The sequence below is a fragment of the Poecile atricapillus genome, chromosome Z (genome assembly GCF_030490865.1).
Source record: "Poecile atricapillus isolate bPoeAtr1 chromosome Z, bPoeAtr1.hap1, whole genome shotgun sequence".
Classification (NCBI taxonomy): Eukaryota; Metazoa; Chordata; class Aves; order Passeriformes; family Paridae; genus Poecile; species Poecile atricapillus.
The window spans coordinates 3924712-4068890 of NC_081289.1; the positions used below are offsets into that span (position 1 = coordinate 3924712).

The 144179-nt window shown below is 44.0% G+C and overlaps 2 protein-coding genes across 2 annotated transcripts in view; one reads left to right on the forward strand and one right to left on the reverse strand.

The window, feature by feature from the left end:
- Positions 1-18985: 18985 nt before the first annotated feature.
- Positions 18986-105111, reverse strand: LOC131573043 (scm-like with four MBT domains protein 2). The gene is made up of 20 exons (XM_058826619.1): positions 104963-105111; positions 100163-100257; positions 97204-97444; positions 73033-73121; positions 69610-69856; positions 64694-64791; positions 52784-52885; positions 51968-52115; positions 47142-47224; positions 43936-44062; positions 39748-39861; positions 38432-38474; positions 37760-37830; positions 36495-36634; positions 32101-32210; positions 24985-25160; positions 23348-23520; positions 21365-21613; positions 21087-21215; positions 18986-19126 (listed from the first exon to the last, which is right to left on the reverse strand). Exons 1-20 carry the CDS (start codon positions 105066-105068, stop codon positions 18986-18988), a joined length of 2682 nt encoding a protein of 893 aa, XP_058682602.1. The 5' UTR covers positions 105069-105111.
- Positions 105112-140033: 34922 nt separating this feature from the next.
- Positions 140034-144179, forward strand: part of LOC131573838 (store-operated calcium entry regulator STIMATE-like) — a 29746-nt gene continuing 25600 nt past the window's right edge. Inside the window, exon 1 of the mRNA XM_058828122.1 lies at positions 140034-140247. Within this exon, the coding sequence (XP_058684105.1) occupies positions 140139-140247 (109 nt within the window). The 5' untranslated portion in view covers positions 140034-140138. The remainder of the gene's footprint in view (positions 140248-144179) is intronic.

A 144179-nucleotide genomic window follows, 5' to 3' on the forward strand; every position in this document is an offset into this window, starting at 1 on the left:
CTCCATTACCCGGGAAGCAAAAACAAGGAGAGCAGCGCAGTGCCTTCGCAGAAAATGGAAGGAAAACACTAAGAGAAAAAAAGAAAAGGTATGAGTTAAAAAAAGCCACCAATGATCACTGCTCCAGTGTGCAAAACACCCAGGTCTGAGTTGTCCCCACTCTGGAATGTATTTCCTTCATCCCTGACTACCTGGAGAAAGGAATCAAGACCTTGTCACAGTCCTTCCCCGATGTCACCTGTCAATGTGCAGGACCCAGAAGATTAGAGTGACTCTTTCCTAAAGGCTTGAAGGGGAATTTCCCTTTAAGCACCAATACCTACCCTCCCAGATGCTTTGTAAACTCTGGGTATGCTCTTCCTCCATCAGGCCTCTTGGATAACCTCTCCCAACACCTTCAGTACCTGCTTCTCTTTGCTGTGCTCCGCAACTCACTCCAGGCACAAAGCTCTTACAGAGACCTCTAGGGTTGGCTGTGCCCTCCTAGGATGCCTGAGATGACCCTCATGGGGCTGATGTGGCACAGGACAGAAAGGAGAGGTTCATTTTTGGGGCAGAACTGACAGTGATCAGCACATGCCTGCACACTTGAATATTCTGTTTTCTGTATTTTCCTTAAAATATTAATATAGATGTTCATATACCCATAAATATTAATATATTTCTACCTTACTAAAAATATTAATATGCTTATAAAATAGCTTCTTGCAGATGATGCATGCCTGAGTTTCCACAGACAGAGAGCAAAGCTCATCCATCCAATATGAGATAACATATATTTCTACAGCCTGAAAAACAACCTCAAAAAATTAGGGTGCTCTGGAGAGGGAGGAGAATATGAAGGAAAGCAATTTTACTGCACAGGTAACATCATTCCAGAGATGTCTATGACTGTAGGTGGAAATACCTACACTGGAAGTTGTTTCAAATATGCTGTTGCCTACCATGGGAAATAGGGAATCGGAATCAAAGCATTATTATCTCACTGATTTTAAACATCTGAACTAGTGCAGGAGAAATCATTCTATTGGAAATGTTGCACTTCTCCAGTGATTTTTAAAAAAGTCCAAATATCCCTATCAATAAAGAAATGTCCATTCCCGAATTCCCAAAGTCCCAGTGGTAATGCATAGCAAGAGCTGCTCTCACTGCCCTCACCTACACCTGGAGTGAGAGATTTCTTCATCTCATTTTCATTTTGCTCTGGCATCTCATCAATATCTCCTTATAAGTCCCAGGGATAAGGAAACTTGTCTTCCTGCTACACCTGTAAAGCATGATGTAATTTTATGTGAATGATACATTAAAATAAATAACTGTGTGTTCCTGTGTCTAAGGGTCTCAAGCCCAGAAAATAAATTGCCCATCTCACTTTACAGCTTTACCATTGGCACATTGAAGAAGTAGCTCATTAACGAGTGAAGGAGGATGCAGAAAGGGGGAAATCCAATTTCTAGCTTGCAGTATTTTGCTAAAAACGTTGATAACAATTTCTACTATTAGTCTCTGTCAGAAATGCCAGAGTCATTACTGAGCTGGTGTGGCCAGAGGGCACCCTGCATCACAGCTCACTATGGAGTCTGAATAAACATTGCAAAGCACTGAAAAACCGTCTGTGCTTGAAAGTTTTCAAGTCATTAGAGAAGTACTCCACTCTGTTGGTAGCAGGCAGCTGAGCTGAAACGAAATCTCACCTTCTGCTTTCCATTTCTGAGCTAAATTAGTGTTTTTTTGTTGCTGTCCCAGCCTGCCTCTGTGCAGGTGGGGCTGACTGACACACCTGAGTGTCTGATCCAGGCAGTAAATTCCATCCACACAGGGTCCCCTCTGAGCAGATCCACTTTGGGGTGGGAATTCAACAAGCTTTCTCCATCAGGAGGTCGGGACTTGGATGTGAAGATAGTGCTTGGCTGGCATCCCCTGAGCTGTCAATCCAGATCAAAAACCTTGCTGCCCCAAAGCACAGTAATTGTGAGTGGCTGCCTGTGCCTCCATCAGGTACCTGAGAGGAGCAGGAAAACATCTTTGACAGTGTTCCCAGTATTTCAGATAGATCATAGAATATCCTGAGTTGGATGGGACCCACAAGGATCATCAAGTCCAACTCCTAGCCCTGCACAGAGACCCCAACAATCCCTTCACATGCCTTTTTCTGCCTTTTATGTGGTTTAAAATCCTATAGCTCACATTCCCCAGGGATTTCCATAGGAGCTGGGTACTGGAGGGACATTGTGAATGTGAGTTTACACCTTCCTGAGCACAAAAGTACCCATCAGCTGCAGCATCCAAGAGGCTTGAGATCTACTGTCTTTACTGCTGACTCTCTTTGGTGTAAGTGAAGCAATGATTCACCTTTTGGGCATACTGCAAGGATTAGTTAATGTTTGGGGAAGTGTTTTAATGATATGAAGTGTGGTAAAAATGCTAAGTATTATTATTGTTCCACTTTGTCTTCCACTTAAATACAAAGAGGAATTGTACAGCTACTTCCCAAGTGTCTCCCAAGGGTGTTTCTAAAGCAATTATGTTGGCTGACACTTTCGAGCCTCAGAAAATGGAAACGATTCAGAGGCTGACCAATCAGCCCCTTTACCAGCAGATGAATCTAACGACTTCAAAGCTATTCATTAGGCAGTACTATGAATTGATTACACAAATTAGCATGCTGCTGACAAGGCAGAGAAGGGAGAAGACAGCAGAGGAGGCCGACATAACACATCCCTCATATGGCAAAGACAGTGGTTATTAGGAGCCCAGAGCTAATGAAAGAGACAGATCCATTAGGCACGTGTCGCTGAAGGGGATTAATTGCTCCCCCTGAAAAAGGGCTGCTCCTCTTGCTACTGGAGGATTATATTTGTTCTGGCTTGTTGATCCAGGGACAACCATCATGTTTAACAAAAAACCCTGTAGTCTGTAAGGAGAGGGAAGGGAGATGATAAACTTGCATCAAAACCATTATTGAAATCAAAGCCCAAGCACTGCAAGGCAGCTTGGTTTAGTTGTTAAAAGGGAAGATGTGTGAGGAGGATTTCCTGTCTGAAACACCTGTATTTGGGAGAATTACAGTCAGAACTACTGGAAACAGGAAATTTTTCAGTGCAAGCTTTGAATGACAAAATCTGACCAGTGCAGAACCCTGCCCTCAAAGAAGACTACTTGTCCAGGACTAGCACAATGCAAAGTTTATTGCATGGTGCACTAAGTTTAATAAGTCTGGACCTAAGGTGGGTCAACCATGAGCAACATCATCTCTCCAGGCAAAGCAAGCATCACTTCACAGAGCGACTGCCTCCCATGAAAAACAGAGAGGGATTGAATAAAATGGTCTGATTTCAATGTTTTATCCAATTTCTACATTCAGGACTCTCTGGACAGTCCTGCCAGTATCACCCCGTTTAGTTTAGCCCAGAACATGCCTGTGTAACTCAAACTATAGGCAAACCCTTGTATTTTTTGTCAGAAGTAAGTTTTTCATGCATTGGAGTTGCTTCTGGCTCTGCTTTAGGGGAAGATGAGTTGAGTCATGATTTGAGTAATCTCTAATTAGAAGGGCACAAGTGTGTTGTTCAGCCCTTCAGACCCTCAAGTATATGCTTAAATTAAGCACATGTTGAAGAGCTCTTCTGAACCAGGAGCCTGAGCAAACTAGGGCTGAATTTTCTGCTTTATGTTGAAATTGCTGCAATCCATTATTCCAAATGCAGCTCAGGCAATGAAACCAAACAAAAGCTCCTGGAAAAAGAAACTCTAAAGCAAAACTTATGATCTGCAGATTCTGCTTGGTGAGTTTGATGCTGCTGTTTGTCTGCAGGAACAAACTTCTTGTCATTTGGTGACTGATGTTTGTTAAAATATTTTGTTCTCTTTAAAGAAGGAATTGATCTTCCTTAAAGAAGGAATTACTCGGCAGTTTCATTACCAGAGAGGCAGGAATCCTGGATGTGACATCCATTGAGATTTCTTCCAAATTTGCAGGAAAATGTTGTGATTTAAAAAGGAAACCAGTTACAAGCTGGAGAGCAAAGCTCCCCACAGTTCCGGATGGCTTGCTGGTTTCTGCTGGAGGAAAACCTGGGTTTGATGGATCACAGGAAAAATCCATTATGGCAACTGAATGCTGATGGCAGCTGCACCAATTTAGAGCAACTGACTTCTCATGTTGCAGTAAAGAATTCAGCAAGATCAGGAACTACCAGAGCATCGTTAAATCTGGGTATTTAATGGAGCAGCTTTGTGCAACAATTGAACTTCACAGAGGATTTTTTTTGTCCTTCACCATTGAAGTAATTTGGTGGATTTGTTATTAACCAAGAAAAATAAATCAACTGGGGTAGAATATTTTGCTAACTCAAGCTACCTCGGGGTTACACAGAGCCTGCTGCATTATGCAGTTGTTCCTTTGCATATTTCATTGGCTCTAGGGAAATATTAAAATTTGTAATTTCCATATTGCCAGATTATCGTACACTCTCCAGTGATTGTTCTCTCTATTTTTTATAATCTGTCAATTTTCACACTATTTAAAAAGACAATTTGACTGCCTTAATGCCAGAAAAATCTCACAGGGTATTTTCTTTCTTTTTCTTTCCTCGGCCTAGGAAAGGCTATTTTTAGGACTAGAAACCTTTCATTACCATTCATTGAGCACCTTGCCTTGCCATTGCAGATAAACACTGTGCTTAACAGTTTTTAGCCCTGAAAAAAAAAAAAAAAAATAAAATTTTGAATCTGCTTCCAGGAAGTTTTTGGTAAATATCATGTCACTGTGGAGTGCCACATTAATAGAGAGTGTGAAATACAAGTGTGAAGTCTACGATATATCTATACCCTGTGCTTTTATATGTCATAATATTTAGTTATCCACAGCTAAGGAACTCACAAGATTCTTGAAGTGCAGTAAGCAACACTTTGCACATTTTACAGACAAGGAGATGGAAAAAATACGTGAAATAGATGCAGTGGCTGGCAGGAGGTGAGGCAGCTCCTCAAGTGCAGCTCCTGGTATTGATTTGCCATCTTCTTGTCCCATGAGCAGCCCAGTGCCTCCAGATTTGACAAAAATGTGAATGAAATAATAAGGGTGGATGAGGTAAAAGGCTTGATAAGGGGAAATGCAAAGCTTGTCAACAGACAGACACTTTTTGCACAATAATTAATTGTGGGAATGAGAAGTGGATTTTTCAGTTCCTTTCTGAGTCTCAGTGTCAATGTTTGCTCCAGATGAATTGCCTTCAAATTTATTTGCATAAGAAGCTGCTCTTGGCAGGCAGAACAGCAGAAGTGGGTGTCCTGAAGTCCTGTTTTGCTGGGTTCTGCCCCATCCCTGGAAGTGTTCAAAGCCAGGTTGGAGGGGTCTTGGAGCAACCTGGGGAAGTCAAGGTGTCCCTGCCCATGGCAGGGGGTTGGAATGAGGGGATCTTTGAGGTCCCTTCCAACCCAAACCATTCTGTGATTCTATGAAAATAATAGCAAAAGTACTCATCATATTGTGGAAGAAATTGAACTCTTTCCAGTGATGTGCTCCTCTGGCATGGCTGAAAACACGTGGCAGGGTCAGAAACTCTAAACAAAGCTCAGTGAAAAACTCACCCTGTTCCTGCTATAAGGGAAAAAAAGTTGTACAGCCAGAGAACAATAGACCCATCCAAGCTCTTTCAAGGTTTCATTAGTTCCTAATGGAAACTTTGCAGATGGAGCAGGCAGCAATTAAAAATTAGCAGCAATTAGCAATTATTCCTTCAACTTGCCTCCTGCTGGAAAAGGGAGACAATTGTAATCTCTTTTGCTGCCCTTGTTCTTGTCCCTCTCTACCTTGGGAATTGCATTATCAGGGAATCATTTTATTTAGCAAATGTTTTGGCTTGTGGTAAATAGTTGCTCCCCTAGGGACAGTTTTTTAGAAATGCCTGAAGATACAGCTGCGTAATCCCTTTTCAGGTTTTTGGGAGAGGAAGAGGGAAATCTCATTTCAAAATCAGAAAGATTTTTTTTTTTTTTTAATGGAGCAAAAATATAGTGAGCCAAGTTTCTATCTAACTGAAAAGTGTGGATAACTGAGCTGTGTAACACACTACTCTCCTGCTCTGCATTTGGTGTGAAGAAGTGTCTGCCCTTGTCCTTAGGACTCTGGCAACTCCTGTTCCTGACTCCTTCTTTCTCTCCCAAGTGCTTCTTCCATCCCACAACAAAACACTGATTGAAAAGCTTGTATATCCAGGTAGATAGATTGGGAAAATGAGCCAGCTGAGAGCTTCTCAATGTGGGATAATCTTTAACCAGATGAATTTCCCAGCTGCCAAAATATTGATGTGAGATAAGGGAGAAAGGAGGAGGAACACAGGGAGGGGATGGGACCACTCAGTGAAGCAGGAATTGCTCCCTGTAATGCCACAGAGTAACCTTGGCTTGTGAGTTAAGAGCATTAAATTCTCCTTGTTTACTTTGGGCCACAAACCTATATTTATGTAGTTATGACAAGTAGATAAAGCACAGAAGTCCATACTAACTTCTCCTCCTGTAACTTCTTCACACCTCTCTGCTCAGAAGTTACCAACCTGCTTCCATCCAGGGCAGGCTGACTGAGGAAGAGATATTGTGGAATAATACTGCGTGACTCACTGATACTGATCTGTGAATGCAAAAGATCCCCTGTAATTAATCATTTAGAAACAGGCCATTAATACTCCAGAGACTGTAACTTATACAACTTTTGTCAGATTTGTTATCCAGATCAGAGGATAAAAGATAGGGGTTGCAAGGATCTGAGGAGGAAGCAGCCCACAAATCTTCACTGCAAGCTCAGCAGTGAGAAAAGCAGCATTAAACTGCTCATCCATCTTAGAGGAGCTGCCTGGACCAGGGTGGTTATCACCACACGTATCCCTTCAGAGACAGAAACAACAAAGGGAGGCTGGATCTTGGTTCTCCCAGAAAGGATAATGGAAGTCTCCATGTCTGGAAGTATTTCAGTGTCTATGAATGTACCTGGTACAGCCAGGGACGCTGCAGAGACAGAAATCCAGGTGGGACATGAATGAGTTGACACAAAATAGGTGTTTACCACTACCTGAGAGACCTCAAAATTCCACTTCTGCTGCTCTAAGAAGGTGTGACTTTTCCTTGGCCTTGCCATCCCATTAATGTCTTGGATGCCCTGGGGTATCACAGTCTCCAGCCTTGGCTGGAGTAAGGTCAGAAACTCTCTGCCCAGGCACCTGAAAATTAAATAACACAATATTATTGCCCTGCTCTGCATTAGTGGCTGTAACCCTCAGGTGTTCTGATCAGCCCAGAATTCCCTGTTCTCAGCTTGTATAAGACAAACCTGCTCTGACTCCTCTCTGGAGTCAGAAGGGGTGAGATTTCTCCAGAAAATGCACGATGCTGAATCCTCAAACCTTTTTCTCTAATGTCCATCAGCCAGGCCTTCTGCTCCTGGCCACATCTTAAAACCAGGGTGGTCACAGGATGGTTTGGGTTGGAAGGGACCTTAAAGATCCTCCTGTTCCAGCCCTCCTGCCTGGGCAGGGACACCTTCCACAGATGTCATCACTTGGTGAAACATCTAAAAGAGACACTACTGAGCTGCAGGCTGAGATGACCACTCTCCGAATAAAGATTTCCACCAGTATTTAATCTGCATTTTAAGGTGGTGTCTAGGAAATGTCTTATGACCACTTCTTTCCACCTTTGAAGTTTTTCTGAAATGTCACTAAATTTTATCATTATTCCAAAATTAAAAGACTCTTTCTGTCCACTTCTAAAAATTACCCAAAAACCCACTCAATTATCTGAAGCAAACTTGTCTTCAAATGCCTGTCAATAATACTAATAAAAAATTCATCTAATGCTTTTTTGCTTCACATCTCTAAAACCCTATCAGTAGAAAATTAAAGATAGATTTGTCTGAAATAAGTTACATTTGAGAATGTCTTTTCCTATTCTACATGAAGGAACTCATCTTCAAAGCAATCTGCACAAATCCCATTAACAGCAATAACAGAATTTGTGCAAGTAACTCCCCAAACACCACTTTGAACATGAAGCCCTTTACTTAATTCAATATCAGATAAAAAACCCGATCTAAGGCAATTCAGACTTGATATTCTGGTTTGTGTTTCACAATGGACTGGAGACTCATACACAGAGACACATCCAGGCACATTCATGCCACAGCTTAACAAATTTAAATGAAAACAGAAAAGCTGCTTCTTATTAAAGAAATTAAATTGGGGGAAAAAAATAAAAAAAAAAAAAAAAGGTAAAGAAAAGGGCCCCCAGCATCAATCTCAAATAGCAACTTCATTCCCAGTAGAGAAGAGAACCTTCTTTGAGACCTGCAGATACATTTTCCTCCACCATCTCATTCTTAATAAATATTTGTGCTTGGACTGGTTCTTTTCTACCCTGCCCTCCCACACACAAACACAGAGTACTCTCATAAAAATTCAGATTTCTCCCAGAGACACCATGACCAAGGCAGCACCCAGCCACCCTCTTAGGGACACTGTTCTCAAGCACTTTAAGGAGGGTGAAGGTTAAACACTGACTTTTTAATTGTCCTAGAGACCCTGGATCAGGGAGCAGGAGGAAATAGATTCCAAATTTTTCACTGCAACTCTACATGATGTGCAGGATCATCCTGGCCTACCTCAGTGGTTCATGTGATAAGAAAAGACAGCAGGACTTCCCCACTGAAACAGGATGTATGAATTTTTTCCAAGTTCTTGGTTGAATATATTCTCATTAGTGTATTTGTCATCTGTAATAATAGAGGTTAAAAATGAAGTCAAGCTCCAAGGCACCAGCAGTTGTAGATACTGAGCAAGCACAGAACAAAATGAGAGTTTTTCTCCCTTAATGAGATGATATTTCAGGGCTTTAATCCAGGCTTAAGTAGATCCTTGGAGGCAGAGAAGACCTCAGATGGTCCAGGTCCCTGTACTTCTCTCCTTTTGTGCTTCTCTCTATTGTCTTTATGACAGAGCACAAAACAAGGTGTCAAACAAAGCCTGGCACTCAGGAGCCTGGCACTGGGTGGTTGTGGACCTGCTGTCCCCAATCCCTCCTTGGCCAGGGAAAGTCCTGCTGTGGAGGCTCTGAATATAAAACTGCACTGCTAAAATGCAATTGAGGCCAATCATACATCCAGGAGCTTAGCAGAGCTTGCAGTTTTCCTGTGCAAATCTAATGTTTCACAGTTTGGATGTTTGAGCTTCTTCCCGCTACAAACAACAGAGAATTCCAGAGGAATGTTTGCATTTTGATGTGGTGATCTCCCCCTGCACACTCTTCCCTAGAGACAAGTGTGATCTCACCTTAAACCAGTGGAAACATGGTCTCTGATTCCTGCAAGGTCCCCAAGTCTCAGTGACAAATCCATGAAAATGGTAATAGTAACACTTTCATCCCCTGAACAGGTCCCTGCCTTTTGCTGGCTGTCATCACAGGAGGCTGTTGATTGTCTTGACAGGGAATATCTCCTGGGTGCCCTGCACGCGTCGGAGGGAGGTTTATGGACACAGGTCCCTCCCTCCCTCCCTCCCTCCCTCCCTTCCTCCCTTCCTCCCTTCCTTCCTTCCTTCCTTCCTTCCTTCCTTCCTTCCTTCCTTCCTTCCTTCCTTCCTTCCTTCCTTCCTTCCTTCCTTCCTTCCTTCCTTCCTTCCTTCCTTCCTTCCTTCCTTCCTTCCTTCCTTCCTTCCTTCCTTCCTTCCTTCCTTCCTTCCTTCCTTCCTTCCTTCCTTCCTTCCCTCCCTCCCTCCCTCCCTCCCTCCCTCCCTCCCTCCCTCCCTCCCTCCCTCCCTCCCTCCCTCCCTCCCTCCCTCCCTCCTTCCCTCCCTCCCTCCCTCCCTCCCTCCTTCCCTCCTTCCCTCCTTCCCTCCCTCCTTCCCTCCTTCCCTCCCTCCTTCCCTCCTTCCCTTCCTCCATCCATCCCTCCCTCCATCCCTCCCTCCCCTCCCCTCCCTTCCCTCCCTTCCTTTCCTTCCTCACGCCCTCATGCCCTCCCTCACACCCTTTCCCGCCCATCCATCCATCCATCCATCCATCCATCCATCCATCCATCCATCCATCCATCCATCCATCCATCTCCTCCTGTCCCTGTTCCGGGGAGCAGAGCCCGACCCCCTCAGCTGTCCCCTCCTGTCAGGGAGTTGTGCAGAGCCACAAGGTCCCCCCTGATCCCCCTTTCCTCCAGGCTGAGCCCCTTCCCCAGTTCCCTCGGCCTCTCCTGGGGCTCCAGACCCTTCCCAGCTCCATTCCCCTCCCCTGCTGTCACCTCCATCACAAGCTCTGCCCCCCACCTCAGTACAGAAACGGTAACCACAGTTGCTTCCTTGAAATCTAATCCATCTTAACCATGAATTTTCTGCTTTTACTTTTATTAATTGCTACATTAATCACCAGTCGGACTGAGATTTTCAAAATGAAACGGCCATTCCATGGCAACATCAGCTCTGTGGTTTTGCCTGGGAATATCACGCTTCATCATCCAAATGCCATCACTTTGTTTTACATGCTGGGGAAGTGCTGGGGAAAGGCTTGTTGCTGGAGGTCTTATTTTGACACCCATCTGAAGGTCAGGTTAAACAAATGCCAAATAGGAACAAGATTTGTCTAATTGGTCCTGCCTTGCAGAGGGAAACAGTCAACCTGACACCTCAAGGTGTCCTGCAGCACTATTTTTTCTCTGGTTTTAAGATTTTATGACATATTAGACAAGACAGCATAATTACAACTTTGGCTGAGATGTAGTTATAAAATCAACTTACAGTAATTGAGTACAGACACTACAGCAAGAGGTGTATCAGTCTTAAGTAAATATTGTAGCAGTAGAGGGACTTGGAGAATCATTAAATTTCACAGAAAGGCATGAATCTTGAAATTAAAAAAGCAATAAAACTGCTATCAACAGCAGCAGTAACAGCAACAACATGGTTATTAAAAACAATAATTATTTGCTTTGAAAGTCTGTCTAGAAACCTTGGGAATGAAATATAACTGCCTGCTTGTTTTGTTCATTCTGTATGCGGGAAAGGAAGATGGTATTTCCTCAGAGACCTGAAAATATAACTTTTGTTTTGCAGGTGTTTTTTTACAGGATGGTTGACTACACGTTGGTGTTCACACTTCCATGACATCCATGACTGCTTGATTGTGTCAACAAATCAGATCAAGTATCTAGAAATCTTTCACAAATTAATTGCACATGAAAAACACTAAAAATGGACATGTCTTCAAAGTGTTGGCCTGTGATACCAGCAACAAGACTGACTGGTAGGTATTTTTTCCCTGAGGAAATGATATATGGCATCTATATTTCATGTGTTGGTCATTAATTTTGAGGAACTCGGATAATGTTGCTAGGGTTTTACTAAAATCACTTTATATTCTCCAAAAATTAGCTTTATGCAGAGCTCAGAGTCTTGCCTGAACTGGGGCAGAAATTTAAAGACCAGTGTCTGACCTTTGCATTACTTTTAAATGACTATGTAATGAGCTATGGGGAGGTACATGGATTTATTTTCACCTCTGGATCCTGAAGAATATCATAAACCATTCAAGTTTTTGCTCTTTTGGTTTTATGTCGCCATCAGATTCACCTCAGAATTATTTCCTTTGATAAATCCTTCCCATTCTCTACTTCACCTTTCAGTGAGCTCTTCTGTGGTCCAGCAGGCCATTTGTCAACACTCAGCAGTACCCACTGCTCTGATGCCTTATGCCCAAAGCAGGCTGGACAGGTCACTTCTCTGACCACCTGCACTTCTGTCCCTCCTAAACCTGGGAGTTTAGTACAGAATCATAAGGAGTCAGACCACAGGATTATCATCCCAAGACTTGCTGACATTGTAAAATAACAATTTTTCAATGGCTTGATTATTTTTTTAAAGTCACCCTAGCCCCATTTGCTTTCCCATGGTTGTGTTTTTGCCTGATTGAAAATAGCCAGTCTTGATATAATCAGAGAAATGGTGGAACCCAGAGGGAAATTTTGTTTCTCCCCTTTTGCTGGATCCACAAGAGGCTTCAAAATAGCATTGATGGAGCAGAACTAAAGAGTAATCCATTGTTAGCCAATTCTGTGGGCTCTGTGCTCACTTTCTCACATCAATGGATGCTCTCGGGGTGTGCACCATCCTACTTTCACTGAGGCAGAGGGGATGGGTGAGGAGACCAGTGCCAAATGCTTGGTAGCCAAGCCAGCCTAACAAAGATCTTTAGAGCAGGACTTGGGATGCCATCAAGAGGTCTGAAAGGTGGCAGGACTTGCAAAGCTGGAATTTAATCTCAGCACAGCCTGTAAGTGCAGGGAAAACATCACACAAGACATGTAACACACAGAAGGTTTTGTCTGGCAAAGCAGGCATGTCTGATGCCCACCCTTTGGAATTCGCAGCTATTTTTCCCCACTGCAGAATGGCTTCTCTCCTCTTCAATGGCTGCTGTGCACCTGGGGAAGTTTTATTTTCTGTCTCCCTACTCCATGTGCTGCAGCCCTGCTGTAACTCTCGTCCTGCTGCCACCAGCTCCTCTCTCACTACACCCTCATTTGCCTGTTGCCCACTGAATTATTTTCATTCCTGTCCTTCACCCTGCTCCCATCACTCTTTTAAAACATCCTTGGATGCTGTTGTGTCTCCTCACCACCCACCACCTTTCTTGTTCCATGTCCTGCATCTGGGAAGAACTTCAAGATGCATAAACTCAAACTATTCAGCTTGGCATCAGTGGAGGGCTGAGCCAGGGAGGCAGTGTTGTACTTCTTGAAGTTGGGGGCTCAGTGAAGGCAAAACTGATCCAGGCAGCATGGACACACAGATACATCAAAACACAGCCCTGTCAAACCAAAAAGAACTACCCTGGAGAGATATATGACTTATTGTAACTTTATTAACAACGTGGCTTACAACTGTTTCAAGTAAAAAGGGATTTCGTTCTGAATAAAAATTAAAATATAACTCTGAATATAGATTTTCACTTATTTACATGGAAACATATATACAGAATAGAATCTTACAGCAAACTGACAACATGCCCTTCGCCCTGGGAACTTTAAAAAGTAAAAACACCAGCATTGATTGATTTATATGTATATATATATACACATACATATACACGCACATATATATACATATATATACACACATATGTATCAACACACCAAAGGGATTATGTACACAAACTTGGAGTCAAAACCTTCAGTACAAACTGGAATGCAAAACAATTCAAAGTTTTCCAACATGCACCACCACAAATGGAGCGTAACTGCTGGTTGTGGAGCCAATTCCTGCTGTTCCATGAGAGACAGGAGGGTTTAAGTGCTTGTCCTGCACAAGGCACATGAAAAGACTCAACTCCCCTCCAAGGCTGCATTTGAGACTTTCACCTCCCTTGGAACACAGAGGACACCCCTGCCTGTGCGTGCGAAGTGTCACGGTACCATTCCCCAAGTGAGTGTTTTCCAGAAAGAAGATCCCTGGGTGATCTTCACCCTGAAGGTGAAGGCTGCTGGAACAACTTGGCACATCCTGACCAGGTTTGGCAGAACAGGGATTGGGAAATGGAATGCACATGTTTATAATGTATAAATTACAGACATTTATAAATTTCTATGTCCATAATCTCCAGTGAAGCTGGAGCAACAAGCAGCAGGTGGGGTGCCCTGGGAATGAGAATTTTCATCCTGTCACATCACAACACAGAGCAGTGCTTTATATATCCACAACCTGAACTCTGGACAATTTCATCTCTTCCTGTGGGAGAGAGCTCAAGTTTTAGCCTGGTATTTCCTACGCAGGTCTAGAAGATGCAAGAGGAGTGTCTTCAGCCCCCAAACCCCAGAAGACACACAGGAGCTGGGTACAATGAAGAAAGACTTTTCCCTCCTATCCAGCCAAGGAGCCTAGAGACATCTGAGCCAGATTTCTCTATCTCCACTGGGAACCAAAATTAGAACCTTTCAGCATTGTAGCTCTGAGTCAACTGCCAGCTTCTTTCCCTCCTCTCACCTGGCCCCTGCTGGGACTCAAAAACCATCTCTGCTGTGAAAAAGAGAAGCTTTCAGGAACAATGCTCACAGACCCCAGCTGTGCTTCTGTTCCGAGAGGTCCCTCTCCACAAAGACAACTCAAGCCCAGAACTCCAGGCTCTCTCTTGAAGCCCTCTCTCCCCTCTCCCACACCCTTGGCAGTGATCAAGACTTAACTTTTTCATTGCAAAAATTAACACAATAGACTGAAAAAAAAGAAAGGCCACAAGTATTTGCACCTATGACCCAGGTTTGTGCAGTTCATGTGTCCTCTGCAAAAGAATTCCTGTGCATGGCACCAAATCACTGCAAAACCACTCTCATTCTGCAGGAGAGTTGACATTTAAAGCACTGTTGGGCTATAAAATTCTCATCTTTGATGACTGGCTCATATTCTATGTGCAGCCATTAACACCATTTACACTTCTTGCTGGAGTATTGTACCAAAGAATAAATGAGACCATTAAAGGCTTCTGCTCCTTTATTGGGAGTTCATGAGCACCTAAGGACACAAGCACTCTCTTGTAAGTCTGGCAGACTGCAGCTGCATTTCTGCCTGCCAGGAGAAAGAGACATTTAAATTTTCTGTTAATGAAGTGCAGACTTTTCAGCTTCCATGTGAGAAACTGGTGAAGAATTGGTCCCACAGCCTCAACATCTATAAGGGCCCTAACACTAACCTCAGCTATTTCTGGATCAAATCCTGAGTAACAGATTCCTTTAGTTCTGGGTCAGCTGATGTGATAATATTATTGAGTGGAAAATATACATGCATCCACATTTTGAAAGAATTTTTACATAAATATACTATATAAAACATCTCCAAAACACCCAGGATTGTGGGTAAAGGAACATTTGTTGAGTGTATCCAAGCTAAAAAGTGTACACTCACAAGAAAAAAAAATCCTAATGTTCAAGATGTTGCAGATTACAGAAAATATTTCCTGGAGTAAGGAATCAGCTTTGCAATCCCAAGTACTGGAAAATACAGCGTGACATATCGTAGCACCAAAAGGGAGCCCTTGGGACTGTATTTATCCACGTGTAATAAAGCTGGTTTTAATGGTGTTCAGTTGCAGCATGTTGTTCTCTTTTGGCACTTGAATTTGGAAATGAGAGGAACAATCCAAGTCCATCATTTTCCAGACACACTGCACCAGAAAAGCACAAAGTATCTGAAGTGCCCTGATTGTACAGAGCTTCTGAAACTGAGATGGCACAGCAGCTCTGCCAAATTCCATTCTGTGCCCTGAAAAGACCAAGGCAGGCTTTAAGGTGACTAAATGTTGATTATGGCAGTCCAACATTGCCTGCTTTGCCTTCAGAAGGCTGAGATGGGGACACCACTCAACCAGGACTGCAAAAGGCTGAAAGTTAAAGCCAAGGAATGGTGGTTTTCCAGTTTAAGGCAAATTAGCTGTTTGCCCAGAGTAAAATAAAGGAGTTTAGGTGTCCCACTGAGAAACTTTTTAAATCCCAGCAAGCATCCAAATACCTCTGTCAGGGTGGGTCAGACCATCTCAACTAGGACATGCATCTACTGGATACTTCATTAAGGACAGAGTGTGCCTGGATTTTGGTGTTTTCTGAGGGCACACCACATTTTCAGGAGGTTTCTGCACCCTGCAGGAATAAACTATCAAGGGTTATGGAATATGGTAACATGAAGGAGCTAGAAATCCTGAAATCCTCCTCAGAGCTGAGAAGCATTCATGCCTCTGAGAGGTAGGAAAAGCCAGGGTTTGGTCACCCTGGCAGCTGTGTTTGTGAGCTGAAAAAGGAAGAAAAGCCCTAAAATCAAAGATCATTTTCCTTGAAAAGTATCCATGACAGCAGGAGGAAGGCAAGATGACCAGCAAGAGAATCATGGACATTCCTTAAGTTAATGCTTTAATCCAATTTCAGAGCTGGATGCTTTGGGCCTGCAAAGTGGGAATTGGCTGATTCTGTCAAGGTAAGGGTTGTGAAGGGAGCAGGGACCTGCCCATGGATCTGTTCAGCCTGACTGAGTGCAAGCTCCAAAGAAGCTAGTACAGATAAAGATGAGCAGGCACCATGCATTCTTCAGACCCCTATTTTTGCTCCAAAAACTCCCATCTTTGGTCCTATGCCCAAAGAGAGACCAGTAACACCTGCACAGCCTTCTTGTGGGAGCAAAGAGGTCTGTGTCAGGGTGGTGCTGAAGGTCAGCATCCAACAGCCCAGAAATAACAGCAGGGCTGCTCCCCAGCCCCTGGCAATGGCCTTGGACAATCCTGAGCGCAGAACTTCACAGCAGTGGCCCTTTGAAACTGATAACACAACGAACTTCAGGCTTGGATGCCAAATTCAGAACAGGGAGGGGAGAAAATGTGACTTCACCTGTCATTAGTGTATCGGTGAAACTGCAGCAGACCTGAATTTAACTTCAAATCAATAAGGTCTGGAACAAAAAAACCCACAAATTTACAGTGGTTTACACTTCCACATTGCAAAGTAAAGTGGTATTTTACCAAGATTGGGTTTCCATCATCTCCTTTGAAGTATTCCAAAGCTTTACTGATGTTCCAGAATTGAAACAAAGTCCAGGCAAGAGTATTTAGTTCCTTCTGATCTCTGCCCAATCTGAGCATATTGTACAGTTAAACTCCACATCAACCATTCTCCACTTGTGTAAGAAATGGCCCAAGTAGTTCAGCTCCAGCTTTTCTGGAAAGCAATCCATGCAACAGAAAACAGTACCCCAATCCTGTATCTCTTCTCAACCTGCAGACTAAAAAGGATTAGTAAAGCATTTACCACTCAAGATAATTTTAGCATAAGGAGTTCAGGTTATCAACTTCTCTGAGAGGACAGAAAGTAATAAGCGAGGCAACACTGAAGAAAAATAAAGTGAAAGACAAATAGCAAGGAGAGAGGAACCTGTGGAAATAAAAAGAACCGGCGCAAGATGAAATTAGAACTTTTTTTTTTTGTTATTTAATAGTTTGAGTTCTGAATATGGTTTAGCTTCCCTAAACAATCAGTAAAGATTCCCATGTTCTTGGCTCAATGCTTCACCCATTCTCTGACTGGCCAGCACTAGAACTGGTTGCTCTCAGATTCTGTGTGTGTCTGCTCCCCAGTCATGCCTCCACAAGGAATTAGCTGCCATAGGAATATCTACAGTTACAAGGCTGATGGAGACAAAAAATTACATTTTTGCAGTGTGTCCCAGAAGGCATTAAATGTCTCTGACAAATCCCAGATGCCAGAAACTGCAAGAACATCAGAGCAGCAGAAGCAGCTGGATTTGACGAGTAAAGTATCAGTGCTGGGATGCTGTTTAGCAAACAGCCTTTCTGCTTCTCTTCCTTGGAGTAACCTCATGTGCCAGTTCTCCTGACAGAATCCTCCCAGGAGCTGTCTCCTGCTGACAGGTGTAACACCAGGACTGGGCTGAAGCGAGGAGGAGCTGGGAGAAACAGCCTCCCTTGGTTTTCTCAGCTGTTCTCTCACTTTGCTGGGCGCAATCTTTCTGTCTTCAGAGGTGAAACACTGAGCAACGCTTTCAGGGGACCCTGAGAGGGATCCAAGTAGTTATCAAATCAGTTGCACTGTCACATTTCACTGCTACTGCCAGTAGGAAATCCAGTCTAAACCCCAGTTTTTTAATATCTGCACCACTACATAACCCTGTTCCTGGATTTCTGAAGAACAAAACTCCACCATTTGATGCAGAGGCAACTAATACTTGAACTGATTAAAACTTGAAAAAAATCTTCAGAACAAAGCAACAGCTGAGAACAGATCCAGTCCTGCTCATCTCCCATGTAAGAACATTTCTGATGAAGTCTCAGCATCTGGTCCAGCCTGCAGCAGTTGCACCCATCCCATTCCTCAGTGACAAATCAGGAAAGACAACCTAGGAATTCCCAAGTGATCCATGGCAGAGTCAATGCTTCTTGCCTAAAACACCCTCTGGGCAAGATCTGGATGTATTCCAGAGTATTTATATCTGAAGGTCCCCCCTCTTCTCCTAAGAATTTAAGAAGGAAACCAATGAAGGAGAATGCAGCAGCTGGAGCCTGGTGTTGGTCCATAGGTTCTTCTGAGAATAGGGGTCAGCAGGGGTCCCTGATCCCAGTCTGCTGTCACCATATGGCTCAAAGACATGTCTTAATATTGACTTGAATGGAAGAGTCAGATTTTGACTATGAAAGCCTTCATGTTCCTGTACAACAATGGAGAATTGTACAGATCCCATCACATAGATATTCAGCTGATAGTGCAGAGCCAGCGTGGCTCAGGATGTGCTGCTGCCCCACCAGGTCTTGTGTCACCCCTGTCAGTGCACTGCAACTTTGATATCACAGAGACCATGGGTTGAGTCCCCTTTCAAAATTCAGTCAGGAATAACCATTATATGTCTGGTCAAACACTTTTTCCTTTTGTAAAACCAGAGAGGCAGGAGGAAAAAAAATAAAGCACACTGATCACCAAGATCAAACTTGCAGTTAAATCCCAGGTAATGCTACAAATGATGTCGTACATTTCAATATGAAAGAGGAGAGTCAGAGTTGTCTAGAAGAAATGTTAATGTCCAGAAATTGTCCTAAACAAACTATGACCACCTGGACATGTCTGACCCTTCTCCTTGGGAATGTGTCTGCCACTGATAGGTTTGGTTTGGTGACAAACCACCTGATCCATGCTGGCCTTGCACCACTGGGCAATGGGTTGGAGAGGCTCAGGAGGAGAGATGCCAGCAGTCTTTCCATGTGCTTTACAAGTACAGAAAAGTTAGTTCCATTTGTAGCTTGTTCCTTTTTGTGTTTGTTTTCCTTCCCCTTATGGATTAATTCCCAGTGCTTCCAATTCCACTTGTTCTTGGAAAAGAAAAAGGATATGGGGGCAGAAAACCCCTTGAACAAGCTGAAATGGTAAAAAAGACAGGGAACAAGGAGGGGGACAGGAAGGAATGGAGAAGTGCAGTCAGTTGGCATATTGTGCATAGAAAGCAACTTTTACTCGCTCAATCTGGTGGCACAGTTTGATGGCTGGACCCAGCTTCAGCTCCATGCACTCCTGCACTGTGGGCAGTGTCAGCAGCAGGAGGGCCTGGCCATCGATGTCCTGGGGAGAGAAACACAGGGAAAATGGTTTTGTTTGTGGACTTTGGAGGGCAGAATGCATAATCAAGTTTGGAGGAACAAAAAGGGAAGTTTGCCCTAAAAACTAGGTTCTTCTATCCTGTTTTTTTCCCCCACTTCTACACTGCCTGTCTCATTTCCCCGATATACAACATTTTCAGAAGTTGTCTAGTGTCTCTTCATAGGTTCCCACCTTAACCCCCAGCTTGGGAAAAGCCTCCCAGCTGCTGAAATGAGGGATCACCTAAAGAACCTCTGCAGAGTCCACAGATCAGTCCCATTACATGCCTGAGGAACTGAAACAAGGGGCAGACTGCAGAGATGCCAGGAGACACAGGAGGGAGCTGAATGGAGAAACTGATGCTGGTCCCACTGCCAAGTGACCCTTTCCCCACCTCCCCTGGCCCATAATTTGTTCATCACAGGTTTATGTCTGCCTTGCTCCATGCCCTGTACCTAGGTCCACCCAGGACCTGTCTTGTTCCACTGCTGAATGACCAAGAGGGGCCTGGACCACCCAAAGTCCTTGCAATCTCTAACATTCCACAATCCCAAAATGGCATAGGCTAGAAAGGACTTCTGCAGGTCATGCCTTTCCCTCAAGCATAACTATGCACCAAACTCCATGAACCAGTACACCGGATGAGCAATTTTATTGGGAACTTCTGTTGGATTTATGATCCTCTTCTTAATAGAGAGCTCAAGTTCTCTTTGTTCGTTAATGGACTGAGATGATCAGGCCACAAAAGTGCTTTTTAACCTTTAGGGAGGATCAGAGTCTATGCACAGCAACTCACAGCCAACATAAACTCCCCAGGACAGCCCTGATTAGGCAGCATTAAACACAAGGAGGATTTAGACACTTGAAGTGCTGCTTTGATTGGGACTGTCCATGGATCAGGGCCATCCTCCACTGAAGGTTGATGGCACAGACCATTGCACCAGGGCTTCACAAGGAGAAGCTCCAGTCATCTGTGTTTGATTCAAGCCCCTATAAAACTGTCTGGCAAAGAAGAGACAGGATTGGCTTCCAAGCCCTGGCATTTTTCCAGCCTGGTTAATGAATGGTTGGAGCTTGATGTGACAGCAACTGTAGCACCCTGCTCCGGAGAGTTTCACTTGCTCCAGACTCACCCTCCACCTTCTCCCAGCCACAGAAGCTGGAGTCATCCATGGTGAAGAATCAGAGACAGTTCAATGAGCAGCTGGCAACACCACTGACTAATTAACCACACTTGCTTCCTCCTAACTGCAGCTCGTTAGTGCTGCCCTTTATCCTCAGCAGTGGCTGCTACTCATTAGCCAAGGAATGGCTCTTTCTACGTAAATTTTACACACTCACACTGGCTTGAGATGAAGAACACTGGCTTCTGCTCCTGCAAACCTATCTGCTTAATGGGGAGAAGACTGGCATCTCCTGAATTTAGGTCATTCAAGACCTGTCTAGCACATCTTCAGAGGAATGTAGTTAGGTTTTCTACACACTTGGGACACCTAGGTGTTAACAGGAAAATTCAGTCAGCCAGTTTGGGCTTCCAGCAGGACTTTTCTGCTTCCCAGGCCAGTATTTTAGAACAGGATGGAGCCCATGTGGCCAGGAGAAAGCCTGGTATATATCAGGTAACCATTTTTTACGCTGTTTTTACACTGAGGCTCCTACTTATGGGCCATCAGTATGGCACCATGGACCTTGGCATGAAAGGACTAAACCTCCTGATTTCCACAAGGGTTTTTCACAAGGCTATTTTGTTTCTGGACTTTCTGAGGACCTGGCAAGGCTCTGACTCAAATTTCTAAGGGTTTTCATGTCTTGCCAGAACTGGTGTTATAACTTGGCCTAACGGATCTGAAGTCTGGTCATGATCTCTTAACAAATCCCCAGGCCCAGCCAGCAAGAACAGGCACCACAGACACAAAGGGACACATGATAAAATCACTCCTACCTGCTCCTGAAATATTTTGGCAAGGGGGGCACAGTCGGTGAGTTTAATAAACCTCACAACATCAGTCACAGTCCACTCCAATGGGTTACTGTCCAGGATGAGCTTCTCTTCCTCTTCCTGCTTAATTTCCTGCGAGGAAAAAAATAATGAAGAAAGGCCTTCATAAAGCAAACTACCTCCCGTGGAGAGCCAGGGCAGGGATGCCCTCCTCAGACCAGCAAGGTTTGGCAGTGCAGGTTAATTTAGGAGGGATTCTGTATGAAATGGGACACACTTACTTCCTTGGCTGGTGTGCCCTTCTCTGCCTCGCTGTAGGAGTGGGGCTGGGGTCTGCAGCTCCGCCGGGCTCTCTCCGTGGGAGGAGGCCTGTCCATCTCGGCGCTGCTCCGCAGGGTGACCGCTCTCCTGGGCCTGGTGGAGGGCACCTCGGCCGAGGACGTGTCCGTCTGGTCATCGCGCAGCTCCGAGCTCGTCTCCTCGCTCCCCGTCTCGTCCTCCATCGCGTCCGGCTCGTCATCCTCGCTCTCCTGCACAGACAAACAGCGTCCAGGAGATGGATACAGCAGCAAATCCAAAGGCACGGGGTCAAACTGCATTCCCGTGGCTGTGCTGGTCCGGGGTAACATTTATTTCAACCTAATTACGTTTTCATTACAGCGCTAAGTGAATTAGCCCCGATTTAGGTTTGGTACAAAAGGCAGAAGAAAGGAAAAGTATGTGGCAGGAAATTCTTTTTCTCCTCCCAACTAAAGGCCAAGAGCAATAACTCATCTGGCATGAAATGTTTCTCTCTTGGGCTGGTATCTCCAAACTTGTGGCGCTGCAGATGCGCAGGAGGAGAAATGGAAAATACTAAGAGGATAAAATGAAATTCAGGTTGACTGAGATAAAATAAGATCAGAAACAGGTTTGACTTTAAATTTCACATTGCTTCAAATTGGTCTGGGTGCAATTGGTCATGAAAAAAGGGGAATTTTGGTGCCTTTCAAAAATGTCTAGATGTTCAGGATAGCACTCTTTCAGTAACATTTCTGTAAAACTCAGGACAGAGGATTTCACCCAGATTTCCCTGCCTTCAGCCCAACACTGAACTGCTGGAGGTCAAGCCCAAAGTTCCATCTGAAGTATTATACCAGATTCTTGTTATTTCTGTCATACAGGGCTTACAAGCACACACCAACTGATGGAAACTGTGCATTTTGAACTTTATATACATATAACTTGCCCAAATGGCTTTGACAGCTTATCTCTGATTCAAGTGTGAGCAGGCACCCAAAGCCCATGCTCAGGTCTTGAGTGAAAGAGCAATTTAGACAAAGATAGTTGTATTGGCTGAAAGGTTGAAAAACTTGGCTAATGGTTGATTTAGGCTTAACATAAGTTTAAGTTCCTTTGAAGCAGGTATAATCTGAGGAAATGAAGCAGAACTACACCTAAATGAGGACCAAGCCATGAAGATGCAGGCAATCAACTGAAAGCTGAATAAAATAACCTCCTCTAGCTGAAGTAGAGGGAATTTAAGTAAACCAATTTTATTTCACGTTGCACAAAGCAGCAATCACTGGCACTCAGCTGAGGAAGTGAAACCACACATGAGCTCTGTTATTGCCACCATGGGAAAAGCCCCAGGAAAACAGCCCACACAGAACTAAGTCTATTCCAGGTTTAATCTGGACATGAATCTTTGCTGAGGCTCAGACCTTGCTGTATCACACAGCAGACTGGGAAGACTGAGCCCTCAAATTTCATGTATTTGGGACACAAACCATTTGCTTGTATGCTACGGCTTGATGTTGTGAGCCAAAAATGTTAGGAATAGTAAATGAAAAAAAATACAATTCTTGGAAACCACAATGGCTATGAGCTATTATTATTTATTACAATACTGGGAGATCTTAGACATGGATCACAGAGCTCCTTCACTCTGCTAAATGCTGTGCAAAGCATCCAACAGGCTCATCTGCCTGCTTTTAAGGAAGGAATTAAAATAAAGATCTATTAGACAGCATGTCAGCCAGTGAGCATTGGGAAGGTGGGAGCAAAAAATCTGCTTGCTACCTCTGAAATGGACAAGGTAAAAATCCCCAAAGTGCCCCAATAAAACCAGTCTGACCTTAGAAGAACAGAGCAGCAAGGAAGGATCCAAAACAGTAACTGGAAGTGTTCAGGTGTGCTGAGATGCCCCCCAAAAGGAAAATGCAGAATGGGGAACAAGAAGGCACCAAGGGGTTTTTGCTGATTTATCCCAGTGTGACACAAACCTCTGCAGAGCCTGCAGCATTTGAATCCACAGCTGATGATCTCCTTTTCTTCTGCACAAAGATAGATTTCCGCCTCTTTCTGCGTCTGGCTGGCTTGACATGGCCACTTTTCATGTTATTATTTTCCCCAATTGGTGGCTTAATGATTTTTTTCCTCTTCCCATAATAATAAGCTGGAGAAATAAAGCACAATTCCCATTAAAAACTTTAACCACCCAAAGAAGGGAACCTTGGCTTGCTCCTTGCTACAGGTTAAGGACTGTAGTCTAAGTGCAATTTAAACTGTAAAATACATTGATTTGGAAAAAAATGTACAGCATAAATAGGTCATGCTGGACTAGCACAAAGTGTTACAGCTCTTATGTACCCAGATTTATTGATGATGAATGAAGACTTCAGAATTTAACAACGTGTTTAGGCAGAGCTGAGCAGTGACTTGGAGGGAAAGAGGCCAACAAGTTCCAGATTTGGTCCAGTGCAGTTCTGTGTGAGGTAACAGTCTGAGACACCCTTCCACTCTGCTAAAGTTTTCAGCAGAGAGGGGAGAGGCCCAGCTATCCTCAATCATGTACAAAGGAACGGGCTTTTATTACTTTCAGCTATTTTGTGGCCAAGCTTGAAATTAAGCATGTGAGGGTCCTCTGACCTTACATTAAATGTTTGTATTAAATGCCTTTTGACACACTCTGGGGATGAAAGACACTCTGTCCTTCACCAGCAAGGGTCTCCCAAGGCAACTAAAATGGTGCTTGGCACCCATGCCAAAGTTCATAACTGAACTGAGGCCTTTTCAGCAAATCATTGGAGTTTTGAGGAAAAAATCATCCAGACACATAAACCATCAACCTTGAGATGGGACAACCTCAGCTGGAGCTCCCCCAGCTGCCCTCCTCCAGCTCTCCATTTGCTACCTGTGGGAGCCAGGACTCCAGCTCAAGTGTAGAATCCCACAGAAACCCAGAGATCTCAGTATCCCCCTGAGCACCTTTCTCCTTCTACTCCAGCACCGAACTCAAAAGAATTGCTTTAGATCAATTTTACTGCTTTATGCAACCTTTGTGGAAGGACAAAACTCACTTCCACTTTCCTGACCTATTTAAGAGCCACTAATATAAGTAATATTGACAACAAAAAGCACTGAACACTTAACAACAGCCTTCCTGAACAGGCAGGGTCATATTTAAATATTAAACACTCTGAGTAGAGAGTCAGTGTTCCCAAACCTTCCAGCACCTCAGCACTGTGGTTCTGGCCTGTGCTGGTGTGCATGCCAGAAACTCTTTACCAAGAGGACTCATCTCACCTAACAAAGCTGTCTCAGATGCAGCAAGTTAAAATCCCAGCTTCCCACTGCAGGTTCCTTTTATGTGCTCTTTGTGTTAACTTTAGATATGAATTAAAGTCAAGACTTATAAAAAGTGATGACATTCAAACAGATGTATTAGGATGGAGTGAGAGAGACAGTTTTCTGCTACAGGATTCTGAGGGAACCTCAGATGGCCTCAGGACTAAATAACTGCTCTTAGATGAGATGAATCCTCATCAGTATTAAAAGATCACACAACTCCTGCTCTTCACCACACACCATCTCCCACTTCTCTGGCTCCAGCACCAAGAGGCATTTTTCCAATACTCACTATACTTGGTTTTGGTGTGGATGGAGCAGTTCTCGGGGCAGACTTCAGCCACCAGCACAGGGCTGAAGAGGTTGGGGCAGCACTCGAGCTTGGCACAGACCCTCCTGCAGAAATCTGCCACCTGGTCTGATGTCCGCACGATCTTCACAGTCGCCCTGTACGTCTTCCCTCTGTACCTAGGGAGGAGAACAGGACCCCACATCACCCATCCAGCAAAATCCTGTGGTGCTACAGAGCAGACTCTCCTCTGCCACGGAGAGATCCTCCCCAGGGACTTTTGGGAGTGTTTCTCTTGAGAATGCAGGTGGAATAGGTCTGCTTTTTTTAGTGGCTCCGTTTCAGATGGACTGAAGGAAGGAAAGTGTGAAATAAATTGAAGGTGTGGACATGATTTGGGAAGGAATCTATGTTCACATTGGATATATTTGTAGATGTGGCAAGAGAAGGAAGAAAAATCTCAGCAAGCTTGGTGAGGATACTACACAGGACAGCAAGCCCTTATTGTGAACTAATGCAAAGTTTTTGGGAGAGGGATGCAGTCTTTCTTCATATATTGGCCCATGATCAGATGTTTATACACCTTGCAGAGCTTTCTGGTCACCACCCTGTGTTTGGACTAGCTCTCTAAGCCCCCCAGTGCACTTTGGTTTTCTCCACTGCCATCCTTCCTGCTTCCATATCACATTCCAGCTGACAACAATTCCCAAGACTCATGGTGCCAGCTGTGGCTATCAGGATAAACTCATTGTGAAGAAGTATCTGGGTGAAACAACAATCTCTGCCACCCCAGGACCAGATGACTTCACCACTCTGAGACGTGGGCACTACAAAACCTGAGGAACTCATCAGGAGTCTCTGGAGTTTTTTAACAGGGCTGTAGCAACAGGCCCTAAAAACTGATTCCTACAGGGAATGCCTGGAGCAGAAACCTGCAATGAAAGGTTTGTCTTAAATTTGCTATGCCACTAAAACATTTATTTCAGTGTTTCATACAAAGTGTTTCTGAGCGATAAATGGCTGAGAAAGATACAGTTACATCCCTGCTGTACCACATTGTAGATGTGAACCCTGGAAAACCAATTATCCCCGTAATTTATTAAACAGCAGCAGCAAGCTGTTGTAAAGAGTGAGATAAGGTTTTTGAAACATCTCTTACGCATCCTGAGGAATGCAACACAAGAGACAACCACGCCAGAGCCCGGTACTGGCATTACAAATGTGCTCAGAGGAGGGAAAAGTAACATACAACGAAAGAAAAAGAGGGAACAACAGTGGAAGAAAGATTACTGGATGGGAGGCAAGGAAAGACAAAAATACAGTCACCAGGAAAAATGAAACAAAGCATTTGTCAGTGTATAAAGATCTGCAGTTTCCTAGCAGCTTCTGATAGATATGGGAGAGGAAGGGAAGGAGGTGATGAAATAAATATGTGACCAGAGAGTTAAAACATTCAGACAGCTCTTTCTGAAACAAAGGGGTGTGAATAAAGGGTTTGAAACTGTGGCACATGAAGTGTTATAATGGGGAAACCCAAATGAAACTTGGGTCTGAGAACAGTCCAGTCCAACCATCCTCAGGTTGTAATCCAAATTATCACCTCAGCATAAAATCTTAATGAGCATTCCTGCAAGGTGCCAGGCTCTGATACCCCATTTGGTGCCAAGACAATCCTTCACCAGATTCATTCACCTGAATGCATGAATGGTTCAATGAGACAACTTTTCACATACCCTTAATGACCTGGACAGGTGATGTAAAGGGAAAAGTGTTCCTTTCAGGTACAGAGCACTGTTATGATCCCAGCTTCCCTATGAAACAGCTGCAGATGCAGGCTGGCTGAGGAGGGCTTGGCAATACCTGATACAAAAACCACCAAGTGCCAGAGGCATTTAAATGCATCTACTTATAAAAGTTTTATATTTCTTCTCAATGTGTTTGAAAAGACTCCTGCACTTATTACTTCTCCAGGAGCCATTAAGTTTAATGAGAGCCTGGATCGTTGGGTCAGTGAGTCTGCAACAGGCAGCAAGATTTCACTGTGCTGCTTTCACCTGGACCCAAATAACTCTGCTTGGACTAAACCAGCACTTCCAGACGAGCACCAGCCTTCACACTGGAAGAATCATGGCACAGGGAGCACCTGTACCTACACCTCATTTTATGTCTGGATAAATCTGAATTTAACTCACATTTATTTGTCCTTGTTCTGACTTTCACCACTAGGATGAAAAGACTGCATCTGGTTTTGTTTCCCTGCAAAAGCACTCTAATCAAATTGCCTCTTGATCTTCATTCTTATAAGCTAAGAAAGCAGCCTGATGGGTATTATTCAAGGATGGCTGACTTTCTCTAACTGTGTGCTTCCTATTGTGTTCGGCTGCCCAGGAAGGACCCATTGTACTACAGTGCCTGCTGAAAGGAAAAGATGAAACTAGGAAAATGAACAACTGACTGATTTCATAGTCTGCTTTGAATGCAACATACATTTTAATTAACTGAGAGGATGGCAAAATGGAGATCTCCATGACTGCACCAATCAGTCTCAATAACTCAAGGTGTTAGTACTGGCCACAGCAATATTTTTTACATCATTTTGGTCTTGGCAGCACCTCTGTCAACTATAAACCAGGTTCTACTAATATTTTCCATATTCCTCACACACTAAAGATTCTTAACACAGGCACCACCAAATGTAATCTGAGCTGTTTCTAGGACAGCCATGTAGAAGGAGCTCCTTTGTCAGAAAGCCTTTTCCATTAGCATCTCTCAAAAAGTTACCAACTACTGACGCTCCAATTTATGTTTTTATACCAGGGCTCCTATCTTCTCAACCACTTGCAAGCAGCATTTATCTGCATGCACAGCATGGCAGCACTGGAGACTTGGAAAATTGCTGTGTCAAGGATAATATTTTCAGTTTTCTTAGAAATTGCTGTTCTTTTTTTTAAAAAAAAAAATTCAGCTAAAACCAAAGAGTATTAGTTTCCTCTTCCCCCTTCTCTGCCCTCAGATCACAAACTTGGAGAAAACCTTAAGGCTGGAACTATTTCCATGAAAGATATGCCTGCTGATCCATAAGCAAAAATATTAAATGAACAGCAAAAGAATTATTCTGTTGAAGCTCCCTACAATAGATTAGAGGTTCATGAGAACATAGTGCCTTCTAGAAGCTCCAGTTAGGGACTGCTGTGTGATGACACAGAAAGTCTTGTGCTGAAAAACTTGTCATACACCAAGAACATTAAGAACCTCATTTTCAAAAGTTCCATTCTAAGGCATTCTGACAATTCTTGAGACTAATTCGAACAACTCAGTAGATAAAAGTCTCAATTTTCTTTTGGGGGACTGAAAGCTCCTTTCTATTCTTCGCAAGAAATTTCTATTTTGTCTGTCTGCCAAACACAAGAAGTTAACATCCTTCAAGGCAATTTAACCATCCAGTGGCATTTTGTACTCTTGAACACAGGATTCAGAAAGGGCACTGGAATGCTCTGGTTGTAAGGCCTTGTCTCATTAAGTCTCCTTCTGATTACAGAAATAAAAGGTTTAAGTCATTCCACTGATCCTGGTTTGGAAAGCCTTGCTCAAAATGAACACAAATTAATTTCCACTGCTCCCTCCTCAACACCAAACCAGTTACCTCATCACATCAGGCACAACTCGCCCTTTGCTTCTTGCCAGACCCCCACTGGTCCTACATGTTCTCAGAAATGGCTTCCAAGAGGATTTGGCTAATAACCTTTCCAAGAAAGTTAAGCTGGCAGCCTGTAGATACTTGGATCCTCCTTCTTGCCCTTCCTAAGGAGGGGTGTGGTAATTGCCTTTTCCAAAAATTAGGATTCTTCCCTCATCCTCATCAACTTTCAAACACGCCAGTGAGTGGCCTTGCAATGACATTGGCCACTTCTCCCGGGCAGAGCTGGCTGCATCCCAACTGCTTCCATGCACTTGTGCACATCCAGTTTGCTTCCAGGGTCTTTAGATTCTTTTCCATCTACTGTGGGTAACACTTTTCTCCCTCAAACACCATCAGGGCCCTGGGAGGCCAGAGAGCCAACCCTCACTAGCAAAGGCTGAGGCAAAGAAGATTTCAAACACCTCAGCCTCACCTATCACAAGTTAAAGGCAATCTTCTAAAGCAACTGCACTGAAAGGGCTTTCTTTGAAATGCCTCATAAATAAGCAATGATGTCTGGCATAGGGGTAAATATTCCTGGAGTTCAGCTACCGGATTTGAGAAGCTTTCAGAATTTCACTGAATGAAGGAGCCCAGGAATACTCATCTCTATTATTTTGATCAACTGGGCTTCATACAAGACCCAGGAGATAACTTTCTGCACACACTGCTTTTGTTTATGTCCAAAGTCCTGCAAAAAAGAGTAAATCCAAACAGCCCCATTATCAGTCCTTAGAAACGAAAACCCTTGAAAAGCATGAAGTCCCTTAAGCATTTCATGTAAAATTGGGAAGGCAAATCAAGATGTAGGAACTGAACTTAAGAGCATCAAACTATAAGGACTGAATGCTGACAGCTTCAACTGGCCCTCATGGGAACTCAGGAGGATCAAACCTGACATTTCTAACACATCATCACCAATAAATCAGGTTTGACTCTTCTCACACAGAGCCAGCAGCGCTGATGGGAAACGGCTGCCATCACACACTGCAAAAATATCTCTCTGGACAATCTAAATTGTTTTATCTTCTTTGCAAGGTGAGCGTAATTGATTCCACAGTGGTCACTCATGACAGCAGAGTGAACTAAATGCAGGCTGCCCCAAGACTGAGATAATGCATTCCTGGCAGTGGAAAACCCTGCATTTGGGACAGTGGGAAAAGCAGCCTTCTCTTCACCAATCCCTTTACTCTACCCTACTGCAGGCACTGCAAACAAACAGCACCGCCAAGATGCAAGGAGGTGCCCGTCCACATCAGAAAGAAGGTGGTGACACGATGTGTCCCATCACAGCTGGCTCTGGAGCTGTCATCCTTAGCAACAGGCACCATCCAGAGCTCACAGAGCTGGAAGTTGCTCGTTGCAGGGCTCTGCTGCTCATTACAGGTCTCTGTTTAAGATTCTGGAGCACTGTCATACCTGCTGGAAGGTGTCATGTGCTGTTTGCATGCTCCACGGTATCCAGTTTCATGACTGTATTTCACTTTCTGCTCCTAAACAACCAGATGCAACTAAAACCTCTGAATGGAGCAACTCAAGCAAACTAAAGGAGGAAAAAAGAAGGAATGCTAGGGTAGCCAGACAGTCTTGGGGCATGTCAACCCTCTGCCATCCACTATTAAAAGTACTCAAACTACCCACAGGCAAGCACTGCTCTGTGAAGAGACCAGCCACAGAAACCAGAGAGCTGCAGGAACAAGGTGCTGCCCCCATGAGCTTTGTCTCCTCAGAGGGCAATGCCACACTGGAAGAAAATCCACTGCTGTTCTCAGAAGTCACTTCAAAACTTGCTGTCCTGGCTCTGAGCCTGGGATGATCCATTCTGTGGCTTAATAAAGTTGAAAGATGCTTCCTGACTCTCTGGAGAGCTGAGGTTGAGGCCTCAGCAGCCAGCACACAGGAACATGTACAAGGACTGTGACTGGGGGGCCATAAAACGGTACCATGGATGGTCAATTAAACATTTTCCAGGCTGTCTCCCATTAGAAATATGGATTGCAGCAGCCTTAAGAAATAGATATTTCTGCTTTTGCACAATGCAGATCTCCACACTCAAATGGGAAACCCCAACAAAATCCTACTCAGGATACCACTAATAGGAACACTGACTAAGCTCAGCTCTCTGCAGGAGAGGATGTTAAGTAATATAGGGCATTACAACTTGATTTCACAGCTGCTAAGTACCTGAAGGAGTGAATTATCTGATATTTGTAGCACAAGATGTGGGATCCTGGAATCAATGAAAACCAGGTCATGGACAAAGACTTGTTTTAAATGAAAATCTGAATGTGCAAGGTTGACTTTTAGATTTCCATCCACAACATCTCCACTGACAAACACAAAAGCCTGACATTCCACATGGGTGAAAGAAGCAAATTAAAAATAGGATGTTTCTAGTAGAGTTTTATTTCAGTTGCAATCCTTCTTCAGGAAAGCAGTTTAAGTGTATGCAGAGCAGAATTTTCTCAACTCCCTCTCTCAACCAGAAAGAGATGAACTCTCTGCTATATCTGCATGGGCAAAGATCAAATACAGTAGCCATCAATAGTGCTGTTTTTTGCAGCTATTCATATCAAATAACCAAGAGAAAATTGCTTTTCTTTGAAAAGGAGTTACAGAGTTCAGTACAAAGGGTGAGACTGACTGAATTTAACTACAGTATTTAAAAGTCAAGGTGACCATTAGTCAACAGAGAGAGCTTTCTTCAAAGAAATATTTGTTGACATCCATCTTCAAGTGGGAAGAATTATTCTTCAGAAGGACTCTGGAGAGAGCTTAGGTGCGACTCCCCTCTTTCAGAGAGACAATGATTGTTGAAATACATCCAAAGCATAGTGCCCATTAAATAAAGAAGACATTAATAGGTAGATTTGAATGCTGGAAGGAGGAATTCAGTATTCTTTGGTGCTGTTTAGAAGAGAGTGAAGAATATATCCTAGAAAGGCATCAAAGCTTGACCTGAATCTCTGATCTGTTACTACCTTGCCCTAATCACATTCCTGCTAAAAAATGTGTCCCTCCTAATTTGTCTAAACTTTTTTTTGGTGCTATTCATTCACACCAGTTTCTTTTCTGCATTAGCCTGACAGGCTCTAATTTAAAACCAGCAATACTCCTCCATTTAGAAAGACAGGAATTGTGTTCATTCAGTAATAGCCAAACTTTTAAGAACAGCTTATCATAAAACTCAGGACTTGACTTCATCAAAAACTGGATGGCTGCTTGGAGAAAGACAATAGAAATGAACCATTCAGGTGAATACTGCATTTCTGAAGTTGCTATGGAATGAGACAAATAATTCAATGAAGCAAAACGATAATTAGAAAAGTAAAATTCTCACAATAGAAAAAAAAAATCTTTTCTTATCTTTTCTTTTTTTCCCCCTAGTCAGTTCCCTTTCTGAAATCTCCCAAATGAAAGAACACACACTGAAGACTTACTTTGCTTTAAGTGTTTCCTCCTGGAAATTCCACTGAGGGTCTTCCACAAGCTGCAGTTCTCGTAAAACACTCCCTGGCTTGTAAGCTGCATTGATTACCATGCTGAGAACCTACGGGGAGATAAAACCAACAACAAAGATGGGTTTAAAAGCAGTCCTTGACCACACTGAATATGGTCCCAGGTGCTGCACAGGCAGGAGTAGCTTACAGGTGCTTGCTTCTATCCTGGCTGCACAGGTAAAGTGCTGGATGCAAGGAGGAGGGGTCCCTGAATGGGTATTAGGTGTCCCTGAATGGGTCATTGTTGCCATATTACAGATAACACCTGAGTCTGATAAAGTAACTGCATTAAATACTGCTGTTTAACCCCAAAAATCTGCTAACCAGTAATTTTGCCTTTGTGACAGACCCTCTCACCCAAAGCAGATTCTATAGACTGCATCCATCAAGGACCAGTTTAATAAAAAAACAAAACCAGAAACAGTTCTGAAGGCACAACCAGGTACAGGTCACATGCACCACCACACAGTGAACACTGAAGGGGAAATTCACACATCTGAGGTCAGCAATAGCCTGAGAGTTGTGTGCTTTGACTCTATTAACAGAATAGTAATGAAGTCTCCACAAAAAGAGTTTGCAGGAGGTGTGCCTGGAACCCAGTGTGTGTCCACTCCGTACAAGAGAACACATGTGCCAATCCTTTTAATCCAAAGTCACTGAGAATAAAAATGATTCCTGCTATTGGCTCAGGTAATCCAAGCTTTAATAGCCTACACTTGGCATAGGGAGATAAACACAAGGAAAACAAATCTCTTAACAGCACCAGACCGTGTGTTTGAACACTCTGCATTGTATGCACATGAATGATCCCACAGTGAGTCTGGACTGGCTTTCATTTAATTTAGCTCTTTACCTAACGCCTGTTCTTAATTCCTTGGGGGCCTGCAAATGATTTCAGTATGATGAACATTAGGTTTATCCAGCACCCATGAATGCAGTTCATCAGAAATGAAAAAATAACTAGGTCATACTGCAGTGACCAACGTGTTTATGTTTGTTTGGTTGATTTTTTCTGGGCTGTTTTTCTTTCCCCCTCTAAATCCAGCAACCTGAGGATTTGCTAGCATTTTGAAAACCCTACAGGATTAATCATTTTCAGGCAAGGTCTTCACTTAATGCTGCAGAGTACTCCATGAAATGGCACTGGCTGGAGTTGCTTGGATAGATATTTACTAGGAGCAAAATTTAATTTATCATCGAGCCCTTGGAAACATTACTCAAACCACTCTTCAAAAAAGTCCAATTAGAGACAGCAGACAGTGACAGAGGGTAGACTTAGACTGGATATGAGGAAGAAATTCTTCCCTGTGGTGAGGCCCTGGCTGCTCCTGGATCCCTGGAAGTGTCCAAGGCCAGGCTGGATGGAGCTTGGAGCAACCTGGGACAGTGAAAGTCCCTGCCCATGGCAGGGGGGTGGCACTGAATGATCCTTACGGTCCCAGCCAACACGAACCATTTTAAAATGCTATGAAAAGACAGTTTCTGAGTGAGCCCTTCCAGCTGCTCACCCACATCTCTTGCTGGTCTTTCCCCACACAAACTGAGGGGCACTGGATCCTGACAACTGATGTCAGGAAGCCAGAAGAGGGTTTTCAAAAACATCAAGTGCCTGGGGAGCTGCCACACTCATTCACAGCTCATCAGGTGCCTTGATCAGCAAATCCAGGGAGTTATTTAACCCCTATGCAGGAGTTTGCTGGGAAAGCTCTGCTTAAGCACACTTCTACACCCATCCTGCTAGCTGGTGGGAAATTTGGGGCAGAAAGCATCTTGCTGACCAATTTCCACCAACAGTGCTGTCCTGCCCCCTCACCAGTGAAATGGTGCTTGTATGAGTTGTCAGAATAGCCAGGAAATGAGCAAGAAAACGAAACCCAACCCTGCAACACCAGTGTGGCCCTGTCTGGGCGTTCTCCCAGACACCTAATCAACTCCAGCCCTGCACAGGCACCCACAGTGCCAGGACTTTTCTCAGAGCTGGCTTGTCACCAGCAGGACTCTGTAAACTTCTAAACTCTGTTCAAAAAAAAGAGTGTTTTGTAAGAACAATTATTTCCCTTTCAGGGAAGGAAAAAAAAATTATATCAAAACCTCTGGCTTTAACTCTTCTTGTATCTCAAATGAGTCACTGGGTTGGGCATTTTACCCTACAGCAAAGATCCATCATCACAATAACAGCGGTACCTTCTAGCAACAGAATCACTTCATATTACACTCTATTAAATGCAAACAAACAGATTTTGGGAAAAAAATTAACTGTGATTTAAACAAAACCAGTGAAGAAACCTAGACCAGTTTCCAACTTTCTCTGGAGATGGAAAATTACATCAACCATCTCAGACCGGTCAAATTTCCTTTGGCTGGAGTGTGACCAGACTGAGATTTTGGGGGTTTAATTTCAGCCCTCTGCATCATCAATGGTTTGGGCACAGCCACCTGTCCCTTGGAGCATGGGGTGGATTAGGTAAGCCCAGCCTTTGCTGTTATCCATCAGTGAGGTTTTATTTTGATAAAATTATAAAAAATGCTGACCAGAGCTGAGCGAGTACCATGCAGCACCATCACAAGCCTCTGCCCAATTCCAGAAGCACCTGATATTCATAAAGTTCTCCATGTCATGTATTTTCATGTGCACAGGGGCTCTTTTCTGTCTGGTGTGCCTGATGCCACTGGGCAGTTCACTTTTCTTCCCATCACAGCTTTTTTGTGTTCACACACTTCCCATTGCCATCCCCCTTGAAACAGTCTTAATCCTGGATGAAGTTTTCTTACGTGGTATCACTGACAAGATACAGCTAAAAATATGATCACAACTCTTCTCTCCTGTTCAAGACCTCAATGATCAGCTTTCATGTGAGGAGAAACTCAATTTCCCTGCTCTGAGGTATAATCCCACACCTCCTACCCAACAAGAGATGCTAAATCCCAGGCTGGCTTCAAGGCAGGGCAGTAAGCTGTTGTCTTTTTTAACTTGGGTTATTGCTGTGTCTGTGGGACAGAGAAGGGAGAGTAAAAATTATCTGGTATTCTTTCATTGGATGATCAAAGACCTAAAAGGCATCTTTTGTCATAGCCCATTTTCTTTTTAAACAGAGAAAGAGCAAGGTGTCTTAAAAATAATAAGAGCAGTAAGCAATGAAGCTAATTAATCTTTACAGTATATTTGTGATGGGTGGTTATAGATGATCTGGAGTCTTAAGAAGACACCTTGTTTTATTTTACAATGTTGCTGAGGAGTTCTTGGCATGTATGAAGAATTGTTTGGGATTATTAAATATTCTGACCCCAGAACTAAAACTAAACCTGACAATGTATTTATTTTAATTTAACTTCAAGTCAGCCTTTATTATACAGAATAGCTACCTTACAGTCACCACTTTTCAGCCCAGGGGCAATGGCTGAATGGCAGTACCTGATGTCTCCACTGTATTTGGCTCCAGGTTTCAACCTGTTTTCCAAGAAAATGCCTCAGAAATGAGACAAACTTTGCAGCTGATGTCAAATGACAGGCAATGCCACCTCACTTGCCTCTTACAGTGAAAAGAAACCACAATAAACCAGTGGTCACAGGGTCACAGCTCGTGCTGGCGCTGGGAATAATAAAGAGCTAGGCTGTAAAAATAAGTTTGGTACTACACTGCACAAGAGTTACTTGTTACTCCCTGAAGACTGGGATTCAAGGGCACACACACAGGAGGATGCTTCACTGCACCAGTGGTAAGGACAAGACCTTGGGTGCAAAGGGCTGAGGACCATCAGGAACTTCAACTGTGCTGCTATTTTTTACCTCCATCATGCCCATGGCTCTCTGAGCTGCTGGCACCTCTCTCATCTCAGCAACAGCTACCAGGAATCAGGTGTATCTCCCCTACAGCAACACCCTGAATATTTTCTCTTCACCTTTTCCAGAATTTGGAACTAGTGCACACAGTCAGAACAAGCTTGAGTTGATGGCCATGGTAAGCTTGATTTTTTTCTGCAAAGTAACATGGACCAATGCTGGGCCACTTCAAATGTCCTGCTCCTTGGGGAGTTGTTTACACCTCCAAAATGAGATGCCCATGTCTCCATGACAGTGCTATTTGCTCCTGTGTTGATGGCAACCCACACTGAAGTTGCTCCCAACCAACAGAACTCCCCATGTTTCAAAAACATCACCTCTCCCATCAAAAACCACAGTGCAAAACCTGCCCCCTCTTCCTGGCTTGCAATTTTGCCTCATGGAAACCACTCCAGGACAATTTTAGGTGCACTGTTCCCAAATTCTGGGTCTGGCAAGCCATGACTCACACTTTCCTCTGAAATCCCCCCAAAAGAGAGGGGGAGCTCCATACCTCCTTAAGGACCAGCACACATTTGCCAGGCCCCACAGACTGAGGTAGCTCTGCGATCCTGCCTTTGTTTAAATATGGACCTGAGAAGCAGCGGTGATTGATGTAGAGCTGGGGACAGCAGTATCTCCCATTGATGGTGCCTGCAAGGAAAAAGCAGCAGTGAGGTGCCTGTAGCACTTTTACATCATAAATCAAGGGCATTTCTTCCTCCTAGATGCGGGAGGAAGGGGAGGAGAATAAAAGAGGCACAGATTTCTACCCTAGGATAGAGGGAAGCCTTTGTCACTCAAATCCAATCCAGCACAGGAAAAGGAAGTGTTTTAAATAGTGATTGATCTGGCTGCACACCCTGCTGAAAGGAGGACTGGGAAAGGATTTAATCCATGACATGAGCCAGGGCACTTCCAAAACTCACACTGCAGGGGGACATGAGCAACTCACTGTAACCTGCCAGGAGGGGATGAATGAGCTGAGCCTCAAAGAAAGGGAACCAGCTCAGGGAGAACATTCTCTCAGTGAAGAGCCTTAGTAACCCCTTTTCAGCTCTTGTCCAACCCCACAAGCCCTGCAGTGCCATTCCCTGACCCAGCATGGGTCTACAGAGCAGTTTTCCTTCTCTGGGCTAATTACTCTGGGCTCTTTTATAGCCCATGGAGAGAAATGGGAACTTCTAGATGTGGCTCATGTGCCTTCCAAGTGATTTTCCACTTTTTTTTGGTTATCAAACCCAGAAAGACCCTGATTCTCCCCATTTGACTGTAATGGGGTGTTGCAATGCCAGCATGTCCCACAGCCTGCTGAAGTAAAGGGATCTAAATCCTGTCCCTGCCACTGGGTTTACACCATTAATTGGATGAATATTGCACTCAAAGCCTCCTGCTGCTGCTAAAGGGGAGAGGAATCTGCCTTTAGCAGAAGCAGCAGCCACACCACACAGTCCTGATGTAACACAGATGACCCACCAGGTTCTGCTGTACCCAATTTCATTGGTGTCAATTAACAACCTGCACCCTTCTCCACCAGACAGATTCATCAGCCTTGCCTTAACATCACCATGTGAAATGGACAAGCTCCAGGGGAACTCTGATAGCCCCAGAAAGCACGTGGAGAACCAGATCCTCACCTGCTGCACATCAGGTGGGCTCACTCCACCTTACACTCCCTGAGGATGTAGTTCCATGTCCCCACCCCGATGACAACTCATTGCCTTTCTGGGGTCCTCCCCTTCCATACAGGACATGGCTCTTTGAAATAAGGATCCTTACCTGTTGTGTCTAGCTGAGGAACTGGGCAGAGGTCGTGAGGTATTTTCTCAACAGGCACTGCGGATGGTAACCTGTTAAAAGAGAAATTTGGTATATTTAGTAGAGTATTTGGTGCATTTAATAGCATCAGACAGGACAAAGGGCTAAAACCAGTCCTCAGGCTGGACCAAAAGATACACCACCTACAGCCTGGGGTGAGGAATGGAGATACATCCAACACAATTCCACTTCCACAAGGTTGATCACAGACCGGGGTATTGCAGACTAAGGAGCCAGATCCAGCCCTTCTTTAAAAATATACTCTGATGTGCCAGCTTTAGACCTCCAGGCTTCAAATATCCTCCCTTAAACCCCTTAAATTCAAGTTTCTACAAACGGAAAGAGCTAGACAAGGAAATGCCCTCCTGGTACATGTCCATCCTCCCTAAGCATCCCTTGCTGGCCTTCAGACAGAGGCTGTACAGCCCCAACCAGTAAAAAAATTGCTGTTGTAGACTTTCTAATATGCTAACAAATATTTCAGCCTTAAAAGAATCCTCTTGCTGGCTGTGCTGCAGTATCTGGGCAGTAGTTACCAAGCTACACAGCTGCTGTGTATTATCCCCCAGGAAGACCCGATGCATTCCTGTAAAAACACCTCCTTAAATAACAAAAAAACCCAAAACAACTTACTGTTTTTCTGGTTGCACAACTGCAATTCTCCTCTTCCTTCGCACTGCAAAAATGAAGAAAAGAAGAAAGAATTAGTTTTGTACCCTTCTGTCCTGTTAAGTACACCCAGAATGCATAAAAAGCTGTGTAAATGCACTGACTATAAAACGACTTCGAACACAATGAAATGGTACTTAATTACTATCACCATTTTTTCTTGGTATTTTTTAAGTAAATCACTACATCATTAAAACCTACTTTAAGGATGTAATAATACATTTAATCTTTCCTCTGGAATGCTAATATTGTGTTTTATGGGATCAGCATAAAAGAAAAAAAATTAAAATAAAAACACAAATATTTTTCCATACAGAAACACATATGGATAAGATTACATTTTACAAGCATGATTACCTCCAGCATAATTTATCCCCAGCTATAAATTGTGATAAGGCTGCATAATGTTGCCATAGCAGTATTCTCCTAAATTAGGCTCTGGCTGCCTGATTTTTAACTTAAGCATTATTTAACTCTTCAGAAGGGCTGATACATTTTAAAATTTGCCTTTCAGAGGTTAATTAATATAAACAGTGAGGCAAATTTTTCACCTGGTGGCTTGAGATTGGATGTGTTGGAACAGGAGAACACCAAGCCACTGAGCTTTCATGAACTGCCTTCAAATGCAAATAGAAAGGAAAGAAATTTGTCTTAATATGCAATGGAGGCAGGACAAAACACTGTGGGCTTAATTGTGCTGTAGAGGGATTTAAACTGAACACTAAGAAAATCTCTGAGCTGGCAAGGGCAGAGAAATAAGGGAGAGATATGCTGGGAAAGGGCAGAAACTCCATCACAGAATGGCAGCAATTATTTATCCATTTAGATGGAGCAGATCCTGTTTTGGAAAGGGGCACCTGGATGGTCTCTGCATGTCCATTCCACCTGATATTTTATTATTTGTTTTTTTTTTTCCAATTTGAGGTCTTTATCCCTAATCCACTCAGCTGCCTGAGTGAACCTGGTTTCCCTCTGACAACCCCACTGACCAACAACCCCTCTGCAAACCCACTGTGCAATCTCAAACCATGGAACAGCCTTCACCAGCACAGACAACTCCATTTCTGGATTGGCTGATCGCAGAGACAAATACAAACTGCATAATTCCAGTCTGGTCACTAATGAGATTTATCACCATTTATTGCAGACCACTTCCCGCCTGGTTATTGGTCTGCTGGGTAGGTTGGATAGTGTCAAAAATGGGATTACAGAATTTAGGAAACATCCTTGATGTATCTACTGATGCACTATCTGCACTGCTCAGGTCTCCATGTACTTACAAACAGCTTTGTGTGGTGGGGTGAGGTTATAAGCATTTGCTTCACACCAGCCAACAGGGAAAATGTCCATAGACTCCACATCAACAATGTATTCAGGAGAGGGCATCTGTGAACCTATAAACATGAATTTATAATGGGAATTAGGCATGGGAACACCAAACTCAGAGCCATACAAGCACCCATCACAAGCCTGGGGAAGTGAATGATGGAATGTGTAAAAATAAATCTGCTTCCCTGCACCAAAATCAGGCACCATTTCATCCTCAGTTTTGCACAGACAGCAAAGATGGAGATGCTGCACTTACAGTGCAATGTGGTTCAGAGGAAAACCCCATCAAGAGCACTTTGAGGGTGTGCACTGCAGCAGCCAAAAGCCAGGGAGGTTAAACATACATAACTTCCTTCAAAAAGATGGCCAAGCTGACCCCTGGATATTTTGTAAAGTTGCATAAGTGAGTTAGAAGGACTTGTTGAATGCTTGCTTTTAATGGTAAGAGAATGTATCTAGGCTTTTCCCAGGGTGGTAAATATGGTGAGAGAGACGCTTTTATGTCCCAGCTCCCCTGAAGCTTTTTTGTGCAGCTCTGCCCTTGAGTCCCATTTTTTAAGGGTGAAAGGTGGCCACTCTTCTGTCCATAAGTGCCATGAATTCTCCTTGGGTTCCTCACATGAAACAAGAGCTGATCACCAAGAGAAGAAGAACAGTATAAAAATCCCAAGTGGGACATGCACCAAGGTCTCTGGCACAATGATGACTCCAAAACTTCACCTGAAGTCTCTATTTAAAGCAATTACCTTCCAATTTGGTTATTACAGCTCCTTTAGAAGACAATATCTTATCTTCATTTATGTGGGTCCCACTCCCAGAACCAAAGAATTATTTAGGCTGGAGAAGACCTCCAAGATCATCAAGCCCTACCATTAACCCATCAGTGACAGGCCCACCACTAACCCATGTCTCTCAGCACCACATCTACATGCTTTTTGAACACTTCCAGGGACAGTTATTCCACCACTACCCTGGGAAGCCCATTCCAATGCTTGACCACCCCTTAAGTGAAGCACACTTTTCCTACTTTTCTTTCCTAATTTACCTGATTTCCCCTCAAAATCCAGTGAAGATATTCCTGCTGGCTCTGAGTTCTTCCACAAAAAACCTCTGTGTCCTGAGTCAAGGCACAATTTAACTACTCAAATTCAAGTTCAACTGTGCTGGCACAGCTGGAGCAACTTCACCTCCTCCCTCTGCCAATTCCACCCCAGGACAGACAGCTGCAGCTCCAGCACCAGCATGGGGTGATCTCCTAATTAAAGGGACCAAAGGATCAGCAGCTTCCCCTGCATCACCCTCACCTTGGCATCTGCTAAAACATCTTTGCCTCCTGCTTAGGGCAGCAACTGTTTGACTGTGCACAGCCAGATGCCTACAGGGAGCTTCCCACTAATGTATGTTCATCAAGGGCTTGTGGTGTAATTGAAACAGTAATTGAACTTTGTGATGGGAGCAGCAGCGAGGCTGAGGTGCAGCATTTGGATCAGTAATAAACCTGCTGCTCTGAGAGTGTGTGGCTGCATGAAAAACCCAAAGGAGGCAGGGAAATAGGTGCTGGTGATCACACTGCTGGAGGAAGTAACAAAACAAATGCAATCATGATGTCTGTGTGGATTCAGAGATGTCTTCATGGAGTTTCTCTGAGCCCTTCCTCATGTTCATGCACTATCCATTGAAAATACAGCGTCTCTTCCACTGGGATGTGGGGAAGAGAATGGGATGAAGGCATAGGGGAAGGACACAGCTTACTGAATACAAGATTTTGGCAGCTGACATTCCCTGAGAAACCATTGCTCTCTACAAGATAATACCATGTGGTCACTGCTAAGTTTTAACCTGAGGAAAGCTCCAGTGGGGAGCTCCATTTTCACCTGACACCACAAATCCAGGTAAGGAGTCCATGTGACAACAGTGAGTCAGTGGCAAGACACGCACTCAGTGAGCAAGCCATGAATCAAGCCCTAAACAGAGCAAGAAATCAACACAGATCCCACTGAAATGTCACCACGTCTGGGAAAACCAATTACTTCATTATTGTAATGGTGTTATTCTGACAAAACAGACTCAATTATCTTAGAGGTCCTTTCAAATCTCAATTATTCTACAGTTCTAAATTGTTATAAAATAACCAGATCAAATGTACTTTCCTGCTTACAAGCAACAATAAATGAGACATGAAGGGTCTTTTCCAACCAAAACAGTTCTATGAATATTATGGTTCTCAAGTTTACAGCTGCAGGAACCCTGAGGAGCAAGAAAGCAGCACAATTGCTGTTCTCCTCCAACACCTTGTTTGTCTTGTAAGACATATTCACAGTATTCTGTCCTCCTGGCACTGCTCCTGCCCTCTGGCAATTGGTAACCCTGCTTTCCACTTCCAACATCTCACTGCTTCCTTTGGCCTCGCTCACAGGAGTGGAAAAGAGCTTTTCTGAGACTCATTAGTTTCATCTGTTGCGTTTTATGCCACTCTCTTCTCAGAGCAAGAAATGTCCATGGGAATTGGGAGGTTAAAGGGAAAACAAGGAGACTGGAAACAGGGTGAGGAAAATGTCTGTTTCCTGCTATGAATCTTACAGGATGGGTAGAACAGAGCAGCAACTCTAGAAAACTGTAAAAGGGGAAATTACAGAAAACCTCCCTGGAGAAGTGATTAACCAAAGGGTTTTCCTCAAATTCCTGGGCTGTGCAAGGAGCGTGCATTATTACTTGTATAAATTCACACCAGAAAGCTTCAAGCTCTAAAATCTAAAATGAACCAGTAAAAATTAACAATGCAGATGATGAGTAATAAAGTAGCAGAGAGCACTGAGCATCCCATCAGTCCTGAGCTCCTCCTCCACCAGGGGGGAACCGCACTGCTGCTCATTAAACGCTGGCCCTCAAGTTTAGGGTTTTGCTACTGTACAAAGTGTGATTTATCACACAATGTTCCCTCATGTCTAACCCGGCCCTGCTTAACTCCTGTGCTCCTGGTTTATGGCTGCAGCCTGGGCTGTCAAACTGGGAAACTGGGAGGGCAACAGTGAAAGCTTCAGGCCTGTGATAAATGGTGGGACCTGAGGTCTTCAGTGAGGGGCTCCCGTGGTAGCTGGGGAGCCTTGCTGCTTCCAGAATATAAATAATCAGTTAGAAACAACACTATATTAATGGAGTCAAAAAAACCCATGCCACACTTCAAGCCACATTTATTTTAAAACTCTGCAAGCAGAGGATTTTTTGTTGTGCTTTTTTTTTTAATGCCTGTTTTTAGCATAACACTGTGCATGCTGTAGTGATGTATTCCTACAGCAGCAAAGATTTCTTTCTATTTTTGCAGTCTTTTGCATCTTTCCTGTTTACTACAGATCATTCAACTCCTGGTATTGAGACATAAAGCAAGCTTAAAGCATCTCTATATCACAACTCAAAAGAAAGAAGATGCACACAGAGTTTTTTTATGGTAAGTTGTAAAAAAAACATCCTATAAGAAATTAAAAGAGTAAAAGGCAGAGAGAAAGAGATGAGGGAAGGAAGCAAGGTGGGCGTGTGTTGCCCTCTTCCTACATCTATCCACATATTTGGCATATACACGTGAAGGCACCTGTATTTTAAGGACAGAAGTTGCCAAAACAGGTCAGATTCCTTGATCAGATGGATGTAAAATCAGCAACAGCCTTAGTGAGAATGAAACTTCAAACAGTTGGTGATTCCAGCAATTAAAAAAAAAAAAAAAGTTTTGCCCTGTGTCCAAACCAAGCTGCAGATGAGCTGTTGCTACCTTGAGCTAGAAGGCAAACAATTCTCTTAAAGTTAAAAACCAAAACCTGCCATTGCACACAGCTCTACCAAAAGCAAACACTCAGGAGGAACTGTAATACTTCGGGTTACCTGGCAATGTTTTTACCATCTTTAAGGGCTTTGATTAGAGACCTCTCCTCCTGTACAAACTATCAGGTTGGGAACTGTGGTAGAAGACTCAGTTGCACAAGTGAGGCAAGCTTCCATTCCCAGGATGAAGGTGTACAACGAAGGCAGGGTTGTTTTCATGGTGATAAAGACCATGTGGATGGGAGTGTGGAGGAACTTGCAGCTCCCCCAGATAAAGAGCAGGTAAATGTAATTCCTCAAACACAAGCAGCCTTTAGAGCACTTACCTTCCAGGTGCAGCCACATCAACCGTCCTTTCACCGAGGTGATGGAAGCAACACAAATCTCTGCAGGGTTCCTGGGGTTCACCGCCTCCAGCTTCATGTTCTTGGTGAAGCCACGGCTGAAGGATGTCTGAAAGAGTCAAGAGACAATGCTGAAACATGGCACTGCAGCACTGCACAACTTCAACCAGACCATCTGCTGGGAAGTGTAAATTTAGCATGGTTTGCTTTACACTGGAAGGGCAGAGTACCCTGAAGAATGCAAAGGCATCCAGAGTCAAATCAGAGCTGTGCTGGTGCAGCTCATAGTGAGGCAGCTGTGCCCCTGCAGCACATGGGGGTCTGTGGGGGAGTAGAGACCCACCTGCTACCCCTGGAGGACCCCTGCCTGAGGAGAAGGATACCCAAAGGAGGCTGTGACCCTGAGAGAGGAGCCCGTGATGAAGCAGGTTTGCACCAACATCCACATGAAAAATCAATGATGAAATGCATGTCATGTTCTACTCCTCTCCCTGACTCCTATGAGACTGGGAGGAGGTTGCTTCACATCAGCTCCAAGTATGTTTGAATGTTTGCCAGTGATGCATTTTCTGTTAATATGATATTACCCAGAGGGTTCCCAGAACTCCCATGCTTAAGCATCTCTCACCTTGCTAGGAAAAACTTTATAAAGCAAAAAGTCATCTCGCCTGAGACCAGAGAAACCTCTTCATACAGTCAACCCAAGCTGACTGAAGCTGAACATATTTGAGTAACTTTTTCAAGTATGCTTTTCTTCATGAAGTTTTCATGGATGGGCCCCTGAGCAACCCAGTCTAGTGGGTGGCAGCAATGCCCACGGGATGGGGGGATTGGAACTAGACAGTCTTTAATGTACCTACCAACCCAAACCATCCTGTCATTTTAAGTTGAATGAACAAAGCTTCATTGGCTGGAGTGTAGATGGATCCAGTTGCGTTCACTGCCACTGTTCCTTCCAATGTCCCCTCCTGTCACTTATTCTCAGTCTCTTCCCCATCACTACCCCTGAAAACATGCTAATGCAACACCTGCGTCCATACCAGAGCCTCCTTTCCTTGGATTTCCCTCCCCTCTTCCACCTGCTCTGCATCTCTCTGCACACATTAGCACAGAAAAGGTTCCCCCTCTGGGCTGAGATTTTTGCTAGTAATAATTGGGATGGGTAATAATTGCCACTGACTCAAAATTACACCAAACCCTCATCCTATGTGAGAAACTGGAAGCCAGGCTCAAATCCAACCCTTCTCCTATTGGTACAACACCAAGGACCGTGGGCACTTCACCTTGAATAACCACTGAGAGCTCTTTGAAACTAAAAACTCATGGCTCTGGTCTCTTTTCCATCCAAGAACATGCTGCTACTCTCAAACACAGCTTGGACTGCCTCAAGCCTTGCTCAGCACACAGATCAGCTTCACCCTGCAAAAGCTGCTAATGGCCAGGGCTGCAGGAATGCAGGCTGAGTTTGTTTAAATGCCTTTTATGTTGCCTGACAAGGAAATGCCATTTATCATCACCCCGGCTCCTTTCATTGCAGTTTGGTGCTGGAGGCTCATTTATACAAAATCAATGGCAAAACAGTTAGGTGGAGTTTATTTTACTAAGCATTTGGGCACGTCAATCCATTCCATAACTGCCTCTCCTTGTTAAAAATCCCTCCCGGGGAAACAGCTACAGCACCTCCACTGCCAGCACCACGTCTGGCTGCACAAGGTGGGAGATGCAAAAAGCTTCCATCAAAGACCCCCTCACAGCCACAAATGAAGGGGACCAGCCAGCCAGGAGGCTGCATAAGTGACAACAGAATAGTTTCCTCTGAAAACAATTGTGTTATTAAGAGTGAAAGAATAAGAGACACATGTTCATCTGGTGAATGTTTCCCTAAAAAAACAGGAGACAAAAATGCTCAGACCTGACAATCTTAGAGGATATTGTGCAGAGACTGTTCTCAAGGCTGCCAATGCTGAGAGAACAGATCCAGTACTTGGCAAAATGAAAAGAGATACAAAGGAAAGGTGGGGATGCTTGCAGAAAAGAAATGCAAAAATAGCCTCACTGTAGTGGTGTGATGCAGCACTGTCCAGCTTCCCTCAGGACTGCTGGAAATCTTTGCTTTAAGTCCCTTCAGGAAGGGGCTCTTTATAGGGCAAAGAAATCCTTACTCAGGTTTGACTCTCAGTTCAGACTGTTCATGGCACAGGTCCTCTGAGTTTGTAAACAAAAAATTCACCAATTCACTATCAAAGCTTCCAAGCCAGGCTGCCCCTGGGCTACCACAGATGAGGAAGGCCATGGAAAACCACAGCTGGTGCCTGTCTCCATTCTGCTTTCAAAAAACACCCTCAGTCCTGTGACTTCTGAACCCAGTGAAAAGCTGTACAATTCCTACAGAAACCTGTCTGTCCATCATTCACACCACCACTTTATTTTGCAAAGCCTTCTGTGCTCATTTTAGGTGCACCACTAGCATTTAGGTACCACCATCAGGAGTATTTTCAGTTATTGATGGGATCTCAATCTCCATCAGTTGAGGGGCACATGAAGGAGAGCACCAGGTTGCTGGAAAAGGCAGAAGGCTACATCTGCCTTTCCCCAAGCAATGAATACCTGTCAGATCAAGCTACACAGGACTGTCATTGCCATAAAACAGCCTGCAAAAGATGATTTCAAAAGCTGTGAAATCTTAATGGCATCCATCACTCTCACATCACTGTTGCTGCATCAAGAAAGAACATGAACTCTTGATCATCCAGAGCATCCATGAGGGTTAATCATCCTCTAATACATTTTCAACATTTAGCATTTTAATACATGTGGTTTGGTTAAATGTCTCTCCCCTGAGATACAGAGAAAACATCTAAATTGTAAAATGGGGCAAATGATAGTATGGAATTTCTTTACCTAAATTATTTTTAGTAGCAGCTGATTTAATTGCAATAACAGTTGAGATCCTTTTTGTGCTGTACAAAACCAGAGAGGGGATGAAGAGCAGGATAATTACAGACAAAGACAAGACTAAAATAGATTTTTTTCCTCTTTTAGGGATGGAGACCTGGAACACTCCCCCAGTTTCCTTCCTAAGGCAGCTTCATGGTGCTCTGGGGGAACCTCTCAAAGCCTTGCAGCACCTTTTCTGTGCAAGCTGCTTTATCTCACATGGATGGAGAGGAGCAAAAGGAAGAACTTACATTTCTAAAGCACAGGTGAGGTGCTGCTTCGGCTCCACACTGCTTCTGGTAGTCTGCCCAGTCAAAGTCCTGGCCAGAGTAACCTGCAGGAGGACAAAACAAAAAGAACCATCAGCCACCACTGCACACCACAGAAAGACGACAAAATGGGCCCCAAGCAGAAGATCTCATCCTGCCTCAGTGCAGTGCACTGCAGTGTCAGCAGGGCTGCTGCTTACCTTGAGAGCCAATGGCTTCTCCAACCTCCACTCTCACACCTCCTCCATTTCACTGCCAAGTCTCCATTAAAAAGCAGTATAACATAATTATTTTCCCCTTTTTCCCTTTTCTCTGAGCATCTCCCAACTTTTCACAAACTCGTAACTAATAAGAAGTGCCACAGTCCCAGATTTCCATGTGGGGCTAGTTATGAACTTCTTTCTCCTGCTATTAGCTATCTAAAAGATGGGATTATGAAGCTGGACATGGATTATTTGCTGGTCCCTCAGGAGTGGACAGGGAGAGGATCAGCACAATGAGAAGCTGATCCATCCTCTCTTTCAAAGCAGGAGATAAATTCTCTCTGCCTTCATGTACCCTCCCTGTCTCCCCAGCAGCTCAGGGTGTGTGAGCTGAGCCATCCCAGTAAGAATGTTACAGAAATCTGGAGCAGAGCAGGAAAATGAAAGCAGATCTCCCAGCCTCAGCAAGCAGATCATCCCTTCAGCCTCTGCTTTGAGGTAAAATAAAGGGATTATTTTATATGAGCATCTCTCAAGGAGTTCCATCAAAAAAAGACAAATCAGACCTCTGCTCATCCACTATTCTTACTTGGCAATTTAGGCAATAAATTCTTGGGACAGAAATCTTGTTGTTTTTTGGATTTTTTTTTAATTCGCTTTTGGGAGCTTTTTTTTTGCCTGCCTCTTAGTTTCTGTTTTTGCAGTGCTTGAAACCAGTGAGTGCTAATCCTGTCCAGGGGCCTGTGGATACTCTAATGACATTACTGCAGAACTACTCTTACTGGAAAGTTTCAGGAGTCACCCAAAGGCCAAATTCTCCCCTCAATCTCCCTTCCTGGCATCTCAGCCTGGCCTTATTTCACAGAACATCCCTAAATGCCTTTTGCATTGATAGTCAAAAAGGGACACTCAAGATCAAATGTGAATGAATCATTTATGACAATGAAAATTGTGGCTTTTTTCCATAGGCAAGGACTGGAATACTGAGTGTAATCCCCTATCAGTCTGCCAGGTCCCAAAAAAAGGAGGTAAATTTTTTGAAAACAACGTGCCAAGCATCCTGCTAAGATCCAAGTATCTTGGATAAGATGATTTCTAATCCTAATAATTGCATTCATGACAAACAAATTACTGAGATAAAGCCTTGAGCTAAGATGCCTGTCTCTGTGGGGCATTAAAGTGCATAATAATTAAAAAACTAAACATGCACGGAGAAGGAAAAAAAGTGCAGTTACTTATAAAGAATGTTCTTTTTCAATACAAAAAAATATCCTTGCACCGTTTTTTAACAATTTCTGCAACAGAATTTTTTTCACACTTCTTCCCCATCTCTTTTTTTATCTCCAATTTAAACCGTTCACGGATGGGTTTTGCATCTCAATTTAAGCCACACAGATCTTGTCAGAGTGGATGGAAAAGGCACATTAGAGGTGTTTAGTGAGGTACAAAAACTTGGCTTTGTTGTCACCGCACAAACATCTGCTAGCTCAGCCCTGCACCACGGGAATCACTGGAAACCCTTTTCCTTTAGGTTTCAGCAGGAATGGAACCCAGGAGAGCAGCTGGGGAGATAAGAATAACTCACTGCAGCACCACAAGGAGGATTCCAAAAGGGGAACACCCAGGAATTGACTTCAAGTAAGGCCTGATGTGTCTGTGGCCTTTTGACAGTGAGGCTGCACCTCCAGGGCTGTGTCCTGTTCTGGGCTTTCATGGCCAGAGGGACCTGGAGGGGCTGGAGCATGCCCAGGGCAGGGAATGGAGCTGGGAAGAGGCTGGAGTCCCAGGAGAGGCTGAGGGAGCTGGGAAAGGGGCTCAGCCTGGAGAAAAGGAGGCTCAGGGAGCACCTTGTGGCTCTGCACAACTCCCTGACAGGAGGGGACAGCCGGGGACATCGGGCTCAGCTCCCAGGAACAGGGACAGGAGGAGATGAAATGGCACTAAGCTGCACTAGGGGAGGGTCAGGTTGGATATTAGGAAGAATTTCTTCACTGAAAGGGTTGTCAGGCATTGGAATGGGCTGCCCAGGGAAGGGGTGGAGTCCCCACCCCTGGTAGTGGTCAAGAAACAACTTGACACTCTGCTGGCTGACCGGGTGGCGACCAAAGGTTGGACCTGGTGATCCAACTCAGAGGTCTTTTCCTACATTACTGATTCCCTGCTTGTGTGATCCTGCTCCCAGCTGCCTCCCTGAGCACACGGGGAGGTACCAGGTACCCAGTGCCTCCATCAGCACATGGCACACACACCCTGCCGCGCTGGAAGGCTCAGCCCAGGTGACAACACTGAGAGTTGTGTCTGCACAACTCAGCCACTGCTCCTCAAACATTCAACACCTTCACCGTGTTTGCCATCTCAGTTCTGGGCATGGAAGAGCCCAGCAGCCTAATCAGAAGCAAATATAACAATACAAACGTACTGGAGGTTTTTGGAAGTGGCTTTTCCTTAGTAAGCTTTACAACTAGGAGCATTATCAAAATGTTTTTTCCCCCACTTAATAGCTCATAAAACAATGATTGTGACTCTAAAGGGAAGTGGTCTATAAATCCTGCTCTAATAAATATAAACAGAGCTTGTTCAATGTTTATACAGCAGCAGTTAATGGGCATTCATTTTTGGCACTGTACAGGAAAATACTGCTCTCTATTTCAAGTAGCAAATATTTGCACCTCCTGTTCATGACCCATTTACTCTTTGTTTGATTTCAATAAAGCCCTGATAGGTGAAAAGGCAAGAGAATGAATATCAGACAAATAAAGGACTCTGAACTCCAATATCCAACCTGGTACATTGTTCTGATGAAAAAAACCAGTCGATTTTGAGATCAGAAAACCTCCTTGTCAACCCTAAATTAACCAGGGGTTTGGATGCTTTTCACTTTCCATATGATTTCTTTTTTTGGTGGTTTATGGGGTTTTTGTTGTGTTTAGCTTGTGTTTATTTTCAAATAACTCATTCTAAGATCTGATTACATTTTAGTTAACTCAAAGAATGTCTTGCCCATAGAAAAGGTTTCAAGGTGCTGAAATTCAGTTTGGACATGCAGCCCTTATACACAGCACAGAAAATAGAGCAACACATAGAACACATCTATCTGCCACTGGCTTCATGCCTTTTTAATAGTTTCCCCCCAGGATTTCTGATCTCACAGCAGAAAGCAAATTGATTTTCTCCAGGGGAATAAGGAGAGAGACTTTCTGTACTTTCTCAGGTGCCCAGGTGGATCCCAATAACCAGGCATCACATGAAGCCAGAGAATCACAGAATCACAAAATGATTTGGGTTAAAAAATGACCCAGTTCTACCCCTCTGCCATGGGCAGTGAGACCTCCCACTAGACCTGGCAAAGTCAAAAAATATTCACATGACAGATGCTTCAGATATGTCTTAAAATGTTGGCATCTAAAAGATAGTTCACACACACTTGACCCATAAAACACCATCTCAGACAGGCTTTGTATCAGCATGGATTGGAAATTTTTAAGCCTATGGTCTCCTTCAGTTAATTATCCAGCCTGGGGCAAGCTGCATGTGCATTTTGGTGGAAAAAAACCCAAAATACTCCATTTATTTTCATTTTTGGCAACTTTTCCAGTCAGTACAAGTGAGTGCTTATACAGGCATTATCATTACACCTGGGTTTCAGTAGGAGAGAGCTAAAGCCCCAGAGAGCTGATTTATGCCAGCAGAAGCAGCAGAGCGGTCATGGATGCACCACATGCAGCTGCATGCACAGGGCTCCAGGACTTTGGTGGGAATTTCAAATTACATGTGCTAAAGAAGCACTCTGGATACACATAAGAGGATTCTGGATCTGGTAGGGAGTAACCCTTCCCTTCCCTTGGCAGCATCATGCTTTTTCCAAAATGAAGACAGAAGTTCACACACAAAACTAAGCTTGATTTTTTTTTTTTTAGGCATTTCTTTCTCCCAAGCAACACTGATTTTTGGCAACAGACCAACAACCCAGCCAGTTTCAAAAACCTGAAATTCCAGAGAACCAACACATTTTTCAAGCAAAGAAATATTGCTAGGGCACCACAGGTGGTTGTCTGAAGTTGTAATTAACTCCACTGATACAAAGTTGAGGAACAGCAGGGCTGGACACTCTTTCTCCTGGCTCTGACCTAACACGGCTTGCAGTGTGCCCTGGGATTTGTTGAAACAGCCAAGGAAATCCCTCCACATTCCCAGGCAGGCAGCTGTTTTTAGCTCAGACATTCAAATTTAGGAGCTTTGCTTGGCCTCAGTGTTTTACCAAGGTGGATGAAACAGGGTTTGCCTCTACAGTGACTGGACTTTCAATGCTCCTTTTGCTCTCTACACACACAAAGAACTTCTAGGATTCATTCCACAGGAATTCATGAGGATTTCACAAGCCTGAATCAAGCTTCAAAGCACAGGGACATCACCACAACACACATTTGTTGAGATGTTCATGGGCTGGTAGGAGCCAGAACAGCTCCAGTCACTCCAGAGAACTGCTCTGTCTTGAGATACTTCAGCTGATGCTCTGCAGCAACCACCACCACAATTCTAAACGCAATAATAACAAACAAATGTCCTTCAGAGTAAACCCAAATATCACTGAGAAGGAATACAAACCCTTGGGAGGTGTGAGATTGACTCCGTTTTTAAGGCACCACTGTATTGGCAAGATCCCCAAGGAATCTGCATGGCAAAGCATCGAGATTTTGCTGGGTTCAGGTCTCAAGTCATCAATGGTCACTTGTAAATAATGATTGTTAAAAACCTAAGGGGTGAAAAAGAATAGACCAAAATCAGGAGTTAGATTTGCTGCAACATTAGGTAAAGTAGCAACCTGAAAGAGCCAAACCTGGGGATCAAACTACAGAAAATAATTTGCTCTCACCTAAACCTTTTCATCAAAGTGCTTCTACCCAAGAGATCAAAGCCTGATAGGTTTAGAGATAAACCTATTTTAGAGATAGGTGAAATGGAGCAGTGGAAAGTGCTGAGGTTCAGGGTCCCAAAGTTGAGTAGCAACTGGAGATGATCCTGAAGACCCCAGAGCCTTCCTCTCTCTTGCATTTGAGTGTGTGGATTATATATCCAGCTACAACCTCCAATCAGCTGTTTCATTTCCGCAGGTTTCTCAGATGTACAGGGAAAATGCATATGGATGGAGGGGAGACAAAGACAAAAGAGGGATCCTTCTTTTTGCATGCAAGTGGTAGATGAACATGCTCATCCCCACTGGTTTTAAGTACATGGAATTAGCTGGTGATGCTTATGGGAAATAAAGAATTAATTAGGAACATCCATGGATTTTAAACCTATTTCTTAATGTGTTCTCCAGCCATTTAAGTATCATCACCCTTGTTTTTTTTCTAAACGTGGTGGAAATCAGGAAGGTTTTCCCAGTCAGGCTCTTTTCAGCCCTCCTTTCTGAGCACTCACCTTGGTCACTGATGCAGGACAGATATGAAATGGCTCCCTCATATTCACTGCCTCCAGCTTCATCCCCACAGTGAAGAAATGGTTTCTCAAATCAGCATGGTCCTATGGGAAGAGGAACACGTGGTGACACCAAGAAGGAGCCAATACAACTTAAAATCTATTTGAAAGGCATCCATGTGGGTTTTCTCAACTTATCTGGGCCTATGTTCTTTTCACACCAACCCAACCACAGAAAGAGAGGGAACAACCTCAGTCCTAGAGGACACATCTACAGCACCAAGCCCACCATACCTAAAGCACAGGGTATGTCCACCTCAGCAGCACCAGCAACCAACCAGAATTTGGTCCACAAGGAGACTGTGCTCACCAAAATGAGGACCTGGCTGAGAAACTGCTGCTTGAAAATCTCCAGTGGGCAGAGCCTCTCCACCTCTGACAGCCACCACCCTCTGGGAGCAACTGAGAGTTCAGATGTGCCAAGACCCAAACTGAAGCACCCCAGAGTAATGCACAAGATGGATGCAAACAGCTCAGCACAAACCTGATTTACCCTGATGGATGCCCAGCACCTGCAGGGCACCAAAATAAGCACCTGGTCTCCATGATGGCAAGATGGAAAGGTATTTTTTTTCCAGCCAGGAGACTGGAAATGGATGAAGGCTTGGACAGTGAACTCAGACCCAAAATGTGGGCAACTAGAGAACAAGATGGGAAAACAGGCAGCTGTGTTCATGTGCATGCCCAGCATAACACTTCCACCTGGGATAAAACCTGGTTGCACCCACAGGCTACACGCAGAGGGTTCTGCACAGCAGCTCTGGGGATGCAGGATGCAGTTCTGAAATTCAGAAGCAACCCAGATTCCTCAGTTTGCCACCAGTTTAGTGTTTAAACACCTAATTACTCCATCCCTTGTGATCCCTATCTAACAGTCACACAAGCTGCCACCCTAATTCCAGGGTAATGACTGCATTTTGTGTTCATTCAATAAAAATGTCCCACCGTATTTCTAAACCACTGGTGCATTAGCCAATACAAGCATAAAGAGAGATGATGTTACATTTAGCACACACTCACAGACTACTCTGAAATACACGCAGAAAGCTTGCTATCTAATAAGTGGTTAGCAACAACAATCCCATCTACATTCATTGCTACACGTGGTATTCTTGTTCTAGAGTGATTTTCTATTGATCCGAAGTTGCGTTTCACTGTGCTTTCTTTTCCCAAGAACTGTCTGCACTTGTAAGGGCTTAACAATTTCTATTTTGGGATCTTACATTCCAACTGCTAGTAGAGATAAGGATTTTTACAAGCTCTAACCACAGCTAAATGAATGGTTGTTTTCATCTTACCAACCTGCAGTGTTATGGAGCCCTTTTCAGTGAGAACCAAAAAGCAGAAAAAAAGACCAACTGAACTATTATGAATTTTGTCTCAAAGCAGAAGAAAATACTGATGAGGAAAGTCAGGAATATTTAAGAATAATGGCCCAGAGCCCAAGGAATTAATGGCTGAGGAAGGAGCATACATCCAGGAGTTCGAGTATCATTTTCTTAAGGGCATGCAATGATAGGATGAGGGAGAATGAATTAAAGCTGTAAAAAGGCAGATTTAGATCAGGTATTAGGAACAAATTCTTTACTGTGAGTCACTAGAACAGGTTTCCCTGAGAAGCTGTAGATGTCCATCCCTGGAAGTGTTCAAGGCAATGAGGTTTGAGGTCCTACCAAAAACTGCCACCTTTAATACTGAGAAGGCTTCAGAGAGAAGAGATGATGGCTGCAGAACTCCAATATCAGCAGGACTGAACTTCAAACTTCTAAAGGAAAAGTAGCATTTGGACTGGAGGGCTGCCTCCTTCTGCCTGGGGATCCACACTCCGAGTCTCTTAATCCTTGGGGCGAGGTTGTAAAGAAAAGGCAACTTTGCAAAATGTGCATCTGGAATCAGCATCTCCCCACAAACGCTCCATGATTCAACTCACGCTCAGATCCAGCCTCAATACGTAATAAGCCAAGATCCACCAAAGTACTTAATCATGTTTATCTTTAAACACGCAAGTAGTTTAATCAACTTTTAAAGTGATTTGTTGATTGAGACCAAAATATACTGACACCGAACTATACTGCTTCTCCTTTTTATCTGAATCATTTTCTTTGGTGTTTCTCCTTTTATTTGTTTTGGCTTTTTTTCAAAGGGGAAAAATAATCAGATAGAGGGGGGAAAAGCACTAATAATATTTAAAAGTATTTTACTTCAAAGGCGCTGTGTACCTAGGGATCAGATCTCCCGTGTCATTCAGCACAGCAAGTAAGTATTTCCCCCATTAAATTAGTAGCAAGAGTGAAATCACAAGGGGAGTTCATGGGATCTCAAGTACATCCACTTTTTGAGGGTCAAAATCCTCTTTGAGGCAGGAACATGCATTTCTTTGGAGAAATGCTGTGGAAGTGAAAACCCTTTCTGTGTTAAATGTCATTTTTTAGATGGAAAAGCTTTCATGGAGAAAAAGCCTTTGTATTGTACCTCTCTGGAAAATGGTCAGGGTCTGGATATTTGATCTGCCTTGTATACTGGCTAAAGAGAATCATCAGAATTTACCAAAGCGGCTTTGTATTTTTGCAGACACAAAAGGAAAGAAAAAAGATTCCTGATGCCATTCTCCGGTTCCAGTGCTGGAGCTGCCTCAGCCAGCAGGGAATTACTCAGGATTTGGCATATGCTCCTCTTCAAAACTCCAATTAATTTACATAATTTCTAAGAATAGGTTCCAGAGAAGTGATGGCAAAGCTTTTAATTAGTATTAGACTCAAAGTGATACACTGGATAATGAACTGCTCTCTCTTCCCTTTATTCACGTTGACAGGAACAACGCCTGTTTAATAAAAGCAGCTACAAGGAGAGGACTAGAGGGGTGAGACTTTCTCCTGGTCCCCGCCAGGCTCTGCAGCTGAACAAAAGAATTGCCTAAAATGATAATGGGTGGCAGAATTCAACCCTTTGCTGCTATTTCACAGCATTCAACACCACCAGCAAGGATGTCACCAGCCATTATTTTCCAGCAACTTCTCCAAGTGACTTTCAATTTCCTTTGAAATGGAGATCAACAGGCAGAATAGTTTTGACCAGCTGGAGCATTTTAAAGCCTCATGCATGGTGGGCCTTTACTCCTACTGGCAGTCAGTGCCTCCCAGGAGCAGCCCTGCTGACCACACAGAAGTTTGAGTTGTATATTAGGAAAAATTTCTACACTGAATGGGCTGCCAAGCACTGGCACAGGCTGTCCCAGGAAAGTGTTAGAGTCACCATCCCTGGAGGGATTTAAAAGTTGTGCAGATGTGGCATCTGGGGACATGGTTTAGTGGTGGGCTTAGCAGTGCTGGGTTAATGGTTGGACTCGATCTTGGAGGTGTTTTCCAAACTAAATGAGGCAATTGATTCTGTGATTCTATAATTTATACCAGTAGATAGCCTGTCCTGGGGTTCACAAGCCCTGAGAGGGCAATGGAAACACTCTCTGGCTGCTGAGATGCAGTCAAGTAACCCGGACGGACAATTAACAAGGACACAGGAGAGTCCCTTACAGCAAAGTGAAAAATCATGCCACAAAACATTCAACAAATTAACGTGGCACGGGCACCACAGCTGCTCACTCCAAGGGTCACAGTCTCTAACATGATGGATTACAGCTCCTGGGTAATGAGTGGAGCACTGCTAAACCCCTCAATGAACGTCTGTCACTCACAGTCCAAACCCACTGGCAATAGCCAGAGCTGTCACAGCTCTCACTATAATCCCAAAAAAGCAATTAAACTCAGCCCCATGCTCACAGCTTTAGAGCAGGGGGTGCATTTGCAAATGCACAGTCTGTGACCCTCTGGGCCACCTGAAAGACAGCCCTGCTTTGAGACACATCTGTATCATGATTTCCATCTTTACATGGCTTGTGTTTCTGTAATTATTCTGTAAAAATTACTGATGGCCTTTGCAACAGCTCACTGCATCCAGCATCACACGCAGGACTGGGAACTGAAACATCTGGAGGTCAAGTAACAAGTCAGCCACAGTGCTGGGAGCAAAAACAGGCTCCAAATTCCCAGTCTTCTTTCTTCAGGGTCTGAGATGGCCACATAATTTTCTCCCTCACAGCTAACAAGCCACCAGCAGTGTGGATTTCAGAAATGCCAAGTGACATGGCAGCCTAAATGTCCCTCCAAAAGACATCCACAAACAGATTCAGAAAAGCATTGCAACTCTTAAGGATGTCAGTAAGCCTTAGGGGAGTACCTGTGTGAGTGCCATGCTTAAGTCCTGATAATTAAGTCAGTAAGTATTAGTTTTAGGTGATGGACTCAGAAAGAGAAATTTCAAAATCATCACTGCCATTTGTCCAACCTGGTGGCTAAATACCAGGTCAACAAATGTAGTATCTGCTAAAAAAATGTAATTTGGGTGTAGATAAACTCCATTTTGTCCATATGACAAGAGTAGGGCTCAGGTAATTTTACAGCACACTGGGTAAAGCTGATAGAGCAGGGGGACCTGGCTAAGCTGCTTTTGTCTGACACTCAGGGAAGCTGCATTCTGGGCTGGTTGCTCTGTGTCCCCAAACCCAAGGAAGAGCATCACTTTCCAACTGTGAAATGTACATTTTCAGCCCATTCTGCTCAAGACAACTGGAGTAATACAATTTTAAATGCAGCAGCTTACACTGTATGTAGGAAAGTGCAAAAGTCTCTCATTTGGGTCTAATTTTCAAATTTCAGGCTAGTTTTCAAATATTCTTAAAAGCCAGGGCTCTTTTAGTCCGGAACAGTCAGAAGCACACAAATTACAAAACTGCAACTTCATGCAAAATTCAGAACTGAGTTTCAATACTGGAAAGTTGCAAGGTTGAGAGGCTGATTAGAAACACTGACCACTTAAAAATTTATTGACCTGAGTTTCCTTTAACCATAACTCTTGCTTTCAGTCCTACCTCTCCTGGTTAACCCAAATAAAGAATACAGAGGAGCAGAGCCCATCTGGTATAACTGGGAACATATTAGTTGATTTGGTTCTTATTTTCGAAGAAATCACCTCCCCTCCATGTTTTCTCTAATTTCTCCAAGAAACTGGCTGTTTCTAATAGCCTAATTTTAATCACAAAGCTCACCTCTGGGAGCCAGTCACAAACACAGTAATAGCAGTGGTTAAACTGCCTCCACAGGAATCTGGCATTTGTTTTTTAATTGAGGAAAAAAAAAGGAAATAAAGAAAGAAATGCTACCAAATATAACCCTCTGCATTATTTGCAGATGAATCAGTCTTGTTTGTGATTCACCAACTTCCATGGCTAAACATGTAGCAATTTTCCCGGAAGGTGCACTCTCTGCAGGGAGACAGAAAGCCCCTGTAAGACATAACACGTGCAAATTGTCCCCTTGTTCTGACAAGAGCCATCAGAGGAAGGCCAAAATGTAGAGATGTGGGGTGAGGATGATGAGGAAAGCGTGCTGGGAGGGAGGTTTTAGAGACACCATGACCCTTAAACAACGAGAACCAGCTACAAACTGCACCTACTGAAGAGCCCCTTGAAAAACTGCAGATGCTTCTGCCGAGGATTGGATTTAGCCCTACAGATTTTAAGCTCTTCTTGTTGAATAAAAAATAGTTACCATAGAAACAGCAACATTGCAGAGTAGCCGGTCGAAATCCAAGCGCACCTTATCCGTATGGCTCGGGTCGCTGCAGATGGCATTAGGGCAAAGATCCCCTCCCACACAGCACTCTGCTTGGGCACTGGAAGCATGGGCAGAGGTAAAAGAGGTGGATATTCATCCACTTGGGATTTTTTTGGTGTGTTTGGTTTGAGTTTTTTAGCACCTCAGAGCCACAGCACTTCCCAAGCATTTGCTGGTGAGACCCGGTTGTGTTACACGCCCAGGTCCCATTTCACAGGGGGTAAAGTCACATGGAAAGGGTGGCACAGGTGGGAACAGCTACCTGAGTGCTCAGAGTGAAACCAGCAGTGTCTCTGCTCACACCCCCTCAACACACAGCCCCTCGACTGTGAGGAGGGACTGAGGCTGCCCTCGGTAACATCATGGCAGGAATCGTTACTGAGAAATCAATAGGAATTTGTTAGAGCAGAGAGGATCAGGATCATTCAATGCACATTGTGAGCTGCAACCACCCTGAAAAACAGCTACGGACCACAGCTGCTTTTGCTTTCTTTGAGGACATGAATTCATCTTTAGATCATACAATAGCAGACTCATGGAATGGTTTGGGTTGGAAGAGACATTAATGATCGTCTCATTCCAAAGCCTCTGCCACGAACAGGGACACCTTCCACTATCCCAGGCTGCTCCAAGCTCTGTCCAGCCTGGTCTTGGACACTTCCAGGGATGGGGCAGCCACAGCTTCTGGGCAACTTGTTCCAGTGCCTCACCAACTCCACAGGAAAGAATTTCTTGCTAATATCTGATCTAAACCTTTCCCCTTTTCAGTTTTAAGCCATTCCCCCTTGCCCTATCACTATACACCCTCACAAAATGCCCTAAAATGGGTGACTTTTAGGTATCACCCACCCCATACATAGGAGCAGATGATGCTGTAGGCACACATTAGCCCCTCTCAGTGTAAAATGCTGCCCAGGGGAGTGGAAGGCAGGAGCTGAGGATGTCACAAACTCCCTCACACCATGCCTGCATGCAGTGATTCAATAAACCAGGCTCTTTTGCTGACCTCTCCCCATCCTGAGAGACTCCAGCATTTAATGAAGAAAACCACACATGCAAGAGGGACAAGGAAAGCTGAGGGACCTGGTTATCATCCATCCCATCTGCTTGGCTTGAAAAGCCTCTAGCATTTCTCTCCCAACCATGACTTTCATATGGTGCTGCCAAACAGACCCTGGGGGCACCTCAGACAGGGCCTGGCTTCACCCATCTCCTTGGACTGCTCCCCCAAACCAAATCCTTGCACAGCCCTGCACAGTCAGAAGGGAGCTGGAGAGGGCTAGAGCTGCTCACTGCTCACAGAGGTACCACCAGGCTCCATCTCACCCCTTGGTATCAGAGACATCCTCACTCCCTCTGTGGTGTCCCTTGGTTCTTACAAAGATAAATGGTTTCAATGGAGCTGAGGCAGGAGTAGATCAAAAGGCAGCAGAACAACAGAGGGATTGGGAAGCCATGCACGTCTCCCAGCCAGGCAAACAGCAGCCATGGAAAAGGGCTGGCGAGCCCACGGATGGGGAAGAACAGATGGAGTATAAATAATCTGGCAGCCTGCAGACAACACGGCAACTCGCGGGTTATTAAAGCGCAGCGTGCGGAGCCAGGGCCAGCCAAGCCATCAGGGCATGAAGGAGCTCGGGATTGGGGTTTGGCTTCCAAGGGAAACCAAAGGCACACTTGTGCAAAGGCTGCTGCATCAGCATGTGCCCACTGAGGGGGGATCAGGACAGAAAAAAAACCCTGTTGGACTTCAAGGCTACTTATGCAGCCAGGTCAGGATTGTCTCTGAGTTGAAAGTATCCCATGAGTTTCTCTCATTTAAACTCTTCCAGAATATGTAACACTGGAAGAAAACACTCTAAAACACCCAAAATGTTTGCTAAATTCTGAGAGATATTATCTTCTTTTTTAAAAAATAAAAATCAAGGTCTTAGAGGAAGTGTCACTCTTACTCTCACTACTAAAATGTACAGTTCATCCAGCAGAAAAAAACATTTTTTTTTGGTAGGAAGGAGTCCTGTTTAATATTTGTCTTCAGGCTTGTGAGCTTAGAACTAGAAGCACCACTCTGTCCTGAATTTCAGGGGCAGCTCTTGCCTGGGTGGTGGATGGTCCCTCCATCTGTCTCCTTAGGAGAGATCTGTCCCAACTGATTCCTTCCATGCCATTAGTTTTAGTACTAATTAATACTATTAACTGGTAACAGGAGACATCCAGAAGCTCCAGTCAGAAACAGGGGAACACTGGGCTGGGCATAATAGCGGGTTTTTTGCTAGAAAGATTTAGAGCTGAAAAAAACAAACAACTTCAGGAACAGAGGAGAGGAGGGTAGAGGAATGGGACCAAAGGCTATAAATCAGCAACTTCCACCTGTCTTAGATATCACCTCTCTCCCCTAGGTGCTCTTCAAGTAGTTTACCAGGGTTTGGTTTAGGGATGTGGCTGGTAACAGCTCCATCCAAGCCAGTTATCAGGACTCACTTCACAGGAACTGGGAACAGGATGCCAATATGCAAAATCCATGGAGACATGATGAGCACCCCAAATTCGGCTAGGATTTAGTTGCCCAAGCAGAGGTGTCTGAGGTGAGGATCCATAACATCTGCATGGGACCCACAGATCTGGCACAGGAGACTGGAGAAAGCAGAATGGGAGATTAGAGAAGATATCCACGATCTCCTGTCTGCCTCTCTCCAGGAAACTGAACCCATCCACCTTGTACAAGCTGCTGGGCTCTAACTCTAAAATATGCACTGATTTGTAATATTAGGGCTGTTTTTGGAGCATGGCTTCCTCTTAAAGAGCACCAGCAATGCCAGCACTGAAGCAAACCACTGAAATTGCTCCACATAACTCAAAATCAGGCCCCAGTAACATTCTGACCATCTTTTTTCACAATAAGCCCTGACCATTTTATCAGATGTCCTCTGAAGCCCAAGCCATCACTTATGACGAGTACCAAACCAAGAGCAGGGGCATCCCAACAGCACCCTGAAATCAGAGCAGACACAGCAAAGGATACATGTCCTTGGGTTGTGGCCCAAGGTTTGGAAGGATTTGTGCTCCTAAGCCATTCAAACATCCTTGAAAAAACTCTGTCTGTATTTATTTTTCTTCAAGGATCAACATGTTTTCTGAAAAGCAGGGAACGACAAAATAGCAGGTGCGTTGCAAAAAGCTTTTGTGAAGAGGAAAATTTATGCCAGGATGTGCAGTTTGCAAAACACTATGTTTAGTAGCTGCATAATAGCAGCATTTTCTGGCAGTTAAACATCACGTTCCTTTCTCAAAGGATCCTAAAGCATTTTACAAACACTTCCAACATATGGCCAAGTGTAAAACAGCACCAGGGAAAAAAAAAAAAAAAAAAAAAAAGAAAATCCTGTTTGCAGCCTTCTCCCTGATTTCTGTAACCAGCTCCTGTGGTCTGGGGTACTCTCCCTGGATGCCAAGAGGGGATCAGGGCTGTGCTGCTGCAATAGGTTTTTGGAGCTGCTGCTGAAGACCACCACGTGCCAAGCTCAGCTCTGCCACACTCCTGAACATTGATAATTCAGTCTCAAACCCATGGTTTTTGAGTTCTCAGGCAGAACCCAACCCTGTGATACCAAAACTGAGGAGTGTCACCGCTGACAGCAGCAATGGGCTGACAGACCCCTGAGAGCAGCTGTTTCTCACACGGCAAACGTGGCTCTGCTCTGCCAGTGCCACCTCCTGGGGACAGTTTGCTGGCATCACAGTGACACTTCCCTCAGTCATGCAGAGCTTTAAGGACAACACGGATTTAAGTCATAATCCAGCCCAGGGGATTTACTCATGAAGAGCAAGCACACACCTACACCCTGCTCAGCCACGGAAATCTGCAGGGAAATGTGGGAAAACCAGAATGTAACTGCTCAGTGTGCAGTCACCATGCCTGCCAAAGTAGACATTTTCAGCTTTCCAGAAGATCTCTAAGAGTTGCCAGCTGTCAAACCTTGTGTTTTTTATCTCATCTAACACATGACAGCTACAGTAGCAAGGAGCCCCAGGCACAGTGTAGAAACAATACTTCTGTGCTGGGTTTGAAAATAAAATAAAAAAAAATTAAAAATAAAAAGAAGTTATGAAAGACACCTTTGGATAGGACACTCTTTGCTGGGATCTGGGATTCTACTTGAAGGTCCCACACAAAATCACTGGCTTTTTTTGCAAGATCAGTTGAGTTTACTCTCAGATAGTCTCCTAAAGCCTTAATTCATGTTTAAGTCATTACTAGAGGAAGACTTGCTCAGAGGCACAGATGACATCTTGTCTTTTTGTCCTTAATTAAGATGTACAAAATGGGGTTTATTCACCCTAAATGGGCAGAATAAAGTGATGCCCACACACAAAAACATTATTCAGTCTCCTGCCTTCCGAGCACCAGAACCAGGGCTCAGACAGCACCAAACTCTGAACTCTGCTCATCTTGTGCTCACTTTCCACATTATGATAAACAAAGAAGTCCTAATGACCTAGTCATGGACCTAAACATCGACATTTTTGCTGCATTTGGCCCCAAAATAACTCTCCTCTTGGGCCATTCAAGCATTCCAAGGTTTTGCATTGTCTTCTAAGAGGAACATCTTTGCAAGCTCCAACCACACAGCACAGGAACTGGAATTTGCTAAATTCAAATTTATGACCTGCATGCAATAATTAAAATAAGTGGGTATAAGTCTGGCACGCTGGCAAGAGGCAGCAACACAGCTGTTAGTTATAAACTTTTCTTTAAAAAAGGATGTTTCATGAGCCTCATCAGAAACATTCTTCACTCTTTCACATAGACAGGAATAAAATTTACACATTAGACATTCCCTTTTGTGATTTAATCCCTGCCCCACACAAAGCATTTTTGATCTTGAAGCTGCCAATGCAAACTTTTAACAGAGTTGGCAGATGGAAGCCTTGGATGAGATGAGTGGCAGAGACCCAGAACTCTCCACACACCACTTCCATCCCAAAACAGGGCTCCTCGAGCCCACATACCAGCCCAAGGCCAACACAAATCTTCCCTCTTCTCCCAGCACAGCAGAGCTCCCACACTGCCAATGAGCCACTGCCTGGGCTATTAGCAAAGTGTCCCCAAATTAATGTTGCTAATTTGAGTGCGCAGCTGGGTGAGGAGCCTGGATTCCTCACGGGAAGCTGCTGGCACATCCCTGCAGGGAGGCTGAAGGTGGCACTGGGGTTTTGTGGCAGCCAGAATGGGACGTGATAAGAGCCTTATTCCAGTTATAGAACCATAAAATTGTTTCAGTTAGAAAAGCCCTCTAAGATCAAAGTCCAGCCAATTCCCAGCACTGCCAAGACCACCACTGAGTGCCACATCCACACATTTAAGGACATTTAATTCATCTTTAGATCATACAAAAGATCACCACACATGAACTGCACCAATTCCATGGATGTTCTGGAGTATCCCAGTGCAGTGCCACTCAAGAAACCCACAGGGTCCCCAGGCTGGTGGTGGGGAGGGCAGCCTGGTCCAGCAGGTCCCCAAGCAAGAGGTGACACTGGAGACATGGGGTCACTGCTGTGCTCCCACACACCTCCCTGAGCATCCTCTCACTGCCCATCCCACCCCAGCCAGGACAGAACTGTTGGAAGCCAGGCAGGCACAGCTGTAAATCAGGATTATCTGGAGCCACCATGGTTAACAGCAGTTTTGATTCACATGGGAAATTAAAGCCAGTGCCTTGGGGCTGAAGCACCAGAGTGAGAATTAAGAAAAAAAAAAAAATTAAAAAAATATGTAGGAACAAAATTATCTCTCACTTCCAGTACAGGTCTCTGAGGCTTGTGATCATGTGAAAACTTTAGTGCAAGGCTCACAGAAATCTGTCCAGTTTCTGTCAACTTTTATATTCACAGCCTTACTATTTCACAGCTGTGTATGATGTCTTTGCACAGGTCTAACAGAGGAAGACACAGGAAAAATAACTGGAGAAATCCCTGCTGGTCACCCCCAGCCTCTAGAAAACACCAACCAAGAAATAAGTCCACATGTAAAAAGTGTTTTATACAAACATCCAACTTGTGACCTTCCATGGTTATGAATTATAGCTAAGGACCTTCTGGAAAAAGTTTAACATAAGCTGCTAAACATGGCATGATATTTATTCAACACAGGTTCCACAAGCAAAGGAAAAGTATCTTTTACCTTGAATACTTCCATTGGAAGAGGAAAATTTGCTGCATCATTAAGGGATTTTTCCAGAGCGCATTTCCACTCAGTTATAGTCTTCAGAGAATAGATATCTAAACAGACGACAGTAACAAAAAGGAAAGAAGAACAACAAAACCAAGAGGTGACTGTTTGGAGATCAAACATTTTTGGAAGACTGAAGTTCTTAAGTCATGAATGGACAGAGCAAGTGAAATGAACAGTGTCTATATTCCAAGCTGTGCAGCTTGGATAAATTCAACACAAAGCAACTAGCAGGGGCACACTGGAGAAAAATTGTGTTTTATATCTTGGAGTAAAACCCAGAAAAATTCACATCCTTCAAATATTGCCAAAGGAATGAGAATCATATTAACTCATTACTTGAAAACAGTGAAAAAAACTCTCCTTTGATTTTTCATTTCTCAAAATACCTGATGTTTCCTAGTTTGAGGAGCCTCAGGTCTCTAGCCAATTAGTCATATCTGAACAAAACAAAAATTGCCATTATTAAGGCACCCATTCATCAGAAAGTGTTTAGGTTTGGGGTTTTTTTTTTTTTAATTGCAGAGCTGGGGTGGGTGTGGGAAGAAACATTTCAGCTAAATCTGTACCCAGACACATTTTCTGGTATCACACTCAAACCAGAGCATCACACCAGAGCAAGGACTTACACTTATGAATTTTCATCATTACACTTTTAGGCAACATCTTTGTGCAGCTTCACATTGCTTCCAGTGAGTTCTTTACACAGGTTTAATATTATTAAATCATGATATTAACAAGCCCTTTATGGTTCAGTGCAGTGAAATGCCTATGAATCATCAAAGGGAACAATGTAGGAAACAATACTGTGATGAGGAACATTATATTGGATTTACTCCTGCCCTAGAAAACACATTGTTATCTTGCACGTAACAAGTTACTGCAGAACATTCATATCAACGCCTCAAAGAGAGAAGATAGGTAGATAGATTGCAACAATTATTAAAATGGAAATGAACATTTGCTCAATAATAAACTTGAACCTTGGTACAGAGTGAAGAGTATGAAGCTTTTCTTTGGCCAGTCTGGCTTCCCACATTCACATCAAAGTTCAATTTGGCCCAATTTGCATTTAAATCCTGTACATCTAATAACCATATATATTTACTAGCTAGCAGAAGATTTACTGCTGTATCTTACAATTCTGAAGGAGAGAATAAAAAATATGCGTAAAAAAAAAAAAAGGAATTGGCAAGCACTGTTTCCACCTAGCAGTGATGGTACAAGAGAATTTTATGCTCTGAACTCAACAGATTTAAGACCTTATCAAAACAGGATTTGCAGAATCACTCACTGAAGTGGATGTATTTATACTTCCACTATATCAAATCTCACTACTTCAGAACAGACATCAAGGATATGCATATGAATTTAAACACACTCAAAGGGGAATGTTAACCTTTCAGGGCAGTATTTTTAATTCCTCAGCTGTCTGGTTATTAACGGGAATACAGATTTCAAGTCTTCGTTTACAGCGTGTGCAGCAGGCACAAGTGTTAAGAAGTGCACTCTTTATCTAATTGTTCATTATTTTATAGTTTTGCTGCCCCACTTCTCCTTTGCTTGCAGGAATTCTGATCAGCATGAAAGGCAGGGAGACGCACAACTCACTTTGTTTATTTCTTTTTTTGTTTCATTTACAGGGGAATACTTAACACAATATGATTTTACCCCACACTGCAGCCAGCCCGTTGTTTCAAGTCTGAGTTCAGAACTGATACTTCCCTTCTGGAAACAGACCCTCACTTTCTATTGTGATGCCAGTGAAGCACAAGAAAGATGAAATTGGTATTTTGGGCAACTCTGGCCAAGTTTTGGGCAATTTTGGCCGAAATCAGCGAAAACAAGCAGTAACTTCTATGGGCAGTGTCAACAAAATACAAGACACAGAGGCAACTCCAGTGGTTTCAAGGTCCAGCAAGGAATATCATGTACACATTCAATTAGTGGCATCTTGCTTACGCTGGCAAGTGTATGGACACTAAATTGCATGGTTAAAAGAGCATAAAGCATTTTATTTAAGTGCCAGGGCTGCAGGTAATTGAACAAAGTGTACTGTGTCAATTTGTATTAGGGTTCACAAGTAGTGAGCAATTAAAATTACTGGCAATTTGTCTTTAAATAAAAAGTAGCATAAAATGGGATGATCTTCTCCTGCATAAACAGCTGAGTTCAGGCCATCAGTGGCTCTGTGTCAAGCAGCCTGTGCCAATTTGCACTAGCAAGAAGGCTTATTCCAGACTCAGATATACATCTGAAGGGAAAAATAAGCTATAACCACTTTGCTTCAGTTAAATGGGCTTGTGAAATATACAGAGTCCATTTGGAGAAGATGGGATGGAACAGTTGGGATGCTGTTTCATAGAATCACTGAATGGTTTGGGTTGGAAGGGACCTTACACATCAGAGGACCCTCTTTCACATTAAGTGGGTGTTAGGATGTGGGTGGCTTCAGAAAAGAGATTCCTCCATCCAAAATATTGTTGGGTCCATGGGACCTCCTTTATCTGAGATGCTCTGCATCTTGAAAGACTGAGCTGGAAGTGAAACCTGGCAGGTGCCAGAGGTGGATCAACAAAGGAAAGCCACACCCCAGACACAGAGGGAAATAAAACTCAGGGTGGGTATGTAGCATCCAAGTCGAGGGTAGGCAAAGCACTGTCTCAAGCTGCAGAAGTGATGTATAACAACACCCTAGTGTGATAGCAAGGGGACACACAGCCTGATCTGGGAGCAGCTACATGTCCTCAGCATCTCTTTGCTCATCTGCTCCCTTTGTCAATGCAGGAGTCGCCTAAACTGCCTTCAGATGTTCAAAATTAAGGAAACCAGATGTGTGTTCATCGGTTTCAACCCCTGTGAGTGAGAAAAATAGGCTTTAAAAGATGTCATTTCATCTTACCTATGTTAGTTTTGTCTTGGCACCCTCTTTTCCCTACTCATTACAAAGAGAAAGCAGTTTCTCATGCAGAACTGTCTTTCGATGTCTGCACCGTGGCAGGTCAATCTAATCCCTGATGTGTGATAAACAAGGTACTGCCCACAGAATCTCTCCTTCCTAAGAAAGTCCACACTTGGTTTTTCACACAACAGACGTCTTCCTAGTCCAAATACCCTTCCCTAAAGAAGATGATACCGGGGATGTATCCCTGACACAGTCTCCAGGCCTCAGGTCCTTAGGAGACTTCATTTTTTGAATTTGTGGTTAAATAGCCTCATCTCTGAGCTTCTTTAGAGCTCTCTGCTGCCAGCATCTTGTCCTCACAACTCACTACTGCTTCCCTGACTGCTCCAAGATTCCTTTTGAAGAGACTTCAATTTGAAGCAGATCCCCTAAGACCAGCCACTTGGGGTTTTTTTCTGTCTTCTTCCTCTCAATTAATGTCTCATATACTTTATTAATTCATTGTGCCTCATGGACATGTTGGGTGGTTGGACAAGAAGATCATAAAGGTTTTTTTCCAATCTTGACTATTCTGTGACTCCATGTAAGGTGGACACCAAATGATCAGGAGTGGAACAACCAGCATTCCTGCCTCCAGAAACTCCTCAGATTTCCACTCCTGACTGGCTATTCCCTGCAGTGCAGAGCCTGACAGCTGGGGTCAGAAGGGGGATCAATGAAAGACCCCAGAAGCAGTGATCAGGAGAAAATTTGGGCAAAAACCAGCAGAGGTCAGACCTGAAGGCTCTTTTCTCAGAGAACTCCTACAAGGTTCAACTTCAGGAGATGTAAAGTAATGAAGACCTATTTAAGTCAATACAAATCAGGAAGAAGATCTGGGCATTGAATCCATTCATAACAATGTTGACTAAAAATTGAATGACCAGAGAAATGTACAGAGAGGAAACAGTTATCAGATGGAAACAGGTAAGAAAGAGAGACAGAAATTTAAAAGTTAAATGAAGGAGAGGGGAGAAAAAAAGTAAAAAACTCCAGCAAATAAAGAGTCCAATAACAAATTTAGAAAGCTGAAAAAAATGAAAAGAAAGGCATGAGGGGTAGGGAATCCACAGAGAAGATGTACAACTGGATAACAGGAGGAAAGAGTAGAAAGCAAATGGAATGAACAAAGAGAAAGAACAAATCTCCTCTGGGCCATTTCCATATTCACTAAACCCATATAGGCCAAGAGGGTTCAGAGATGGTCAATGAAAAAGCTGTTTCTCTGAAACACTAAGACTCTGTAAAATAACAGAGTGGGTGATATTCATGCTCTCCAGCATTCACATCTAAATTAGAAGTGATGGGGAACATTGATTCCTACCTACCAGTGAAGAAAAACACAAACTTCCAAAAAACACTCAAGACCTAAGTCCCACACAAACTTGTGAACACAAGAATTGAACATATCGAGGTCAACTTTCCTCATTAGGTGTGAGCCACAGAAGCCACATCAGGAACATCTTCCCAGGGGTGGGGAATTTAATATTCATGGAAAAACTTCTGCTACAGCACAAAGAAAATGAGGCACAGACCTGGACAGATTGTTAACCTACACAGGAGAAGGTGGATTGATCTGTGATCCCAGACTGGCTTAACTGCAGTCCCAATCCCTTTCCATTCAAACTGGTTTGAACATTAAACTCAACCCTAAAAAGCTTCTTCTCCACATTGTCGTCATCTGGTGTTTCATATGGTCTGACAGACTTGCAAAGACTTCAACTGAATTTATTTATTAAACAATACAGTTCACCTGACCCCCTTTGAACCCAAATTAGATGGATCTCACCTCCCGTTTGTGCCACAACCAGAAACTATTGACAAAGCAATGTGAATGCTGGAAAAGGACAAACGTGCTGCACAAGTATCTCAAAACATCAGTGAAAGCCACAAAGGGAGACAATATTTTAAGGAGGCTCTTTACCTGCAGGTGGGTCCATTCTGTATTTATTCTCTTGACACCAACCGACTGGTCGAAGTCTGCAATCCAAGTAAAACAACCACTGGTCATAGGATTCAGTCTCCTCCAATCCCACATAGCGAAGGCGTAATCTTCCTCCAACATTTTCAACCACACTAACTATCCAGTACTGAAAGGGATTCTGGGAATCCTGCAGCTCTATTAAGGAATCAACTGTAATGAGGTCTACAGGGTTTTTTCCTCGCAGAGGCTGTTTGAATAGAAGCAAAACTCCTTATTTTAAACTTTATTTGAAGACTTCTCAAGGAAACAGATGACAGCAGAAGATTATTTTTGTTTTTCACACCATCATCCAAGCGATCAGCAAACAGTCTGTTCTTCTTCTATTTTACCCAATGTCTTCCAAGTGCAAATTCAGAAGTAAAACAGAAAACAACAGTTGTGCTAATTTCTCAACTGACATCATCAACAACAACAACAAAAAAAGAATAATAAAAGGTGGAACAGCTTGTAAGGCACATCCATTTAGGACGCTCCTGAACTACTCAAAGCCCAGTTGTATTGGAGGATTTCAAACAAATTCTCATTGATTGCAGCTGATAAGAACCAACCACAGGACTGGACCCTAATATTTAACTAAAAGGTGACTACTTTGTGCATGACCCAGAAATTTCCCTCTGTGTACTCATCTCTTTCCCCAAGATCAGCTTTATCTTATTCCTACTGGCATGGAGAGCAAATTATCGCCCCCAGCCATGGATGTATGAGTCTGTGGGGGTTATCTCAAAGCCCACAGGAAGTTTGGATCCAAGCCCAAGGCACACAGGATTTGTTGGGTCAAGCCACCATGCCCAAGAAATCCCAGTGACTGAGGTTATTTGATTCCACACAGTTATTTTCTGGGATCCCAGTTCTGCAGCCATTTACACATGTGTGTAACTTTCCACCTGCAAGCACAGGCATTAAAAAACCATGAGATGCTCTGCAGAACAACCCCTTTGGGGCTCAGTGTTTTTGTTTTGTGGCTGTGAGCATTCTCTGTGTTCTCAAGCTTTAACATAATGGTTAGATTTCTTATTTTTTATTAAATACAAGTTTAAATTCTTATGCAATGTCTCAGTTCCGGGGTTTTAAGAGCAGCATTAAAATGACCCCAGGACTTGGAAGCATTGGTCCCCAAAGGAGATGCTAAGCAAAGGCAAAATCCATTAAAAACAAAGACCATTTTTTTCCTGTGTTTGTCCCACTTTTACTTAATTAAACCATGTAAGTATCTCACATTACATTTTAAAATATTAATTCTTCAAATCAAGAGTCAGTCCAGGATGGTTCTTTCTAACAGAGGCTACAAAACAAAATAAGGAGAAAGCCTTATTTTTCAAAAAGCTATTTTTCCTACTGAACATTGAAAATATTCAAATTTTGAGATGCAACTGATTTTCATACATCTCTCTTAATTTAAAAAAGCAGGCAAGAGAATGAGAATATGGTACAAAAAATGCAATTAAAATTAACTAAAAGCTTATCACATGTACAATTTTAACACCTTTATGATTAACAGATATTTCTCAGAACAATATATTTGCCATAATAAGATACTTTTCTAGAGTGCAAGCTCCAAGCATCTGTATAATCTCTTCAAATATTATTTCATGGCAAAATGCAGTGTCAGAATTTAATAATACAACAGAAATCCACTTAAATGTGGATTTTTTTCCCCCTCTCATACAACTGCTTCATTGCAACAAAATATTCTTTAATAAGAAACGATGGTGTAATGATTTAACTTATTATAATAAATCCCTGGCTGTATCAAAGTGAATATTGCTTCCCTGATTTGTGTGCTAAATTTTAAGCCAATGGGTTGTCACTTACCCCATGAGAACTGAATGGCTAGGATTAATAATCGGCTTGCATGAAATATTAACATTTACCATAATGCAAGAACCCTTCACATGCGTAGCTGGCATGTAAAAAAAAGATTTAAAAAGTAGCACTACATATTGATTTAACAGTCTAACAACAATCTGCAGCACTCACGAACAGCAAATCTGCCAACAGGGGCCAACATACATTGCATGACACAGACAGCACTGAGCACATAAAACACCAGAGAAGGGTCAGAAACTGTTTCAAGCCAACACAATGTTTTCTCTCTCTGCTTTTCTGCCTGGGGCTGCCCCTCTTCCCTGCCTGCAGAAAAGGGAGGTCTGGCACACACCAGAGATGGAGGGTGGACACCATCAGATTTTTGCATATGCCACCTGGAAGTAGTCCAGGAATGGATTATTTGGGGTCTGAAAAGGATGTTCATCCCTCAGACCTGGGGAGGGGGAAATCCCTAATGGTTCAATATTAGTTCTCCCTGCCAGGTATATTCATAGTGCTTGGGCATGTGGAAAAAGGATGTAGCTGTGGATGGTGGAAGTGACCAGGGACAAAATGATCAAAAACGGTGCCTGGATGCACACTGGCTTCCCACAAGCCAATGTGAGCACTTTCATGGAAGTAAATTCCTGTATGCCCTCACTTTCAGGCTAAATACAGAGGGACAAAGAATGAGGGGCTCCTGCAGGACCATCTGTCTCCTGCCCAAATGCCCCCAACAGCATCCACATGAGAGCAGAGCAGGCCCTGCAGCAAAAGCTGCCCATTATTTCAAGGTGAACCTGTGGGATTTTATCCAGGTGTGAAAGCACCCTGAGGCTGTCCCAGGTGCAAGTTACCCTGTGGATCTCGGCTGAATGGCTGCATCTGAAAAATAAACCCTTCTGCTCTTCTGAGGCCAGCTCACCCAACAACTTCCCCACTAAATGAGACTGCTGGATTTAGGTGGAGGGAATGTCCTTGAGGGAGCACTTCCCATATACATATAAAGATAAACCTGACAGAGCTTCCCATCAACCTACTAAACCCCCTCTCCAACCTGTGCCACAGAACTACAGAATGGTTTGGGCTGGAAGGGACCTTAAAGATCACCCTGACCTTAAAGATCAGGGGGTTCCAACCCCCTGCCATGGGCAGGGACATCTTCCACTAGACCACTTTTCTCCAAGCCTCATCCAGTCTGCCTTTGAACACTTCCAGGGATGGGGCAGAGATGGATTGGCAGCTCAGGTCACTGGTTTAATGGATCTAATGGGGCACTGAAGGGCTGAGTTCTCCCTTCTGTGGATCCCCTCCATGCCCTCCTTCCCCCACCAGGCCTCTTCTGAGCACCCATTTTTATCTAAAAAACTAAAAGGCAAAACAAACACCCTGTGACTGGGTCAGAAGCAGAGCCAGCAGAGTCCAGGCACTGCTGCCAGAGATTTTGGGGCAGGGCTGGGGCAGGTCTCAGGGCTGGCACACAGACACTGCAAGCACACAGCCCTGCGGGCCAGGAGCACACACACCGAGGAGGAGGAACTGCAATCTAATACATACACCTTCCAGCAAATTCGCAGGGGCCGTCCTGGCACCGGTCAGATCCTGGATGAGAAACTCTGTCCAGTCCATGTATTTCTCCTTGATTGCTGGGGAAGGGGAGGGAAGAAAAGAATTGCTTAGCACAGCAGACTGCAGCGACTTGCCACGTGTGTGTCACACAGTGGACCTGGTGTATTTATTACAAAGAAATTCTTCATTATTAGAGGGATGAGGCACTGGCACAGGTTGCCCAGAGGAGCTGTGGCTGCACAATCCCTGGAAGTGTCCAAGGCCAGGCTGGACAGGGCTTGGAGCAACCTGGGATAGTGGAAGGTGTCCCTGCCCATGGTAGGGGGTGGAATGGGATGATCCTTAACCATCCTGTGATTCAATCATTCTAGAAACTTCTCCTCCTTGGGATTTACCAGCTCAAAAGTTTTGGATGCAAGTGCAACTCAGATGAGGAAAAAAGCTGGTTTGTTGTCCAGTTCTTCGGGCAACCTGTGCACACAGTTAAATCCCAAAAAATGGGAAGGTGCTGTTCCCCTGTAGCCACCGACAGTGATTTACAACATCGTGGCTTATCATCCCCATCTCTCCCATTCAGAATTGGCCACTGCTTGTGCAACCACTCGTTTCCTGCTTATCACCTGGGCTCAGATGTGATTTATAAAGTCTCTTTGTATGGTCACTAATGACCTCTGGGAAAAAAATAGGCTGCGCAAACTTTCAATTCCTTGACAGCAGACCAGAAACTCCAGGTGCTTTTCCAACAAAGTAGAAAAATCAACCCTGAGAACATCATATATCAGCTGCTGAGTCAATAGACTAGCAAGAAGAAAGACATAAAATCTTTCCTTTATCAAGAACTTCTCTTGCATCTAGAAAAAAAATGAGTAATTTCTGAGGTAAACACTCTGAACCAGTGTTACTTTAGGACATGTATGCGGTTTTATAAGATTTGAACTGAAATATATAAATTTTGCCTCTAGGATTCACATTCTGGGTCAGCTCTGGTTAAAATCAGTGGACACATAAAGGCAATAATTCAGCAAATCTCAGCTTCAGAGAAAGAGATGCCTCTTCAAATGCACTGTGCAGTTCAATCAGAAATCCAGAAATTAGACATTAATTCTACCTGCCTGTAAATGAAAATTAAAACACATCTGAAACTTTGTTTTCTCCCCGAAATAATCTTACTTATATGAGAGAGAATCATCAGGAATGCAGTTATGTCGCTAACTTAGAAACACCTAGAGAAGGGAAGAAATCACAAGCATTTGAAAATTTAAACATTTCCTCCAAATAAACAGCTAAATATGTTGTTTAAAGACCATTACCCCACAGTAATACATAGGATTGGGCATGGATAAAGACACAAGTCATGCCCAGTACACCTTACCTCAACCTCATTTCTGAGCTGTTCTCCTTCCCCAAAACCCAGTTCTCCAAGATTGAGCTATACAACCAGTTTAGATATCTAAATTACTTTAAATGTGCATTTAAATTTATTTAAAATTATCAAACCTTGCACTTCCGGACTTGAGCCTCCACAAAATAGTGTTTGAACTTGCCTGGAAACACTCTAAGTCTTTTGCAGCCCTGATTTTGCATGATTTCCAGAAGATTTATAACCTTTGCATCATTTAAGATGAAAGAACAGCCTGGGAAGAAATGGTTTAGATACAATACTTTCTGTCTCAACACTCCTGCTGTGTACACCTCATCAGTTTCTGTCCACCTACCTCAGGATAAAGGAAACAAGCTGAATTTTTGGCATCAGGGAGAGGACAGTAATTGTGGTAATGAAAGAGGCTAGAGTCCCTCTAGCTTAGACTTCTGCCTCTCCCCGTGAACAGCACTGGGTGCAGCACAGAAAGGTGCAAGTTGAACTCGATTTTGGCTCATTCCCACAAAGTTGTCAGCCAAATTTCTGAATGCCAGAGCTTCACTACCAAGGAATGACAAATGTGATAAAAAGCACACAGTTTGAACTTTCAAAGCTGGCAGGAGTGGGGCGGGGGGAGACAGGGGGGAGAATAGGATTTTCAAAGTTGACAACAGATTAACAGATTTCAGGGGCTTCCACTTCCAGATGCCCAACTGGAGATGTCATAACGGTGCCTGATTCACAGATCTGGCTGTCTGTCAGTCAGTCTCCCTTCCACTGCCTTTCAGAGAGTAAAAAAAAAAAAAAAAAAAATCCCCTGTCCTTTTTAAAAGACTTGCACCTCACAGTTTGACATCTAAATAAGCTCCTCTCCACATTCATATCTGCATTAGAGGCTTCCAAAGTCTGAAAGTACCAAGGTGACCTCTGTTTTCAGACTAAACAGGCTCAGCTGAAAGAAAGCCTGAGCTATTTTCACTTTCTAGGTGGTTTCAGAACCATCCTTCCCATACAAATCTAATTTCTAGGGTTTTCCTTTATTTTATTCTGCTTTTGTGGCATAGATAAAACAACTCTGAAAACCTCTGAGAGACAATAAATTGCACTGGAAGATGTAGGAACAGGGATTTGTACCTTCCTCTGTGCTTATAGAGCACAATCAGCCTTCTCAGTTTTACAGTTCAAGTCACCACAATGCAAATATTAATTTTTAGTAGTAATGAAGTGAATCTGAATGATCATGGTATCTGCAAAAGCCTTTGAGGACCAAGTAAAATGTTAAACAAATATATTCAAACTAAGGAAAAGCTGCTGGGTAAATGAGAATAGCTGTCAGTGCAATGCATGGGTGCCCAACCTGTGCATCCCTCTCCAGAAATGCTGGTGCTCCTCTGGCATATCAGACTCGGCACCTGGGGACTGAAGCAGTGAACTTTCAATCACTTTTTCCCATTTTCCCTCGTTAGCTACAGGAAAAGGCTCTACTGAACCTCTCCTACTGCTGGAGAGAACTAGGCTGGGAGAACTCTGGAATTTTTTTGCAGCTGGCTGGCCAGCTGGTGGGAAGGGAAGGTGGCCAGGATAAAGACTCCTGCTCCATGGGGACCTAAACTCCATTAGGATTCCTGTTTTCAAAACATTTTTCCCTGCCTTAAATAAATGCAGTGAGTCAGGAGTGGTCCATGGGTTTCAGACAGCCATGCTTTCTTTACCTTTCAAGAGATCCATTTTCTCAGAAGACCCCTGTGTATTTCTGCTGCAGACCGAGTTCATTCAGGACTAACAGCACACAGAGGAAAATCCACCTGAATCCAGACCACCACAGAAACACCTGAGAAAGATCCCACATTTCCCTCCCCCATTCCTGAGGAGCAGCTCTAGTGATGCACCAGCTCCCAGCGATGGGCTGGGGAAGGCTGAGCCTCTCCCAACAGACCTCAGTGAAATTACCCACACAAAGTAAAAACCAGGTCCCTGCAGCTCACTGCCTCCTTCTGTGAAAAAAATAGTTATTTCAGATATCCCCTTCTAATTGGCAAATATTACAGCAAATTCTTACATGAGAAAGAAAAAGGACTTTTCTAACATTAAAACTCAGGTTAGAAAATTGAGTGCCCCTTCCAGAGAGCTGAACTCCACCCAAAAATGGATCATATCCAATATCCCTCAAATTCTTCCCACTTTTCTCTACTTGATTCACCTTGCCTACAATGTCTCTGACTCCCATTCCTCCCTCCCCTTCTGATCCAATGCCATTTCCTCACTTTTATTCCTTGGTCTCATTTTCCTAAGCTGTGTCTTGAGACTCCAGGCTGCAGTTGGACCTGGCACCACCTGAGGAGCAGGGGCTGCTGCCAGCCTGGCCAGGGTACCATTAGTATTTATCATCAGGTTTTCCCTATCAGCAGCTCAAACCCAGCCCTTTCCCCTTGCTCTGTGCGTGCTGACCATGAAAACCATTCCAAGAGCAGCTGGAAATGCTGGAGCAATGCACACCCCGTCTCCTCCAATCCCCCGAACATGTGCCCGAGAGCCAGGACAGCAGCTTCATTCCCTACAACCCTGTACATCTCTGTGCCCTGCCTCAGCCTCAGCACATAATGGGTTCAGATTTATCTGCCTCTCTAGAGAAATAAGAGATTAAAAGCACATTCGCAGTCCCATGACAGCACACAGGCACTCCATTCAATGAATATGAGATACTATTATCACATTAGCAACTCTTGGGATTTTATCTAGTTTTCTAGTAGCTGTTTTGCTGAGAGCCACTCCTCTCAGGTCATGAGTTTACATGGAAATTCTCTTTTTTTTTTTCTTTTCTTCTTTTTTTTTTTTTTTTTTTTTTTTTTAATATATATATATTTATTTTTATTTTTATTCCAAGAACAGGACACTGCAAAGTGCAGGAGAAACCTTCAAATCTGAAAGACCGACAAGACAACGGAAAGAACGTGGTTGTTTTTTTACTTTTCATGACTGTTTTTCCCCCAAGGCACCCACTTGATTGGCAAGAACAAGACTCAGAGATCTGAACTGGTAAAATAAAGGAATGGTAGCATAAATAACTTACAGGCATATAGCACCTGAAAATAAGCTACTCCTTGGAAACACCTCAGCATGCCCCATGGATATATGTGCCCAACAAGCAATAATATCCAATTATGCTAATTTTTGTCCATACCTAGAAAAAAAATTGACCAAAAAACAACAAAACATGCTTCATGTTGGGTCACTTTTTTTTAATAACCCAGGATCACCAGCAACCTGTCAACACCTCTACTGGAGAATCCCCATTGGAACCCATCAACCTCTAAACAGCAGAGTTTTAATTTTCTCATATGCTAAGAACAGCATCTTAAACAGCTTTATAAAATGGTTTAAGATCTTTCAGATTAATCTGCTAAGTGACAACACTCTCAGTGTGGAAACTATTTTTATCATTAAAAATTTAACACTTTCCTAGGACTGGAATGAACAAAAATAGTTAACAAGGGGAATTTATAGCTGGGCAGGACCCAGGCAATTCTCCATCCACTGTAAAATAAACTAAAACACCAGGATCTCATTAAAAGATAAATTTTCTAAACCATTCAGGATGTTCAAAATTTAATATAGATATATAAATATACATATATATATATGTGTATATATGTGTATATATATATATATTAGATACAAAAATCATATATATATTTAAGATACATTAAAGTAAAGCTGCTGGTGCCAGAAAGAAATGCCCAGAGCCTGGAGAGAAGGATCACAGATCAGCAGGAATGCTCCTGAAGGACAACACAAGGGAATTGCAGCCACTCCATCCAGCAGGGATGGGTGACATTACAGTGGAGATCTGCTACAGGTCACCCAGCCAGGAAAACTAAGGCTGGACAGGGCTTGGAGCATCCAAGGTCTAGTGGAAAGTGTCCCTTTCCACAGCAGGGAAATGGAAAAGTATGATCTTTAAGGTCCCTTCCAATGCAAACCATTCTGTGACAAGATACGCAGTCTTTTAAAAGCTAAACAGCATATTGCAAAAATATAGAAATCTTACAATATTGACATTTTCTTTTAATTTTAAAGTTGTCACACATTCGATGCAATATTTATAAGTTACGAAAATATTAACATATAAATGTTGTAACTATGTTATAAAGGTCTAAATGATGGAGTCGAAATGAGATGTCTTTATATCAAAATAACATAGAATGCTAAAACAATTTGTTTAGACTTCACCCATCAAAACAATTTGTCAAAACTGACATGTTCTCGCAAAATATTTCCATTTTGATAAAACAGCATTTTGACAGGAAACGGTTGAATCCCCACATTTTCATTCGTTTTGCTGAACTATTTACATCCTTGTGAACCAGACTGGATGTGAAAACAGGATGGGGGTTGTGCTGTCCCTAAGCAAAAGGCTCAGGCTGTTTCTGAACCCTCCCCAAGACCTTCAGGGCTGGGAACACACTCCACTGCATACCCTGCAAATCCAGATCCTCTATTAAGAATTTCCAAAATAAATTAAGTAAAACCAACATTTAAAAAAAAAAATTTACTTAGTGCTTTAATGGCACTTTCTTATAAAAATGACTGTTTGCTTTGAATTCTTTTGTGGGTTCCCTGAAAAAAAAGATAAATGGGGCTAAAGACATCTTCAAAGAAATTTCTTACTTAAAACTTCAAACAGTCTTCTGTTCTCACAGCAGCAGAGTTCTGTGGTTTGAACTGGATCACAAAATAACGCAAATTCAATCCAGAAAAGAAAAGAAAGTGCATCAAAAGCTGTTGATCTGATTTCCTTGTGGTGCAGCCATAAATACCATGAGACCCCAACTTCATAGCTCAAGCATTGCCTTCTATACACCTGCCTTAAATAAAGTGTTTAAGAAAAATACATAGAGAGGATTTTTATGGAAACCAGAAGTCATAAGCAACTGTCCATGAAAGAATACAGGTGCTCAAAAGACACTTCTGGAGCAGCAGTATTCTGTGGTCCCATTCATGTGAATTTACAACAGGCTAATGAACAGATGCTGGAAGGAAGTGTGATGTCTGTAGGAGTATGTGTAGCTCTTGTATTCTCTGAGTAGATGATCCTTTAAGCTGTTGATTGATCTGACTGCTCTTAATTATCTCACTTTAAAAAAAACCAAAAAACAGAATAAGTGCAAATTTCAAATTAATGTGTAGCCCATGTGAGCTACTTAATTTAGTAACAATATTCTGCATGTCTTTTTAATGTTCCTTAAGATACCTGCCCTCTGTTTTTTCAGGCTATCCAAACCACCCTGATCTCACTTCCAAGAGAAGATTATGCTACAGTTTCTATGGTCTTGACCCAAGAAAGGGCCAAGACAGACTTCAACCCTTGCACACCCAACTCCGCATGAAAAAGAACTCCTTCATTAGAAAAAGTAGAGAGGAAATAAAAACCAGACAAAGGCATGAACACATGCTTTAGGTTCTCATCTGAACAGCTCCCTGGCAGTTTTTTCTACTCAACTACACTGAATTTCAGTACAACGTGACTTTTATCCTTCCTGCAGCCATTCAGGGTTTCCAGAAATTATCTGGGTCAAAACAAGCAAGTTGATGAGCAAAAAGCTGCCTCACTGTCCACAGGACACTTTGCTTCCAACATCCTTTAAGCCCTTCACAGACGCTCACACCATTCCCTTGGGTTTCTCTAGTCCTTAATTAACTGCTATCTTTTTAACAATAAAAAGGAAACGCGGGTTTGGGAGTTTCTTTTTCATTTATTGAAGCTTGCACGGGCTATGAACTCCCAGCTGCAGGAACTATGGGTGGAAGAGGTGGATGTGGGATGCTGTGGGAGAAAACCACCAGTGTGTGCAGACAGGGTGAATGGATGTTATTATACTGATTTTAAAGATTTTTTTGATGATTCAAAATCTTGTGAAAGTAGCCTCCATTAACTCAGTGCAGCTCAGGAAGCTGACCAAGACACTTTGTCCTGGCAGAAGGGTCACCACCAACTACTGAGGCACTCCCATGCAGTAGGATCACCTGTCCTCACCCCAAACACAACGTTATGGATACAAACACACTCTTCTGACATCCCACTGCTGTGGTTTTCTGCTTTCAAGTCAAACTGCCCAAGACCAGAAGAGAAACTTGCCTCACAGATCCCAACAGCACAGAGTGCCACAAACCCAGATCAGCCTGCTCTGACTCCCTGAGCACAACAGCCTCATGCACCCACCCAGCAGTAAATGATCTATTCATAAGTACTGTGATTAATTGCCTTCCTTCAGTCAAAGTCAATACTTGGCTTGCACTGAAGTATCTAAAGTTTTTAAAAAAGGGATAAGAAAGTGAGGGGTGCTGAAAATGGGAAGTGACTCCGCTGTATCTTGGTGGTGTTACTTATCAACTGCCATCAGATTATGTAAGTAAGGAAAAGCAGCAAATCCACCAGCTCTGCCTGCACTTGTCACATCCCCTTGTTTCAAAGGCTTCACCTGAGTGTGATCAGCACCACCCAGCCTGGAATCACCCAGACACAGTTCCCCTGCTCTCCCTTGGGATCTGGGAATGGGGGAAGAGGAGAGACAGATACAGGTGGGCCATGGCAAGAGGAGAGGGGAATTAATCTCTTCCCATGCTTCACCTTGCAGGGATGCAACCAATTAATTCACCTGGTCCTTCAGAATAACAAAAAGCCACCATCCAACCTCAACAAGGTTGGAATTTAAGGATGAAGCATTCAACTGTTTAGAGCATTTACCATGTATTTATAGCCTAGGTTAATGGTTGAGCTCAATGATCTTAGATGTCTTTTCCAACCCAAACGATTCTAGGACTGTTTATTTTTAAGGTGTTTTTACACTGGTTTCACCTGGAACAGAATTCTGCAACATTGTCACCTAGACTAAGTACCAAAACCCAACCTCATTAACACCACCACCACCAAAACTGGGAAGGGAATGCAGAAATATCTTCTGGACACGACCATTTTTAAGTGGGTGTCCTGGTTGAGGGCAAATTTTGGGAGAAAACTTCTGAAGTGGTCTTTTCTAGAAAGCAAATTCAAGCAGCCCCTCCAAAAACCAGTTCGGGAGGTAAACCTCCTTTGAGAAAAGTGGAGAAAACACTGTTTGTTTAACAAGCAACGTATTCACAAGCACAAAATATAAATAATATTGAACAATGGAACCTCCTTCTGTTCTGAAGAGATGACAAATTCAGAAAGTCCTTGTCACGGGTTGTAGCTCAGCTCACTCAGTCTCTTACCAGTCCCTCTGGTGCTGGAAAATGCCAAGTCCTGGGCCCTGGTGGGCCACAGGTGTGAGCTCCCCGTGTTTGGGTTTCAGTCCAGAGCAGGATGATCAGCTCCAAGAAAAAGAAAAGCCACAGTGTGGGGAACTTCTCTGCCTCAGCTAGCTAAAAATGAACTAAAAGCAAAGGAGAGCTCCCTTCTGCTGTCTGAGCTGCAGACACATCTGTGAGAAGGAAAACTGAAGCTCTTATCTCTTTGTCTTTGAATACAGCCACCTCAAACTTTCCACCACTTCTCCTTCTCCCACCCTTCACTCCCAGATCGAGTTTGAAAAGCACAGAACTCAATATCCAGTATAAGCAGAACAGATGACTGAGGATACAAGCAGCATCAAGTCACCCTAGGACAGTGGGTCAGTTATCTGATCTCTTGTATCAGCAGGTATAAATGAAGGCTGATTATTCTGATTTTGTTACAGAATCCAACGTGGCAAAAATGGGCTGATTTTAGTCTCAGTTACTTCTGAGTATTATATATAAATTAAAGTCATATATATATTATATATAAATTAAAGTCAGTGTTACCGAGTGGTTTGTGCTCCTCCAAAATTTCTCACCTGAACAGAAACTGCACACTCTTTAAACACAGCAATAACACTGCTCTCTGCCCCATTCAATTCTAGGTACAAGGTAACTAAATTTCATTGTTGTCAACAACAGTCTGAGAAACAAATCAGGACTGGCTGACTTAAATGATCTTGGATGTGTACACAGCGTTCCTGAAAGGCATTTCTGAGAGCCAGGCAATGCATGGATTTTGAAAGCTCTGCACACACCACATAACCATAGGGGTTCTCCCATCATTAGTATCAATGTCCATTAGGGTGATGGCTCACTGTGAAAATGAGCATCCAAACTCTGCAGCTCCTGGCACTTAACCCCAAGCCTCCACGCACATTCCCTGATTATTTTTTCCTTCCGTGTGCATTAAGCACCATGCCCAGGGCTCAGAAGAGATGGATCATGAGCACTGAGAGCTCCAGCTCCCAATTTTCAGACTCAGGAGTCTTAATGAAGGCCTTGTCAAATCAGCAGTTTGGGAGCTTTCAGGGAAAAAGAAGGAGGACCTGGTATTGTGATTGTAATTCCAATGTCAGTTTTTATCCCATAGAGATAAAAAAATAGTAACAATAAAATTGTGGAGCGCTGTTATCCAGGGAAAATCAGCATTTTAACCGAAGTGCTCAGAAGCAAAACCAGATCACAGAGCTCAGAGTGTGACTGCATGAGAAGTTATGAATTCACCTGTATGAGACAGAAGTAAAGTAGTAAAGAAGTAAATGCACTTAGAAGGCATTAGCACAGTCATTTCCTTCCAAATTGTAGCCCCTCTTGGTGAAAACGAAAAAAGTATTTAGCCATCTTTGCAGGAAAAGAAATTTTCTGCTGCAGGTAGACAGAAATGCACTGACAAATGTAAAAAAAAAATCGTAAAATCCCAATTTAGACGTTTTGAAAGTCATGGGGGAGCTTTGTGCTGCTTGCCCAGCCATCAACCCTGGTAAAGTCTTCCTGTAGCATTCCACAGCTCCTTGTGTACTAGTTCCACACCACAAACATAGACAGAGGAAAAAAATATGTCCACAAAGCAAAATGCTAAATTCCTAGATAAATCCCTTCCAAGTCATAATTCCTAACCACAGGCAGAACAATTGCCAGCCAGCCATCAGCTTGGTTCAGACCTGAATCAGTATTTCTGGGCAGCACTGGACACACACTGGCCCATGCCAAGAGCAGGTATGAATTGGGGTCTTTCACATAAAATTGCATTGCCCCAGGTGTCACTGATGCCACACAGTGGAAGAAAAAAAACCCTGGAGGCTTCCTGAACACCAAGCAGCCTCCCCTTGGCTTGCCTTGGCAATGGACACAAGAGGCAGCCCCATGCCCTGTGTCTTTGAGATCTCACAGACCAGCCCCAGATAGATTTTGTGGCATAAAAACACCTAAAATTTATGGGCCATTCCATCCAGTGATATCACTGCAGTATAAATATCCTGCCCAGGGCTCTGACCTTACACCTCCAAACTCCATCCAATTATCCCCCATACTAAGTGCTTTTTCTCACTCCCAAACCCCATGGTCTCTTTCTGAAGGATATTCTTTGGAGACTGCTCTGTAAAACCCAACAAATTTACAGCAGCACAATGTTCTTACATAAAGCATAAGCCAGTTCACTGCACAATTATGTTTTTTGTCCCTGGTAGTGCAAACAGTCTACAGCAAATATCCACTACAAATAAAAGCATCAAAATAATAGAAGACAAATAGAGGGATGTGACGTCCAAGAAATCCACTCTGATTTGGGGTTGGGATTTTGGATTTTTCTTTTTTTTATTTTCTGTATTCTACAGAAAAAGGAGAATGAGTGGGGAAGATGCTTGCAGTTTAAGTTCAGTTCAAAAGGACTGAACTTTTGGTTAATGCTTTAAATTAGGCGAGTTTCTTCAGAATCATAGAAGGGTTTGGATTGGAAGGGACCTTAGAGATTCTCTTGTTCCAACCCTCTACCATGGGCAGGGACATCTTCCACTAGACAAGGTGTCTGAAAGTCCCATCCAGCCTGGTCCTGTACACTTCCAGGGATGGGGTGGCCACAACTTCTCTTGGCAGTGTGTTCCAAATTTTTTCCAATTTTTTTTTTCTTTTCACCAGCAGCAAGTTCAAAGTAAAAAGCAAGCCATTACTAGTTTCAGCCTGACACCCCCAACACAAAGATGCATCCCAGAGGCAAGAGGCAAAGGGATTCTTTGTTGGAAAACTCTGTCAGGACTCAGGGGGAGCTTGGTGCCCCTATGCTTGAGTTAGTGAGGTACAAACAGCAAAGCTGGACTTGTATGGTCTAATTTAAGGATTTGCTTTCAACTCTCCCCAAATCTCACTGCTCACACCCAAAGCTTGGTACAACAGTGGAACCATTCCCATGACCCAGCACACTCCCAAATTATCACGGAAATAGCAAACAAGCCTCATTCACCACGACTCAAACTTCTGACACCCCATGAAGCAGAAACATATGTTTTCAAAAAAAAAAAGACCCCATCAAACTCATTTCACAATTTACAGTGCATTCTGTAATTAATCACATTTGTATTGCCAGCTCCTAATGACTGAATCCTGTTTAATCACTCCGAAGCCTCTCGGCTGTGTGATGTGAGCACCACAAATCAGAACCTGGAGGGCCTGATGAGCATTCATCATGCATCCTTCCCGAAATTAATGGTACAGTCGAAGCACAGCCAGGCCCCATGAGGTGCTCAACATCCTATGCACAAAATATAAATTCATAACCATCATCACAACACCATCAAAGAAATAACTCCATCAAGACTCATTTTGTGCTTGCTAAACATGTGTTCTCTTCACTTGGAAACAGAAAAGGGGCTTGAACTATAAATCCCAGGATCAAAATCCCAGGATCCCCCGAAACTTTGAAGAGTTTAAATCTGAATTGGAGATCAACGTGGAACATTATGCAAGGCAACATCTGAAATGAGAATAACAATGTGCTACAGGACCTGAAATGGGAGCAGCTTTTCTACAGTGCTCTAACTTTCCTTTGAATTATAAAACTTTAGCTTCTCCATCAACCTAGGATATTCTGATTGGATGATGATGCTCCCCAGTGAACCCAAATGCCTTCACTGCTAAATCAAATATTAGTGCAGAGCCATGGTTCGTTCAACTGGTTTGTGAGCCCTTAATCTCATCTTCATCATGCAATACTTCCTCTTAAGTTTTTTGACTTCTTTCTAAATAAACTTAGATGTTCCACATGAAGAGGCTTTCCCAACAGATCCACCTGCTGATAACCAGGCTGAAAAGGTCAAGGGCAACAGCAGAATTGCTCAAAGCAAAGCAGGAATCTATCTAAGAGGTAATTTCAGCAACAAAAACATTCAGGGTGTAGATGCTTCACATGGGCAGGGACTCCTCATTGACCTTCCCAGAGTTATTTGGCACAGGAGAATTGTAGGATTTCCCCCCTCTAGGTTCTGTACTCATCATGGCAGAGCCTCTTCAGTAAAACTGGTATCACACATAGCAGGATGATTTCCTGAATCTGGAAAGGTTTTCCCTGGATATAATTAATCTGCTACATCAACTCCAGCACTTTAGGAAGTAGCTACATTTTTACACGTAAAAACGCTGACTTTCCCCTCGTTTCTTCATTCCCAAGTGACAGCGTGGGCAAGAAAACTTTTTTTAGCTACAAACACAGGAGGTGGACGCTCTGCCTCACAACACAAAACAAACCATCCATCAGGATGGGTTCCAGCATGTCCCTAAGCTCATTTGTGGGTCTGGGTTTCACTCCTTCTGTGACCAAAATCAAATGGAAGTGACACCATGCGCACAGAGACATAGAAACAGATTATTTGGGAATTTGGAGCAAAAGTTTTCCAGTGTCATGGAAAAGGGCCAGAAGTGACCCAAAATTTGGTATCTGGGTTAGAAGAATTGATTTTTAGTTGTCAGCAGGGAAATGCTTTATAGGAGCATCCCTTAAACCTCCACACTGCGTTATCAGCCACCTCCACGGGCTCCAGGAGCATATGGTCTGCTTCAGGAATCCAGCCCCTTGCACGGTGACTGGGAGCCCACATTTCATGCATAATGAAGGAAAAATCAAGTGCAAGTCACAGCTGGTTTGGAATCATGCTGGTGCTTGCATCTGCCACTAGCAGCTTCCCAAATTCACTCTGTACCTGTTCCTCACAAATCCGAGGTGCACCTGAAGGAAAGCTCTGCTGAAGACATGGCACTGGACATGTTTGTTTGTCCTTGGCCTAAAAGAGCTCAGAAAATCCTCCCTCAGCTCAGGACTAAAAGATATAATTTAATCTTCAAACTGATTAAAAAAAGGTCCACTGCAGAAAAGTGTACTTCAGCTTTGGCACGCTCTGGATCAAATCCTTTGTGCTACTCACCCTGCTACTCACCCAATGCACAAAAAAAAAATCACCTCCTTCTCTGATATAAACACCCAAAACTGTAACTTAGAATATCAAAGACAGAGGGCTTTTTTAAGTCTCCACAGATGTCTCCAATACAGATTAATTAAGTCTGACCATCCTTTACCTATTATATCATTAACTACCTAAGTCTAGTCTTACATTTGAGGTGGTATTTCCATTCCAGAACTCCTCTGGGGAAAATTACAGGAGACTGGGGAAGGGAAATTAAATGCAATTATCAAGAATTACTATTTAAAAATCTCTCAAACTAATAATTTTTAAAGAGTATTTTATTAAAAACGCATTCAGCCAGACATTAATTAAATTGACAATTAGAAAAATGAGTGGTCTGCACCCACTGTTATGCTTTCAGGGTCAATCCTCCCATTTTTCTGTGGTTTCTGGGCTTTTTAGCTCCACAGCTTCAGAGCAGATGTCACAGGACACGGTGAGAGTGTGGAAGAACAACTGTGGATATTCACTGCTGGATTCAAGGTGTGCAGATCTCCAGAGTCATGAGCAAGGTGCACATGTCAGTGGTGTCTGCTTGAATAATGACACTGTAGTCTCCTCAGTGACAACACACCAAGCCTACAAATGGGGCTATGGTAATTCTTCTGTTCCACACTGAACAGATTCTCAACTTTTCTGCATCTTGTTTCATATTCACATGGTCTGAAAAACAAGGAGCTGGATGACATCAAACACTGGCTAAACTCAGAGCAACAGGGCCAATAGTTCTTAGTTTTGTGGTTTTTTTTAAAGAGCCTCACAGAGACTGATTATGAAATAATTTTCATCTTGGCACTTAAATGTATTGGGAGGAGGATTTTACTGGTTTATCCAGTGGATGGAAGAAGTTTTTTCCAAGAATTGTCGAAGAGAGATTTTTTTCTGAAATAGTGTCAAAGGTACCATCCAAAAATCCACTCTGTTCCACTTTCTGCTCAAGAAGGAGGAAATCTCAGGAAATCTCTACTCAGAGAAAAGTCTGGTGTCTGCTCACAGCCTTTTCCTGCAGTATTTCCTCGGAAATGCAGCTTCTCATTCAAAGCCTCTGCCTCACACTGCAATTTACTCCTCTCCTGCCCTATCTCTGTTCCTCCAAAACAACCTGCACTAAACATCAGGCCCAAAACCAATGGTTTGGTCACAGTGAAGCTGCAGACTGTGATCAGAATCATGAGCAACAGAAGGCAAAGCCATGGGGTCTCAGCTGCTCACCTCAAGTGCTCCAAGCATCCTGAACAGAGCCTGAGTCCCACTGAAATGAGTTCCCCTTGCAGGAGGTCAGGAGCTGCTGCAGAAATTGGTTCTGCCAACATTTTGGGCTGGATAAATCAGCTGCTGCAGCTCAGCATCACTTGCAAGGATTTTTGCTGCACATTTGCTGAAGTTTAATGCTTTTCCTGTGCTATGGGTTTGAGCCTTGATCTATAAAGACAGAATTGACTAATAACACTACCAAAAAAATGAAACTCCAATCTGTGTGGGTTTGGACAAGCAAAACTTCCTCAGTTTCTAATACAACCTCTCTTCTAATACAAAGCCCTGATCATATGTAGCAGAAACCTCATGGGGTCATCATCTAGCCAGGAGGGATAAATTTCAGTTCTCAAAGTTGCCCACTACAAAATCAACTGGTTCCACACGAAAAAAAAAAAAAGGAAGAAAAAAAGAAGAAAGCACTTTTGCTCCTTCTCATGGCAAAAGCAGCTAAGAAATGCCTCATTCCATCCAATACCAAACACCACTCCATGCAAGGTGTGGGGTTGAGAGGATCCCCAGTTCATGCTGATGCCTTCCCAAAGTTAACTCTACCCCTCCAAACACCCTTGCTTTTATCTCCCTACTGTGCCTCATTTGGTTTTCACTTGCTGGTCCAGCTGTGAAAACATCAACTGGCTTCAGTCAGTCCTGCAGCTCCCAAGGAGAAATCACATCCCCGAGGATTTTTTAGAAATTATTGCAAAAGACATGGAACACAGAGCTAACACATACCCTGATTTCCTCCTGGTCATTTGTCATGATTGCCAACCATAAAGAAACTTCACTAACACACCCAGGCCCCTTAGCCTTGCTAAGAGCCTGAGCTTGAAAAGAATTTCCATCTCCCTGCATAAATCTCTGATATCCAGTGCAAAAGTGTCCAAGCCTCGCTGGCCATACAGGGCCAGACTCCAGAGCACTTTGGGTTTGTTCTAGTCCTCCAAGCAGCAGCAAATTGGGTGCTGAAGGCTTTCAAAACCCAGAAAAAAATCTTCTTGCTTACAATCAGAAATGACCAACAAGCTCAAGTGATTTTCCTGCTGGATAATGACCTCAGCTGGAGTCCTTTAACACCTCCAGCTGTGATGGTAGAGGATGGATGGCTCCTCAGGTTTTAGGAAAAGAAAAAAGTCAGGACTGTGCTCTCTGCCTTGAAAACCCAAATGCACCATAAGGGCAGGATGAAATGAATCATTCTCTGATATTCAAGCATCTTCCAAACAGCGGAACAGGTATCAGGAGAAAACAAACAGAACCGAGTACAGTGCTGTGTACAGAAATGAACTAATATCAAGCTTGACTGAAAAAGTTGATTAAATTAGTTTAATTTAAAAGCCCAAACAAACCCTGAAGGAGGTTCTTTGTTTATTGCTTTTTACCAACAGCACACTTTACAGAAGAAGCACCATGTGGGCATGAAATATTCATTCATTAAATCTTTCATAAAGCTCCACACTATTGGTTTCACTCAGGATATATTTATAACTTGTCAAAGTCCCCGAAAATCACTGCTTTCCTTTCTCCCCCCTCCAGACTGTTTATAAAAGGATTAGGCTTTCAGTTTTCATTGCAGTATCCCTGATCCTCAGCTCCGCTGTTGCTTGTACACAAGGTTCTGCTTCTTTAATCATAACAGGATTCATCGTTCAGCCTTCCCTGCACCGCCCAGAAGGGACCCTCACGATGCTGCAAACCTTCATGGAGGAAGGCAGCAGCATCTGGACATGAAAGTCAGAACAGAGTCCACCCAGGCAAGGGAAAAGTAGGCAGAGAGTGGATTCATTTCAGTAGGGCCATGTCTGAGTCCCTGGCCTTCAAACCTCATCCACTGGAGAACCACTTCTTGAACCCTTCCTTGGCTGCCAGCCAACCTCCAGATTAAACCCATGCTCCGAGCAGGGTTAATAACACACTAGAGTAAACAGTGCTGCATTATCCTCGGTGTTAGCTGTAAAACTAAGTAATTTTTTTTTTACAAGGTTTGCTGACTACATGGCTCAGTCCAGTACAGGAACGAGGACAGGCTATAGTTATAGATGAAAAGCATTTTCCACACAGAAATCTGCAAAAAAACAGGATTTGAATTAGGGAACAACTGCATCAGTGAAACTGTCACCCCTCTAAGGACTCGCACTGATATCTAATCTAGGTGTAGGCCAAATCTGATTTTTCCAAATTATCATTAGTAATACTCTGGCAGGGGGTAGAATGGGATGATCAATAAGATCATTTCCAACCCAAACCCTTCTTGGTTTCTATGATAAAAAAACCACCCAAATACAGATACTGAACAAGCACTTGAGGTGCACTGCAGGGTCCTGAGCAATTTTGGTGTCCCCAGCCACTGCAAACATCCCGGCTCTACTGGACCACAGGCTGTCTGGCCAGGCCTGCTCCTCTTTCCCTTCCTCCATTTGTTTGTGAGCATAAATAAATATAAATACAGTATAAGCAGATGTCGTTGTCCCTGGAAACTAGGCTTGCTGGGCATGTTTCTGCTGAAACGGCTTCTTACTGGAAAATTAGGTTTTGATAAAAGTGTGTTTCTTTTCTTGCTTTTAATAAACAGAGCCTATTTCATGTGCAAGCTCTGGGCTTTCTTTTTTTCCACTGGAAAACTGAATCTTGCACCGTTTCAGTTTTTCAAATTCCTGATCCTCAGCAAGGGCTGGGCTCCCCAGGCACAAGTGCATCTCACAGGGCATCAAGGAGAAGCCAAAGCCTCCTGAGACAAAGTCTAGCCCAGGAAAAAGGGCAAGGAGGGACCAGCACCCACTCCTGGGCTGCTGAGTCTGCTGCAACTCAAGGCAGTTTTTAGGGTGCTTAAACCCAAAGACAGCCATCCTGATGTTTTTGAGTGGAAAAATGTTACTTGTTTTTCCCCAAAGGAAAATACTGGTGACTACAAAGCGGAGGCTTTCAATTTATGGTTTCATGAAAGGGAAAAAGGAACTTTTCTAAGCCAATTCCACCAGATGCTCGAGAGAAGCACAAAGAGTGACCCCAGCTGATGAGACTTGGCCTCAGGGAAAACTTTTCCCTTCCAAGAGAGCTGAGAGTGCCCCCAGGCCACGTACCTGAGCCACAGGGCCCCTGCAGATCCAAATGTGTCCATTCCTAAAGACCTCCTCTACTGCACTCCCAAAAAACTTCAAACAAAAAGACCTGTCTTTAACCAAACATTGTTTTTTCCCCTCGATTTTCTCCATCACTCACAGTGGTCCCAGCCAGAGCCACGGCAGTGCACACCTCGCATTTCCCACTCAGGAAGTGGTTTTTTGTCTGAGTTTCGCAACTGAAACATCAGGATAAATCATTTACTCCCCAATCCAACTAATAAACCTGCCAGCATCTCATCCCTGCAAGGCTCTCTGCAGTTATGCCTCTGGACCTGAAAAATTATATTAAAAGGACAATCAAGACAGAAAATGTTGACCTCAAGCCCAGCAGACCTGAAGATGATCAAAACCCTCTGCATTTGATGAAGTCTACAACTCGAACTTCTCGCAAAACCTGACCCCCTGGCCAGGCTGTGCCACATTTACACAGTGGCTCAGCAATTAATTACATTCCCAAAGGACACGTGAGGGCCTGTTAGGCTCAGTTTACCCCAAAAGGGCCTCACTTGGCAATATTAAGTCTTTTGAAAGTAACTAAAGCCAGTGGCACATGCAAAAGATTTGCAGTTTGACACAATAGTGAAAAGACCATTTTCCCTATCAAGACAATATTATCCTGATGCCACACAAGCCACAGGCAGACTCTTGAATTTCCACATCCCAGGCTGAGGGACCTGAGTCACACCAAGGAAGAGAAGGAGAATCTACTGAGGGTGGTGTAATGAAAATATGTTTTTCTCAGCAAGTCTGCAAGGGGCTATGAGGAGCTGGGGGAAAATGCCAAGCCATGACATGGTCCAGTGAATTCCAGCTCCTGGAAACTCCCAAGATACACCAGAGTCAACTGACTTGACTCCTACTACACCAAATTTCAGCCAAAACCAAGATTTTTACCTCCTCTCTTCCCCTTTGCCGTCATCAGGAGAGCTAAGGAAAAAAAAAGCTACTTTTTTATATGCTCGTTAAGTATAATCTGCTAAATGTTCTATGCCAATGCATAAAGCTGCCTACTATGCTAATAGAATATTTAATTGACATTTATTTGCTGACTAGTTATTTATGCTAACGTCATCCCTGCATAATTAATAGTCTGCTAAAGTCAACTTGAAAAGCACATATAAAACACTGTACTAAGAGTCATTTGCAGCATTTAAAATAAAGAAATCCTGCCATCTATTTACATTAGGTTAGTCTAAACTCAGTTTTGATGGAATAATAGGATAAAGATCGGGCAGAGATTTTAAAGAACAGCCCTGTATACTGCTTTAGAAACATCCACAGGCTTTGACAGTGCAACCTGCCAAAGAAGATTTCCGAGTTTCATTTTACTTGGCTCGAGGGTCCAGTTCTTAGCTGATGTAAAACAGCATAAGCTCAGTGAATGCCTACTTATTTTCTCCAGCCTCAAGGTCTTAGGAAGTAATATTTCAGGCAGAAGAGCTAAACCAGGGCCAGATCTGCTCTCCATCCCAGTAAAAAAGCAAAAGGAGAAGCCCACCCTGCCCATCTGATCCCACTACCTGTGCTGTAATCACAGACCTGCAGGCAGTTTAATTTTTACTTCCTCTGGGATGAGATTACCAGGGGGAAGATGCCTTCATTTAAAAAGAAACAACAAAACCAACACTATCCATGACTGTATTTTCCGGAAGGGAATCTCTGAACACCCTCATCCATTGTCAGAAACATTATCTCTGATCTCTGTGTCCCTCTTTTAAGAGCCCGTGGACAAGCTTTACATTCAGCCAGGGAGCTCCAACAATGACACTGAAAGCCAAGGGTATGAGCCACATCACCCCCACCCTGAGCTGTTACCCAAAAAAAAATCCTTCTGTGTGCCTTGGAGTGACATCAAATCCACACCTGCAACACAGCAGACCATCTTCTGGCCATCCAGAATCATCATGCTGTAAAATTCTGACTAGGCCAACCAGATCCATTTCTCCCCTCCTTTACACTAGTAACCTCAAAGAGCAGGTTTTTGCTCTGTGATAGATTCACATGATAATATATAAAACCAGCCAAACAAAAACAGCAGTAAGTCGTCGTTTGAAGGCAATCCAATATGTTGTGGCACAAGTTTTATCTCCCTTTTCAACCATATCCTTGCCAGAATCTGACCCAGCACTTGGGATCACAGTGAAATTTCCTCCTTTGGCCTACATCTGGGGTAGGAGTTAATCTCACCTGAGAGCCACATGAAAACCTAAACAGTGACCAAATGATGGTGTTTCCCTTCACAGAATGCCTGAGCAGGCAAATGCTTTAGGTCTATCCCTCTTAATGGTATATTTGATGATTAAACTTCATCAAGCTCAGCATCATAAAAGAGAAGGTTATTTCAACCCAGGATCCGACTTCTGAACTTTAATCCTTCTTGTATTGATGCAACAAGGAAGTAAAAGCTGCTTTCCTACACAAAATCACAGCGTGATTGATCTTGGTCACCAAGCCCTGGTACAGCCAGCATTCAGAGGTTTCCCCATCTGCACCAGTCCACACCAAAATCAAAATATAGACATGGTTCTCTCCTTGTTGTACTTCTTTCCATCTCCAGCCTCCTGGTCAGCATGGCAAGCAGACTCCAGCTCACAGAGAGAGCATATAGAAATGCTCTGTCTGAATTTCCATCTGTCAATAACATTAAAGCAGAGCCACTGCTGCAATTACAAGTGTACAAAACAATCCCGTCAACCGGCGTCTTTAGCTGATTCCAGGATGCATTACAACAGTGCCAGGAGAGACTGGGCTCTGCCGGCTCAGCTGTAAATCTGCAATCTGCACAAAAACCCCCGAGTGTCAATCACAGGACGTCCCTGCTCTTTCACGATGCATAATTTAGCTACTACACTTGTCAGGTTCTCCACGCCGCTCCTGCGCCCGATGGTGGATGTGTCCGTGAACTCAACTGTCATCAACAGAGGAAAACAGCACATGGAAATGAACAGGCTAAAGGACCCCTCATCTCCTTTCACTAGTCAGGAAAGTTTAGCTAGGCTTTAATTTTTAATGCTCAATGGGTGAAACAGCCCAAGGGATGAAGGATGGTGACAAAAACCGCTCTTTGAGGAGGAAGAGAGCATTTGGGTAAGACATAGGAGGGGACAAATGCTATCCCTGTTTCCATGCAGGCTGATATAATGGGGGAATTTTAACTATCTGATGGGAAACCTTACATCCCACCCTCATAGTGCAGGAAACAAAGCCTCCCGCACAGCCCTGCCACTGCCAGTGAACTTTGAAGCAGGTTGTCCTTCCTCATATGAATTACAATTGCTGAAGGGCCTTGTCAGGAAGGATGAAAATTTCACACTCAGCTACATCAGGCAGTAGTTACCCACTGCTTACACCACAGTTAATATGCAATAAAGAAGAAATCTCTGTCCCAGGACGTGACATTAGAGCTGATCAGTGCCAAAGCTACAGACCATAAGGACAGCTTCACACTTGCCTCAGCTAGTTCATGAATAAACATTCAATTCATTCAAATGAGTTCTATATTAACTAATTTAAATAATTTTCATTTTGCTTTGAATGGTAAACAGATCTATTCTGCCAGGATAGTTGAGTTTGCAATTCAAATTACACACCGATTTGTAATGAGAAAAATATAATTAATGGCAAAGCTTGAAGTAACTACAATTTTACTCCTTTGATTTCCTGTGGAGGAGGGGGTTGGAGCACGAAGCTCACAGGCACACGTGCACTCACATCATCCTGCCATAAACCAAGACATTTTATTGCCACCTCAGGTATTCCTGATCTGGTGATTGCACCATCACGTCACAGGAGGACAGAACATGACTTGACATTTTACTCACAGGCCACAGGCACCATGATGCAACTAACATCACCCCATAAATAACAGTGCAGCAGTCTGTAAATTAATCAACTTCCTTCGATTTGGATCATAAACTACAATTATTTGGCAGCCGCCTCTTAAAAGCTCTGTGTGTGCTGGACTTTAAATCAAATTCTATTGATCTGCTGAACTGAACCAGCCCATTTTGTTGCATCTCTCTCCCATCTAATGAAATTCTTTGTCCCATCACTCTACCATTCTTGTCTGGCATCACATTTACGAGTTGAGCACCGATCAGCCCAACCTGACACGTAAGCAGAAACAAAGCACTGTCCCAGTGCTGTCATTCTGGCTGTTAAACAAGTCCATTTTGGCAACTCTGCTTTTTAACCAAAGCCTTCAGCTCCTGATTAAAATCACAGCCTAATGACAGACAACCAGCCCCAGCCACGCTGTCTGCACGGTCCAGCCAACAGATGCACTCACTGTGATCAAGATGTGCAGAACTGATGCCTTCAGAAGTGGGTCCATGCTATTTAAAGCTGGGTTTTGTCTCTCCCAAAGGTTTGACAACAAAATAAAAGTGCAATTCTAGAAAGGTTTGAAAAAATCTCCACAGAGTTTATAGAGAACATCAGTTTCTCTTTGCCTAATGCATAGGTCCTATGATTCTGTAAGTCTTGAAGGCTCAGATCCTCTTGGGCATTTTAGATGCCTCATTTCAAAATATGAGCCAAGCTCTTAAATCCTTAAATCTCTTTTGAAATAACAAACCATGCATTTAATTTATTCTTTTTGAAAATTATACTGTGACATACAACAAAGTTTATTCACTGAAAATGGGAGTGGGAGGGGGAAAATAAACAAACAAAAAACCCCAAACTAACAGGGCAATTGCCCACATTCAGCACCTTGGTGTACAGTTACCTCACCCAACAGAGAAGAAGGGATGTAAGACACACTGCACACTTGCAGTCACTCAAGCAAGGCAATTCCCACAGAGTGGCCACGACACAAAGGGCAAATTCCAACAGATCCATGAAAAGCAGTTGCCTCAGGTTGTAAGGGAATTGTTATTTCCTATTATGACATTCAGTAAGTTCTCTTACCCCCCTGACCCTCACATTTGAGATTTAGTCTGTAGCACTGTACACCTTTCTGGTAACGCTGATTGTAATCCACAAAATAAAATGTCTTTTAAGAGGCCAATAAAATAAAATACCTCACCCCTCTCACATCAGCTTGATTTACTGGTGCTAAGGCAAGAGATTTCTCAGCCGTATTTCTCTTCAAGACTTTTTTTTTTTTTTTTTAAGCAATCAATCTTGTGTTTATTCAAAACACACAGACCAGAACAAAAAGATAAGTTTAGCTCACAGTTGGGCATATGCAAGGCAGGAATGTCAGCTTTGATTCAAAGACTGTCTACAGCTCACTTCAGGGGGAAGTCAGGGAACACTTACTCCAGGAGGATTCCCACGTGGCACACAACTGGCACAGGCACTGTTTTCAACAGCCACACAGCAGAAAGGGAAAGAGTAACTTCAGCAGCAGAACCCTTAAATCAGACTTTCCTTAAATGTATGCACAAGCTGGAGGCTGAATACTCATCTCTTCTTCCCTTGATCCAGAATAAATGGGATATATGGCAGGAATACTTAGGAGCAACACTGACAATATGCCTCTGCTTGGAGCAATGTAGCAGCAAGGATACACCACAGCTGCTCTGTTGATGCACATAGCCTACATATATATATATTTATATTCTTATACACTGGTGATCAAATTGTATTATTAAAAAACTGCTCCACATGAGCCACTCAGGAACCTACAACACTTCCATTCAGCTGTTGTGCACCTAAGAGCTGCCGATCAGGACATGCCCTAACCACAAATGACCAAATTCTGCCGTCTTTAATCATGCAGATCTACCATTGGAATTAAAAGCTGCCCGAGTCTGGCAGTGGAAGGTCTTAAACTTTCAGGGCAAACCACTTTTGAGTGCAAAGTCAGCTTCTGATTTTGATTACACCCAAAGTGATCTTGCTTATTTAGTTTTTTTTGCTCTTCTAAAAGAACAGAACAGCTTTCTCCCCAAAGTGAAAATCACAGCATTGCAGTTCAGCAGTAAGAGACATCTCCCTATGGAAGTGCCTTCTGTTGTTACCAACTAGGGCAAAAACACCTTTGCTGGAGGCTGATTGGCAAACAGAATCCTGTGGGGACCTGACCCTGCCCACATCGCCCAACACCAGCTGAGGACCTGGAGTACCCATCCCAGACCAACCAGAAATCTGGAGATGAACCCACAGCCCAATACCAGAGCACAACCCTAACAAACCAGGCAGAACTCACCATCTGGAGGCATCAGGACCTTGTTGTTCTGCGTGCACCAGCCCACGGGGTGCAGGTCTGCTGTCATCACATCACACCAGAAGTCTGCCCTGCGGTCGTCCCCGTAGCCGCAGTAACGGAGCAGCAGGAGCTGCCCACAGGTGGTGATGATTGTAGCCACCCAATATGTGTCTGGGTTGCTCTTGTTGGCCACTTCTAATTTCATCCCTGGCTGGAAACTGCTTTGAAGGCTGATTTCAACCTTGCAAAATGAGAAAGGCATGATGTTACTTTTGCTGCTTGGCAGGGAGACCCGCTTCCCTCCCCTGGAAATGCTGCCCTTAAAGAGAAGCCCTGGGATAGGACATGATCTGATTGTGCTTTTAATCCAACCACCTCCCTGTCCATCAATATGAGCAGTTCCATTCCTACTTCACTGGCTCATATCCCATCACACAAGTCCCACAGGTTCCAAAGTGCAGGAGTGGTACCTTCAGGTGTACTACATCCAAGGGAGGACTGGCACTCATCTTCAATCCCTAAATGCCACTAATGCCTCCAATACCGTCAGCATAACTGAAATAAAGTTTCCTTTCCCACTGCACAGCACCATCAGGCAAATCACAGGACACAGCAAGGCACAAAGGTATGAAGCACCTCTAGGACTTAAGCCCAACTACAATAATTAGTCACATAACACTAAAGCACCTCTAGAGACTTGACAAGCATCAAGGGCTGAATGCAGTACCAGGGAGAACAAGGAGAGAATTTCCACTGCACCCATCCTCAGCAGCTCAAGCCTCAACCAATTCCCCCTCCCAGCACCCTGGAAAACAAGGTGTGACCAGTCACTGAAATAAGTAAATTGTCTGGGTCACTGTTCTGCCATCTGATAGAGACGTCACTTCCATTTATCTCAGCAGTGACAGGTCACCTGTAACTTGCCTTAGGACACTGGAGATGCTCGTGCATCTCTTTTGGGACACTGCTGATGAACACCAGGGCCTGTTGTAGCACTACCTGAGTTTCAAGGACCAGTGGGATGCCTGTAGCTGTTGCTGATAAAGAAGAGGTGGACGCCAGTGCACTGGTCAGGTGCCAGCCTTGTCTTCACAAAACCATCCAAAACATAACCTGTCACTCCTTAGGAGATGTTTAGGGACAGGTTGTTACAGGTTTCTTGGAACCTTATCAGCTACTGAATCTAGAGGGATTATAAATCTAGGTAACCCTGTCTCTGATTGACTTCCAATTGAAATAGCAGTTTAAAATAACTCTTCTACTTACAAAGATAAATACAACATGGTCTACTTGGTCAACTGAGGATTTCACAGACATGGGGATGCCAGTCTGCTGAGAAAACACTCCTCTGGCCCATCAGTAATCCCTCACTCATCCAACTCCAGCTTCTGCCCCCAGGGATGCCCACCCAAACCCATTTCTCATTTGCACTCCATGTGCCTTTCCTTGTGTGGGCACCTCCAGCAGAACCAATGCCCAGAGTCACAGAACAATTGAGAGGGGCCTTTGGAGATGGCCTAACGCCGAAGGTGGTCTGTGACACTGCTTTACTCAGCACTAAGACAGGATCTCAGCAATGCTCAGAGTCCTCATAAATAACCCAGGGTAACAGGCTGGCCCATGTCCCAGTACAAACTGGATCTCCTGGCCTCCTCCCAGTACAGCTGCAGCTGCAGCTCAAAGCACCTGAGCCTGATGCCTGCAGAGAGTGATCCATTTGTTGGTTTTCTCCATGTGCTCACCATAGCACCAACAAGGCACTCCAGAAGCCAAGAGACTTGTGACTGGAAATCACATCAAGAGTAGAATCAGACAGATAATACAATCTTCTCTGACAGCTTTCAGGTTTTTGGCCAGATTTTGAGGATCAAGTTTCAGATTGTGAAGCAGTCACCAAGGACTGTTCCCAGCACCAATCTGTCCCACACTGACATTCCCAGGATTAAGGTGCTGTGAGACACTGCAGTCAACAGAAACAGCAGGACGAGCTAGGCATCTCCACACAACTGAAGACATCCTTAAGGGCTTCATGAAGCATAAAACCTTCTACTTTGAGCCTGGAGAAGAAATCTGGGACAAGATGCTCTCTCCAAACAGCTGCTGGATCAAGAATAAACTCCACAATAAGCATTCCCCTGCTAATCCCCAGTGTAGAGAATTATGGTCCTTCACCCTGCAACACTCTGGGTTAACTGTTGTTAAAATGAAAGCAAAATAGGGAATAGAGGACTGTACTGGCTTTTTAGATCTTGGTAAAAGAGAGGTTTTTCATCCTTTAGCCCTACAAAACAAGCCACAAAATTACCTGGAGACAAAGGTGGTTTGACCAGGTGATCTCCAGAGGTGCCTTCAGATGCTGCTTGTGCTAACACAGAGCAGAGCACAGACTTGTCACTGCCACAGCAGTCTGCATGCTCCATGTTCACCCAGGAAAAGCACAGAGTCCCTGCTTCCCACACTTCTGAGACAGCATCTCCAGGCAGGAGGCTGAGAGGTGGTCTCCTATGAGCCACACTGAACTCTAGGGCTGAGTGATTCTGCCAGTCAGTAAATCAGGCATTAAAAGGAGCTTTTGGGGAAATAAGACAATTGTGAGATTTATCTCTACAGGCTGGCATGGACAACAATGGATGTAGAGGGGAAAATAGGTGAAGAGAAAAAAAAAATGAGTGCATTATAAGCAAAAGGAAAGACCAACACAAGCCCTGCAAAATGGAAAATTTGATGCAAAGGCAGAGGATAGGGGACTGGCACAGACACAGAACTCCAATCTGTGACTGCAAACACACCAATGACACCTAACACCAGCTGGAGGGCTATTCCCACTCAGGGTTTTGCACGTGTGGAGGGACAATTTCTCCCCAAAATGGTAAAACTCCACTACAGTCCTGCAGGGAGCCCCTGAAAACCAGAAGAAGGAACATGTACAACACCCACAAGGCGCAGAGGAAGCACGTACGTGTTTGAAGGAGGTGTGGGGAGCAGCACTGGCTCCTGTTTCCTCCAGGAACTCGTCCCAGTTGAAGTCTGTGTCCTCGATGCTGGAGCCCTCATCTGTTCAAAAGAAAAAAAAAATATTAAAAAAAAAAAAAAAAAAAAAAAAGAGAGAAAAAGAAAAGCAGCCTAAAACACAGCCAAAGAAGGCAAAAGTTGTGTCAAAGAGTTCAGGGTGAGAATAGCAACCAGTATAAACATCAACAGAAGGGAAAACAGAAAGCTTGCTTTAAGGATCTGTGTTTTGACCAGCTCTTACTATGCTTTCAGCAGACTCTGGGGCTTTAGCAGCCAACACTGAGACCAGAAATGACTCTGCTTCCATGGCAGTGCGGGCACAAAACTGTCATACACTGCAACAGGCACTTGTGCTCTTTTATTTTGCATTTGATGACTCCCTGGCTGCGAGGGAGGTGGCTGCCTGCCCACTATCAAGGAGGTGCAATGTCCTTGTGCCCTCAATTAACAGCACTGTTAATTACAGCAGTGCCCCCATGATAAATTAGAAGATGCTTCTGCTGGCTGAGCCATGTGCAGACCAAACACCCCAACCCTTGAGGTGGGTGAGACCCATTTTCACTCCTGCTACCTTTCCCCATTTTCACTCCTGCTACCTTTCCTCTCCTTCCTCAGCATCACTGCACCCATAAATGTAAGATAAAGCCCCCAGGCCTCCCTCTTCCCCCAAGGCTACAGCTGCTTTCCCCAAACCCCTGAGCACACCTCTCTAGACCCCTACTGCATTCTTACTCCCTGCTCCCCTTCAGATTTGGGGCTCTGTATCCTCTCTCCCCCATGCACACACTGCCCCACACAATCCCTCCCCACAGGAAGGACTGGACATGACCACTCTTTCTTTTCTCCCTTTATAACCTCACTGTGGCAGAGCCAAGGCCCCAAACCATCTCTGAAATGCACACAGCAATAATTAAAAATAAATCTTCTTTCAGTTACAGAAAATCAGCCAAATCTGATTGTTTTCATTTTGTTCCCAAGCAATTTCACAAGCCCAGTTTCATCCCCAGAGCAAAAATATTTACAGTCTAGCAATGAGATCTTTGCAATAAGCATTTATCAGGCAAACTCTGCGAGACCCTTTACCTGCCCAAACATTCATCAGTGTGGTCATGATGTAATTAAAGTGACTCATGACAAACTGAATTAAGAACCCTCCCCAGACAGTTTTATGAAGAAAAAGGCAGGGTTAATTTATTGCAATTATTGCTACAGGTCTCCAGTTTCCAGGACCAGAGAAAATTATGTTGTGCAAGGGGAATCTCTCATTATTAAAAGGGGAAGACACAATTTTTATTTGCTGCCTGTGGCACCAGATCCACATAGGTGAGGGGGAAAAAAGGGGATCAGAAGAGGGGTTTTGAGACAGAGCTGGTGGACGGTAAAGATCTGTCTGGGAGTTCAAAGCTGAGCTGTCAACACTTAAACACTTGCACGCTCCTGCATCAAGTCTGACTCCTTGCCCTAAACTCAAATCATCTTCTTAAATATTGAGATGCAAATCAACATTTACTCCAGTGATAAAGAGTCTACCGGATGACTCTTCAACTCAGTAAGAAATAACCCAATTCAATTATTACAATCCAAAAATAGACTAATTCATCGCAGAATGAAGAATGGGCTTTGTTTTGACTTTTGCAATCACTGCAAAAACCTTCAGGCACAGAAGCTGGCTCTAGTTGAGATATCTGACCCAGAATGAGGGGTTTGTTCAACCTTGACTGAATGATAAGCCACAACATAACCACAAGGTAGGAGCTTGGTGGAAAAATTCAGTATCATGCAGGCAGGCAATTTAGATGAACAGGGATATTTTTCAGCCTTCATGCCTGCAATCCTGCAGAGTTAATGTTATAGAGAAGAGCTGTGTGCAGAGATTTCTGAAACCAAGGATGTTAGTCCATCAGTAGATGGGCAGAGATGATTATCCATTCCAGGTTTAAAATAGCTTAAGCAACTTTTTACCCTGAACAGAACCAAGCCCCATCCAACCAAAAGTCAGAAACACCTGCCATGAAAAGCTTTAAGTGCATAATCCCTTCTGCCTCATTGCTCCCTGCTCCTGCATCCACCTGTGTCTGTGGGGTTGGGATGGACTGCTCCAACGATCCCAAGGGCATTTCCACCTCAGGACATGGACAGGACTTTTGGAACAGGCTGCCCAGGGCAGGGGTGGAGTCACCACCCCTGGGGGGATTTAAAAGTCACACAAATATGACACATGGGGACATGGTTTAGTGTGTGGCCTTGTCAGTGTTGGGGGAATGGTTGGACTCAAAGCTCTTAGACATCTTCTCCAGCCTAAATAATTCTGTGGGGTTCTGTGACTTTCAGCTCAGCCCTGGGCTCTCTTCTCTCCTGGTCAGGTACTTCCATTTCAGAGCATGAGCCCTTTCCTTCAGCCCAGGATGCTCTCTGTGTACTCTCAGTTTTTATTCCCGTTTTTGCTCTAATTGCCTGTGTTAGTCAAGGCAAGATCTCCTTCAGCACCTGTCCCCTTTTCTCCAGCCCTCCTCGGCAGTCTTATGGGAAAGATTAATACCACAGAGCGTAGGAACTGAGTTTTTCCATCAGTTCAGTGCATAATCTCCAGCTCTTGCAAAGAGCAGTGTCTCCAAGGGGGTCAGAGTTTTCCCCAGAATCTGGAAAAAGCTTTTTAATAAATATAAACAGATGCTACTTATGGATGTATCAAGTCCTTCACAACCTTATTAACCCTGACCTACTCTACCACGGGCCAGCACAGAGACTCTCACTGGTAGGTTCTTTCACATGCTGCCCAGCAAAACTCACAACAGCACCTGTTTAACAAAATACCACCCAGATCTCTCCTTTCTAAACCCAAATTAGGAGGCTTCAAGGCCCGGAGGTGAGGCAGAGTGAGAGCTGCAGCCTTCCCTCCCTGTCAGCTCATTCCTCTCTGACACATCACCAGCCTGGCTCCTCTACCATGTTTTATCTGCAGACTTTATCAGGAAATTACTTTTACAAGGTCTGTAAAAATAATGTCAGAGTACACATTTATCACAGCATCAGTGGTTTATTTTGCTTCATTTCACCACAATGAATTCTGAAGGGACTGTATGTTTTCAAAATGTTTTTTTAATGGACTTTGTTCCCTGCTGGAATTCTGGCAGGGGGGCATTCAGAAGAGACACGGGGATGAGACCAGCCCAAAGGTCCCAACACCACCCACACATTCAACAGAAATCTCCTCATCCATCAGAAAAACCCAACTGCTGAGGAGCACAGGACACCCTGAAAGGTGATAAATCTGGCATTAACCCTCTTTTACATACCAGCTCTCTTTCCAATTATTGGTACTTAGGTCCAGAGCTTTTCCTTAATGAAAGAGTCAAGGCTGGCTGGTTTACAATACGGTGATGTATAAACAAGCCCAGGATGGCAAATAAAATCAACAAGTCATTATCTGCAAGCCTCTCAATGGCTTTAAAGTGCTCATGCATTGACACTATAAAAATGCAACTGTTCCAGCTGTTAACAGCCCCCTGGGATGTTCAGCTATGAAAATGAAAAGGGATAAAAGACCCAAACCCTGTGGCTCCAGAAAGACAGGGTTTTTTTTTTCCAGGATTCACTGTAGGAGAACGTGTTTAAGGCAAATTGTTTAGACATCTTATTTATAGCACCTAGATACACATACATGACTTTTTGAATGAATAGAGCACTGAAATGCTCCTACAACAGGAGTGGAGAAAGGGAGACACACAGATACCTTATCAACCACAAACCTCTGACACAGCCTTGGGAGAGCCATCAAAATCCTTATCCCCACTGAAATTTAGGCATTGCAGGCCAGTTCTTACTCCCCAAAAAATGTCTATGGTTGGCCAACTGAACCTCATTTTAGAGGCTCCTATCTCTCTCCCACAGATAAAAACAGATCCAGTGGTGACTAGATCAGCCCAGACATGTCCACTCTGGAAAGGCAAGGATCTGGTGTCCAAGGAAACAGGAAAATTACTGAGCTGCTACAAGAAGTAAGGAAACTGAAGGTTGAGTGGCCAAATTTCTGACATGCTGAGGGAGAAGCAGGGAAAAGCTTAGCTCAGAAAGAAAGTAGGTTAGGTCTAGCCATAATGTACTTTTTCATCATATGACACAGCCTCCTCTTGCTAGGGCTGGATATGGGAAATTAAAGCACCTGATTCCATCAAAAAATCACCACACAGTAGCATCTACTTTTCTGCATCTACCATAGAACATCCAAATTTAGCACAGCAAATTCTCACACCTTCAGGAGCCCATCCCAGAGCATTACAAAGCATCCAGTCGAGAGCACAAGGACAACATGTGACCAACTCTCCTCTCCTCAGTGTTTGTGAAGCCCCCTCACCTGAAGGAGTCCAAAAACATAGGAAATGAGAATGAAGGAAATGAGGGGGAAGGTCAAAACAAAGGAGAAACGCTGTAAATTTCATCTCTCTTAACCACAAAACTTCAACAGAATAAAAAATGGTGGGGAAGCTGGGAGAACTCATTATGATGCCTTGGGAAAGGTTTTCTATGGCTTTTTGTTTAAATTTTGAATAGCTGATACATACTGCAGATGAGGTCCAGAAGAAGAAAAGCTCTTATTTCCCATCAATCACAGGACACAGTCTGATCCCTAAGACCCAAAAAAGGGCTTGGAGCTGTACAACCATTCCCAATGCCTCCCTGGCTCCCAGCTCTACCTGTGAGGAGCTGCAGCAGTGACAAGGACTCGTGGGGGTGAAGGGGAGCTCACCTGAATCAAACTGCTCCCCGTCACCGTTGGCCGGGCTGGGATCCTTCTCGGGGGAGAGGGGCTGGGTCTCTCTCATGCTGGCAATGAAGGATGCCCTCGTCTCCATGGCTCAAGGAACAGGCTTTGCCTTCCTAATTCATCCTGCAGCAACGAGGACAAGCTAAAAGGAGAATTAAAAAAAAAACAGTGAGTGATTTGTTCTACCTGAACCAACCCATTCTCTTTCCTGATGGTTTTCATGTCACCCTATATTGGTACAGTTGGGGTGAAAGATCTTAGGCATCTTTTCCAGCCTAAACATTCCTGGTGGTGACCCTTCCATCCTGCTCTTGTCTCCAACCTCAAGCTGGGGTTGGATGAAAATCGCAACAAAGGACCTTAGTGGCAATAATATCCTGAGAGCAACAGCAAAAATAATAACAGAGCAAATAATAAGGTAATAAACAGCATCCAGAGGCTTCACATCTCAAAGTTCTCTCCAGCTCCCAATGCCATCAACAGAGAGAGAAGATTCAGCCCACAAGGCAGCACAACCCATGCTAAAAAACCATCTCTACCGTCTCCCAGCCATTTCAGGCCTTGATTTCCAGCTTTCTGATGGCTAACACGGTGTGAGATGTATCTCACTCCATAAAGATTCAAACTTCCAAAGTGGGAGATCTGTGGTAATCAAACAGAGGAAACACTAAAGCAAATAGTCATGAGACAGATACTGGAGTAATTCTAGAAAATAAAACTGAACATGCGAAATGCAGATATCTTCATAAAATAGTGCTGGCTGCAACTGTTTATTGAATGACGACTGACCTAAAGTAACTATACTGGTTTTAACATTCAACAGGGCAGCAAATACTAACCAATTTTAAATTGAGTTGTGTTAGCAGAGGAGTTTCTTCTAGAAGGAATGACCATAGTAAATTCAAAGTGGAATAAAAACACACAGAGATGAAAAACAGTATAAGGAAGGGCACCCAGGCTGACCAGATCTTACATCAGACACCAGACTAAATGAGAACTGCATTTCCAGCCACACCAAGCCACCAGACAAGCAATACCCCGAGATACACCTTTAGGAGTAGATTAAAAAGAACCCCAAAGTGAGATTTTCAGTAAAACTCCGAGATGCCGAGGAATTACAATGTGTGAAAGGACGACTGAAAAAGAGAAACCAAGAGCTGGGGTTATGGGCACAGAGGGAAGCAGCTATTCACAAAAGATATGATAAAGCAAAGACAGGCAGTAGGGAAGGTGTGTGTCCAGAATATCTGATGGAGAGGACTGGTCCTGCTTATTAGAGGAGCCTCCAAATCTTGCATGACAGACAGGACTGTGCTGGCAGCACCACTGCCAAATGCTCTGCAAAATGTGTGACTAAAAGTAGGAAAGAAGTTTACTGCCAGAGGCCAAGCAAAGCAGGATGTAATAAGATTGTAAAAATATATGGGATTTTTTCAACTTTTACTACTCTGGAGGCATATTCTAGAAGACTAGATATGATGGTTATAAAACAGAAAGGAGGAGAGTGTTCTGCCGTGGGTTTCTCACTCCCAGTTTTTAAGGCCGCTCCCATGGCAATTTAAAAGAAGAAATGGACGTGTGTGAGCAGCTATATTAGAACTGAAAAAGATGAGGAGCATGTCAAGTGTCTGATATCCATTAGCTAGACCATGGTAGGACTGTCTGCCGGAGCAATCACAGCTGCAAACCTGCAAAAATACACGGGTGTTTCACAAAAAAATCACTGGTGGAAGCAAATTACAAATGCAGGTGATTCAACCCCCACTTAAAGCTCTTCAGGTAAAGTTAGAAATTTTAGCTCCCCACCCCAAAGGAATCTGCTAATGAAAGAAAAAAAGAAGTATTTTTAAAAATGAAGATCATAAACCAGCTCAGAGCAATATGATCACTGGTCTCTTCATAAAGTGCTCAGTAGAATTTAAGTACTCCACAGATATGACCCTTCTCCCACTGCCACTACAGCACTTCATCTTTATTCTTTGTTGACATGGAACTCACTAATGAATTAAGTGTATTATAGACTCTGAGTATTCTGAGTGCAGCTAACCTCAGAACATACACATCACTCATCCCCAGTGTATATTAAGTTTCAATTAACCATGAAACTAGAAGCAATCAGTTTACTGAAAGTCAAAAAAACCCACTTCTCCTTTGGTAGACAACACTTCCATAAATATCATTAATAATAAATTAGCTAAGTATCAGGACTTTACATCAGGCTTGTTAAATGTGAGAGGAGGGGAGATGCCAGCTGAAGCTAAACATTGGGTGGATGTGGTTGTTTTAATTTTTGCCAGGGACCAGACAAGGATGGAAGATAACCTGGGTCTACCATAAAAAATTTAAAGAATAGAGAGAAACAGAGAGATCAATTTAAACACAACAAATCCATCATCTTAAAGAGAGCGCAGGGGTAACAATATAGATACTAAGAAGAAACATAATCTGCTTGGTATTGTAGTTAAATCTTGTGATGCCTCTATGATGCTGATAAAATAAAGTTATGAGCTGATAAAAAGCTGAAGGTGCCCAGACAACAAGAGTATTTGCTCTTTTGCTTTTTTTTTTTTACACAGCCAAGCCTCAAATCTGCCACGAGTGGGACTCAAACCTTGGATCATGGAATTTCCGATCAGCAACAGAAAATGGATGGACAAAATCAGCAGGAACCTGCCCAAGGTGTCTGTAACACAACTGGGACCTATCTGGGACTGGGTTTGAGCTCACTTCAATTAAAAGGGGGAAATACAGAATCTCTCAGGCATATTCAGCAACATCAACCGTTTTGGGTTTTTAAACTCTATTTTAATGTGTTTTTTGCTTAAGCTATGGACAACTTGCTGGTTTTGAAATATCATGTCGAGAGCATCCACATCCCAAGGAAATTTGATCTATTAGAAGACATTACCTGGATTATTTTGGGAATTACAAGTTTACCAGTTATGGTAGGAGAGCACTTCAGTATTTTCCCAACACCATGTGACAAGAAGACCAAACTCTTATGCAAACACCAGCTTCAAAATAGCTCTGAGCTTTAGTGTTGATATAACTAACTAGCAAAGAAAGCTGACACAGGGTATTAATTTTTCGCTTCTTATTAATTGCTGCTAATTAACACTTCAAACAGAGTCCCCAGCCATACTGTTAACAGTAGCACACTGGCTGGCCTGGAATCATCAACATTACACAAGCAGCACACACCACTGTACTCCAATTCCTCTGCCAGTGTGAAATCCACTGGAAACCAAATCAAGGACCACTAGCCACACTGCCAGCCTGGGAACAAGTTGATGGGAAACAGCACCAAAAGAGGCTCAAGGTGACATTACACCAGGCAGGAGCACAAAGGAAAATTCTATGAAATGCATCTGAAAGAGCAGGGAGGGGGGAAATTCCCTGGTTTCAGATCCCTTGCTCATTGTTTCTGCACAGTGGTGGCTCAGACTGATCCGATTCTTCCCCCCACGCAGCTCCCATTCCCTTGGTATTTAATTCAGATCCAGGCTCTTAACTCACAGGCAGGAAAAGCCAGGCAATATAATAAAGAATCTCTTTTATTTCCTTCTTCCCACGGCTGTCAGTCTCAGCCCTGCCTTTATCTCCACCATGCTGCCTTGTCATCTGTATCAATATTGGCTCTTTGTACAAGCACAGCACTGGCTTCCTCACACCATTTTACATTTCTCATCTCCCGTCAGCTCCATCCTGGTTTTTCTTCCTTTGGAGTAATTCTCTGTAGGGAGAGGTGCCTTACCCACACACAAATCCAGCACCCCTAGGGCTCTTCCTTAAAGCTGCTCCTTAAAAACTTACTTTCTCCCTGGAATGCACGCTTGGTTAACCGGGATTGACACAAGGAAGATAAAAAAGATTCTGCATCCTGGAAGCCTCTTGCCTGAATAGTGAACCAGGTGTGCTGATGTAATGCTGAGTCCTGAATGGTGGGGAAATAAATTCCACTGCTTTCCCAGTGATCTGGGATTGATTTTGGCCCCTCCAAAATGCAGCACCAGACATTGACTGGAGATGGTCCCACCTCTCATCATGGTGACACTTGAGAGAAGCAGCAGGGCTGCAGGGTCAGAGAATCACAGAATGACCTGAGTTGGACAGGACCCACCAGAATCATCAAAGTCCAGCTCCTGGCCCTACACAACATAACCCAAACAATCCCACCACGTGCCTGAGAGTGCTATCCAAACACTTCATGGTCTCTGTCAGGCTTGGTACTGTGACCAATTCCCTGGGGAGCCTGTTCCAGTGCACAGCCACCCTCTGGGGGAAGAACCTTTTCCAAATATCCAGCCTAAACCAAGGCAAGGAAAATCACATCCAAAAGATGACTGACTTAAGTGGTTCAAATCAAACACCTGAAATTCATATGAGATGAACAACCTTCAGGGGGTTCCTGCTCTTGTACAGCACCTGCAAATGTTTTAAACATCCAAATTTCCCAGCAGACAAGCTGAATCAGTCACAGAATGGCTTGGATTGGAAGAGGCCATAAAGATCACCTGGTTCCAACCCTGCTGCCATGGGCAGGGACAACTTCCACTGGACCAGGTGAAGGGAGATGCTCAGATGGCCATGTGGTACTGGTCCTGTTGTGGAGCAGGAAGAAGGGGATCTCATCCCTGTGGGACATGATCCAGGATGCACTGCTAGTGGCAGCCTGCCACAGTATTTACATCCCTGAACATCTGCACAATGCAGTGGAAGCTCATTCAAAAGGGCTATTGAACACATCAAGTAACAGTTTCACCTCCTAGGAAAAGGGCCCGTCTCTCCTCTCAGACAAAGTACCAGTTGGAAACCTTTTAAGGACATTTTCTTCCAAATTCCTGTGAGAGTTTTTTATTATTTATTTGAGAGCTTCACTCGCCAAATGTTTTCACTTATATCAACTGACAATTTCTCTTTCATATTGAAGACCCCACAGGATTTTAATAAGGGAAATTTACAGCTTTGAACAGCTCTGTGTTGTACTCTGGGGTGGAACAGACAAATCCCATGTACTCTGGAGAACCAGGAATGTTCACAATATTCAAATACATAAAAAACAGCTGAATGGGGAAAGAATATAATCTGTTTTCCATGTTCATGGTGGACTGAAGAAGGCAGCTTGGTTTAAACTGCAGGGAGAGGACATGATTTGGGCAGGAGAAGAAATCTACTAATAATGAATCTGGTGAAGAAGCAGGATACACTGCAGCAGAGGCACAGAGCTCTGCTTTTTGGAGGAGTTAGGATGCTAACCTGTCCAGAAACTGATCTTGGTAGAGTTAATCCTGCCCTGGGGTAAGGGCAGAGCAGGGATGGTCTGGATTGTCTATCCCAAAGCCAGAGAAGGACAGGAACCAAACTTCTCTGAAGACACATGGTGGAGAAGGGATTGTGCAACGTGGTGGCAGCCCCTGTAACTCAGCCCATCCTTGCTCTCTTCTCTTCTTGCACTGCTGCCAAAAGCTTCACACTTTTGATGCCAGCAGAGACAAACATGTTCCACAAAGCAATTTTCTCCCCCTCCCTACCTGGCACGCTCCGGAGTCCGGGAAACACACAGAGATAAACAGTGGTAAGATAAGATAACAGAAAGTAAAATAAACCTAATTAGAGACTCTTAACTTGTTTACAGTAAAGAGCCCTGCAGTATTAAGAAAAAAAAGAGGGAGAGATGACAGGCAGACACCCAGGCTTGGATACACATCACCCTCTTAGCGGTACTGTGTGTAAATAAAACCTAAGGACCTAGAGATGGACTTCAAGCCAAAACCTGCCACGAACTTCTCCAAGGACTAGATCAAACTTCAAAAATTAAAGCACTTTTTCATTCCACTTTCCTTCTACTGAGTGACTTGAACATTTTATAAGCAGGGGCAAGAAGGCATTGCTGCCCCACCTGTACTCCCACCGTTGCCCCTGTGAACCCTGCACATCCCCACCTTCAGCACCCCACAAAGCACGTGTCCCAAGGAGAGGGAGGTCACCACATACTAACCTTTCTTGTCTCCAGCTGTTCTGTCACCCAACAGGTGTCTGTCACCTTCTTCATGACTCAACAGGCAATGTCCAAATGGTGCCCCCTACTTTGGTGAAGCATTCCTAACCATGCTAAGCACCCAACATACACCGACTACTTGGAAATATGGCATATTTAAATTTGAACATCTTCTAAAGCTCTCAGCTGAATCAGGGCCATCAAGAAGATTGGGACAATGTCCTTGATGCCCTTTATAACAGGAAAGAGAACTGCATGGAAGAAGCACAGCAAAAACCATGTGCAACACTCTGTCTTCTCCCACCTCTGTGATTGAAATGGAGCTGAAACCAGGAAGCCTTTGAGATGGGTAACTTGAAGACACGGAGCTGCTTTATCATCCTGAGACACCACATCCTGTTAGGCAAAATTACAGAACAGAGGGGTGTGGGCTGCAAAGGACCTTAAAGATCACCGAGGTCCAACCCCGTATGTGATGCTTATCACCTCAAAACACACCAGCCACATGGACCAAATTAATCAGTCAGACCCCCTGAGTGGGACCAATCAGCCCAGTGACAGAAGTCACCCAGCAGGAAACACAAAACACTGTTTTCACGGACTTAATTTAGAGCCCAATTCAGAAATCCCTCATCAACCAAACTCCCATTGTCCAGGGCAATCAGTTCAGCCTTCTATGTCTTTGCAGCAGTCAGAGCCGTTTTCAAAAAAACAGAAAAAAGAGAAATACAAGATGCAAACCAGAATCCAGGAAACATCTGCCATTTGATTCCAACAGTTTTTAGGAAAAAAAAATGATATTTTAGATCTTGGCACTGTTTGGTTCATTTAAACAGCACAGCTGATCAGCACTTGGGCTTAGTCTTACACACATTTAACATCCCCGTCAGTGCTTTACATCCAGAAGCAGCTTCACTGACTGGCAGGATCTGCCAAAAAAAGAAAAATTAAAGAAAGATCCTCACAACCATCTCCAGACACCTCACAACTAAACAGCAGGAAGAGGAGGACCCTTCCCTTTGCCAAGCACATGTGAGGGCAGCCAGCAGAGCCCTGCCAAAGTCTATCCAGAACCAAACTGCACAAGACATTTTAACTTGTAGAGTCCTACAAGTCACATTAACGGGGCTAATTCCACCTAATTTCTCCAAGGTAAAACAAATCGGATTCCCTTTCACATGAACATGAGAACTGCTGCAAAACATCCAGGTTTAATGCCTCACCACCATCCCAACAAAGCTTCTTGGAGCCTGATCTTAAACTTGCACTGAGCTCCTACACTCAAAACACCTTCCAAGAATCAGTTAATTTTTGCTTTCTCCTGAACTTTCTTTAAAGATGTATTTTTGATGCACCTAGGAGAGCTATGGCTTTCTACCCAAAAGTCTCCACGAGAGACTTACGACCCTTTAGACTTTAAGCATCCTCAGCCTGTGGTTGTCCTGTCTGATCTCCTACACATCAGGAGCAGGCATAACGTCACCTGCTGGATTTTAGAAGGGAATTCCACTTCCTTGCCAAGCAAATAAATGCCAGACTTTCTAATTAACTGATATTCAAATTGGGTCTCAGAACTTTACCCCAGAAAAGATGTCTCCTTTGCACAAGCCACCCACTGATGCTAAGAGTATTAGTCATTGAAGCAGGAATTGGGAGTAAAAATAGCAAGGATTCTGCACATACTTTTTTTAAGCCTCACACGTACTCAGAATTGATCTCTGGGTCAGCTGTCAAGAAATGCTTGGTTTGGGGCTTTTTTTCCTTCCTTTTTATTGCCATTTTATTTTAGATCAACACTTCTGATTCATAAAAATGGGAGTAACTGTGAACATATTTTCCAAATCAGCCTTCACAAGAATGCTTTGTTGAGGTCTTATAAAAGGCCAATCTCAAAATAAACTTTTTCAGGAGTTTTTTAAATGTCAGTGGAGAAGTCTTCACTATTATTTCTGTATTTTCTTATTTTGCAACTCAAACATTTTTAACCACTTTAGGAGTCATACCCCAAGACAGAAAATAAAGGAAAAAGAAATCTTCTGGCAAAAAACCCCACAGGATGGATCTGACAGGTTTCATCAGGGTCTGTCATGCAAAGATCAACAGTTCCAAATGATGAATTTTAAATATTGACAAGGCACCGTCAGCTACTCTAATCCTAAAAAACCACCCTGCTTCTAGAGACCAGATGTTACAATGACAGAACAAACTCATACTTGCAGGTGGCATCACTATTATCAACAGCATTTCATTTTCAGCACTGAGGACCCTGCTGCACCAGCTGATAGACTGCAACAATATTGATAGTATTAAAATACTTCTGACACCTCAGGTCATCCAAAACATGGAACCTGTGGTCATCACATGAATTTTTTTTCTGTGAACCCTCATGAACACACCTCTGGCTCCTTTGCTTCAAGTTTCATCTGTTACAAGTTTTTGAGTTTTTCACAACTCCTTTATCGCTTGGAGACACTCAGGAACAAGCCACCTCCTTCAACCATCACCATCCTTGAAAACCTCCCCAGATGCTCTCCATGCCTCTGCTTACCCCACACCAAAATGAATTTAACCAGTGAAATGCCCTTCAAGACTCACAGAAACACAGAATGGTTTGGGCTGGAAAGGACCTTAAAGACCATCTCATTCCAAGCCCCTGCCAGGGACAGGGACACCTTCCAATATCCCAGGTGTCACATCCAACCTGGCCTCGGGCACTTCTAGGGATCCATGGGCAGCCACAGCTTCTCTGGGTAACCTGTGTCAGGGCTCACCACCCTCACAGCCAAGAATTTCTGCCCAATATCTGTTGGAGAAACAAGGTGGCACCTTCTCCACCTGTCCCCCAGGGATGTCCTGTCCTTCAGCAAGGCCAACATCACATCCCCTCACTCATCTCAGACCAGCATCCCATGGCTGTCAAAGGCCAGAAACAGTGACACAAAATACACCAGCTCAGCACAGCACAAGCCAGGAGAGGGGGAAAAGCACCCCCAGCCTAAAGCGTCGGCAGGGCTGGTGTTTACCCTATTTCTAGTAACACTTCCATAAAGTTTTAATAAATGCTTCATTAAAACATCAACTGTCTGTCCAGCTAGTCAATTATCTCTCATAATCACAGCTATATAACTGTATACTGTCTTCTACAGATGTTCTTACATCTGTGCAAAACACTCTCCACCTCTGCCACATGTAACATCTGTTGAATATTTGCAAATGTTTTCTCAATATAGAACTGAAATTACACTGTCTTGCTTATGATGCATTTACTGTCCCACTACCCTGTGCAAGCCTTAAAAATCATTAAAAAGGTATTTCCTGGCTGTGTACAAGGTACCAATCTCTCGATAGCTCTTTGCTGTATTTATTTAAATGGCTTTTAGACTTTTCACTTAGTAACAGATTACACCGAGCCTCCATCTTATCGCAGGAGTTATTAGGACCTAATCCTTTATAAGCACTGAAGTTATTAGACTTGTGAGGATATTTTCTTCCCTTTCATAAATAATCTGTTGGAGAGAAGGAAAAAAAAAAAAAAAAAGAGGAAAAAAGCCACTTGCATCCCTGCTCACCCAGGCAACAGTCTCAACCCCAGAGAATGAACCTACATCACCTGCCCTTACTTTGCCAGCAGCAAAAGAAATCAAATTTGTTTTCACCTAAAGGCTTCTAGAGAGGGAAAACAAATTGCACTAAATCCTGGCCAGCACTCTTCTCTGCTACAGCAGGAAGAAATGCCTTGGAGAAGGTTTGACCCATGTTCAGCTTTCCAAAGCTGCTTCTCTGCTCAAGACACAAGGTCACCACTCTGCTACCACACTTTCTTCCCCAGAGCACCAGGGGCACAAACTGATTTTAGAAACTGTCCTGTCCAAGGGACAACGAAGTTGGAGATGAGGACATGTACGGGGGGTGGAGAGGGAAGATACCTTCCCTTTCTGCAACCGCTTCATCCCTTCCCACCCCAAAGAAAAGTCCACTGGCAGCTCTTGGATTTTGCCACCCAAATCCCACCACAGTTTGATAACTGCCTTCCAAGACTCTCTGCTTGTAATTAATGCCATTTTCTGCTATTTTGGAAAAAAAAAAAAAAAAAATCACAATTTTGCCCCCATTTTCTCCTCTGCCCCCCTCCCCACCACCATAGCCTGTGATGTGAGTTTGCTGGATCCCTGAGCCAGCTTGGTCCTGGCAGGGCTGGAGAAAGGAGGGGGAAATGGGTGGATTGATGGATCAGAGCCCTTTTGGAAAGGGAAACCTCACCCCACATGACAAGGTGTGCAAACAGCATCTCCAACTGCTCCTGCTAAATAAAATCACAGCCAGGCTCTGGGGAGCATCTCCAAGAGGGAAACGAGCAGCAGATCAGCTCTTCAGCCACTCCTGGATTCTCCCCGGCTCCTCCATCCACACCCAGGCACTGACAGCCTGCGATGCTGGAGCATCCCATCGCCTCCCACAGCTCCAAACACAGACCCCAAAGTTTACACCTTACAACCACGGCGAAACAACCCCAGAACTGCAGCACCGGGGGAGTTTCCACTGCCTCTGGGGCAGCCTCACTCCTCCGCTCCCCTGGAAAATACATTTGGAAAAGGCAGCCGGGAAGGGCACAAACAACTCCCGGAGAACTCTCTGCAAACTCCTGCTCTGCAAAAGCTGCGATTCGCCTCCGTCACCGGGAGGTTTTTAGGGTCTCTCTGCAAAAGAGACGCCGCTCGCACTGCCCGAGTCACTTGTCTGCCGCCCGAATTTCCGTGTGGAGCGATTCCACAGTGTTTTTGCTAAACAAAAACATGCAAAAAGCCAAAAAAAAACCCCACCCCAGACATCCACAGCTGACTGCGCCCAGGAAGGTTTGACAGCTCTAACAGGACATCTCATCCCACGACACGTCTACTGCTAATGCAAAATAAATCAGCGCTCAGTCTCCCGGCGCATTTTATTATTTTTTTTTTTCACATGGCACGCCTGCGATTTTGGCATTCAAAGGCAAATCGGCCGCGGTTCCAACTCCACACGTCCCTTCCCAGCACACACAAATGCCCCGATACTTTTCCCACCGCCGGGTCCTGCGGGGGGAGGACCCGGATTTGGGATCCCATCCTCATCCCTCCGCACCGAATTCACCAGCGCACCTCTCCGAGCAACAAAAGAGAGTTGAAGCAAACGCGTGGCACCCCGCCTTCCCTCTTCTTCTCCTCTTAAAATGTTTATTTGCAGTTTTTTGAAGGCACCTTAACCCGCCATGTTGAACAAGCTTTATAAATATTCATTTACCGCAGTTCGGGAGCGCTACGGGAAAATATGTCTAGATCAGGGCTGCACATTTTGGCACAGCTGATTGCTTTCTTCTCTTTTCTTTTCTTTTTTTCTCCCCTTTCCCTCTCGCCTCCTGCAGCAGCTTTTTTCCCCCCTCCCTCCTTTTCCCCCGCAGATTCAGAAGAAGCCCACCCGCACACCCAAAATAACTCTTTGCGAGAGATGTGCATCAGCCTGGTAAATCTAAAAGGAGGTCGCACGAGCATTTTGCAGGAAAGCAGAAAAACGACAGGTATAACTTAAAAAAAAAAAAATAAAAAAAAAGAAAAGAAGAGACGGGCAAAAGGAATAATAGAAAGAAGAAATAAAATTAAAAAAAAGAAAAAGGAGAAGAAGCAAAAAAATAGGGAAAGGGGGGGAAGGGGGGGGGATGGAGATGGGAGCATCTAAAATGCGATCTGTGGAGGTAAAAAGCTAGCCCCGCGATGCAGCCGAGCGGCAGCGCGGAGCCTCCCGGGCCGAGGGGCGCAGCCGGGCAGCGGCAGCCGCGCTCCGAGCGCCGGTCCCGGCCGGGGGCTCAGCCCCGGCACGCCAGCACTTCCAGCAACTCCACCGCGGGCTCACCCTCTGAAAACGGGGGAAGGAAAAATATCCACACCCATCCCTCCGGCTATTTTAAAAATCAATCAATCAATTAATTAATTGGATTTTTTTTTTTTTAACACATCTCGGAAAGGGGAAAGCGACTCTCTCCACCCAAGCGCTGCCAAACCCGATAAATAAAGTAAAGGGAAATGCCAGCCGGGAGGGCTTGGGAGGGGTGGCTGTGGGGCGCGGTGCCTTACCTGTGCGAGTTTGGTTTATTTCGGGGTGTTTTCCCCCTTTTTTCCCCCCGCGGAGCGGTGCGCGGTGCTGCGCGGAGCGGAGCCCAGCCGTGCCTGCGCCCGCACCCGCGGCAGGCTCATTCCAATATGGCATCCGCGCAGTGCGCATGCCTGCCCGCTCTTTTTAGGGTTTTTTTTTTCTTTCTTTCTTGCTTTTTTTTTTTTTTTTTTGCTTTTTTTTTTTTTTGGTAATATTTAGCAACCAACCCCTTGGGTGACCTTTTTCAGCGGTTAGGAGAAAAAGGATTTTAAAAAAAAAACAAAACCACCAAAATCCGTAAAAATAATCACGCGCGCATCGCAACCCACACCGCCCCGGCTGCGCGCCCGCGGTGCCTCCGCGCCTTGAGCCGCGCCTCCGCCGGGGCTTTGGGCTCAGCGGGCGAGGGCAGGGATGGATGCAGGCGTGGAAGTGATGCCGCGGTTCGGCCGCGCTCCGCGGGGCAGCGCGCAGCGGCAGCCCGGGCCGGCGCGTTAAATGCCATCAAATACCCAGCCTTCAACAGCGGAGCGCTGCCTCCCGGCTTGCCCTCCCCACCGCTCCCCGCAACCTTTTATTTCGCTTTTCCTCCTCATTTCGTGTCGCCAAGAAACTTCCAGGAAGGGAGATGGGGAAAAGAGGGAAAACAAAAAAATGCGGCGCGTCCCTCAGCCCTCCCGTTCCCTTCGCTTCGTCGGGCTCCGGCATTACCTGTTTATTCCCTGTGGCAGGAAATAAATAAAATATATCAAGAAAAGCCGGCGAAGGTAAAGGCAGGGTGTAAAATCAACTGGTGGCCACCCTCCGCCCTCCCGGCGCGCAGGGACACGCAGAACTTTCCCTCCTTTGCTCCTCAGGTTATTGGATAGGGTTTTTTTCTTTGGGGTTATTTGATGGTTTTCCCTTTCTTTGGCGAGTGCCGGGCATTCAGCGGAATCGCGCTGCACGCCGGTGTGCGCGGCTGTGCTGGTGCGGGGGTGTTTGCACGTACAGCCACACTGCGGGATTTTTCAGATTGCATAGATATTCCCTTCCCTCCTCTCGAGAAAACAGCCCCGCTGCAGGGCTGGAAAATCACGCCAGACACCACTGCCCATGCCCCCCGCCCGCCTGGTCCTGCTCTTGTAGGGGGGGTCAGAAAAGTCCCCTGGGCTGGGAGGGATGGGGATAAACCCGCACTCTGCAGCCGGGGTTTCTCGGGATGCTCCGACCGCGGATCCCACAGCTTCCCCTGGGCTGGGGGTGAATTTTGCAGGATTTTCGCCCCCCCCTTGCAGCCCTGCTTAGGGACTGCGTAAAGCATCTTTGCTGGGGATTTTTGGAAGCCCAGCTCCCGTCTCCCTGCAGGCACGATTGGTAGGGTTGGGGATTCAAATGGATGCTTTTGGAGCATCCTCCGAGAGGGCGGTTGTGGAAGGGCACACGCATTCAACAGGTCCGGAGGAGAGCAGAGGGAAGGGACACCCCGGTTTTGAGGCAGCAACGAGGGCTTTGTCCTTTCCACAAATTTCTTTTGGAATTAACCTCAAATGCTGCTGTGTCCATCCCCACACCCGGGGTGCCAAATTTATGTCACCCCTGGTGCTCAGACAATAGTGCTGTCTTCACTTTCCTTTCTCTGGTCATTCCCAAGCCGAGGTTTGAAGTTTCCAGGTTGATTTTGTGAGCGTTGCTTCTCGCAGGAGCAGCGAGGGTGATCTCACAGCTGGGGAAGTGCTGATTTCCCACAGGTGACCCCAGCTCTTCTCTGCCCCATTACAAGCACCAGCACCCTTTTCACTGGCTCTTGCTGGGGATTCATCACTGAACCTCCCAAATCCTTCTCTCTTCCACTCTCTCCAATCCCTTTCTCTTCCACCAGCCTCTCATGGATTTTGTGCAAGAAGACAAGTGAGGAGTGGAATAAAGATGAAGAAATATTTTGATTCTGGAATACATTTGAGAGGATAGTAAAGACTGGAAGAAAAAGAGCAAATATTGCAGACGGTGTTTCTTTGCCACAATCCATGCTCTTCATTCACACTCTGAGAGGCCACAGGCATGGGCTCAGCCTCTCCTGTTCCAACAGATTTCCTGGAAAACATACAGATCAAGCAGTTTCTATTTTCAGGCTTTGGACTGGATGGGATTTCAAAACAGCAAGGGAACACCATCAGATCTTCAAAATAAGACCAAAAACCCAGCTAGATGTCAGGGCAGCATTGAAGTCCTGTTTATCCAGATGATTGTGGAAGTGGGTGACATTTTCAGCATGGTGACATTTCAAATTTTCAACATACTTTTGAAAGGAAGGTGCCCTGCAAATGCCGTATCTGTGTTCTCGCTTCTTTTAATCTGCTCTGACTTAGGTTACACTGAGATTCCTCTGGCTGCAGCCTCTCTTCATCTAAAGCTGGTGGCATCATCCAATTTAGGGACAGACACGGCCACAGTGGCTCTCACAGCACTTCAGGTGTTTCTCCCTCTCTTTTCCTTTAACACCAGATGCCTTTGTGCTTTATTTCCATTCAGCTTAAGAGGTCTTCTCAGAAGTTTTGGTTCCACTGTCTTCTCTAGAGCTTCTTCTTTCCTCTTCACATTGATTTTCTCTGTCCTGGCCTCTCTTAGTTTTATTTAGAGACTATTTCTGAAGCACTGATGAGGTTTAATTGGCCCTGTATGGAGAAATGTGGAAGAAAGCCTTCTAAGAGTTTGTGATCTAAATTAGGTCTGTAGATGATGTCCAAAGAGGTGGTTTGGAAAAAAAAAAAGCAATTAAAGCTGAGGAACAAAATTCCTTTGGAACTTTTCTAAGTGGCTGCTACAACAAAGCTCACAGATATGAATGAAAAGGTGTAGATTTATATCAGGTCTGAGCTGGAGATTACTCTAACAGCTCCTGTTGGCAGCAAAGACTTTGCATCTTGCTCATTGCTGAGAATACAAATTGGTTTAGTGGACATGAACTGCAGTAATTGCTGAGAGATTTTAATACTACCTTTGAGAGCATCATTGGGGAAACAGGAAAGCGCTTTGAGAAATACTGAATTGAGCCAGTATAGTATCCCAAGATGTAGAATGAATTTAAGCCTTGGCAGAAACCCACACTGAGATCAGCTCCAGTTTCAGACTCAGTGACACTCAGTATCTTCCACTGATCTAAAGCAACTCCATTAATTTCACTGCTGTCCATCCTCCTTAGTGCTACATTTGGTGGCTACCATGGCACCTGATCTTGTATTTCAAGTTGGGAACAGAAGTTTCACTGAATTTTGTCATTGTTTTTAACTAAAGCACTTTTATGCAAGTAGCACTGATAAAAAAGATTTACCTGAATACCAAGTACTCAAGTTGTAATGAACATCCATCTGCTGTTGCCTCTGATGATCACTCCTAAAGGATATAACTGTTCGCATTCCAAATTTTCCATAGCTGGACACAAGAAAACTGTCCAACCCAGTGAAATTCAGACAATCCCATTAATTTAGATCAGATGTTAGCAGTTCCTGATGCGCAGGATAAGATTTCTAAGATAAGATTTCTGTTGCCTTCAGCAAGTTCATGTTTTTGGAGGATAGATGGAGATGTAAAAAGATCCCCTACACAAGGAGGCACAAGCACACACACCAACAGAGATGTTACGGCGTTAGAAGTCCTAACTTTTTTCTCCTGGCTTGGGAAATAAATGCTCTGGGGCACCTTGTGGGATTTGTAGGTGGTTGTGTATTTGGTTATCCATTTCTGGCCCAAATTTAAGCAGGTGCCTGAAGGACTCAAAGCATCCCACAAGCTTAACATGGTGCTGAGATGACATTTGTGTTCATAAATGAGTAAATGGCATTAGCAAAGGTGGGGACCTGAGCCAACTTTTCTACAGATAAAATGGCAACCAACGCTCAGGCTCTGGAGCTTCATCTGTGGTAAACACTATGAGCCTGGGCAGAAGTTCCTTGATGGTAGCCAGCCATTTTAACCCAAAGAATGTGATTATCGCCAGTTTTTGAGGTATTTGCCTGCTTTTGGGATGCTGACACCAAGCTGCCCTGAGCTGGAAAAGGGGCAGAGCTGTGCAGCTGACACTGGGGAATTATCTGGGCTGGTTAGCAGTGTCCAGCCTGAGTGAGCTAAAGGATGGAGGGTGTCTTAACAGGAGCTTGGTGTCATAGCAGGCACAGGACATCACCTGGGGCCAGCTCCTATTAGCTCCTCTGTCATACTCCTCTCCTGGGACTGCTCCTGCGTTCACAGCGAAGCTTCTCTGCATTTTCCCTCTCCTCACAGCAAACTGTGGCCTTCAGCTTCCAAGTTTTATCACAATCTTTACAGGAGGTAAAGACACCATCAGGCCCTTATTTCATGACAGCCCCCAGGCCAGGGCTTTCACTTCTACCTTTGTCTTCTTTTTATCCATCAGCCCTGACTCAGAGAGAAGTTGGTCCCTGGGAGGTGGCATTAGGATGCTGAAAGACTTGTTTCACAGTGCCATCTCCTGGAGATCATATTTAGCCTGAATTTCTCTTATATCTTTTTTTTTTTTTCCCAACGTATCGGAGCTTTGAAGGCAGGTGTTTAAGGCATGATCTAAAGAAGAGATTAGCATAAGTGAAGTTAATCCAAAATTTAAACTCCCTCTTTATGCTTCACAGTAAAAGTCCTGCTTCTTGAATGCTGTGAACAGCAAAGAAATTGCTGGCTTGGGATTAATAAAATATTCATTGGGTTATGTCTCACAGGCTCTGCACCTCTTGGCAGCACCAGCCCTCTGTGAAGTGATTGCAGAGGCAAAACACCCCCTGGAGAGGTAAAAGGTCCCTTGGTGTAGCCCTTCTCCTGCAGGAATTCAAGGAATACCAGGAAAAAGGGGTTGCCACCTCTCAGATGGGAGGTCTCAGGGCCAGGCACCCCCACAGCCTCCTGCAGCTGCCCTGCACACCCTGCCCCAGACACAAACCCCATGTGGAGACCCACACACCAACTCTATAGCCCAAAGCACTTTCTTTACCCAATTTTATTTACTTTTATTGCCTGTTGATTTAGAAATCACTGCGTAGGGGTTGTGGCTATTCAGCAGAGGGGCAATAACTGGCTTTAATATTAACTGCAAAATCTGAGCCAGCACCTCATGCTTGCAGCTCAGGAATGCCAAGAAAGTGTAGTCTCTGTGCTAAACAATAGCTCTCCCACCTTAGCAGTAAATGAAAAGGAAGCACATGTTATACCCAATAAATCACAGTGCTGAGGTTCAATACTGAGTCTCACAGCTATGAGCCTTATTGATCGTGCCAGCACTACAGGAGAGATCCACTCTCACATCAAAAACTTGCTCATTTCTACCATTTACTAACAGCTTCTTTCTTTATTTCAAGTATTTACAGGCTTTGCCTTGGTAGGAAAAACTCCTCCCAGTGTTTAGCCTCTACAAGCCAGTGTTGGGAAGGTAGGCTGGGGAAACTGAGGCAGGAGGAGCTGAGCTCTTACACACAGATATGCAGTCCCAGAGAAAGGCTGTGACAATGGAAATGGATTTAGACCTCAGATGCATCACTGTGGTTACAGCTTTCACTTAACAGGGATGTTTCTGCCAAGCTCTGTGGTGTCAAACAAGTAAATTCTCCATTTCCCTCCTGCTTCATACAGGAATATCCATAATGGCAAAACAAGACTGAAATCTCTGACTGACAAGGATGACCAGGAGCTCAAGTTTTATTAAAGTGTAAATTATGCATCACATCTGCATTTCTCGTCTTTGCTGCACATGGAGTGAATTCTATATCATAGTCTGAAAAATACTGAATTGGTCTGGCTCTCTCAGTGCCCTGCTTGTGTGGTGGGCTCAAAACCCAGCTCAGGCATTTCCATGGTTTTGGTACCTAATAGGATTTAGGAGCTGGTTAGCTGTGGGCAGAAATGCCCTGGAACATTCCCACAGCAGCCCAAAAGCCACTCCACAACACAATTTGTGCCCAAAATTTCTCTGGCAAACATCTTGCCATGCAACAAAACCTAATCTTGCAATTTGCACTTGACCTTCTCCTCCCTCCTTCCAGCCCCCATTCAGCACCACCCCCAAATTCACAGCAAAGTATTAAAAGGTCATATCAGTACTTTGAGGGATTTTTTTTTTTTTTTACAGTACTAAGATGAAAATTATGCATTTAGGAGTGTCTCTCTGAAGCTGACTACGAAAAAGGCTTGTGGATGGCTTTTGCTCTTTTAATGGCTCCTTCTGTATTAAGGAGGAAGATTAAGAAGGAAATGCCACTAATTGCACATAAAGGCCCCAGCTTCCACAACAGAGTAACTGTACATTGTATTCAGCTTAATCTCCATCTGCCCCTAAGAGCATAATTGATTTTTTATTTTAATTTGAAGAGGCTGACACTTCTACTTCTTCATTGCCAGGTTGCTAAGCACATTTAATAAGGATGCATATGAGTGGAGGAGTCTACAATATGCCATTAAAGGTAATAGGTAACATATTTAAGGTCATAATGAGCTCAGGACTAAGTATCTCAGTGCAGGGATCAGGAGGGAAGGTGTATAAATACTTTTCTTACTAGAACTCTGCTGAGCAAGACATGGCTGTGGGCTTATAAGTAAAGAAGGAAACAGAGGGTTCTTTTCATGAAGTGAATTTTCTGATCTCATTTCAGACCATGCCCAGGGGGGTGGTTCATGTCCTGCCTGCAGGTGACCATGGTTTTACCCTAGACTGGCTGACCTCTGACAAGTGGCAGTCTCTGTGCCTCAGTTTCTCCATCCTTAAAACGAAAAGAGGAATAATTCCCTGGTTTTATAAACTGCTTGAAGAATTCACTGCTGAAAAATGCCATATTCTGTACCTTATAAGTATCCTGTACTTTGTCTTTAGAAAGGAAGCACTGGACAGATAGGAGACTGAAATCTAGGCAAATTAAAAGCCATAAAAATATTTTAATAATTTGAATCTCTCTTGGACTTCTTATTGCAAATAATAGGTTTTAGAAATGTAGGGAGATTTTTAACAAACTAAAAAGGTTCAAAGAGCTTTTGATGTGACACCAGGATCAAGTTAGTTACTCAAAGTCCTTACTTTTATTATGACATTGACACCCTTTTCCTCACTTTTAGGCTTTCAATAAGCCTGCCCAGGACATGTCTGGTTACCTTCAGGCACCCCCAGGCTTGTAGGAGCCTCGGGAAGATTTGGTCCTAGAGCAGCATCTGCTCTGTTTGAAATTCACACCCTCTCTGAAATCCTGCAGAGAAACTCAGCTCCTACATCTGTCACAAACTTGCAGCCAAACCCCCCAAAAAATTCAAGCTTGGAAAAAATTGTAGCTGCTGCCACACATAGAGAGGGTGAAAATCTACAGCACCCATCCTGGCTGCCCAGAAATTCCTGTTGAGGGAATGAGATACAACTTCTGCCCCCAAACCCAGGACCCTTTCCTGAGTATCCCATCAGTTAGAAGTGACTTGGGTTTTTCTGCATCCCAGGGGGCACAATAAAGGCTGTACTCTTTCATAATTCACTTACAGGAAGGATCCTGAGAAAAAAACCCTGGATTCTGGCTGTGTTCAGCCACCCTCACACAGAGCCCACAGTGCCAGGAGAAGAACGTGCCCTCAGGCACCAACTGTGTCATCTGAGTCAGCCACTCTGATTCGTGTGGTGGAGCTGATCTGAAACCCTAAAACATGGCATGGGGTGTGCTCAGTGAGAGCTGGTGACATTTAATGAGACAGAGATTTTGTACAATTCAACCTAATTGCAGATTCCCTTTTGATTTTATAAACTGGCCCTGCTGGAGGCCAGGATTTACAGTCTGGACAGGAGTCTTTTCCAGTGGGCATCTCCGGATATCTCCTAACTTCTGACATTCATGCCAGCCCTATTTTTCTGTGGGTTCAGCTATAATGTGAAAAAAGCTACTTTCCCAGCTTGTTTGGGTCACACACCATAAGTATTGGCGTATATAAATTCTTGCTCGCGGTGAGAGACTTCTCCAGGGTCAAGCTGTTCAAGTATAAGCAATTTATTATAAGGGTAAAAGGAGGGGAGACCCGTGTCCGCCACCAGCCTTGGCGTCCACGTGGTCCGGGGGAGGGGAGAGAGAACAGGTAGAGCAGGGGAGGTGAGGTTGGATGAGGGAGGGAGGGAGTAAGAGAGCAGAGAGAAAGAGGGAAAAGGCAGAGGGAGAGAGCAGGGAAGACGAGAGGGGTAGGAGCAGGGAGAGGGGGCTGAGAGTTAGGAGTGGGGGAGAGGGGTAATGGGGTAAGAGGGAAAGGGAAAAGAGCGATGAGGTCAGAGTAAAGAGTAAAGAGAGCGAAGTTCTTGTTACAATCCAATATATCTTTTTCTATCGTGAATATTCTAATTCTTAGTAACCAATCACCATGAGACACACCCACTAAAGAATTTACATTCAGCCTATGCGCTTCCCTATATTAACATACAGTGTTGCATTTTAGATTCTACAAAACCTTACAAGTTCTTTCCTTGCTTCTTGACCTTTGCATTCTTTATCAGCAGAAGGACATTGTTTTATCAACAGGGATTCTCCTCTAGCTGGCTAAGCTATTGTTCTTTGGTTAACCAGTACTCAGTATCCTATGATTCAAAGCAGGCTTTCATTTCCACTTTGATTCTAGCCTTCATATTTCCAGAATCTTTTGTTAAACCATCACATTCATAAGGTTTCCCTGTTTCACCTTCCCCAACACATAAGTATTAATAGTCTTCCAGGTTTTCTTTTGGATTGAGCCAAGTCATTCCCTGTGAGATGAAACCTGGGTGCCTTCAGGGGTCACTTGAAGGATTCCCTTTTTACACAGTGTGACTGAGGATGAGTTTCCTTTCCTCAGTCCTGTGGGGTTTTCCAACACTATCCCAGCAACAACCCTCAGGAGATTCTGCCAGGTTCCCAAGGGAGGGATGTGCCACATCTGTGCCACCTTCATGGGCTGTATTTTCAGTCTTTTTGTTCTGCAAATTACCTCTTTTCCTGGGGACAGAGAAATGCCTCATTAATCCCAGAAAACACCAAGGTGGACATGGCCAGTGGCCTTGGGAAGAGGTCAGCCATGAGCTGGATGGACAAGACCTGTCCTGGAGGCTGGAGCTCTGCCCTTACAGCAAACAACACCAGCAGGCTGGATTCAGGTAACATTTCACTAGCACTGGATAGGATTTTCAGGATCTTCATGGGTGAAGGTGTGCTTCCAATAGCTAAAACATTTTAAAATTAAAAAATTCTTCTCCTTCCTTCCTTTGATCATCTCTGATTATAAATGTGAGGTATTAATGTAAAAGCTTCTTGGCATGGTGTTGAGAAAATAATAGGTTTTAGTACTCTGAAAAAAAGTTTTTGTCTAAAGGAACACAACTCTTTACACAGGAAAAAACACACTTTTGTTTGCTTGGCACAAACAACTGCTGCTTTCTTGCTCACACCTACAATTTCATAATGTAAAATGAGAGAAGGCTTTACCCTGATGAATCTTCTTAGTCCTAATCTCAATGTCCTTTAAATTGCCTCCTTACAAACAAAAGGATGTTGCACAGTCCCGTCAAGAGGAAATGTTTGCTGACAAGCACTGGATTTAAGGTACTGTTTAGGTAAACAAATCATGATTGCAGTCAATTAATTGATTATGTTACTGTCTATGAAATATCCTATTTATCCAAGATGCACAAAGACAGCTCATTAGCTTTTAGCATAAACAAAGAGTGAAAATAGGGGCAAAGGTGAAAGGGGACTTTGGAAGAGATGCCAACAAGACAGGGCCAGGGAGAATGATTTCTGTTTGAAAAGCAGTCAGGGATGAAAGTTTGTGTGAAAATGCCTTCTTAAACTGGCCAGTGCAGTGCCTCTGTCACATATTTGGAAAGCCTCAAGAGATGTACCCAAGACTGCATTCTGAAAGACAGAATTGTTGGGGTTTTTTTCTGAGGAAATGTCAGTATTTTGGGGATATTTCCATGTTCTATCCCTGGAATTGTTCAAGGCCAGGTTAGATAGGGCTGTAAGCAACCTGGTCTAGGGGGAAGCATCCCTGTCCATGGCAGGGGGTTGGAATGAGATGGTCTTTGAGGTCACTTCCAACCCAAACCATTCTGTAACTTTTATGTTCCCCTGTTCCTAGGCAATGACTTGTGCCCAGCCCAGTGGTAGGATGGGAGCAGTGAGAAATGTCCATGGGGACTGATCCAGATCTGATCAATGTGACAGCACAGGGCACCGAATTCACACCCCTCCTCTGCTGGGTAACAACAGGTGTGGAGGTAGGAAAGGACTTTGATTTTCCTCATGATAAGTTTTAAAATGCACTGGATTTTCAGCTCAGCTTTTCAAAAACTGGGGCCAGTAGAAGCTTTTTGGACAGGAATAGGACCACACTTCCTGACAGAACAGGCTCCAAAGGCTTTTCCCCAGATTTGCCATAGAAAAAAGGCAGAAAACTCAGCATGCAAAGTCATTCAAAGGCATTTGCACAGCAAAGGCAGCACTTTCAAAGGAAACCGAGAAAACTCAGACCCAGTAGGAGAGGGTCAACATTTCCTTTGGACTGCTTGGAAAATCCTCCCAGTGTGCGCTCAGAGGGGTGTCCCTTGTGGGGGAAAACCACACAATTACAGAGAAACATCCCAAAAATGATTAGTGCCAGCACTTGCAGGTTGGAGACACAGAAAGGTGACTTCCCCATGTGACTGGTCACAGTCCAAGGATCCCTTGTTAGGCCATTCTGCCTCCTCATTTTTCATCTCACCAGGTAGTTTTAATGCTAATCTGCTTAACTGCCTTTTTACAGCTGGTAGCTCGAGGCTGGTTGAGTTAAGAAACCTTTACAGCTGTACAGTCGTTTACAGGGCTGCTTTAAGACATGGCATATATTATGTATGAAGCTTTATAACAACCATCCATATCAGAGCTGATGGAGAACATGAAAGCAATACAGCGCTGCTCCTTCCTACAGCACTTTGTTACAGGTGACAAGAGATAGGAGATCCAAAGGCTCAGTAAAACTGGGAGCAGGAAATTATTTTCCTAAGAGACTTCTAAAGGATTTAATGATAAATAAGACTTTTAGAGCCACAGTGAAACAAAGAGCTGCTTTAATTAAAAAGGAATCTGATCCCATGAAATGTTGAAGGTTGTATTCATCTGTCTGAGCTAGGAGATATTGAGATAAGTGCAGCTGAAGTATTAATCCTCTTTGTAACTGGGGGGAGAAATCACTGCAGGGACCTGGAAAAGAAATTCATCTCCCTCCAGGGTAAATAGCAAATATTTTATCTATGCTTGAGACTTTCAAACTTCCACGTTTGAGTATTAACTATGATCTGTCTCAATAAAGGAAAACTTGTTTCCAGGCCCAAATCAGCCTGTGAGACACCTTGGTCTGGACCTTTGGGTGAGAAGGGTCCCAAATCCAACCCAAAGCCAAGAAGAAACCCCGATTCCACAGATTGCAGTAGCGAACAGAGATTCCCCACAGGATAACTACTTGCATGACAAAATTTTGCAGGTACCTATGAGGTTTGCTCCACTGAAGCTACATTATTTTGAACTTCTTTGAATTAAACCCTGCATGATGTGGAAACTGGAAGATTTTTCCTTCCAGAGTACGAATCAGAGTCTGCAAAACTGTATTATATTCACTGTCACTGTAATCCTTTCCAAAGCAGAGAGAGGTTTAAATCATCCTTCCTGCTATCCCAAAACAAAGCTCTCAGCTCCCATCTCCATTTCAAGGCTAATTATACACAGAAAGTCTTGCTCTTCCTGGAGTTTAATCAGTTTTGCTTTCATGCCAAAGACAAGCACAAAAGTTGTGTTTCATTCTTAGTGATTTCGGCCTTTTTCATTCTGGAGAGCTCAGGAGCCAGCTCCTGTAAATAAAACCACTTTCTAGCACTAAATACTTCTCATTTACACCTGCAGAGCACCTGGGCCAGCTTTTCCAAGAAATCCATTTGTGTTCTCGCTCCTCACCATGGCAGAGCATAAACAAATGTGTATAAAGGCATTATAAGAAGTTCATGAGAAAGACACATGGTGTAAAGAGACTAAATGAAAATATATGTGATGAAAGCTTGGAGAAAAAGCATTCACACACTGGTTACAAAGAGCTAATGTCCACTTTAAGTGGTATCAAGAGCTGGAGCAATTGAAAGATAATAAGGAGAAAATGAGTAATGAATCAATTTTATTGTGTGCTGTTGAGCAGTCCTTGCTGGAAGAGAGTGTGTTGATACTGCCTGATAAAAGGGATGGATGGGAACTGACAGCAGCAGGGACAAGTACTCCCACACTTTCTGAAGAAATAAATGATTTCTGGAATTATTTTTGCCTCAGCCAGTAGAATCCCACTGAAAAAAAATGGGATGTTTTCTTGTGGAGATCAGTATAGACACAGCAATTGAACAGCACAGTATTTATGGAGAGGGAAAATTCCAGCTTTATTGAGAAACAAACTCACTTTGCATTTTTCTTGAATGTGGCTGTGCTGGCTCCCCCAGGAAAAGGGACACCCACCCAAATCTCCCTGTGGGAGTCATCTCTCCTGGCACATCTCTCTTTCTTATGCATTATATAAAGCCTAAGCCACCACTTTCCCCTTCACCTCTTTGGTTTGCTGTGGGTTCCAAATTCCCACTTGCCTTCCAGGACTCACAGAATGGTTTGGGTTGGAAGGAACCTTAAAGCCCATCTAGTTCCAACCCTCTGCCGTGGGCAGGAACATTTTCCACTAGACCAGGTGCTGCAGGAGGTAAGGGTGACTCAGGCTCTTGTTAATAGGACTTGCAGGACAGGTTAGAGGGAAATGACACCACACACCCAGAATCTCTCTTCCTCCCCCTCTGGGGTGCAAACCTGGCACCAGCAAAGCAGAAAAGGGCAAATGTTGGAACCATCAACCCTAAACATTTCAGCGTCTCACCCCAGGCTGCTCAGAGCCCCATGCAGCCTGGCCTTGACCCGTGCTGCAGACACACTTATCCAGAAACCACAAAGCTGCTGTAGTACATTCCCTGTTGAAAGCAGAGCAAAATGAGTCCACACAGGCATTTCTTCCTGCTACAGCAAGACTGATTCCTGTAAACAAGCTGAATTGGGTGTCTTCAGTCTGAAGGGTGGAAATCCATTTGGCAACGTTTTTCTTACTGTATCCTATGTTTCAATTTTTTCATCTCTGTTTAATTCTTCATCAAAGCATCATTTAAGCTTAATTGTGGAAATCTGAATCAGCTCTGAATCTCACTGACTAATATTATTTCATCCATGTGTTAACTTGCAAACATCTGTGATGGCAAGCAGATGTCTTCTGGCCTTTGGAAATCCCTGGACGTTCAGGGGTTTGTATTTTAGCTGTAACATCCAGAAGTGAAGAGATGGGGAGGAAAAGAACATATGGCCTACATCAGCATCAAGCTAAGGGGTCGCCTCTTAAAACAGCAGCCCTTGATTAGGGCAAGGCTGAAAACAGAAAATATACAGTAGATGAAAGTAGAAACATTATTTAGGTTGAACTTGAAAATAAGTAATAGATTAAAAATCATTTCTTATTGAATAGTACAGGCCTATTCCTCCCAGGCAAGGAGGAAAAGTCTCAGGCTTGGAACCTGCACTTTGAGCTCTGCCAAAAGCTAACAACTCTGCAGAGCTCATGTGAGCCACTAGGCACAAATTTACTTGAAAAAATTAGCTTTTCAGCCTGTAGAGTTACTATTCTGGTGCAATAAGTAAAAATTAGACCAGTTAAAAGCCTTTTTTCAATTGCATTTACCAGTGGAAGGTGATTGTGAAACTCCACCCCTTCAGTGGTGCAACACTGTCACAAAATCTTCTAAAGAGCAGATCTGGTGTCAGACACCTACAGTGACTGGGGGTTTGTAAATCACTCTGCAAAACAATTTTCCAACCCTTTTTGTTGTAAAAAGAACCTGTAGCTGTGTTGTGCTCACAGAATCATAGAATCACTCGGATTGGAAAGGTGCATCTTGCCCGTGCAGTTGTGGAAAGCAAGAGCAGGGCTGCAGGATGGGATGGATTTGTTGGATCATCTCTACCAGCTGCTGTCTTACTCCATCAAATATTTTTATCTTCTCCTGCTAAAGAAGGACGTGCAGTAAAGATATGACTCCTCTGGGATGCAGCTTCTCTGGGATACAGCTGCCAGGCATTTTGTACAGCTTTGCATCCCCACAGTGCTGGGCTCCAGAGCCAGAGAAAGCTTTGTCTGCGAGCTGTGCTCATGTCGGCACCGGGACTTCTCTGTAAATAACTTTAAGGATCCTTCCAGAAGCTAAGTTCAGGCATGGGTGATGAGGCACAATTTGAGGAAGCCTAGAAAGCCATTTTTGGCTGCAGGGCTACATCTCAAAGACCTCAAAAGCAGCAGACCAAACTGCCTGCAGTTACAGCCTCCCCTCCAGTGCTGAAGGAGACTTGCAGCTCAGGACATGTACAGATTTATGCTGCAATAATTCTGCTTGAAAAGAAGTTGTGTGTTGTGGCATGCATCCAGTGTTTGGGAACTAAAATGTGGAAACACAGCTCTGGTAAATGGATTCTTTCAACTGAGATTGTTTTGTATCAGATCTCATCTAAGGGTGAGATTTACACATCTGATCTAACGCCAGCTGGAATCAGGAGAAAGATTCCCCTTGAATTCATAAAACACAGGGCTGACCAAAGCAGCCTCACCACTGTGCTTACTGCTTTGGAAAACCACTGGATATCATCATGAAAAAAAAATAATAACAGCTAAGTTATTATTTTAAATGAAATGCATATTTTAGAGCAAAGTGTTTTAGCAAACACCGCCAGATCTGAGGCTACCCATCACAGGAGAAATGAGCAATCCTCTCCTTGGTGTTTTCTTTGTGACTTTTGTTCCTTGCTTAACTAGATGAAGTCACTAAGAAGGGATTACACCTAAAATTGAGATTCCAGCAGGTCTTCAGGAAGAACTGGTTTAGCTGAGCAGTTCTCTGTGCCTTCTGCAGTGCACACCCAGTGTTTGCATGCTGGATAATGAACTGGGGTGGGACTCAACTGATTTCCTGGGCATGATCCTAAGGATGCTAAGGAAAGCAATACACATCTCCTTGCTTTAATTCCTCCTCCCATTTAATATCCAGTAGGATGGTTATGGGCTTGTGTGTGCATGTTTCTCATCAGAGAGCAACTAGATGAGTAAAAACCCAACATTTTTAAGACAGTTGATGGGGTTTATTTAGCAATCCCTGGGAAGGAACACTGTAGGTAGCACAGGAGCAGATTTGACTGAGGTTCCTAGGCTGAAGACAATCTTTTTCCTGAGCCTTGAGAAGGTTTGTTTGGTGCAATACTTGTTGCACCATTTCTAATCCAAACACTATAAACACCCCTTTTCTTCCACATCTGGGTGTTTTTTCTCGTGGAAATTCACCCATGTGAAATTTAGCCAAGGCTGAGCTCTCTTCTGAAAGCTTTTTTTGTACCTGTAAGGATCCATCAGGCTCCTGACCTGTAGTTCTGCAGCTGAGATTGCACAGTAAATGTGAAATGGAGTTCCTGAGCAGGTTATTAAATTAAGGTTAGGTAGTGTGTGCTGTTTTGGAGAAACCTCCAGAGAGGTAACTGAGGTCCCTTCCAGGATGACTCTTTGCAGTCTGAATGAAAATAACATCTCTGCTGCAGCTGTAAAAAGTGCATTAAAGGGAGTAGAAGCGATGTCTCAGCTATAACATTTATAAAACATCAAGGATGGCTTGTGAAGGAGCATGTGGTTTTCAAGTGCTAATGGAGACAGGCTTGGGAGCAGGGAATATTCACCAGGTCTTGGAAAATTAGCATGTTATTTCAAGGCTCTCAATGAGTGATAGAACTCGGGGGGAAAATAATCAAGGTCCTCTCTGGTTCGTGCTACATGAATGTTGTGAATATTTAACATTTCTCCAATAGGATAGGTCTCCATTTCCTAAATGATCTTTTTGCATAAATAGTTACCCAAGCTGTCAGATTCCAACATCCAGCTAAAGACCTGAAAGGATTCATCAAAACCCACAACTGTGCAAAGAAAGGATCTTCAAGCACAGGATTAGGACACTTCCTGTCTGTCCAGTAAACAACTGCAACACAAGGTCAGGCTGGAGATACAGGCTGGCAAAAGGAAGCAGGGCAGCCAAAATAATGCAGTTCATGGAGAATTTAGATCTGCTCACCAATTGTCACACCTCAAGCAGTAATTATCCAGCTGTCCCTGAGAGAAGACTGTTGGTTGGTCTCAATTAATACTTGGACTTGATGATCATAGAGGTCTTTTCCAACCTACATGATTCTCTGATTCTAAAAAGATGGATATTCTTAAAATCCTCCAATGGCAGAACTTCTCCCCAACAACTTATTGCATCTCTTAACTAGCCTTAGTCCTGGAAAAGGTGTCCTGATGCCAGCCTAAATCCACTCTGTTGCAGTTTGGACCCAGGGAATTTTTCCCAGGTCTCAATGGCCATAAATTCAAATATATCTCAATCTTGAAGGAACTTGTATCTGGCCATTCTTACATAAGGACAACACGAGTTTAATTTTCAAGAAAGAAATTGATTGAAAAAACAAACATTGATCCTTTCTAGCAGTTCTATCCTTGTCCAAACAGTCACAAACCTAGGGATCACCTTATAGATGGTTTGGTTTGGAAGTGACCTTAAGGATCATCTAGTCCAGTCCCCTGCCAGGAGTTCACCTCTGTGGGAATGTGGGTTTATATATATGACCCCAAGAGAGTCAAACTTGAAGCAGGGACATCACCCCACAGGGCTGGTGGGACCTGTGAGGGTTTCCTCAGTGCTGTTGTAGGATCTCCCACCTTGTCCTGGGTGAAGGGATGGCCATGAGAGGAGTGGGCTGTGCTCAGGGGCTGGCTGGCAGAGCTGAGGTGTTCTGAATGAGGGAAGGGGGAAAGGGAAGCTGAAACCTTCCTCTTTCTGCCTTCCACTGTTGGGCACAGACCTGAAGGCCACTGTTCCCTGCCCCTCTGTCTTCCACGGCCAGGGTGAGCAAGGCTGGCAATATTGCAGAGCCCCAAGCCAAGCACAGCCAGCCAACAATGCCACAGGCTCTGCAAAGTGGGAAATTATTCCCATTCATTCTAAGCAAGACATTGAACATCTCATAATAACACAGCTAAAGCACTTACTGAAAATAGAAAAGAATTACCTTGACAATTACTCCTTGGAGTATCCTGCAATACAAAGTCCTGGCTGATACAAAAATTGGTGTTGGCCTCTTGCTTATGAATATAACCTGGAACTGATTGTTAAATGTGCCAGGCCTTGTCAAATGGGTAATTCAGCAAGAATAAGGTCTAGCTACTATTTAATCAGCAGGGATCATTGCTGCTGGCAGCATGAATAAAGTCTGTTCCAAGTATCAGCTAAAGGAAGTTTTCTCAAGAGATCTTGTTTTCTGAAGTAATTTCTTCACCACGTGATAAATAAAACCAGATGAATAATTTACACGAGCATCATCCTGGAAAGGGCAGCTTCATATGTCCACCTCCAGTTTACCACAATAACCATCTGCAGACCTGCCACTGCCTTTTACTCATCCCCACCATCAAGCTGGGGACTCTGGAGGTACAAAACACCTGTGTTTTAGGGAGAGTGAGTTGAAGAAAACAATGCTGTGTTTTGTGGGCCTGATTTTCTCTGAGCCTGAGAGAATTACAGCCTGTCAGTGGCTGATCTGTTCCCAAGGGAAAGTTTCTTGGGAGATCTCTCGCTCAAGGACAACATTTGTAAACCATTTTACTTTCTCAAAACAGTTCTGTATAACTGAAGATTATTATTAGTGTGTTTTTCTCTTGTCCCATGAATGGGACAAGAGGTGGTGTTCCTTTGACCAATCATGTTAAAACCCGTAGCATAAGACCCTATAAAAGCTGAAAAGTTCAGAGAATAAAGGCCCTTTTCCTAGCAATTTGTTCTGGTGTGCTGTATCAAACCCACACTTCTACATCATGTACAGAGACAGTGTTGCTATAAAAAAATGGACATTGATGATTTTGTGCTCTTTTCTGACATGAGGCCATGGCTGAACTGCCTGGAGCTGGAGCAGACTTAATTCATCTGACCAGGATGGGCAAATGAAGATGTCCTGAAAGAGGTTATTCCTCTCCACTGGCTTTGAAAGGAGGCAAGAGATCTCTCAAAAGGGGACATCTGAAGCCAGGTAAGGTGGATCCCTCCCAAGAGTAACTTGTGCAGAACAGGGTTGGATTTTTCATCCTGTGACCCTACCAGGACTGCACTAAAGGCATCCAAGGCCATGGCAATGTTACAGAAAGGAGCAGACTTTAAAAAAAGCATCCCTCTGGATCCCAAGCTAGCAGCTTTTCACAGTTAAGTGCCCTTGAAGTGAGGAAGCCTTAAAAAGCTTTGTCCTCCTCTCAGGTCTGTTTTGAGCCCAGGCCCAGCCTCAGCAGAGGCTGAGTGTGAACAAGTATCTGTGCTGAGTGTCAGATATGGGCTGGACAATTTTCCCACTGCTGAAAAACCCTTTTTTTTTCTTTTTTTTTTTTTTTTTTAATTTATTTTTTGGAAACCAAAAAACTGACTTGTCTTTTTGAGGCAGAAAAAAATCCAATAACTTTATTAACTTTTTATGACTGTACCAGAATAGTTTTGCCACAAAGCCTGTTCCTCCAATGACACCTACTATTTCTGCAGGTTTTTTTCTGGAGGAGAAAATATCCCATTTCCTTTCTGTTCCTTATTTTCTCAAATATTTGCCACTCTTCTTTGCTTTCTCCAGATTCCAGCACATCCTTGTGTGATGGCAAAACTGGACTGAACCCAGAAACTGCCCAATTTTTCTATAAAACTCTACAGATCAAAAATGTTGCCTCATTGCAACACCTGTTTTGCTATCTACTCACTTTTTGTCTGCAGGACATTTACATCTCCTGATTCTCTTCTCAGCCACTTTCTCCTTCCTTCCCCATCACTCATTGCATTTCCTTCTGTTGACTCTGGAACCATCCCTTCAATTTAACAAAATAATTCCAAAGTTTCACCCTAACCTCATGAAGGGGTGTAATCTTCTAATTTGATACCCTTGACCCTCTCCAAAGGGTTTAATTTACCTCACCCAGCTCCAGATGCCCACCTGGAGGCATCACACTGCTCCTGATGCAGCAGCAAACAGCTTTTGGAGCAGCTGGTTTGTCTAGAGGTGGTGCTCCTGCAGAGCCCTTGGTTTTTACTGATTTTACCTTTCCCCAAATCAAGATACGCCCAGTCATCCTCTCAAAGCAGAAATAAAACTCCCTTAATGTGATTAATTCTAGTGAAATCCACATTGGTTGTTTTTTATTACCATATCATCTGCTAGGTGCTTATAAATTGATTATTTGGTAATTTTTACCAGTGTCCTCCTGGCTACTGGAATAAAGCTGGTGGGTCTCTGATTCTTCACACCCTCATTCCCCTCCTCACAGCCAGACACAGCATTTACCCTTCTCCTGTGATAACACTGAGGAGCCAGACTTTACCCTGCCCATTTCACAGCTACTTTTGCTGAGGTTTCTTCAGGCCCTTGAATCCATCAGCCTTGAGTCCTCTCATCTTTTAACCTGTTCTTGTCTTATATTATCACTACTCATGTTGTTTCAGGTTAATTTCACTTGCTAGTCCTTTTTGGAAGGATGGGGAAATGAAGGTCTGTTCTGTGGCTTCCATTATTTGGTTTTCCATTCTATCCTAGAGTAGAATATTGTTCTTATAGAGAATTCATAGATTTCCTCAAGCCTTCATTTTTTCCTCATACTTTCATAAATAGCCTGGGTTAGTTTTTACATTCCTTATCACTTGAAATCACTTTGGTGTTTCTGATTTTATGCTTAAGTACATGGCCTAATATTTTAATTAATTTTTTCTTTTTTTTTTCTTTAGTGATTCCTTTGTTAAATTCTACTTCTTGCATAAGTGCTTACTTGACTTGCTTTTTCTTTTGCTGGGTGTTTTTCAAGTGTTAGAATGGTTTGGGTTGGAAGGGACTTTGAAGATTGTCTCATTCCAGCCCCTGCCATGGGCAGGGACACCTTCCACGGTCCCAGGTTGCTCCAAGCCACATCCAACCTGGCCTGGGACACTTCCAGGGATCCAGAGGCAGCCACAGCTTCTCTGGGCACCCTGTGCCAGGGCCTCCCCACCCTCCCAGGGAAGAATTTCTTCCTAATATCTGATCTAAACCTGTCCTCTGGCAGTGAAGTCATTCCTCCTTATCCTATCATTCCATGCCGTGGTCCAAAGTCCTTCTCCAGCTCTCTTGCAGCCCCTTTAGATACTGAAAAGCGCTCTAAAGTCTCCTAAGGGGGAGGGGCAAAAAAGCACTGAAAATTTATAATTAATAGGTTAGAATTTAATAACCAAAGCTCCTGGACTCCACTTGTCAACTTGAGATACAGACAAACTTCAAGATTTTTTGCATGGGTTCAGAAAGTACAAATATTTTGAAGTGCAAATGGCGCTTTAGAGAAAGCCAAGCTGTGTTTTCACAGAGGAGTGTGGAGCATGAGCAGCCACTGGAGGATATCTGCCTCTTCCTGCAGGGAGAGGGGAAATCAAGGCGTTCTCTTTATTGCCCTCTTGTAGCCTGAGTGTTTTCACACATGGGAGGCACTCTGCTCTCTTGTAAAACTATCAGCACCTGGAAATAAGGGCCTCAGACAACTTTGTGCTGCTGATAAAGCAGCTGGGAGAAATCACCATTAATTGGGCTTGAAGAAAGTGGAGGAGGCAGCACTGGCTCCGAGGGAGCTTTTAAGGAACTGTCCCCTTGGAAAAGACCCTGAAATATCACAGATAACTTGCAGCTTATTCACAGACAGTGAAATTTTGGTTAAGAAATACCCATCTTGTTTAAATGTCTTTTTTTTTTTTTCCCTTTGTTTTCTCCAGTTGTTGTGCTGGACCTGGGTCCAAGGCACCTCCCAGGGGAAAAATTATCATCCAGTAATTCTTGAAAATGCCTTTTTAGCAGCAGCCTAGGAAATCTGAGAAAATGTAAAAAAAATCCTGAAGAAATCTCTGTTAAAATGTGTACTTGTTTAATAGATGCTTCCACACAGTGTGTCCAACTGGCTTAAATGAAAGTATCAACTTTAATATTTGATTTAGAATTTAATATAAAGGCAACTGACTGCGAAACACAATCAGATTTACCAGCTCAGGGGAATGAACCTTTTTATGAAACTAACAATTGCACATACAAAATCAGCTGAAAATGAGTTAGTGAGATGAAACTTCCACCTCCCTGGCTGAAGTTGTGATTAAACTGTGATTAAAGTCAGTGAGCTAAGTGAACAGCTATCAACCCAAAATTCAATTCACCCCTGAAAAAAAGAAAAAAAAAAGGAAGAGGAACTATTTTTGTTATTTCAGTGATGTGCTGACTGAGTTGAGGAGGAACAAGGCTCCAGCCTAAACTGCCTGACACTAATGACCTCCCCAGAACAGGGGATTCCCAAGCCCAGGAACAACACAATTCCCTCCTGTGTTGTAAACTGGACCTATTTGGGAAGCAGGCCAGCTCCCATGATTTTCTTTTCTCATAACATTTACCGCTGTTTCTAAGGCCATCCCTCAGAGTCATATGACAGGGTAAGATTTGCAGCCTCTCTGGTTTTGTAACTAAACACAAGCTCCTACCCTGCAAAATCAGGGAGGGAAATTTCACCGTGTGACCCCAGTGCTCCCTAAAGATGGGCTCAAGTGCATTGCAAAGAGAGAAAACGAAACCTGCCCCGTGGGGAGGGGGCTATAGAGGGGGGTGGCAGCAGTGTAACACAGCGGAGCAAATAAAGGAGATTTGAGGCTGCAGTTTGAGAACCCAAAATCCCACCACAACTACCCCCAGCCCAGCACTCTAAATCCTGCTGGGATCCTCTCCAGCCTGGTACCCTGAACCCCACCAGGACCCTGCACCCCAAACCCTGTTGCGACCTTCCAAACCCAGCACCCCCATCCCTGCTGGAACCCCTCAACCTGGCACCCCAATCTTGACTGGTATCTCTACCAACCCTCCCCAGTCAAGCATCCCAAACTTTGCAAGGACCTCTCCAGCCAGGGCAACCCAAACCCTGCAGGCACATCCATATCCTGGCACCTGAAATGCTTCTGGGACTCCCTCAGTCCAGCATATCCTATCCCAACAGGACCCCCTATCCCACCAGGACTCCCCCAACCCAGCTCTCCAAACCTCAGCATGATTTCCCCAATCCAGCACCCCAATTCCCTCCAGGACCTCGCATCCTCATCTCCATAATCATCTCCACCTCTATCTCTGTCCTCATCCACATCCATAACCCCTGTCCTCCCCATCACTGTCTCTGCCTGCATCTCCATCCTGATTTCACTCTTCATCTCAATCTCTGTCCCCATCCTCATTCCCACCTGTTTCCATCTTTGTCCCCATTGCATCCCCACCTCCCACCCCTTCCACATCTACATCTCCATCTTAATTTCCATCCTCATCTCCATAACTCTGTCTGCCTATTCCCATTGCATCCCCATCTCCAACCTCTTCCACACCCTGTCTCTTTCCCCATCCCTACTACCACACTTGTCCCCATGTCCAACTCCATCTCCATTTCCACCCCTATCCCTGTCCCCATCTCCATTCCCATGGTATCTCCATCTCAATATGCGTCCACTGCGTCCCCATTTCCAACCCTTTCCACATCTTCATCTCTTTGTCCCTGTTCCTATCCTCATCCCCAACTCAACTCCATCCCCATCTTTATCCCCATCCCTCTGTCTCTGTCCCCTTTGTATACCTATCTCTGTCCCCATCCCCTGTCCCTGTTCCCCTCTCGGTCCCCTCTGCCGTGCCCGTCCCTCTCCTCCCGCCCCGCCCCGGGCGCTGTTGCCGGCGGGGCGGGCCGGGGGCGGGGGCGGCTCGGGGCCGCCTTTGTGCGCGGCGGGGCCGGGGCTATCCCATCCCCGTTCCCATTCCCATTCCCAGTGCCGCGTTATCCCGCACCTTCCATCCTATCCCCTCCTATCCCATAGCATCCCGCAGCCCCATGGCCGCCCCCCGCCCGGCGCACGGCTGCGGCAGCGGAGCGCTGCTGGGGCGCTTCGGGGTGCTGCTGCAGGCGCTGCTGGCTCTCTGCGCCTTCAGCACCCTCATGCGTGAGTACCGGGGAGCTCGGGGCACCCCCTGCCCGCGGGGGGACCGGGGGGACCGGCGGCACCTCGGGGCTGGCTGCCCGTTCATTAAAAAGCACCAAGTTTTGCGCCGTGTCCCGGCTGGATTTGGGAGGAAGGGAAGCGCTGCGGATGTTCCCGAGCCGGCGGTTGCAGCGCCAGATGCTCCTTCTTAAAAACTCCCTAATCTGATGGTAATGAAGCTCCGCGGAACGCGCGGCTGTAATCTGTTAAAATTGGCTGCGCTTGTGGGAGCCATTGCTCAGTCACTTAGAAAATTTTAATGAAGGGTAAAAAAACTATTGGTGTAACCCCGTGAGTTGCCGGGGAGGAGCTGACAAAAACGGGGCGGGTGTCCGACGCGGCGCTGCGAGGTGAGGGTGATTTAATTGCGCCGTGATACTGCTTTGCTTAATTTTCCCTTCAGCTGCGCAAAGTTTTGGGGCTTGAGCGGCTGGGGAAAGAAGTTACAGAGAGAACGTGTTTTGTTACTGGCAAAGGGGTGGTGGTGGTGGGAGAAATCAGTGAGAAAAATCACCCCGGGGTGTGATTTCCAGGTCCAGAGAGAACGGCCTCAAGTTACACTGTAGAAAGTTCAGAGTGGGTGTTTGGAAAAGCTTCTTTCCGGGAAGGGGAAGGCATTGGAACAGGCTGCCCAGGGCAGCGTGCTGGAGTCACCGTCCCGGCAGGGATTTAAAAGACGTGTGGATGTGGCACCTTGGGACCTGCTTTAGTGGAGGACTTGGCAGTGCTGGGTTAATGATTGTGCTTGATGATATTAGAGGTCTTTTCCACCCTCAGTGATTCTGCGATCCTGTGGAAAGGTGGGGAACACTAAGGCTGAACGAGCCTTGAAAATTTACTGTTGTTTTGTGCTGCAGCTGTGTTTTGCTCAGAGCAGTGTGTGTGTTGCTGCTCTTCAGGGTTAAGTGGTTTAGCACAAGTTGAATCAACATGCCAGAACTCGATCTTTTTTCCTTGTTTAAAAGCCTGTGGTGACAGTGAGCCGAAACTTCCAAGTTTTCTGGCTAAGTAGCTGCAGATTTTGAGGTTCTCTTCCACCCCCACCCCCCCCCCCCCCCCGCCTTTTAGAAACCACTTTAAAAGGCTCCAGTGCTGTGGTTAACACCAGGCTGCCAGGGAAAACTGCAACAAGTTCTTCCAGCGATAACTGATACCTTCTTCCAGCTGGAGCAGCCCAGTTGCAACATGCCACTGCTTGTCTTTCACCAAATATTGACAGTAAGAATAGTGGTAATTTCTTTTTCTGTTCCAGTTCCCCCTAGTGATGTGTGTGTACGGGTTAATTGCCCCATAAACTCCATAGGGCGTCCCATAAAATCAAGGACTTAGGTAAATCATGTTGGAATACCTCTGTGGATGAGGCTATGTAACCTCTGCCAGAAAATCAGCAACCTTGAGCTAACTGCTGGTGCAAGGGCTAGTATTTCTGGGAACATTAACAACCTCTTGATTAATGAAGAGAAACCGAAAGCTGATCCTGTGTGGTTTGGTTGTGACTCAGCTGTGGAGGAACTGCTGGCTGGGACCCCAAGAGCAGATGTGTTTACAGCCCTGGGATCCCAACCACAGCACCTCCTCTGGCTGCAGCTGGGCTGGTGGTCCCTAATCCACCCCAGCTGGTCCTTATCTGTGCCCCAGTCACACACTTCCAGCTGGAGGTTTCCTTGGATCTGCTGGAGGGGCTGTTTGTGTGCCGACTCCTAACCCACGGTGGTTGTGATGGGCTCACCATGTTTTATGTTGGGCAGCAACTTGCAGCTTTTGGGTTGTTTCTGTGGCACATTCAGCTGGCAGCCTTCTGGGAAGGAGAAGGCTCCAGGGAGGCATGGAAGCCTTTGGAGCTGAAACAAAAAACTTCCTGGGAACTTTGGTTATATCTTCATTACATCCAGCCAGGCAGTCCCAGCTGGGTGACTGCATCATGTAGAATTTAGGATGTTTCTCTTGTTGGAGTCAGCCCCTGGATACTTCTTTTCCTCAGTACTGTGGCATTTTCAGTGTGTGTTTCTGTTGGTTTTATTACTGTGATTTCTGCTTTCCTGGATGTTGCAGGCCACGGGTTAATAAGTGGAAACAAGGTCCATGAAGGTGGTGAGGCCCTGGAACAGGTTGATCAGAGAAGCTGTGGATGCCCCATCCCTGGAAGTGTCAAAGGCCAGGCTGGATGGGGTTTGAAGCAACCTGCTCTAATGGAAGGTGTCCCTACCCATGGCAGGGGTTTAAAACTGGATGTTCTTCAAATCCCTTCTGACTCAAAACCATGGTACAGAATTCCTCCTGTCCAAACCCAAATCAATGCCTTTTCCATTCCTTCTACTTTAAAGTACAAGCTCAGCTATAGGAACACCTGGATTTGGATGGATAAAATTTCCAAATGGTGCAGATACTTTTCAGAGCCCTTGAAAATATGTAGAGGAACTCAGACTAACAATAAAGTGGCATTCTACAAAGTTTTGCAGGTGTGTGTGCATGGGATGTGCTCAGAATATCCCTCTTGAATGTGGGTCCCAAGCATGGTCATTGCAGGGGCTATAAGTTTGTTTTTATCAGAGCAATTTGTGTCATTAAATTTGTATTTTTTAGGGCTGTGGAAAGATTCTCTCCTGCCAACCTGATAGGAAAACCTAATGGAGTAGGAAATTAGTCTTGAATGATTGAGTGGGGTGGTTGCTCCCCACTGTAGTGGATTTTGTGAAATGGGTCCTTTGTGTGGTGTGGTGAAAACAGGACCCAGAGGTAAATGGTGCCCAGCCTTGGCAGGGAGTCAGGACAGCTGTTTAGTGGGGTTTTGTTATTCTGTCAGCTCCCATGAGCAATAATGACGACAGTTCATTTTAGCTTACAAACACTCTCTTGCTTTCCCAGCAAGGTCTTTAAAGCTGGAGTCAAGCCTATCCCAGTATGAGCAGGGCTTGCTCTGGTGGCAGCTTTGCCTCATTTGGGAGTCAAATGGCAAAGAGATGTTACGCTTTCCACCTGCCTGGAGTGGCTTTGGAGGCACTTTGGCTGTAAGGACAGTCCTAGAACTGAGACACAAACACTTGAGGCAGTGGAGCCCAGCAGCTGTGTGCGTGTGGCGATCTGGATTCCTGTGCAAGGACATCCCCTCAGGGAGGTCATGACCCTGAGGAGTGGGGATAATTGTGCAATCCCATCTGAAGCAATTTGTGATGCTTTTTCTTGAGCATCGCTCAGCTGAGTGAAGGAAGCTCATTGCAGTTGTCTCACTTGCAAGGGCTGGGTGTGCTTTTGAGGACTGAGTCCCTGCAGTTGTTGCTATTCATTGAAACCTTTTTTCTTTTGAGGAAGAGGTTCTAGACTAGCAAAAGTTGTCCAAGTTTGCACAGATGACAGCAAAACTCTTTGAAATGAGAAAAGATCTTTTGTAGAAATTACATCCACAACCTTATTTGTGAATTAACTAGAGTGCAAGAAAAGTGAATTTGGGGAGTTGAAGAATTTTTGTCTCCATTGTGAACAGAAAAAGTTTTCCCTGGAGCTGGTATACTCATTTTCTTCTCTACCATGAACAATGTTGAGGACACACACGAACATTTGTTTCTCTTCCAGCTTTTTCATTGTCTGAAACTGTCTTGGCAGCCCTCTGAGCTGCTGAATGAGGTATAGTAGCACTTGCAATGTTGGTATGAAAATAGATTTTTCTCTTGGAAAACACTCATATTGCCAGGCAAGAAGAGCTGGACTGGACTGAGCTCCCACAACCCAGTGGGAAATCTGGTTGTCAGCTTTGCTTTTGAAAATGTCTTTATGCTGACTCCTGTGACAGCAGTGTCCCTCTCTCTTGCATGTCACTGCTGGAGACACTCTTCCAGCACATCTTGCCTTGAGCTAAAAAAGCAGAGTTGTTTGCAGTAGGGACCCTGGTGCTGACC

Excerpts from the sequence above, each read along its gene's own strand:
- LOC131573043 (XM_058826619.1), bottom strand. The coding sequence starts at position 105,068 with ATGGAGACGAGGGCATCCTTCATTGCCAGCATGAGAGAGACCCAGCCC. Across the intron at positions 44,063-47,141 it reads CTCACCTGTGCTTTAGAAAT|ACATCCTTCAGCCGTGGCTT; the intron begins GTAAGTTCTTCC and ends TGACTCTTTCAG. Across the intron at positions 21,216-21,364 it reads AGGGCACACCAGCCAAGGAA|GAAATTAAGCAGGAAGAGGA; the intron begins GTAAGTGTGTCC and ends TTTTCCTCGCAG.